Source organism: Microtus oregoni, unplaced genomic scaffold, assembly GCF_018167655.1.
Source record: "Microtus oregoni isolate MIOR12 unplaced genomic scaffold, Mior012 000017F_ref0000208, whole genome shotgun sequence".
NCBI lineage: Eukaryota > Metazoa > Chordata > Mammalia > Rodentia > Cricetidae > Microtus > Microtus oregoni.
The window spans coordinates 29726705-29870883 of NW_024543076.1; positions in this window are offsets into that span (position 1 = coordinate 29726705).

Here is a 144179-nt window from a genome sequence, read left to right on the forward strand (position 1 = left end):
ATACTTACATCCACACCTGTGTCTAATAAACCTTCAATAAAAGTGCCATTTATACAGACTCTTAGCTTTGGTCTTTGATCATTAATAGAAGTCTGCCAAAATATACGTTTACTCTGTCCTACTGTGTTTTTTGACTCATCCTCCACATGTATTTCATCATTTAGACCAGTATTACTTTTTACAGCAGAAATTGGAGCTTTTAATTTTCTTGTTGAGGCACGTTCTCCACTGTGACTTGGAATGACTGGGCCACTGTTGGCTTGGGGGCCTGCGAGAGGCCCCTCAAGGAGTTTCCCGATGGTATCGGGGTGCCTTGTTTGTCTGTTGTTGACCTGCATTCATTGGACCAATGTCGGCCTTTACCGCATCTCCCACATATACCTGAAGGCCTAGGTCTCCTATTTTTGTCATTCCCAGAGGAGATAATATTCCTAGAAATTCTGTGCCTGCAATCCCTTTTCAGATGTCCTAATTTACCACAATTAAAACACCTGACAGTTTGATGTCTCCTCATTGCTGTGGAAATCTCTTCTCCTACCCAAGGTTCATCGTTATAACTAAACGTCTCAACATTCATCGTATGCTGAATCCATTCATCCACAGGTGCTGATCTAGACTTTAAAGGCCCAATTATCTTTTTGCATTCTATGTTTGCATTCTCAAAAGCTAGAGATTCAAGAAGTATTCGTCTAGCTTCTGAGTCTGTTACCCCTATGTCCAGAGCCTTAATTAATCTTTGCAAAAAGTCAATAAAGGGTTCTCTCGGTCTCTGCCTAATTCTAGTGTATGATTCAACCCTTTTTGCTGGATCTTGTATCCTATTCCAAGCATTTAAAGCTGCTTGGTGACATAGACACAGTACTTCATCATCATAAAGAGCTTGGACCTGTGGATCAGCATATTCTCCTGCACCAAGAATTTGATCTTGGGAAACCTCGACACCTTTTGCTCTTCCTTGCTGTTCCATATGTTTGGATTCTTCTCTGAAATAAATTCCAAACATCAAAGAAGGTCCATTATCTAAAACTGCAGACACTAACTGATGGAAATCATGGGGGGTAGCTCTAACATTAGAAGCCCAAGTCCTTATCATTTCCTTTACATATGCAGAGTGCAAGCCAAAATTAACAATAGCTTGCTTAATTTCTTTTAGATCATTCACTGCTATTGGCGTCCATCTAGCTTCTCTGACTCCCTTTGAGCCTTTAGAAGTTGACGCTTTGTCAGAATTAAGTATAGGGTATGCCGCTAAAACCTTTGGTAAGCCAGTTCTAATGGCTGGTGTTGGCATTGTATCCTGTCCTTGTGCCTTATTACTCTGTTCACCAGCTCCAATCATTTCTTCAATCATTTCAAGTCTTTTTATTATTGTCTTTATTATTGTCTCTTTTGAATCCTGAATCTCCTGACCTGCATGAGTTTCTAGTAAAGATTGTATGGTTCTAAGGAGTGCCATGATCTTCCTAAATGATAGAATATTCAAAAGAATACTGAAGCCTAGTAACCAGTAAATTAAGTTATCCCCATAGTCATATAAACCTTGCATGATATAACCCATTGTATTGGCAACCAGAACAGTAAAATTCGTGTTGGAAACGAAAATTGCCATATTACCTACTATCCAGCAGGTGGCGCTGTTGCCAAGTCGCGACAAAAACAGACTCCTGTTTCAGAGTCTGCCTAGTATTTGTTAAAAACTGGAAAATGTAAGTTGCTCAACAAAGTAAATGTAATTAAATCAATTACAGAGACGGAACCAGAAACCCAGAATCCAGGCGTAGAGAGAAGAGTAACCTGGAAGCCGCTTATGCCTCCACGTGACAGAGTCACCCTGAGGGGTTGCAGCTTTCAGCAACCACGTGCTCTGGTTCGTGCCACTTAAGAGCTGTGCTTGTAAGGGAGATTTAAAAACGACTCAGAAAAGAGCAAACCACGCGGCAGAGACTACGCGGGCCTGTGGAGTTTAGATCCACGTGGGGAGGCCAAGGCCGCCGGCGGCAGCTGAGGAAGGGAGGGCTCCCACCAAGCCGAACTCGCGGCCGGCAACCGAGCGGGGAAAGGAGTGGTTCTAAAACCAAACGTTGGGTGCCAACTGAAGGCATAAGTCATAAACAATGCCACACCAGTTTGGAATTATGATTAATAGGGTGGTATTTATTTAAAAGGGAAAAAACTTACAGATCACTGTCAGCCCTCTGCGCAACCAGGAAGTGAGTCTAGTCGCCGGTGGAGCAGGAAGTGAAGAGAGAGAGGAGAGGGAAGTGGCCGCTTTTTTAAAGGGAGAGAGACCACGCCCCAATGGGCTGGTATCTCAGTGGCGATAGGCTGGAGGAGAGGGAGGACCTCCCGCAACATACATATATATATATATATGAGTGAGGTAACCTAGTCCCAGAAAAACAAATGCCATGTAGTCTCTGTCCTTTTTGTTTTCAAATATTTAGTTGTGTGTGTTTAATGTGGAGTGCCTATGGAAACTATGTACCTATAAGGGGTCATTTGAGCAGGGGTGAGATGCCTTAAATGTTGGTAGACAGAACCTGGGAAATTCAAAGTAGAGAGGGAAAATACTGAAGTGGGGAGGGGTACTTGTGGAATAGGAGAATAAGGGTGAAAGGAAGAATGAGCCATATGAAGGATATATGAAAAAGCCATATGTAAATCTACAGTTATGTAACCCAATTTTAAAACATTATTTATTGATTCTACTGCATGTACTGGCTTTGGGGGAGCCTAGGCAGTTTGGATGCTCACCTTACTAGACCTGGATGGAGGTGGGTGGTCCTTGGACTTCCCACAGGTCAGGGAATCCTGATTGCTCTTCGAGCTGATGAGGAGGGGGACTTGATCGGGGGAGGGGGAGGGAAATGGGAGGCGGTGGCGGGGAGGAGGCAGAAATCTTTAATAAATAAATAAATTTAAAAAAAAACAAACAAAAAGTTAGAAAAGTTGTTGGTTAGGGAGGCTTTAAACATCTACAAAACAGCACAGAGTCCTGCAACCTCCCTCTTGGTTGCCCACCAGAACTGGATAAGAGCCTATTGCCAAAGATACCACACACTTTGCAAAATACAAAACCCAAACTGGAACTGAGCTGGAAGCCACCCCTTGTCATAGCTGACATTGTTCTGGAAGGGGATCTGTTTTAAGGAGTCAGCTTGTTGGTTCCCAGCTGCTCAGCCCCAAAATAATCACACAGAAACTGTATTATTTAAATCACTGCTTGGCCCATTAACTCTAGCTTCTTATTGGCTAACTTTTACATCTTAATTTAACCCATCTCCATTAATCTGTGCACCACCATGAGGTCATGGCCTACCAGCAAAGTTTCAGCACATCTGTTGCCGGCAGCAGCTACATGGCTTCTCCTGACTCCACCTCCTTTCACCCAGCATTTATTATAGTTTTCCCCACCTAGCTCTACCCTATAATGGGCCTAAGACAGTTTCTTTATTAACCAATGATGTTTACAGCATACAGAGGGTAATTCCACATCAGGGCTCTGCATGCTACTCACGGAGAAAGACATTGACAATGTTACATACCTATGAAACATACAGACTTCAGTACAGCCTATCAGGAAAAGAAGATGTATCTACCATCTAAAGAAACAGTGGTAAGACTATTATGGGGTAACCTATTACTCTATAATTAGATTTGAAGCTTGCTATACAGGAGGCAATTCATACATGGCTCTGTAAACCTGATCAAAAACTTATGACTCTGGAAATATTAGGTCCTAATGGAAAGCTTATTCCAGCTGATGGTTAAAGGGAAATAGTGTCAAACTGTCTTCTAGATATCTGTGTTTATACTTGTGGTTTTTGAAAGAGAATGACCCCCAATGGGAATGGCACTATCCAGAGGTATAGCTTTGTGGAGTTGGTATGTTCTTGTTGGAGGAAGTGAGTCACTGTGGAGGTGGGCTTTGAGGTTCCATATATGCTCAAGATACTGTCCAATGTAAGACTATTTCCTGTTTCATGAAAGATGTGAAAGATGTAGGCTCTCAACTACTTCTCCAGCACCATGTCTGCCTGCACACAACCATGCCCCACCATGATGATAATGGACTGAACCACTGAACTTCAAGTGGACCATCCCAATTCAATGTTTTCCTTTATGAACTGCTGTGGTTATGGTGTCTATTCGCAGCAGTAGAACAATGACAGCAACCATAGATAAATGCTATTCCCAGTAGTCTTAACAGAAAGGAGCCTCTCTTTGTGCTCAACAGAGGTGAATGCAGAGACTCATGACAGGTCAAGGTGCTGAGACCGTGTGATGGTTGGGCACTCAACCCTGAACAATAGATTTATACCATTCGGTCTATAGCTCTAGGAATGTTTGTAAAGAAGGGACAGAAAGAATATAAAAGCTGGAAGATAGGAAAAATGGCTGCAGAATGCCACTGCAGTCTTGAACTCAGAAGCCACAGTTACCTACGTCGCCCTTGCACAATACTGGCTTTGTCAGCCATCGGTTCTGGCTAAAGAAAAGACTCACTGGGGCTTCCCTATATCTACCTCTCTCTGTGCCGTTAGCTACTGAAAGATTCTTGGTGACAAGAGAAAACTGCCCGCAGCTGGGTCACCACTGTAAGTCCACCAAGCTCCAATGGACAATTCTGAACCCCAGGTAACACAACGACCTTGGTCAGACTCTCTAGCTCACAAAATAAAAGACACAAATGTGGGAAAGAGCTGTGTATGGATAAGGGAGGCTGACAGAAGTTGGAGGTGAGGGTAATGAGAGCACATTTTACACAGGCGTGAAAATGTCAAAGCAGAAACTTCATCAGTAAAAATAACAAACAAAATTAATGTTCAAAAGTTAAAAACTCCATACAGTTTATTCCCATTGTTTCTAGGTGATTTACGAGTCTTCTTTTAAAAACCTGTTTAATCAATATTACTAGTAGCAAATTTTAGAATTTTATAACTATATTTGTGTATGCTCTCAGGTAGAAGAATTATAAATTTTGCACCTAAACTTTTTTTAACATACTAACAATTACTCAAAGTTCCCTTTCTATGCTGTTTTAATGTGAACCAGACTTAATCCTTGGTTAGTTCTTACCAAAGAGTTTGGCAGGAGAAACTCTGTTTCCTCCCTTATTAATAGTAATGTAGATTCAATGTGAAAACGTACAGTTAGATTTCACAGAGGGGCTTTCTCTTCATCCCTTTCCCCTCAAGCCAAAAAGGGGACTAACCCTCTGAGAAACTTTTTTTAAAAAAAAATTAAAGACATGAAATAATTAGCCCCATGATTACCACCTTTAGATTTTCAACTAGATTCCAGTCAGTATTTCTTCCCTGTAGTCATTTACAAAAGAACTGGCAGGTTCCTGAGAGAGCTCCGTGCCACAGTGCCCCTTGCTATAGTACCCCTTGCCTCGGTGCCCAGTGCCACAGTGCCCCTTGCCATGGTCCAAATCCATACCCTGGTCTGCTTCAAGCCTGGTCCATATTCTCTTCAATTTATTCATCTCCTCTCCCAATGCGCCCTTAACTTTCTTTGAATCTTGATAGGACAGATTAAGTCACTGAAAGGCAGTTTCCTAAGAATGCTCCCCCCACCTCCCAAATAAGCCAAGTTGAATTACATGTTATTATTATACGTTTATTGTTTGTTATCTGTTCTATTAGATTATACTTTCCAAGAACACACCAGCAATGCCAACTTTTCTGACTCCTGTATTCCTAGTCCCCAGTCTAACACATGGTGAGGAGCTCGGTTAATTAGTTCATCTATTTAACACATTTTTTAACATTCTTATACTATTTTAGAACTTAGACATGTAGAAATTATCTCATGGAACTTAGATTCCAGTAGAAATAGGCAGAAAACAAATACACTGTATGAGAAATACTCCAATATTTGAATTCTTTGTCTTTTTATAATAATGCTTTCACTGTGGTGTCATTTATTATTTCTTCAATATCTCTGGTGATTCACAGACTAGAAATCCTTACCAATTGTCCTTTTCCCTTTCATTTATATATATAAATAAATACACATACATGCATACATATATAATAAATAAACATATACATAAACATGTTTATTTATATAAAACAAACTACTCTGGTGGAATCTGAATCCGGCATAAAAAACTCTAAATCTAAGCTCAAACTTCTTGGACACCATCTATAGCTGTTGTGTGCATCCCTGTTTTTGTCAACCAAGTCCAACCTGTACTAAAGAAGTATTTTCAGCTTCTTTTGTCTGACTCATCAGGCACCTGGCTCACTTCTAGTCCTGTACCTTAAACACTATTTTCTCAGTGACTGGTTTGTCTTTGGTGACTGCTATTCCCAGATCACAGAGTCCCCCAAAAACCAAAAAGGAGATTGAGTCCCATACGTAAGAGCAAAGAACCTTTATTCCCATTCAAGTTGGAACTTGGGGCTCTCTGTGTGAACAACACATTGACACAATCAGAGAGCTCCGAGCTCAGTCGGGGTGGGATTTTTATAATAGCAGAGGTAGGGAGGAGGGATTTCTAAGCTTTAGGATCCCTGATTGACTGACATTTGTCTAGGGGTGTCCTGCAAAAAGAGAATGGGTGTGTGCTGTGTGCTGGGCTTTGGGGTGTTAAGTATTTTCTCTTGATGGTTCATTCCTGGGTGGTGCCTAGATGGTCTTTTTTGGAGCCATGTATTACCATAGGGTAAACTGGAGCGCAAGCCTCTATTGAGCTTGTCATGGCTGGGCCCTACAGTGACTAAGCGACATAGGTAATTATACTTGGAGGTGAGAAGAGAGCCTGTATCTCATCCCTCAGTTTTAAGTTGGGAAGTGATATTATCTTCTTGTTTATGAAATAGTAAATAGTAAATATTATCCTCAGCTTAAGTAAAAGAAAAGCCATAAATATCGATGTAATTACAATGGCCAGCAGGGCCACCTTCTTTGCTCCCCCAATTCACGAATATTTTGAATATTGCTGTTTAAAAGGAAAGGCCAAATTTCTCCAGGCTCAAGAGTACTATAAATCAGTCTAGCCTCTCTGCTCTCTCTGGCAAATATCATACTAACTCATTTGGCTTCACCCACCACATGTATCAACCCACAAGTTTCCCTCAGAGAACGTCATCCAATCAGTAAGTTTTTCTGCATCACGTTGTTTCTGCTGAATCCTACAGAATCAAGAAATGGCTCAAGAATCATGTTATGGGGAGGGAGGCTGGACAAGGTGCAAAACAGTTAGCATGGTGGCTCTGGGGACACCCATTTGTCAGTCAGCCACACCCACAGCCCCTCGCCTCACGATTCATTTTCCATGCTCCTATTCCAGTGGGCCATGTGTTCCCACTTAAGAGTGGCATGTTAGCACTTGAGATTCTAGTTGCCTGTTTGCTCTTCCATTTTAATAGTGTATGTATTTCACCCACCATATCATTTTTGGAAGATTTTGAAAGAAACTATAAGCATGCTGTAATCACTACCACAAGATTTAGCAGACTGATTAAATAGAAGGGACTCTGACTCATATTTTTATGGGATCCATGTTTTTGATGTTGCTTTAGTAAAACAGATCTTTCTGGCCCCAGTGAGTTACGTTCTCTCTAGCATATTCTGAACAATCAATTACCTTCTCACTCTTATCCCTCCCCCCACTTTTAGGGCAATATCTTTCTTTGTAGTCCAGGTTGACCTGGAACTCTCTTTGTAGCATGTAATAGCCTCACACTTGTGTTCTTCCTGTCTCTGCTTCCTGGGGGCTGAGATTACAGGTGTTCACTACTGTACCTGACTAACACAGCAACTAAATATGCATATTTGAGCTGTATTGATGATCCTACTTCAAAATTACCTTGTTCTTCTCTATAAAAATTGCATAGAGAACCTGGGGCAGACCATTTGTCCCCAGTGAAATCAAGTATGTTCGTTGTGGTGGTTTGTAGTAAGGAGGAGCGGCGGGGCTGCGTCCCCAACACCCCAGCCGCCTGCTAGCTTATGCCCGAAATAACAACACACAAACTGTATTCATTTAAACACTGCTTGGCCCTTTAGCTCTAGCCCTTACTGGCTAATTCTGATATCCCGATCAACCCATCTCTAATAATCTGTGAGAACTGGTCTTATCGGGAAGATTCTAGCCTAGTCCATCCTGGGTCAGAACTTCATGGTGAGTGTCTGCCCGGGAGCGGGGCATGGGGCATGGTGTCTCTCTCAGGTGTCTGCTCCCGAGAGGAGAGCTGTGGAGTCTGACCTCACTTCCTTTTCCTCCCAGCGTTCTGTTCTGTTTACTCCTCCCACCTATCTTCTAACCAATAAAAGGGCCAAGGCAGTTCCTTTATTAGCCAATGACCTTCCTCCATCAGTGGTTTGAATAGGAATGTCCCCTATAGGCTCATGTATTTGAATGTTTCATCACCCAGAAGTGGCACTATTTGAAAGGATCAGGAGATGCTGCCTTGTTGGAAGAAGTATGTTACTGAGAATGGATGTTGCGGTTACAAAAGCCTGTGCCAGGCCCAGTCTGATCAGTATGTGATTCTCAGCTCGTCTCCAGAACCATGCCTGTTATGCCTATGGCCGTGCTCCTTGTCATGACAATAATGGACTCAATCTCTGCAACTGTAGGCAAATCTCCAATTAAATGCTTCCTTCCATAACAGTTCCCTTTGTCATGATGTCTCTTCACTGCAATGATCAGTGACTAACACATTAACTCTATTTAAATTAGATTTGTTTTTATTAGTTGTTGCTTAAGTGAAAATAGAAACTTTGAGTCTAACTCTCTCTGCCCCTTCTCACTGGTCTGACTAACTCAGCTCCAGAACTCAGCTCTTTAACAACAAACACTGACTTTGCCATTTTTTTTGTGAGGAAGTTTCTTTGAGAACCTCGGTTTTAATTATAAAGGGTATTGTTTGGACCCATACATGGTATTGTCATTCTAAGTCCGACAAGAGATTCAGGATTATCTCCTCTGCTGCTTCTGAGCCATGGTCGTGAGTCAGGGTGGATGACAGCCAAGTACTTGGCAGTGCCTGCCACTCTGAAGCATCCGTGGAACTCAGACAGAAATGGAAATTCCATGTTTTCCCTATGTATCCTTTCAATCCCCCCCCCCATTGCTCCTGACATGTGATGCTTGCAATAGCCAGAGAAAGCCAACCAGCCATGTTTATGACGACCAGTGTTACTGATTTGAAAAATAATGCAAAGTTTCCTATGTAAGTGGCCAATATTGATAGGGAAATTGGTAAACAAGCAAAAGTTGGAAGCATAGGTCAGAAGTAACATTCAGCATGTCTTCAACAGTGTCGCTAGAACCCACCCTGTGGGTGAGAGTCCATTAGCACTGCAAGCCAGCAAGCAGAGCCTCTAGAGTGGTCTTTGGAAACACACAGAGGGAGGAAGTCACCAGGAATGTCCTCTCAGGTATGGGCAGCAGGGCGTGTATAAGCAAGGGAAAACAGACATCCGTCTAGCCCTCAGGGGATTTTAAATTCTCCTTAGTACATTTATAAGATGGATTCAATGTAACTTCCCAATAAAATGAATACATGGGAAGTGGTTTTTTTTTCCAAGAACACACAGTAAGACAGCAGACAGAGAGTCTAAGAATTGGACCAGATGTCAGAGGCAAGCGCGTTCACTTCCTCACTCAGTAATGTGGCTTAAATTAATGTATTCAGTTTATAATCCTTTTATAAAAACAGTTTCCGGTTTATTTTTAGACTCCTCTCCCCAGAAATTTTAAAAGTGTCTCTTATCCATCTTATATTATACCACAAGAAATGTTAGAACTTAATTAGAATATTATAGCATCCACTTAACACAGAGGGAAGGAAACTAATCAAATGGAGATTGCTGTTGAAGCAGACCAAATGCCTACAACATGAGAACTAAACACACTTACTTTATTTTTAAGTGGCTGGAGAGTCAGTCATGGGTGCTTGGAACTGAACTCTTATATTTTTGGTTGCAAGCCTAGCCTTTAACAGCTGAACCATCTCTCCAGCCCTAAACACACTTACCTAATCTCTGAAAACAGGAACTGGGACACAGTACAGCTGCTTTTGCCCATCAGAAAACAGTTGTCAATGGTAAGTGTCCATTGAGGTCAGGGCAAATTTAAGACTTATGCCTGCCAGACAAATGGGCTAGCTGCTCTGAGTCTAGAGTAGCTTAAATCTGGTTGCAATCCCTTGCAAAAAATTGTGTATGAAGAAGCCAGGTGTTGTGATGGTTAATGTTGATCTGACAGGATGCAGAACCATCTAGGAGACACACCTTAGGCACATCACATCTGTGGCACATACAAGCAAGCATGAGCACACACACTCTACCTAGGATTAATAAAGACTATTTTAATAATAGTTTGGGTAATGGCACATTCTCGCTCATCATTTGGAAAGAAGACTGAAACAGGCATGGTAGAATTGAGACCACCCTGGGCTATCTGAGGAGATACTGTCTCAAATAGCAACAATAATAAAAAAGTTAAATTGAAAATGTTTAGGAAGAGAGATTTATTTTGAGGTCTGGTTGTTCTAGCCCATGCCTGCTTTGCTCCCATTGCTGTGGCTTGTAGTGAGGTGGAATATTGTGGAGGAGGGGTGTGGTCAACAGATGCTCATCCAGTGCCTGCAGAAACACAAAGAGAGGAAGCATTCAGAGACAGTTGCCCTTCAAAGACATGTCCCCAGAGACGTACACCATCTAATCAAATCAGGTCCTGCATCTTCATAATGCGATTGAATTGTCCATTCACCAGCGGATTCAGAGGCAAAGCTTTTGTGGCCCACTCATCTCTCAACTGTCAGATCATCTGGCTACAGATGAAGCCTTTCACATGTGAAGACATTTTACACCCAGAACAAAGCTAAGATTATTATTCAAAAGCTGTTCATGAGATTAAAATAGATAGATAGATAGATAGATAGATGATAGATGGATGGATTGATAGATCAATAGAAAGATAGATGGATGGATGAATCAATCGATAGATAAATAGATAGATAGACAGACAGAGACAGATAGATAGATGGAAGAATAAACAAACAAAGAGCACTCAGTGGTATGAAGGCAAAGCATTTGCAACCTCAAATTAAAAAAGCATCCATGTAACTAAACAAATAGTAATCATGACATCATTTAAATGCCACTTGCAGTAAGGTATGGTTTTAGGATCGGCAGAGTTGAAAATTTGCAACCACATGACTAATACTTCAGAAAGCAGTTTAAATTTTCCTTTTATTTATCATTGTGCTTCGTGGGGCTGTTTCTCATTCACAAAACAAACCAAACAGCAGTCTACCTAAACTCATTCCAAGTAAGAAGCCAAATGTGTTAATTGAAAATTAAACTCATCGGACAACTGTAAAGACTTGTAATGTCCTTCAAATCCACGGCATTTTAAGACTTCTAAAATCAAACATTAATTATGCGCTAACAAACGCTTAGTCACATTTTGTACTTATTATTATTTGGAATACTGTTCTCCCAGGGTTGCCATAACATGGTAGCTAAATATAATAAGCATCTGTTTACTGGATCTAGAATAAATAATACCGAACATCTGTTTAACAGATGCATAATTCTTTTTAAGTGCCAAAAGATTATTTTCTCCTGGTAGCTCTACAAAGGCAAGGAAGCAAGAAGCTGTAAGATCTATGTTTTGTTCACCGGAACAGACACGACAGGGGAATATTTAGCATCATGTAACAGGTAGGTAGTCAAAGGAAAACTACCTTTTTTATTTATCTGTCAGATTAACTCATGGTAATCTCATAAACTTTATTCTGAATCCCAAGGGAAGATTTCCCATGACCACTTGCTTAGAATAATACAATACTTGTCCTGATAAGTGCAGTATGGAACCCAAAGCCCCAAGTGCTTTTTCACCTTGTCTTTATTTATTTATCTTTTGATAATCCCAGGTCATTTGGCTTTTCAGCAGCATTCGGAACATTGATTTGAAGTTAATCTTTGAGGAGAAACTGGGAGTTAAATGAAAATTAAATTTAAATCACAGCGTGAGAACATTAAGCTCATATTTCCTAGCACATATTCTTAAAGTAATCTTGGATTCCTCATCATAGGCCATGAAGCTACTGCCACAGGGAAATGTGCTGTGGAAAGTGACAAAGATTATATTTAAATTATATTCAAAGGCTCAGTGGGTAGAGATGCTGGCCACAGAGTACAACCTGAGTTTGATCCCCATGACCTATGTGGTAGACAGAGAGAACCAGTGTCAACCAGTTGTCCTCTGACTATCACTTCTACGCACACACACACTATAGTGTGTTTGTGCAATAAAAAATTGAAAGTAATAAATTTAAATTTAAAGTAATTTAAATAATATTCTAACCTAAAACAAAGTTCTAAAGACATGCCTAAATTTTTCAACTAAATCACTGTGGCCATACTAAATTGCTTAATAGTTCACTTATGATTAATCAAATTCTCATAAAATCTCCCTTTACATGTATCTCAGCCAAGCTTCTCTAAAAATAGATTCCAGTACAGGAAGTAGTACACGACAGATTACTAGGCAGGGCTCTTTCGAAGTATGTGTGAGGAAATGGGGAGGCAAAACAGGAAAAAGTTGGGTAAAAACATGGTTACCACAGAAGGCTAAGGCTCAGACAACTAGTCATCCAGAGTTCTGGACTTAAGAAATCCTGGAAAACTGTGCCTGTCACTTGTTGAATGCAGACCCTCGGTGAGATTTTTGGAGTACAGGAACGACAAGACAACTCTATATAGATACCAGCCATTTCCACAGTTACCACCGTGTGCCTCCAACAAACCTAGTCTCAAACCCTGGACAAAGGATGCAGTAACCCTAAACCAGGGCCAGAAATGTGCTAACCAATATATAGTTTGGGCTAAAATTCTGTTCTATGTACTGAACTATTCAAGTACAACTTGGGAATAACAAAATAATATTAGTGCTGTCACGTATTAATTTTTTCACCAGGAAAATGCATTTTTCTACCTACCTATAAAATAACCTTGTGTTTTTGTATCAAAGGTTTCTACTCATCAAATTTAATTTTCCAATAAGTATAGGACTCATTAGTAACAGACACATGCTCATCTAATCTCAGAAATCCTACTCCTCCGGGACTATGACTTCCCAAATAGAGACAAAAATGTCCCTAAATAAAAACTTCCTTTTTGAACATGTGTAGTTACATGAATAAATTCGCATAATTGGAATATGGACAGAATGCATGGAGACAGCTTTCAAGTCTTTAAAAAAATACTAGGTCTTTACATATCCTCTTGTCTTTGGAATAGGAACTACCAAAGAACAGGCCTAAAGTCTCATATTGACATTAATGAAGATGCTTCCCTTCCCAGCCAGCTTGTCTGTCCTGGACTTCATACTAAACTGTCTATTCTTTGTTGGAATCTCTGTGTTTAGCTTACTTCCCTGATGAAGTTAGCTCCTCACCTAAATCAAATGAAAAGATTATTTTAAGAAGACACAGAAAATGCTCTAAACAGTGGTCTCCATGTTTCACAGAAGATCGGGAGCTGGAAGAACATTACCTATAGCAGCCAGGCTATTGCCTTCCCTCCATTTAGAACCCCCAGTGTTTTCCCCTGTTCCCAGGACGTTCTCATAGCAATGCCCCTTCTGCTTCCCACCATTTCCTTAGGACTCATCTTCTCATCTTCCTCTAAATTCCATGAGCTTCCCAATATCATCTGTTTCCCACCAATGTATCTTTTCCAACAGCGTGGTGATTGATCTGGCCTGCTCCCAAGGTATTGATACACACCTGCGGTCAGAGGAGTCATGTGATCAGTTTTGTTGTTGTCCTTGTGGTTCTGGGGATGGGAAAGAGAACCGCTCATACACTAAGCCAGTCTCTATCACAGATACGCATCCCCAGCCTTTTGAATTAGTTTCTTTCAAAAAAGTACCTGTCTGTATGGGAGACAACCTGAGGACAGCAGAGTGTATTAAACATTCAAATACACAAAAAGTCTTTTTGGACGAAGAAATTAGTCTTTCTGTGCTCACTTGTTTACTCTCAGGACCCAGAGTAGAAGTAACAGTGACTTTCAAAGACGCTGAGTTGACTCAGACCGGAGGCTTTCCCCTAGAAGGAGACATAAAAGAAAACCTCTCTGCTTTCCCACCAGCACTCGACAGCTCTACTCGCCATCCCTGGGACACAGCCAGAAGGCAGCTAAACTCTGGCCAGGCCTTAGCCAGTGCTTAGAGAGCTAATGTTTGCAAAAGCCTTGCCAGTCTGTTCCAGTGATTTTCTTTGACATTTTCATAACCTCTATGGAGTCTTATTACATACTGTCAAAGCTGAAAGTACTAAATCTGCTGTCTTAAAACTAAACGTAATTTGGTAATAAAATGTTCTGCTCTTTAAAATGAGCATGGCGGCAAATTGAAGAACACCCTTCGTCTTCCAGAGACTTGGTGCTGTACAGCTGTGCTGAAGTCCTGTAGCAAGTGATAACAGACATAGCCCTTTTTAAAAGCTGCAGATGAATGGTATGGGGTGGAGAAGAATTTTAATGACTACCCTGTCTGTCTCAAGGCATGCCACCTGAGGTCATATTGATCAGTTGAGCTTTTCTTACCCGGTCCCCTTTTCAAAGCCATCCACAATCTCTTTCGTGATTCAGAATAACTCTTCAGAAAGCAAATGTTTGCGAGAGCATAAGCCATGTTCATTTTTCTCAGAATCATCCTAAGGGAAACACAGGAGAGCTGCCTGGGACTATGGCTCTGGCTGCAGCAGCGTGGACAATGTACATAAAAATAGCAGCGTGGTGTGGGACAAGAGGAACTGTCAGAGGGTACAGAGCAGGGAGCCATGTTTACCAACGTTTAGACAAGGAATACTCAAGAGAGTTGCTAAGGCACGTAGACGTCTCAGTGTATCAGAGGTACAAAGGTTATCAACAAGGGAACAAAAATGAAGGTGGAAGAAGGGAGAGCACCATCTGGTAAATAAATCCCTCTTGGGTGTTACTGACGGGTAAGTCGCATGCAGTGTCTGAAGCGGGTACATCTAAATCTGCTGTTACTTTCTATCCCAAATGCGTAGTGATAGACATGAAGATCAGATACCATACCCTCCGAGCTGTCTCTCGCTAACATAAGACCACAGGGCCCTAAGCTATTACTTTGTTCTTCCACACCTACACTGAAACATTGCAGACTTGTATTCTGCCATTTGGTTCCTCTGAATAGTGTGCTTAATTCACAATTTTTCTGCCAAATAAAAGAAAGAAAGAAGGAAGGAAGGAAGGAAGGAAGGAAGGAAAGACTTGTTCCCTTGTCTGTTGTACCTCCAACAAACACCAATACGTTGGTAAGAAATGGATCAAGGTTGGGGCAGTTGGTCTAAGATAGTGAGAGTGGGCCCTCAGAAGCCGCTGCAGTCTGTTGGGCTTTGTCTGGCTTTTTGGTTTATGCTTTTTGTCTGTTTGTTTTGCTGTTATTTTTGTTTTTGTGTTTTCCTGCTTGTCTACCTCCTTGCCATCCCCTGCTCGTTCCTATGGTGGGGACTTTGGAACAATGGGGGCACAGAGGGTCCTTATACTACCACTCTTCATTTGCAAATTCCTAGAACAGCTATGGCCTCTCCTTTGCACCTGGATCTCCTCTCTCCTCTCTCTCTCTCTTCCCCCCCTCTTTCTCCCCCCTCTCTATCTTCCTTCTCCTCCCTTCTTCCTCTTTCCCTCTTCCCCCCTCTCTGTCTTCTCTATTCCCTTCTCTCTCCTCCCTCCTCTCTCCTCTCAGCTACTACAAAGGCTGGGTATCCCCATTGACCATTCCTAAAAGCTGTTCTTGTAGTAGAGAAAATTCTTCCTTTTTATAAATCTCCTCTTTCTTTGTTCTTCTTTTGATGCTTCTCCTTACTTTTCTCAATTCTCAGAAAAAGTGTGATAATGTGTATACATAGACATATACAAATATTACCCTTATTCTCTTTTTGTTGCGAATACAACACATATTTCTTAACAGCATCAAGTGCCTCGGTATCTTCGGCTTTGTAACAACACAGGCAGAAGCCTTGGGCTGGGGTTTTTTTTTTTTAATTTATTTCTTTATTAAGGATTTCTGCCTCGTCCCCTCAACCGCTTCCCATTTCCCTCCCCCTCCCCCGATCAAGTCCCCCTCCCTCATCTGCTCGAAGAGCAATCAGGGTTCCCTGACCTGTGGGAAGCCCAAGGATTGCCCACGACGGAGCACGAGCAAGGAACTCAGGACCACGAGAGGTGCACCCACACACTAAGACAATGGGGATGTTCTATTGGGAAATCACCAAGGCCAGCTGGCCTAGGTCTGAAAAAGCATGGGATAAATCCGGACTAGCTGAACATAGCGGACAATGAGGAATACTGAGAATTCAAGAACAATTGCAGTGGGTTTTTGATCCTAATGCACGTACTGGCTTTGTGGGAGCCTAGGCAGTTTGGATGCTCACCTTACGAGACCTGGGCTGGGGTTTTATTGTCACCAGGTTCTGAGTCTTCTTGGATGTTCGCACTTGCCAGAATGCTCAAAAAACTAAGACCACAGATCGTGAAGTCAAGAATATTTTTTTCCCAAATGAGACACTATTTACCATGTAAGGAATACATTCTTTTACTAATAAGGCCATATTATACTTGTTAAAGATTATTATGTTTCAACAAGTACAGAAACATTGTAAAAATATAATTAAGAGAGATAAGATTGTGGCTCTCTGATAAAGTGAGATCAGGACAGAAAAATGTAAACTGATATATCTGGCAAGAGAAACTGTGGCTATACATACTGCTTGAAGGAGGAACTTGGCAAGATAGTCTTGAAATGGCGTTTATATTAGACTAAACGTGCTGAGTGGTTCTGATGTCAGTCTTCAGTAAAATATGTTGAAATCAAAATACAAGACATAGTTCTGGATACCATATTCAAAATAATCCTTTCTCTAATAACGTGTGATCACTGAAGCTGTAATGGGGATTCTGTGATGGCTGAATATTAGAAATACTGGAAGGTAGAACTTCATTGACTTTCTCTAGGTTCGTATTTCAAAGTTTGTAGATGAGCTACTTCGCCAATGCTTTACAGCATCTTCTAGAAATGTCACCTTCGAGGCTGTTGAGATGGCTCAGTCAGATGAAGTCACCTGCCATCAGATCAGATGACCCTGGTTTGACCTCTGTCGCCTGGAAAGGGGAAGGAGCAAACTGACTCTCAAGTTGTCCTGTGACCTTCACACAGACACAGTGGCTCCTACCTCACCCCCAGTAAATAAACAAAACAAAACAAAAGGAAGTGTCACCCTTGCTATGACCTTAGTACTGTCCACCAGCACATTTCCTTAAGTTAGAATAGAACTTGTAACCATATCTCACTAGAGGTCTCTGGGCTTTTGTAATCAGACAGCGCCATCTTGAATCTTAAGAAAAGTAACAACAGTGGACAGGTATGGGAAGACTTTTGAGAAAAAAAGAGCAAGTGTGGTATTTTTTACTTGCAAACAAGCTAACACTGAATGACAAATCAGCCTGAGAGAGGAGCAAAACCTAAGGAGAGCCTGCCCCTTGAGAGAGTCCTTAGCCCAGCATTGTGGGAGACTGTGGGACTTCCCATAAACATGGTCTCAGCAGTCGCTGGGGGCTCATCCATCCATCCTGCCTATAATCTGGACCTGGCATTTTCACACGGATATAAGATTCACATCCCCCATGAGCGCATAGAAACGTCATACCAGCACTTGGGCGGGCGGCAGTCATGCAATCATTCCCCACCACATGGTCTGAAATCTCAACTAGCTGATCTGATCTCCTGAAGTTTCCTCTGACACACAAAGATAACATTGTGGAGGGAAAAAAATTAATTTCACAGTAAAAGCACTCCCAAGTTCATTGTCTTTTTCTTTTCTTTTGACATCTGACTGACCCGTGTAAATGATAAAGCTGTGACTTGCTTAGTGACCCCTTTCCCTCTTGATGATAATTACACTCTGAGATACCTCTATACTCCTCTGAATCCTAAGTAAATATTATCATTGTATCAGGCACAGTTTAAGTATGTTTAGCTTGATACCCAGTGTGGGCTGTAAAGCTAAACTTACTTTACAGAAATTATAAAGTTTCTATGATTAATTTTTGCTGTTGGAGTGCAGAGACTTCTTCAAATAGGATGTAAATTGCCCATAATATGTAGACCTCAGACAGACAGAGATGATGTAGCAACTCAATAATCCAAGGAGGAAAACAATGAGATAAATTATAGCAGTTTGTTCTCACATGTAACTCCTGCAGGCAGAAGGCAGGATGCATCTGAAGTCTTTAAGGCCACGGAAACTTGCTTTATTCTTAGTTTCTAACAAAGGCCCAGGAAAACAGGTGGCTTCCCAGTGTCTCACACCAGAGAATGGATGGCCCCTGAGGAACTTATTCGGATGCTGGGGCAGCTTCCTGTCACCTTTACAGCCAATTTCTCTTTCACAGAAATAGTCAGCGTGTTCACCCACAGGCTGCCTGATGCCTTGAGCATCCGTCATCATCCTCCCCATCACCTTCTCTTCTCATCCCCAGAGCCTAAATCCCACCTGCCCTCTGTGAGCAGACATACTCTCAGAACAAGCTTCGGCAAGCCCAGAACTGTGGAAGCTCCCATGGAGACATCTCAAATGACCTCAAGATGTCAGTTCCATTCCTCTTCCCTATCCCATCTTAACTCTGACAGAAAGTCTTAGAAGACCCACGCTGTACTTCAAGAGCTTTGAGGTCCTTGCTGGCTTGGCTCTTCATGACTGTAGGGCTCTCTTCCTTCTCTGGACAGCAGATCTTGAGAGCACCCCATTGAGATACTCTCCAAGGACTTCCTCACACATTTTTGAAAGTACTTTCCCCTTTGATGTGGCCTCCAAGACTGAAAAGCCTGGTCTCAGCCTTTACATCTGGCGTCTTCCAGTTAGCTCCGCCTCATCAGCCTATTCTATCCAACCTACTCTTTTAGCTCCCTGGTGACACCAGGTGCTTGGGCTCCGGCACTGAGAGCTTCCTGAAAAAGTTCTCTCATCTGAGTAACCTCCTCCAATTGCCATCCAGTTACATAGCTTGAAGCAGCAACCCCCACCTCCAACCCCCGTGCTCCTTAGTGGTCTAACCACTGATAATCAGTTCTCTTGTTATTCTGGCTCATTGTTCCATTCACTCAAAATCAAATGATATAAAGTTACAATTGCACAAGATGAATGCATTCCAGAAATCGCCTGTGCCACATTTTGCCAGCAAATGACAATACTGTGCTGTCTACCAGAAAAAAAAAAAAATCTGCCAAAAGCATAGATCTCATGCTTAACAGAATTACCATAATAAAGTCCAACTGAAATAAATAAATTGCTGCCCAGTTCTGTTCATTTTGTCCCCCTGCTCTACTTGGCTCTCCACATCCAGCAGTCTTTAAAAGAGCTTTTTCTGAGAGAAACTCAGGGCAAACTTCATCTGCCAGGTCACCGTTGTCAGCGTCTTTTCAAGTTTCTAATCGTGCCTTAGGGTTTCTACTGCTGTGATTAAACCATGGCCAACGCCACTTGAGGAAGAAAGGATTTTGAGTTCACCGTCCAGAGAAGTTGGGTCAGGAGCTCAGGCAGGGCAGAAACCTCATGGTTCTATCAGCCTGCTTCCTTAGAGCCCCCAGAACTAACAGCCCAGAAGTGGCACCACCCATGGTGATCTCGGCCCTCCCACTTCAATCGTCACACAAGAAAATGCACTAGAGACTTCCTTCCAGGCAAATCGTATGGAGGCATTTTCCCAAGTGAGGTTCCCTTTTCCGAACGACTCAAGTTTGTGCCAAGCTGACACAATGGTCAGTACAAATAGTCACCAAACAAAAGCAAAACCAATCTTAATACTCTTTTTAATTTAGCCCAATATATTGAAAACATCATCAGTTCAGCATATGGGCAACACAAAAGTTATTAGTGAACTACTTTTCCTCCTTTCCTTTTGAAGTCTTTGAAACCCAGGGTGTAAAACGCAGGCAGCACAGTCTTGCTGCAGCCACTAAAGACTTGGGCAAAAATGATTCAACTGTATTCAGAATTCACACAATTTACAACTTAAACACTAAGTTCACAGGCCCAAGGTGCTTCAAAGGAGCAAGAGGTTCTCTCAATAGCTCAGTTGCGTACCATCCTTAATTTAAATATAAACAAATTTAGTTAAAATGAAATATAGTTGGAGTCAGGTGTGATTCATGTCTATCATCCTAGCAATTGGGAGGCTGAGGCAGGAGAATTGTTCTAAATTCAAAGCCTACCTGGCTAGAATGAGATACTGTCAAGAAGCACAAAATGATACTACTACTGATGATAACGATGATGATGATGATGATGATGATGACGATGATGATGATAATGATGATGGATGATGATAACGATGATGATGATGATGATGACGATGATGATGATGATGATGACGATGACGATGACGATGATGATGATGATGATGATGATGACGATGATGATGATGATGACGATGATGATGATGATGACGATGATGATGATGATAGTGATGATGGATGATGATAAGACATTAGTTTTCCTGAATCACACTGGCCACTAGATTGAGTGGCACAGCCTAATTTTCATTGTGTATCCATTGCTGTTCTCTACCATCTCATGTCCTCCCTTTCATTTAAGCCAAAACCCCAGATGGATGTTCACTACTTCCCTCCCATTATCATGAGTAAGGATCAGCACAGCAGCCAAAAGTTGCTTTTCAGGTGACCAAGCGAACCTCCAAGTAAGACGCTTCTCAAACAGCTGAACCGCTGCAACTCAAAATCACAGACTGCATAGCCAAGTGCCTGGCTATGCCTTGTTCCTTGCTAGCTGTGGGACGCTTATATCCACCTTCCTCTCTCAGTGCCTCCGTGTCCTGTTCTGCTGATGAGAGAACAGTTGGACCCGTTGCAGGGGTGCAGCCCACGCGAGTTAACATCACCACAAGAAGGCCTGGCCTTAGCAGTGCCGTGAGACATTGTTACAACAAATCGGAGGAGGGGTGGTCTTCTGCTTGAGATTTGCTTGAAATATGAACCTGCGCCAGCTCAAGGCTGCCACTTTGATGCTATTCTCTGCACTGTCTCTTAGCTCTGTATGTTCAGCTCTGACTACTGGTATTCTCCCCTCTTGTCCATGGCAGTTCTAGAAATCACATTTCCAATCAGGATCTTGGTCCCCATGCCAATCCCTCCCTGTGCTGCAAAATGACAAGGGGAAATAGTGGATGTCTCCCGGTTGCATTAAGACAAGGCTACTTGCAGAATGTCCCTTTAAGATCTGTGCTATAGCATTGTGTGAACACCTGCAGGGAAGCTGACTTGGCATGGGCTGGTATAGCAGCAGCAGATGTGTCTTTCAGGTCCCCCTCTAAGGTGCTGCTCATGATGGCCTTTGCCAACCTGTCTCACCCGACTCTGTGCTCACTCTGCTAACTCACCTCTCAAAGCCCCAAAGATTTCCCTTGGTTTTCTACTCCGACATTCTCATCTTTGTATATCTCTGAGTATGAATGGCTGACACGGTCTAAATCATTTTTATGGGAGAAGAAGCTTGGCAGTTGTGTCGAAGTCAGAAGGTCACTGCTTGTATATTCATCATTGTGAAGAAATCACAACATCTCCTGACATCCTGTGAGCACTTGATAAATATTTGTAGACTGCAGAATGGATGGCTTAAATAAATGATAGTTCTTAGGTCCTATGTAAATCAACTGGGTGAGGGGCCATTATCTGTCACCTCTTAGACTCACTCTGGTACGTGTAGCACAAGGTTTATAAAAACACACACAGTGAAGGCCTTGCTTGCACTTGATCCCATTTCAGTAGGTAGAGGCGCTAGGATGCACACAGGTGACTACAATGTATAAGGCACCTAACGGAGCCGTGCCCATGGGAAAGGCAGTGTGTCAGTCAGACCAGAGACAGAGAAGGCAGAAACTGGGTTCAGAGCTTGTCTCCAGGGCTTTTGCTCAGAAACTAAGGGCAAATTTCCTCCCCACCCCTCTCTGTGAAGGTGCACTTGACTTTGGAGGTCCATTCCCTCCCGTAGTCAGCTCTCCTGAGTCAGGAGCACGAAGGCTGCAACTCTCCAACGCAGCTCAGAAGCTCGTGTTTTCACAGGTGTTGCCTCTAAATCCATCACCAGAAAGGAAAGACATTTTTCGTGTGGTTTCTTGGGACTTCCTTCATTTCTCAGTTAGGATAATTCTATAAAAGGGGCCTTGTGTCTGGCCCAAGTGTGCTTTATCCTACGGTCTTATAGTTTTTATTCTATAACAAAAGCTCATCTCTGTGACTCTAAGAATGTGAACATTTAAAATCAGCAACTCACATTCACATGATGGTCTTCTACTTTAGCAGCAAAAAGCAGTTTCCACAGAAAGAGGTGTATGCTCTTGGGGTTAGCACACTTCTGTTGACAGGAGAGAGATTTTCTTCACTGGCTGAAATGGATTATGCTAATTAACTTCAAACAAAAATGAAACCTGGGACCCCACTTCAAGATGTCCCTCAGAGCTGGCCTACTGTACTAGCTCATCTACTTTGCTTGACTTCCTCTCCAAGTGTTAGTGTTGAATTGTACTCCTTTGCAAAGGTGTATTGAAATCTAATTGCAAGTACCTCAGACAAAGACCATATTGGAAATCAGGGTCTTTGTAGGTGTAGGAAGTTGGGATGAGCTCACACGGAATGAGTGCAGCCCCTGCTACAGCTGGATTGGTGCCCTTGTAGAGTGAAGAGACAGTGTGATGCCAACTCTGAATGAGTCCTGAAGCAAAGGGATGTCAGAGGGTGTCAGCACATCACTGGAACACCCGATTTTGTGTTACACCCTCGGTACAGTTCGCCTGGTGATTGAAAGAACACACAAAGAGACCAGGGTCATTCTAAAGGAGATCAGCAGACTGCTGGTTTATTCAGACTTGGGGAAGTCCTTATCTACCTAACTGTTGCACAAGGACCTCAGCCCAGGCAGGTGGGAAATTACCATATTAACAATGGAGTCAATGCCCTACAGCTAATCACCAGGCAGGGCAGGGGAAGAACAGGAACAAACAGAATGCTTTGTCAGCTGACCAGAAACTGTCCTCCAGATGCACCCCAAAAACATGGGCAGACCAGGGCCCTACACATCACCATAAGCTAGACTATGCAGAAAGGGTTTCCCGGAGTGTGGCTCCAATGACTCCCTTGCCTTGGAACTTCCAGACACACAAGACAACATTATTTCTATCGTTTTAAGCCACTGTTGTGATTTGACTCTGAAACATCCTCCCACTGGCCCATGTTTTAAATACTTTGTGCCGTTGACTGGGGTTACTTTGGGGAGGCAGCAGTGACTTTATGCGTCACCTGGCTGTCAGGAGCAGGTCACTAGGAGCAGCCTTCGTAGGCTATGTCTACCCTTGGTCTGGATGATGGTCTTCACCCTTAGCCATCCCACATGATCCTGCCACCATGGACCAAGCCTCTGTGAGTCCTCTCTCTCACAAGAGTGCACTCTGAATCTCTGAACCCATGTAGCAAAATAAACGTTTTGTCCCTTCAGCTGCTTGTGTTAAGTACTTCGTCACGATAGTGAAGAAACAACTAATACAGCCACCTGGTTGTGAAACTCGGTCAATGCAGTCATAAGACACTAACATCCTTCACACTCAGATAGCAGCCCTCATCCCTCCAGCTCCTGAGCACCCACTGTAATGAACAGAGGGATGTTAGGAAAAAGACAGAAGTCCTGTAGTTATGTAAGACACTCCCAGGCACTTCCCAAGCTGCGTGGGTACCTTCTTCATGGTCAACGCACTGTCCCTGATGCAGGTTAGATCCTCCTTCATCCCATAAACTGGTCCACCTTCTCACTTAGTCACTTAGGATCTTGGCTCTTGCAGCTGGTTAGATCCATTTGCTCCTATGTCATCAAACCATTCCATCCAACTGCATCATTTTATCAGGAAATAAAAGAAAAAAATACCAAAACTGGGGGGAAGAAGGGAGACGAAGAAGGATGAGTTAGGGGAGCAGGAGGAAGGGGGGCAGTGAAAGGAAAGGGCTGAGGTACGTAGAAACGGTATAAACACTACAACATTTTATGTGTCCTTAGGATTTTTTTATCACCCACCATAAAGAAAGGTGCAAATTAATCATCTCATCATATCAAACCTTAATTATTTTTTAAAGTGAAAGAAAATTGTTTTAGTAACTATGAGTTCGCATGGTAGGTCATGCCTTTAAGCCCGGCACTTTGGAGACAAAGGCTACCCCGGTCTCAATAGCAAGTTCTAAGCTGGCTGGGACTACATAGTGGTGCCCTGTCTTCAAAGCAAAACAAAGTCTTATAACCAAGAGTTACACTAGGGGTAAATAGCCCCACCATACTTATGCCCTAAAGCCCGGGCACGATAGCCACATTGAGTTCAAATTGAAATTTGCATCCTTTTTTTTTTTTTTTTTTTTTTTTTTTTGCTGACCTAGGGTGACCCCGGATCTTCCTCCGCAGAGCTTTGAAAGCTGGTGACAACACACTAAAGGCCTGATGCCTCCCTACAACAGACACAGCCTGTTACATCTGTCCAGCTGCATTTTTCAGTGTTGGCATTTTTTTAAAACCAGTTTCTGACATCTACCTCTGTACATCCTGGAGCTACCTGGCTCCTGCACCTGCTGCTACCCTCAACCTGGATTCCTATTCACCTCCCTGCAAAGGTTCAGAATAGTTCTTAACTAGAGGTGGGACTTCATGCCCACCTCCCCATCTCATGTCGGGATTTGGTCTGACTTGAAATTGCATGGGTCTTTTGTATACTATCAACTGTTCGTATGTGCAGTTCATATGTGTACTTTCTCTGTTGATTTATAGCCACCATTTTGGGTTCTTGGGATCTTTCTGCTCACTCTTCAACAGTGACTCTTGAGAATATGAATCAAAACATTATCATTTTTGATGACTGATTAATATCTCATTTATGGCTATTACAAAGTTTGTTCATTGAACAAACTCTTAGCCTCTGATTTACCTGATAGCCTACTGTGAATATTCACGTGTAAGCTTTTGTGGGTATGAACATTTTCATTTCTCTTAAGCATACCCCAGCATCAGAATTTTGTCTGCTTATGTGTGACACCGTGGAGGCTGTTGATTTGCATCCACCCCTAAATTAAATCTTGCTTGTACTCTGGAAACTTTTGCAAAGTAGGAATCTTCTGACACATTCTTCAAAAGCATTTTTCTACGTTCTGCACAGCATGATTTTCTTGAGAAGCAATATCTTCCCCTATAAACATTTCATAGTTTATAACTGAGACGCATGCTGTTGTAATGCGCACCACAGCCGCTTTACATCTTCTCTTTACATCTTAACTCTCATTAAGTCCTGCTTACTTTGGAGACGTTCTAATTGTTGGGGGAGGCAATTCCATGCTTCCCCAGCTCTTGCTGTGGCTCACGTGTTCACGGGGACTGTTCAGGGATCCCGGGGTACAGGCTGTGGTCTCCGTTTCCAGTCTTTCCTGTTCTGACTCAGCTTGTGACGGCATGGTAAAAGACTTCTGAAGAGGAGGGCCGACCTTTGCAACCAATGAATCTGAGGAGCGGCATGTAGGGTCTCACACAACACTTAACAGGAGCTGCCAAGGTGAAAGTTAGGTTTGCAGAAATTTGCATCCTTAATTAATGTCTCCTGGCGTGGTTAGGAGACTGGGGACTTTGTGGTTTTTACAGAGCCCTTGTTTGTCCAAGATTCCATGTGTAGTAATAAGAATTGGAGCAGTAGAAGATATTAATTTATTGAGGTTTTCAGCATTCAAGTTAGCAGAAGCTTCTCTTACAGGAGCGCAATAGACTCAGTCCTATCCTTGTTGCAATGGCTTCCCAAGTCACGTCATCCTTTCACTAGGCGATGTGATTTTACCACCCTTCTGGAAGGCAACCATGGGATCTGACTGCTTCAAAGCACTTCCTGTCTAATGCCTGATCCATTGGTTGGCTTGTCCTCAATGAGATTTGAGAAATAGTGTCAGGCTTATAGAAGGATTGAGACTGAAGTGCCTATGAAGTCATTTGTGCTAAAGTTCAGCACTTTCATTCTGGAAACAGATGCTAACTCTAGCATACAGATATGTTGAAAATATTTGGAAGTTGTGCTAGTTAGTCTTGTGTCAATTTGGCACACAAACTAGCGTGACCTGAAAGGAGGGAGGGGAAACTCAATAAAGAAAATGCAGCCATAAGATCCAACTGTAAGGCATTTTCTTAATTAGTGTTTGATGTGGGGGTGCCTAGCCCACTGTGGGTGGTGTCATCCCTGAGCTGGTGGTCCTGGGTTCTGTAAGAAAGGAAGCTAAGCAAGCCAGAGGAAGCAAGCCAGTAAGAAGCACCCCTTTGTGGTCTCTGCAACAGTTCCTGCCTCCAGGTTCCTGCCCTGTTTGACCTTCTGTCCTGATTTCCTTCAGTAATGAACAGCAAGCAATATGGAAGTATAAACCAAATTAAATCCTTTCCTCCCTAACTTATTTTTTGGTCATTGTGGCAGTTTGAAGGCAATTGGCTCCCATAATCTCATCAGGAGTGGCCCTATATTAGGAGGTATGACTTTGTGAGAGTGAGTATGGCCTTATGAGAGGAAGTATGTCACTGTGGAGGTGATCCTTGAAGTTTCCTATTCTCAGGATACTGCCCAGTGTCTCAGTCAGCTTCCTGTTACCTGCAAGAAGTAGGACTCACAGCTACAGTCTGCCTGCACGCAGCCTTGCCCCTTCCATGAAAATAATAGACTGAATCTTCGAAACTGTAAGCGAGTCATGCAATTAAATGTTTGTCCTTAATAAGAGTTGCTGTGGTCACGGTGTCTCTTCACAGCAATAAAAACCCTAAATAACACATTCAGGGAGTTTCATCACAGCAATGGTAGCTCCTACCAAGGCAAAAGTTCACCTATGAAGGATTTTGTGTGCTACACATTCAACAAAAGACAATTATTTGTGTTTTCATTTTTTTTTCTACACAACAAGAGACCAAAGCATATCTATTCCTGTCTGTAGTGGCCCTGCATCTCTTTCTGGAATAGCAGGTGTGCATGGACAGTTTTCAGCCTTCAGGCTTGTAGCTGTACTATTTCATTGCAGAAAGCCCATCACCATTTTATGGATGATAATGATAGAAAATCAATTGTTTGGATAAATCCTGAACTATTCATCTCTTCACTTTGAGATTCTCACATGTGGTCATCTTTCCTGAGCCATCCCTGACAGGATTGGATATACATAAGATACACAGTATGACGTTTTATCACTCAAATACATTCTGAAATTATGCAAACTACTTGTGATCCACTCTCTTTAAATATTTCAACTCTGAGTTCATTATTAGGAACTGCAATGGCCATGCTCTGCATCACCTCTCTGCATCTTATGTATCTCATAATTATCATCCCAATCAACAGCCACACTCTGGCCCTCACATGTACGTACCCACACAGCACACCACACAGGAGTTAGAAGCTGCTGGTCTCTGATGCCTGGGCTCAGTTGTTCTCTCCATTTCCTTCAGCTGCTATGTGAATCATCTGCCAATGACAAGTGCAAGAAACGCACCTCCATTATTCAAACTTTATATTCGTTACTAAAGCAAATTATTCATGCAATTGTCAAAGATGCATGTTTTATTAGTAAGGGAAGACAAGAATTGAAAACAATTCCTTTTGTCTTTATGGTAATCTCTGCTGTCAATTGCCACATCAAACTGGAAGCCAGCCATTTGAATACATCACAATCTTAACTCCAGCTTTAAGTGTTTAAGTTTTTATAATGGTTTATGTGTTTGCTTGCTTTCAAGTTTAACTGGTCAAAACCCTTTGGGATAAGTTCTCATCTTGTAAGAATGATCACTTAGCATGCTATTGATCACCAATCTTTGCATTCATAAACTCCTTGTTTTATTTAAGGAGACCAGGTGCGAAATTACCATAGCTTCAAATGGGAAATTAGACTCTCAAAATTCCCATTATACAAGTGATACTTCAGAGCACACATGAAGGAAGGCTGGAACCCAAAGTATTTGTTTAGAAAAACCTTCTTTTCTGTAGAAAGAAAAGCTTTTAAATATTTTTTTTTTCTGCATGAAAAGAACTACAGCTTCTTCTTACTGGTAATCCTTTCTATCATTTCCAAACAGTTAATCAGCACCGGCTTCCAGGAATCAACAAAATCCATTGTTCCAGCACTGAGGGAGCATGGGCCATGCACTATCTCTTGGTTCACCCTGTAAGCATCAGAGGTGTTCCTGATCTACCTCAATAACCCACACTCAGGAGCTTCATGCTGCTTTTTAAAGAAGCATTTTATAGATTCTTGAGAGAGGGCTCAGCAATTAACAGCATTGGCTGCTCTTCCAGAAGACCTAGGTTTTGTTTTCAGCACCCAGTGGCTCACAACCATCTGTAACTCCACTCCCAGGGAATTCTGTAGCTACAAATATTCTCCAATCTGCTGGTTCCCCTGGTCCAGTTTCTCTCCAACCAATGGGTCCACTCACCTGCTCCTGCAGTCACTTATGAAATAACCACTCTGAGACTTAATTACATACTCTTTGGCCTATTAGCTCAGGGTTCTTACTAACTGCTACATCTTAAATTAGCCCATTTCTATTAATCTATATATTGTCACGAAGCTGTGGCTTACTAGTAAGGTTCTGGCATCTTTCTCCTTTGGCAGCTACATGGCATCAGCCTGACTCCACCTTCTTTCCTCCTCTATCTTTGCTTGGATTTCATGCATTGTTATATTCTGCCCTACTGTAGGCCAAAACAGCTTCTTTATTAAACAATTGTAATAAAACATATTCACGGCATCCAGAGGGAAATTCCCCCATCAGAATTCAATGCCCTCTTCTGTACACTGAGCACACTGCATGCCCATTGTACACAGACATACATTCAAGTAAATACCCAAACACATAACAAAAATTAACATTTTAAAAAAGAAACGTTTTACCTGTATATCTTATTCTTTTTCTCATCTCAGTTGAAATTTCTTTTTTAAATTGAGACGTGATGTGTACTTACTTGAGCGAGTGAGTCATGTGTGCAATTTTAATAATTTGAAATGACTCCATGAGTGTAACATCTGGCTGCTTACACCCAAACGCAGAATGGGGTATTCATAAGTGTTTATAAATAATACATATTTCAGTTCACACAAATTATCTTTCTGTGAAGTTCTCACCATGCCACCTACAGTGAATATATAAGCTTACATTATTAGTTAAATATTCTTTAACCACAAAAAGTACATTGCTATTACTTCATGTCATAGCACAGGCATCAAGTTAATTAACACTCTGCATTGCAATTGTGTTGGAATTCCAGAGTATATTCATGTGTGTGTCCAGGATCTCTGAACAAAACTATTCCCTGGGGATGAAAATAAGAATTTACCACCCTAGTCACCAATGGTTGTTTAGTGGTTTAAAACAATTGTTTCATTTTCTAAACTTAACTGCCTCCTCTCTGTCTGTGAGGGAAAACTGCTCTGAGGAGCAGTTCACGGAGCTGAAAGTGAATGCACCCAGTTCTCCCCCAAACTCTTCTTACTCCTACTGAAGACCTGATAGACACCCCATTATGCAGATATGCTCATGAAAAGAGAACTTGGTGTATATTTGCAGAATCTCAGTAATTTGCAAGAATCAAAATCTGACTCAATATTTTTCTGTGGCTACTGAATTTCTCTTCCATTTCTTTACTTGAAATGCCCCATAGAATTCCTCCCACACCATGCCACCCAAGCTATCTGCCCAGGTTTATTCTCCTCTATCACATAAAGGAGGTTTCTTTCCACTCTGTAGCCCTTGTGTTGGGTAAGGGACCCCACCCTCGCGTTTGTGTGTGTATACTTATGCACACTGGCAGTTGCCTCCCTGCAACAACTTTCCTTTCTCTCCGCTGTAATGTTTTTCTTTTCTCTTTAATAAAAACAAATACTTCAAGAGTCTAGTGGAACATTTACACACAATTCATTAACATTTGTCAGGGGTTCATTTCTGACTCTCCTGTGATACTGTAGACTTGTCTCAGTTCCTTTTTCTGTAAAATGGGGAGAGTAAGTTAGATTTAGTGGCATATGCTTATACTCTCAGTTTTCTCGAGGCTGAGGGAAGAAAATCCAGGGGTCCAGGCTAGCTTGAACTTACATGAGTAAGACTCTATTTTAAAAAATGTACACTAATAAATATCAATCTCACAAGTTATTAGAGACATTAAGTAAATTCTACTTAAAGATTACCCACTGGGATCACTACGTATTAAGCATAATTTTTATTTTTCACAATACCAGAGTGTTGAACCCAAACTGACCTGCATGCCAGACAAACTGTCTTCCCGTGGACTGCATCCCCAGGCCTCTTTTGAACTTTTTTGCTATTGTTTATCATTTCTTTTTTTTACATTCCAACTGAAGTTTCCTATAGGCGAACTTTTCTTTCCTGCCTGCCAGTTGCCAATTAACTGACACAAAGGCTTAATATTAAATATAAATTGTTGGCTGATAGCTGGGGCTTGTTACATTTTAAATTAACCCATATTTATCCACCCTCTGCCACACGGCAGTACCTTCTTTCAACATGGCATGCTCACCTTGCTTCTCTCTGCTTCTGCTTGTGACTCCTCAGACTGCCCTGCTTCTTCCCAGCATTCTCTCTGCCCCGAAAAACCTGTCTAGCTATTGGCCAATCAGCTTTTTATTAGCAGTGAGAGCAACACATTTTCATAGTGTATAGAAGGATTATTCCATCCATAGCAGTTTCCCCTCCTTTCTCTCCTCCCAGTTCCTCTTCCCACACCCACTTCCCATCCTCTCTCTCTGTTTCTCTTCAAATACAGGTGGGCCTCCTCTGGATATCAGGCAGCCATAGCATAGCAAGTTGCAGTGAGACTAGGCACCCCCTCTTCTGTTAAGGCTGGATGAGGCAACCCAGTAAGAGGAATGGGTCCCAAAAATAGGCAGCAGAATCAGAGACAGCCCCTGCTTTTACTGTTAGGAGTCTCACAAGAAGACCTGGTCATACAGCTGTGACATACATGCAAAGGGCCTAGATCAGTCTCTTGCAGGCTCCCTGGTTGTCAATTCAGTCCCATAATTCCTAGGAGCCCAGATTAGTTGGTTCTTTGGGTTTTCTTGTGGTGTTCTTGACCTAATTGGCTCCTACAATCCTTCTTACCTCTTTTCTGCAGGATTCCCCAAGGTCTGCCTAATGTTTGGCTGTGGGTCTATGCATCTCATCAGTTGCTGCTTGAAGCCTCTCTGTTGACAATTGGGCTAGGCAACAATCTATGAGTATTGTAGACTCTCATTAGGAATCATTTAAGTGATTGGCATGGGATTCAGCTCTGTATGCTATGAATATGCTTTAATACCACTGATTAATAAAGAAGCTGCTTTGGCTTATGGTAGGGCAAAATGTAGTCAAGCAGAAAATCTGAGCAGAGATAACAGAGAAAATGAAGGTGGATTCAGGTCAGATGCAAGACAGTCTCCAAGGAAACAAGACATGTAGAAAATCAGATAATACCATGGCCTCATGGCAATACATAGACTAATAGAAATGAATTAATTTAACACACAATAGCTACCTAGAAATATACCTGAGCCATCGGCCAAACAGGGTTGTAATTAATACAGTTTCTGTGTGATTATTCAGCTCTGGGCAGCCAGGAAACAAAAGTGCAGTCTCTGTTTACAATTGACTTTTTTTTCCAGTCATGTTTGGTTTTATCCTAGGTCTCTGGGGTGTCCTACCTCTGGATCCTGGCCCTCAGGGATGAGCTTCCTCTCAGAGTTCCAGTCTCCAGCTGGGCCAGTCATTAGTTGGTCACTCCTGAAATCCAGTCCATCTTTACCCCAGCACAACTTGTGGGCAGGACAAACTGTAGGTCGAAGCATTTGTTGCTGGGTTGGTGTCCCAGCCCTCTACTGGAAGTCTTGTCTGGTTAGAGGAGATGGCCAGTTTGGGCTCCATATCCCCTGTTGCTAGGAGTCTTAGCTAGGGTCACCCACATAGATTCCTGGGAGTTTCCATTTTGCTCTAGGTTTCTAGCTCATCCCAAAGATGCCCCAGATTCCAGTTGTCTCTGCCAGGACTCTCTCTCTCCCTCCATTCTCACCCCAACGTGATCCCTCCTGTTGCCATTTTCACTCCCCATCTTCCAGACACCTCCCCCATCTCCACTGGCAATGTCAATTCAATTTTCTCTTCACAGTAAGATTTGCTCATACTCTCTTGAGCCTTCCTTGTCATTTAACTTCTCTGGGTTTGTGGATTGTAGCATGGGTCTCCTTTACTTTACAGCTAATATCTAGCTGTATCTAGCATGGTATGAGTACATACCATGTTTGTCTTTCTGAGACTGAGTTACCTCACTCAGGATTAGCTTTTCTAGTTCTATACCTTTGCCAGCAAATTTCTTGCTGTCATTGTTTTTAATAGCTGAGTAATACTACATTGTGTAAATGTACCAAATTTTCTTTATCCATTTTTCAGTTGAGGGACATCTAGGTTTCTGGCTATTAGAAATAAAACTTATGTGAACATATTTAAGCAAGTGTCCTTTGTGGTAGGATGGGGCATCCTTTGGATATATAACCAGGAGTGGTATAGCTGGATCTTGAGGTAGCTTGATTCTCACTTTTCTAAGACACCACCATATTTATTTCCAAAGTGGCTGTACAAGTTTTCACTCCTACCAGCAGTGAAGGGGTGCTCTCCTTGCTATACAACCTCTCCAGTATGAGCTATCACTTGTGTTTTTGATCTTAGCCCTTCTGACAGGTGTAAGATGGAATTTCAGTGTTGTTGTGATTTACATTTCCCTGGTGGATAAAATTGTTGACCATTTAAGTGTTTCTCAGCCATTTGAGATTCCTCTGTTGAGAATTCTCCATTTGGATCTATACAAAGTTTCAATTTTTGTAATTAGATTACTTAGTTTGTTGTGTCTAGTGTCTTGAGTTCTTTATATATTTTGGTTATTAGCCCTCTGTTGCATGTGGGGTTGGTGAAGATCTTTTGGCGTTCTGTGAACTGCCATTTTGTCCTTTTACAGTATCCTCTGCCTTACAGAAGTATTTCCATTTCATGGGGTCCCATTTATTAATTGTCAGTCTTACTGTCTGTGAGATTTGTGTTCTATTCAGGAAGCTGTCTCCTGTGCCAGTGTGTTCAAGGCTATTTCCCACTTTGTGTTCTATCAGGTTCAGTGTATCTGGCTTTCTGTTGAAGTCTGTGATCCACTTGGACTTGAGTTTTGTGATGGATGTGTATCTATTTGAATTCTTCTAATGCAATGCTTTGAATGCTGACATCCAGGAAGACCATTTGTTGAAGATGCTTTTTTTTTCCTGTTGTATAGTTTTGACTTTTTTTTAAATCAAAAATCAAATGCCCATACATGTGAGGATTTACTTCTGGGTCTCCGATTTGATTCAATTGATCAACCTGTCTGTTTTTTTTAATGTCAGAATTATGTGGTTTTTATTACAATTGCTCTATTGTACAGCTTGAAATCAGGAATGGTGATGATTCCAGAGATTCTTTTATTGTACAGGATTATTTTAACTATCCTGAGTTTCTTGTTTTGTTTTGTTTTGTTTTGTTTTTCTACATAGAGTTGAGTATTGTTCTTTCAAGATCTATAAGAAATTAAGATGAAAGTTTGATGGGGATTGAACTGAATCTGTAGATTGCTTTTGATAAGATGGCCATCTTTATAATGTTAATCCTACTGATCCATGAGGATGGAGGTCTTTCCATCTTCTGATATCTTCTCCAATTTCTTTCTTCAAAGTTCTTGTCATACAGGTATTTCACTGGCTTGCTTAGATTTACACCAAGATATTTTATTTTATTTATGGCTATTGTGAAGAATATTATTTGCCTGGATTCTTTCTCAGCCCATTTATCATTTGTATATATGACGACTACTGATTATTTTGAGTTAATTTTTTATCCAGTCACTTCCTTGAAGACATTTTATAAAATGTAAGGGCTCCTGGTAGAATTTTTGGGGTTCCTTATGTATGCTATCATATCATCTGCAAACAGAGATAATTTGACTTCTTTCTTTCAAATTTGTATCCCCTTAGTTGTCATATTGCTCTAGCTAAAACTTCAAGTACTATGTTGAATAGATATGGGGAAAGTGGACAGCCTGGTTTTGTCCCCAATTTTAGTGGAATTGCTTTACATTTCTCTCTGTTTAGCTTGATGTTGGCTATTCACTTTCTAGATATTGCCTTGATTATGTACAGGTATGTGTTTTGTATCCCTGATCCTTCCAAAACTTCTATCACGAAGTGGTGGATTTTGTCAAGGGCTTTTTCAGCATCTAGTGAGATGAGCATGTTTTTTTCTTTCATTTTGTTAATATGGTGAATTACATTGGCAGATTTTTACATGTTAAACCATACTTGTATCTTCTGGATGAAGCCCACTTGATGGAAGTAGATGATCTTTTTGATGTGTTCTTGAATTCAGTTTGTCACTATTTTATTAAGAATTTTTGCATGTACATTCATGAGGGAGATTGGTCTGTAGTTCTCTTTCTTTGTTGAATCTTTGTGTGGTTTGGTTATCAGGATGATTGTGGCCTCATAAAATTAATTTGGTAATGTTCCTTCTGTTTCTATTTTGTGAAATAATAGGAGGAGTGTTGGTACTAACTCTTCCTGAAGGTCTGGTAGAATTCTGTGCTAAAATCATCTAGCCTCATTTTTAGTTTTGGGGGTTTTTGTTTGTTTTTGTTTTGTTTTGTTTTTATTGGGAGACTTTTAATGACTTTGATTTCCTTGCTATTTTCTTGGGGGTTGCAGGTCTATTTAAATTGTTTATCTGATCTTGATTTAACATTAGTAAGTGATCTCTAGCAAGAAAATTGTCCATTTATTTTAGATTTTTCAATTTTGTGGAATACAGGTTTTTGAAATATGATCTTAGTGTCTATTGTTAATATCCCCCTTTCATTTCTGGTTTTGCTAATTTGGATATTCTCTCTGTGTCTTTTAGTTAGTTTGAATAAGAGTTTGTCTATTGATTTCTGGAAGAACAAACTCTTTGTCTCATTGATTCTTGTATTGTTCTCTTTGTTTCTATATTATTGATTTCAGGCAGAGCATGACTATTCTGTGCAGTCCTGAGTTGGACTGCTTCTTGTGTGTGTTCTAGAGATCTCAGGTGTGCTGTTATGTTACTGGTATGGAAATTCTCTCATTTTTATGCAGGCATTTAGTGTTATGAACTTTCCTTTTAGCGCCATTTTCATTGTGTCTATAAATTTGAGTATGCTGTACACTCATTTTCATTTAATTCTAGGAAATCTTTAATAGCTTTCTTCATCTTTTGCCTTGATCCATTGGTAGATTCAGTGGAGCTTTATTGGGTTTCCATGAGTTTGTAGGCTTTCTATGGTTGAAATTAAACTTTAATCCCTGATGGTCTAATAAGATACAAGATGGCATTTATTATTATTATTATTATTATTATTATTATTATTATTATTCTTTTTTTTGGTTCATACCTTGCATAAAAATTCAACATCCTTTATTATCTGTTACTGTAAATCATATATCCAATATATATCACATTGTATATAATTATACATATATAAATATCTGTCATCTCTTTTTTTAATTTTTTTTAACTTTTTTTTTATTGAGAAAAGAGAAAAAAAAAACAAATTTCCTCCTCCTCCCAGCCTCCCATTTCCCTCCCCCTCCTCCCACCCTTCTCCCCCTCCCCCCACTCCTCTCCCCCTGCCTCTCCAGCCCAAAGAGCAGTCAGATTTCCCTGCCCTGTGGTAAGTCCTAGGTCCTCCCCCCTCCGTGCATTTCTAGGAAGGTTAACATCCAAACTGGCTAGGCTCCCACAAAGCCAGCACATTACGTAGGTTCAAAACCCCGTGCCATTGTCCTTGGGTTCTCATCAGCCCTCATTGTTCGCCATGCTCAGAGAGTCCAGTTTTATCCCATGCTTTTTCAGTCACAGTCCAGATGGCCTTGGTGAGCTCCCAATAGATCAGCTCCACTGTCTCAGTGGGTGGGTGCTCCCCTCGTGGTCCCGACTTCTTTGCTCATGTTCTCCCTCCTTCTGCTCCTCATCGGGACCTTGGGAGCTCAGTCCAGTGCTCCAGTGTGGGTCTCTGTCTCTGTCTCCATCCATCACCAGATGAAGGTTCTATGATGATATGCAAGATATTCGTCAGTATTGCTATAGGATAGGGTCATTTCAGGTTCCCCATCCTCATCTGCCCAAGGAACTAACTGGGGACCTCGGCTTGGGTATCTGGGAGCCACTCTAGGTTCAAGTCTCTTGCCAACCCTAAGGTGGCTCCCTTAACTAAGAACCGTGCTTCCATGCTCCCCCATCCAACCTTCCTTCATCCCAATCCTCCCCCTTTCCCAAGCTCCCCCCCATTCTCCCCTTCTCCCCCCTCTCTCCCCATCTCCCCTTACCCCCATCCCACCCCACCCCCAAGATCTCAATTTTCTCCCCGGCAATTTTGTCTACTTCCCATAGCCAAGAGGACAACTATATGCTTTTCCTTTGGTTCACCTTCTTACTTAGCTTCTTTGGGATCACCAAGTGTAGACTCCGTGACCCTTGTTTATGGCTAGAAACCAATTATGAGTGAGTACATCCATGTTCATCTTTTTGGCTCTGGGATACCTCACTCAGGATAGTGTTTTCTATTTCCATCCATTTGCATGCAAAATTTGAGAAGTCATTGTTTTTTAACGCAGCATAGTACTCTAATGTGTAGATATTCCACACTTTCTTCATCCATTCTTCCATTGAAGGGCATCTAGGTTGTTTCCAGGTTCTGGCTATTACAAATAATACTGCTATGAACATAGTTGAACAAATGCTCTTGTCATGTGATAGGGCATCTCTTGGGTATATTCCCAGGAGTGGTATTGCTGGGTCCAGGGGTAAGTTGATCCCGAATTTCCTGAGAAACCGAAACACCGATTTCCAAAGTGGTTGCACAAGATTGCATTCCCACCAGCAATGGATGAGTGTTCCCCTTCCTCCACAGCCTCTCCAGCAAAGGCTATCATTGGAGTTTTTTATTTTAGCCATTCTGACAGGTGTAAGATGGTATCTTAAAGTTGTCTAGATTTGCATTTCTAATAAGATACAAGATGGTATTTATTATTATTATTATTATTATTTTTATTCTTATTCTTCTATCTGTTGAGACTTGCTTTGTGGCTGACTATATGGTCAGTTTAAGGCTCCATGAGGTGCTGAGAAGAAGCTATATACATTTATATTTGGATGAAATATTCTGTAGCTATCTGTTAGGCCCATTTGAGTCATAGTGTCTGTTAGTTCCATTATTTTTCTATTTAATTTCATCTGGATGTCTGTCCATTGGTGACAGTGGGAAGTTTAAGTCTCTCATTATTAATGCATGGGGTTCAATGTGTGGCTTAAGTTTTAGCAAATTACAAATGTGGTTACATTTGCATTTGGGACTTAGATGTTTAGAATCAAGACATCGTACTGGTGGGGTTTTCCTTTAATGAGTATGAAATGCCCTTCTCCATCTTTGATTAATTTTGTTTTGAAGTCTATTTTGTTAAATAGTAGGTTAGCTACACCAGCTTGCTTATTAGGTCCATTTGATTGGAAAATCTTTCCAACCCTCTGTCCAGGCCCTTCTAGCTTTTAGAGTCTCCATTGAGAAGTCAGGTGTATTTCTTATCAGTCTGCCTTTATGTGTTACTTGCCTTTTTTCCCTTGCAGCTTTTTATATTCTGTCTTTGTTTTGTATGTTTCATGTTTTGATTATTATGTGACATGGGGACCTCCTTTTTTCTTTTAATTTTTTTTCATTTTACATACCAACCCCTGTACCCCTCCTTCCCCTTCTCCCCTCATCACATGCCCCATCCACTCCTCAAAGGGGCAAGGCCTCCCTTAGGGAGTCACCAAAGTCTGGCATACCAAGTTGAGAGAGGATCAAGCCCCTTATCCGTGGTATCAAGGCTGAGTAACAATAAGAAGAGAAGAAGGAGAAGAATCACAGCTCAAACATCCAGAGAATGCATTTAACAAAATCATAGAAAATCTTCCCACTTTAAAGAAGGACATGCCTGGAAAGTACAAGAAGCTTGCAGAATACCAGAGACATTGGATCAGAAAAGGAAGTCCCAAGACATTATTCTTAGATTTGGTCTTTTCGATGGTATCCTGGATTTCCTGGATGTTTGGTGGTAGAAGATTTTTAAATTTAACATTTTCTTTGACCAGTGAGTCTATTTCTTCTATTGTTTCTTCAATAGCTAAGATTCTCTCTTGCTTTTGTCAGTAGTTCTGTTGGTTACCCAGATTTTCCATTTCCAGAATTCGCTCAGTTTCTGTTTCCTTTATTGCGTCTACTTCGATTTTCATGTCATGAATACTTTCCTTCACCTGTTTGGTTTTATTCATAGATTTCTTGGCATTCTTTAAGGGATTTGCAGATTTCCTCTAGGTTTTTGGTTGTCTTTTCCTTGATGTCTTTAAGAGGGGTTTTTATTTCCTTTTTAAGGACTTGTATTATCTTCATAAAGTTGGTTTTAAGGTCATTTTCTTGAGCTTCTGCTGTATTGTAATGTTCAGGACTTACTGTTGTAGGATAGTTGTGATATGGTGGTTCCATAGTGCTCTGGCTGTTGTTGACTGTATTTTTACACTGCTGTTTAGGTATCTGGGTTTGGGATGATTGGCTCTAACTGCTGATTTCAAAGTTTGTCTTTGTTGAATGGGTGTTTTGTCCCTTAGTTTTTCTAGTCTTTGTGACTTGGATTTTTAGTGACTGACATGACCTCTGATCCAGAAGGGGGAGTCTCTGTCCAAGTTGGGAGTTGGCCTTCTGGCAGTTCCTTGGCCTTTGATGGAGCTGAGGATGAGGTGGGTGTTTCTGTTCTTCTGATTGGTGGGGCCTACATTTGAGCAACTAAAGTCTGTACAAGCTGGTGTGGCTTGCCACTGAGTGATAGCAGTATTCTGGGTTTGGGGGCAGGGTTCAGCAGGGGTCAGGTGATGAGCTGGCATGGCATAGGCTATGGAAAGAAGGGTCTTGTGTTATAGGGAGAGGCCCGCTTGTTCTTGCCGGTCACCCAGCTAGTTTAGCCCCAAAATAACCACACAAAAATTGTATTAATTAAATCACTGGTTGGCCCATTAGTTCTAGCCTCTTATTGGCTAACTCTCACATCTTGATTTAACCCATTTCTATTAATCGCCACATGGCAGTGGCTTACTGGGAAATATTCTAACCAGCATCGGTTTCAGGCAGAGGATCCATAGTGTCTCTCCTACTGTGCTTTCTTCTTCCCAGAATTCATTTCTGTCTTTTCCACCTACCTTAGTTCTGCCCTATCAACTAGGCCAAGGCAGTTTTTCTTTTTAATTCATTAACCAATGAAAGCAACATATAGACAGAAGGACCTTCTACACCAGTCTTGGGGAACAGAATCTAGGAAGTAGGGAAGTTCCTCTAGCAGGATGGTCACTCATGGTTCTAACTGGTGCGACCTGTACCTGAGTGGTAGAGTCTGCTAGTTTTGTGGGCAGGACCCAGCAGTGAGGCCTGTAAGGACCTAGGACAACTGAAAGAGTCCCAGAGATCAGCACTTCTTTTAACTTTGGAGACAAGTTCTTACTAAGTTTGCCATTCTGGCTTAAAACATTCTGTATCCACAACAGTTCTTTAGCTTTTGATCCTCCTCCCTCAGCTTTCTAAATATCTGGGATTAAAAGCCTGTGCCACCCAGTTGGGCAATATTTTTATTCTTCTGGTTAGTGTTTCTTTAGATGGCACTGTATGCAATGAGCATATATATTTCATCTCTGATGCACAGAATTCAAACTTTATACATATATAATTTTATGTTGATTGATACTTTGCCTGCATGTATGTCTGTGTGAGGGTGTTAAATGCCCTAGAACTGGAGTTATAGACAGGCGTGAGTTGCCATGTTTGTGCTGAGAATTGAACCTGGGTCCTCTGGAACGGCAGACAGTTCTTTTCACCACTAAGCCATCTCTCTAGTCCCCAAACTTCTTTCTTAAAAAAATAAAGTGTGCACAGCAGCTGAGATGGCAAGGATGAAGGGAAGGATGAGGATCACAATGCACTGTATGACAGGTATTAAGGTTGAATGTTTTGTTGTTTGTGATTTCAAAAAGCTACAAGGCTACTGGGACTATTTCAAAACCTTTGGTCGTTTTGAGTGACATTATCATTTATTTCTATTAAGTTCTCTAATCCATGAACACACAATGTGGCTTTTCATTTACCTGTACTTCAGCAATGTTTTGTACTTGTTATTGTACAATATGTCACCTCCTTTAAAACATTTATTTCTAAGGACTTTTTTAGTATTTTTAAATGGATTTAATTTTCCTTTATGAATCAGTTATCACTGTTTTGAAATTCAACCATTGTTTGTATAGTGATATTGTATCCTACTACAAAAGTGGATGTTTTATTTATTAGTTTCCACTGCTTTTTGTATGTGAAATCTAGAGTTTTCAAAAATTGCATCACTTAGGCAAATAGATAATTTTCTTTTTATCTTTTATTCTAGATTGATTCTTTTTTTCTTTTTTATTTAAAACAGGATTTTTTTCCCTCTCACATAATGTACCCTGATTACGGATTCCCCTACCTCTATACATCTCAGTTCCTCCTTTCTGTCTCTCATTAGAAAACAAAGTTCTAAGGGATAAAATAAAATAGTTAAAACAAAACTATGGCATCAGAGCTGGACAAGACAAATGATCAGAAGGCACATGAATCAGAGACCCACTTGTTTCCACACTCAAGAGTCCCACAAAAGCACTAACCTGAAAGATAATATGTATAGAGAGGACCTGGTGCAGACCCGTGCACACCCAGTACATGCTGCCTGGTCTATGTGAGTTCATATGAGCTTTGATTACATTGATTTAGTGGGACTTGTTTTCTTGGTGTCCTCCATCCTCTTTGGCTCTTACGCTCTTTCACCTCCTCTTCCATGGGGTTTCCTGAACCCGGAGGGAAGTTATTTAATAGACATGTCCTGTTTAGGGCTGAGTGTTCCAAGGTCTCTATCATTCTCCGTAATATTTGGCTATGGCTCTCTGTATTCTTATATTCTGGAAAAGGAAGCCTCTCTGATGATGGCTGTGTGAACAAGTCATTGATCTGTGAGTATAAAAGAAAATCATTGGGAATTGTTTTATTCCTTCTTTTTCTCTTTTTTTAGAACAGTATTAGTGGATTAAACCCTTGATCCCTGGACTATCTAGGTCACCCAAGCAGTGTCAGATAGGAATTGTATCTTATGGAGTAGGCCTTAAATCAAATCAGTCACTGGTTGGTTACTTTATAGGTTTATGTCACCATTGTCGTAGTGTATCTTTCAGGCAGGATCATTTCAGATCAAAGCATTTGTGACTGGCTTGGTGACATTTCTCTTTTGAGACTTACTTTTTCCAACTAGGCCATATATGCTCCAAAAAAGTCACACCTCCTAATAGTGACACTCCTTTGGGGGGGGGGCATTTTCTTTCAAATCACTACAGCAATCCTGTAGTGTCTCCATATGAAAGTGAAAATTATCTTTTCAAGAGCTGTGAAGAACTATTTTGAAATTCTGATGAGGATCACATTGAATGTGTGCATTACTTTTGGAAGGATGACTATGATTACTATCTTAATCCGACTAATCCATGAGGACAGGAGATCTTGTTTAGCTTACAATGCCTTCTTTAAATTTGTAATGTCCTCTTTCTTGAACGTCTTAAAGTTTTTTCATTCAAGTCTTTCACCTGTTTAGTTACAGTTACCCCCAAGATATTTTATACTATTTGAGTACATTGTGAAAGGTGTTGTTTCCCTCTTTTCTTTCTCAGTCTGTTTGTTACTGGTATATATGAAGGCTACTGGTTTTGTGAGTTAATTTTGTATGTAGCTACTTTGATGAAAGTGTTAATCAGCTGTAGGGATTTCCAAGGGGAATTTTTAGGGTCACTAATGCATACTATCATATCATTTGGAAATAAATATATTTTGACTTCTTCCTTTCCAATTTGAAAACCCTTGGTCTCCTTCAGTTGTCTTATTGCTCTAACTAAGATTTCGTTCGAGTACTATATTAGCAAGGTATGATGAGAGTGGACAACCTTGTCTTAGTCCTGATTTTTAATGAGTTGCCTTGAGTTTCTCTCCATTTACAATGAGGTTGGTTGTGTGTTTGTTATAAACAACCTCTACTGTGATGAGGTACTCCCCTTATGTCACTAAACTCTCCTGAACTTTTATAATGAACGGTTATTAGATTTTGTCAACGGTGTCATCGGAATCTAATAAGATGACCATGTGGTTTTACTGTGCAGTTAGTTTATAAGGTGAATTATGTTTGTTGATTCACAAATGTTGAACCACCCCTGAATCTCTGGGATAAAATCTACTTGATCATGATGGATAGCTTTGATGTGTTCTGAGATTCAGTTTGCAAGTATTTTGTTGAGTATGGAATAATTTGAAGAGAATTTGAGTTAACTCTTCTTTGAAAATCTTAGAATTTCCAATTTTGTAGAGTAAAAGTTTTTAAAGTATGTCCTTATGATTCTCTGGATTTTGTTGGTGTCTGTTGTTATGCCCCCTTTTATTATTTTTTTTCATATATTACACCCCCTCTGAAGTTTTCCTCCCTCCCTTTCCCTAGTCCCATACCCTTCTCCCCTTTCCCCTAGATCCACACCACTCAGTCTTCCCTCAGAAAATAGCAGGTCTCCCCAGGACATAAACCATGAACAGTCTAAAATGCTACTGTAAGACCAGACACTTACCATCATATCAAAGCTGGATGAGGCAACCTAGTAGGAATAAAAGGGTCCCATCCATAAGCAAAAGAGTCAGTGGCCACCCCCAATTCCACTGTTAGGAATCCTACAAGAATACTAAGCTATTCTGTCATAACAACAACAACAAAAAGCAGGGGACCTAGGCCAGACCCCTACAAGTTCACTGATATATGCTAGTCCCCTTGAGTTCCAGTCAATTGACCCTGTGGACCATGTTCTCTTGGTGTCCCAGAGCACTTTGGCTCCTGCAATCCTTCCTCCCTCTCCTCCACAGGACTCCCAAGCTCTGCCTAATGTGGGATTCTGCATCTGTTCCCATCAATTGCTGGATGAAGTCTCTCTGATCTCTTTGAGATGATTCTACTAGCTCTGGTCCCAGAACACTCTGCAGGCAGGAAAAGCTGTAGATTGAAGGTTTTGTGGCTGGGTTAGTTTCCCAGACCCTCTGCTTGAAGCTTTGTCTGGTTACAGAAAATGTCCAGTTCAGGCTCCGTGCATTATGTTCACTTTTTTACTTCTAAATTTGTTAATTTTGTGTTCTTTCTCTGCCTTCTAGATTGGATAAGGATTCATCAGTCTTCTTGGTTTTCACAAAGAACCATGTCTTTGTTTCACTGAGTTATTCTATTTTGTTGTTATTTCTACTTTATTGATTTCTGACCAGAATTCAATTATTTCTTGCAGTCTGCTCCTCTTGTATGTTATTTCTTCATTTTGTTCTAGAGCTCTCAGGTGTGCTGTGAAGTTACTAATTAGGAATTCTCCCCATTTTTTATATGTAGACATTTCATACACTGCTTTCACTGTGCCTATAAATTTAGGTATATTGTGTACTCACTTTCATCAAATGTTTGTATGTGAGTGTGTGTGTGTGAGAGAGAGAGTGTGTGTTTGAGAGAGAGAGAGAGAGAGAGAGAGAGAGAGAGAGAGAGAATCTTTAATTTTTCCTTAATTTCTCTCTTGGCCCATTTTTCATTCAGTGGCAAGTTGGTCAGTTTCCATGTGTTTGTAAGCTTTCTGTTGTTTCTGTCATTGTTGAAATCCAGCTTTAGTCAGCAGAGGCCAGATAGGATACAATGAGGTTGTCTCAGTTTTTTTTTTTTTTTTTTATCTGTTGAGACTTGCTTTGTAACTGAGTATGTGGTCAATTTTGGAGAAGATTCCATAAGGTGTTAAAAAGAAGACATATTCCTTTGTGCTTGTGTGAAATGTTCTGTGACTATTTTAGATCCATTTGGTTTGTAACCTCAGTTAACTCCAGTGTTTCTCTGTTTAGTTTTGGTCTGAATGACCTATCTGTTGCTGAGAACAGGATATTGAAGTCTCCCACTACCAGTGCGTGAGGGTCAATATGTGATTAAGCTTTGGTTATGTTTCTTTTACAAATTTGGTTTCTCTTATATTTTGGGCAAAGATGTAAAGAATTCTAATGTCCTCTTGGTGGATTTTTCCTTTGATGGGTATGTAGTATTCCCTAATTCTTCTTATTAGTTTGAAGACTGTTTTGTCAGATAATAAAATGGTTATACCAGGTTTCTTCTTAGGTACACTTGCTTGGAATACCTTTTCTACCCCTTTACCCTGAGGAGTTGTATATCTTTGATATTAATTGTGATTCTAGGCTGCAGGAGAATAAAGGATCCTGTTTTCATATCCGTTCTGTTAGCCTGTGTCTTTTTATTGGGGAATGAGACCATTGATAATGAGAGGTCAGTGAGCAGTATTTGTTGATTGCTGTTACTTTGTTGGTGGTGGTAGTCATTGTGGTGGTAGTGGTGGTCCTATGGTGTGTGTGTCCCTTCTTTTGATATGCTGGCCTGGGATTACCTATTCCGTCTGTTTTCTTGGATGTAGTTGCCTTCTCTAGGTTGCAGTTTTCCTTCTGGTACCTTCTGTAAGCTGAATTTGTAGATAGATATTGCTTAAATTTGGTAATATCATGGAATGTCTTATTTTTATCTATTGTTCATCTATTTTTTCTGGGTTTAGTAGACTGAGCTGGAATCTGTGGTCTCTTAGAGTTTATAGCATATCTATCTGTCTAGACCATTCTAGTGTTTAGAGTCTCCATTGAGAAGTTAAGTATAATTTTAATGGACTGCCCTTTATATGTTACTTGGTCTTTTTCCCTTGCAACTTCTTAATATTCTTTCTTTGTTTTGTACATTTAATGTTGTGTTTATTATGTGACATGTTGGGACTTTTCAGTTTTCTGAAATTTGTTTTACATTTGTTTATTTAGTATGTGTTCTGTGAGTGTGTTCTGTGAGTGTGTGTGTGTTTTGTTTGAGAGAGAAAGAGAGAGAGAGAGAGAGAGAGAGAGAGAGAGAGAGAGTTTGCATCAGGGTGCACATATGAAGTTCAGAGAAAAATTTATAGGAGTCACCTCTCTTTTCCCACCATGTAGGCTCCAGGGCAGGCTCAGCAGCAGCATCTTAATCAACTGAGGCATTCTGATGACCCTTAATTAATTTGGTTTTCTGAGACAGGGTTTCTCTGTAGCTTTGGAACCTGTCCAGGAACTAGCTCTTAAAGACCAGGTTTGCCTCTAACTCACAGAGATCCACCTGCCTCTGCCTCCTGAGTGGCATTAATGGTGTGCACCACCACAGCCCAGGTAAATTTTTTATTATTTATTTATTTAAAATTTCCACCTTCTCCCATCCTCCCATTTCCCTCTCACCCCCCTCACTCCCCCTCCCCCTTGCTCTCCAGACATAAGAGAAGTCAGGGTGCCCTGCTTTGTGGGAAGTCCAAGGCCCCCCCTCTGTCCAGGTCTAGGAGGGTGTGCATCCAAATGGACTAGGTTGCCAAAAAGCCAGTGCATGCAGTAGAATCAAAATCCAGTGTCATTACCATTGGCTTCTCTGTCCGTCCTCATTGTCAGCTACATTCAGAGAGTCTGGTTTGATCACATGCTCATTCAGAACCAGTCCAGCTGGCCTTGGTGAGTTCCCATTAGATCAGTCCCACCATCTCCGTGGGTGGATGCACCCCTTGCGGTCCTGATTTCCTTGCTCATGTTCTCCCTCCTTCTGCTCTTCATTTGGGCTTTGGGAGCTCAGTCTAGTGCTCCAGTGTGGGTCTCTGTCTCTATCTCCATCTCTCGCCAGATGAAGGTTCCAGCTAAATATTTTTTAATAAGCATGTTTTTCCCCAGACAGCCTCAAGCCTGCTGTGTTGCCAAGGATAGACTTCAATTCTTGACCCTATTTCCTCTATTGTCTGAGAGCTGGAAATAAAGGTATGCTCCAACACACGTCATATAAAATATTTTAAATAAATTTGTTGATTATTATTGAAGTTTTATCGAATTCTCTAATTAAATTATCTGGTCTCACATCTTTCTTTGTGAAGGATTTTTATTTCTGCAGCACTGATTGTGATGGCTCTTTGCTCATTTCTGATATTTTTCCTCTTTTATCTTGGTTAATCGAGGTAAGAATTTATCAAAACAACTGACTCAATTATTCTAGCTTCTTTCCCTATTACTTTTCTAATCTGTAGTCTATTTATCTCTGATTTAAATTGTGTTAGTCCATTTCTTCTTCTAACTTTGAGTTTGGCTTGTTTTCTCTAGTTACTTGGGATGTAATGTCAGGTTGTTGATTTGAGATAGTTCCCTTTTTAAACGTTCATAATTAGTTATAGATTTCTCCACAGACACCTTGCTTGCTATGTCCCCTCAGTTTCAGTGCTGTCTTTTCATTTCCTTTGCCTACAGTCGTCTTGTAAGTTTTAATTGGTTTCCTCTTTGACCCACCTGTTAAGAGTATATCGAATTGGTATATTTTTGTGGATTTTTCCAATAGGTCTAATTCCCTGCTATTGATTTCTCCTTTCATTCTATTGTGATTAAAAGCATTTTATTTGCTTGTTTCGATCTTCTAGATGCGTCATGATCCCCTGTGTTTTTCTATGCCATATGAGATTTGATCTTTGACAAAACAACTGCTTCCTTCAGGCTCTCAGACTGGTTTCTGCAAAACAATGCCTGCTGTTACCCATTCATTGAGCTCTTCTGGCAGAATGTCTTCTCAGGGTTGGTGAATATGTTTGTGATTGTCTTAGTTGTACAAATAAGTCACCTTGTCTTCTGAATCTCCAAGGTATCTGCCTACAGAGCGACATAATCTACATAGTTCTGACATGCTGAGGCTTATTTCGGGCTTTAGCGGTTTCCATATTGACCGGTTCTTTCAAGTTCTCTGAGACAAGTAAAGCAGAAACCTGCCCTTTGGGGAACACATAGAAAAACACAACCAGAACATTAGCTGTACAGCTCACTGCTCTGCTTCCATCCCAGGGAAGAAACCAAAGGGGCAAAATGTTGCTTTCCCTGGCGCTCCTCAAGCAGACTCTTGGGTTGTTCAGATTTCTGACTGATCACTGCTTCCCATGCAGGTATCTGGTGTGAACAGCAGTGTGAATAGTGGTGTGAATAGCACTGTGAAGCCTGTGTCTCTGCCAAGGAATGTGTTCTAGAGCTTGTTAGCCTCCCAGTATCCCGGCTGCTAGATCCCTCTTGACACTGGTTTCAGTGCTTTCATATCTCTGTACTGTGTGGCCCCCAGGGCTCAGCCAGTCCCGTGCCTTCTTCTAGGGAGCCTCTCTCCCACTCCATCAAGTTGTATTGTCAGAGCTGTGAACAGGTAGCTTTAGAAACCTAATCTATCATTCCTCTTCTCTTTCATAGAAATTTAACTTGTCATAGAATTCGTCTCTTTCTCAACTCTCATGAAGGAAGCTTCTTTTTGTAACAGACAGAGGTCACTATAGAAATCCACAACCAATCAAAATGTAGAGTTGTGGAACTCCATCACAACTGGTACATCTGCAAAACAACTTCTACACCTAAGACATTTAACAAAGAGGGGGCAGAAAGATTGATAAGAGCCAGAGGATCAGGGAGTTTGCTGTGAGATTGGGTCTCGTAGCTACCCCCATATGATGTCAGCAACATGACTACCTAAACAGGAGCCACACAAGGACAACACACCAATGGACATGCCAAAGTGGGGGAAAGTCCATGGGACCTCAACTGTACACAAAGAACTACAAGCAACTAAGCAAGCTGAGAGTGGGAAAAAAAGGATCCCCCAGGGAAGAGCTCATCAACTGATCCGCCATGAAAACATTCATACAAGCAACTTAGCATGTTATACTAGTGAATACGTATGTATATATGTATGTAACATATAGCTATATTAATGAACAGTTAGTAGAGAAAAGGCTGAGGATTTGAAAGGGAGCATATGTATGGGATGGTTTGGAGGGAGGAAAGGGATGGGAGAAATAATGGAATTATATTACGATCTGAAAAAGAAAAGAAAAGAGAAAATCAAGAACAAAGGAAGCAGAGCCAGCACTGACCTGGTTCCTCCGATATGAAGCCTCAGCTTCATCCCAACTAATAGTTATTTATTCTCCATCTGTTCACCTTACCTTCCAGTACAATCCATCCACTGCCACAAAACATCCGTTCTGCATACCCCGGTGCAACCAGTTTCATTTCAGGAGCCTTTGTTCTCATCATGGCTACCAGGCTGACTCCCAAACAGTGGTTGCAGTTCTTTGCCATTGCCCAGCCAGTCTTCAAACAGCGGCAATACCAATTATCTTCATAATAGCTCATTTCAGAAGTTTGGTCCCAAAGCTCAATAATTTATTGAGCAAACACGAAATCAAATCACTCCACTCTGGGTGGCCTATTGTTGTTGACAATAATCACCCTGTATGGAAAGAATCCAGTCTAACGGACGCCAAGCATGAAGGTGCTGTCCTCAGACACCACCGACAGAACTGGAGTGGTTCTTAAAATGCTGCGGTCATTCTGAGAAGCTGCTGTAAAAGAGTGGGCATGCTCTCTCTGGTTCATGGGTGCTTCTGATTTGATGCCCTCCACCGCCTTGTGGTCCCACTGGCTACTGCAGGTACCCAGAGTCTGAGAATCCGCCCCTGAGCAACAGCTTCATATTGGCTTAGGGTGTTTCTGTGCTTCAGGCCACTGTGTTATAGCAAATGCTCAAAGCTGAATAACTTAAAGATAAAAGAGCAGAAAGGAGAGGGGGAAAGGAGAGGAGAGAGGAGTGAAGAAGAGGGAGAGAGAATGGATATAGAGGAGAAAGAGAAAAAACAGAGGGGAAGAGGGAGAGAGTCAAAATGGCCTAAAAGGGTAATAGCAGGGAAGAATGGATTTGAATTTTTGAATTTTGTCTGAAAGCTTTCGCTTCTTCCTTCGCCTGTACCCGATAGACGGAACTGCTCAGTGATATTTCTTAGGAATTGTCCGGAAAGCCGTCTTTCTCACACGACCCCACAGTCTATTTTCCCTCTTCTCTCAGGACTTCCTTTCTTAGCAGCTGACTCCTGCTAGCAGGTGAAGGGGACTGGCTCCTCCTTTGTACTTTTCAGGAATATAATATGTATTGCTATGATCTGTTTAGCTTTTAAAATAAGCACCTTGTATAAATCAGTAAGTGCAAACTTACTAACTTTAAAGAAATCTGAATACAGCGGATTGAAAGATACTTTCTTTTTTATAGTGACACCTTCAAAACAACTTAATATAAGATCAAAAGATCAAAAATCTTTGACGTGCTCTAGAAAATGAAAACTAGTATTAACATTGTTTAGGCTAAGTATCTACTGATACAGCATTGCAATATATGAAGGCTTAAATAATTCTACTACTTAAAACTATTTCCATTGATTTGCTAATTTTTCATCCTTTAAATTGGTACTTCTTGATAACTTACTATGTATAATGCTAGGGCTTAGGTTACAAAGATAGATTATTGTTTAAAAGAGCCCAGCAATATAATTGGAAATTTAAGTGTGTGTGTGTGTGTGTGTGTGTGCGTGTGTGTGTGTGTGTGTGCGTGCGTGCGTGCGTGTGTGTGTGTGTGCGTGTGTGTGTGTGTGTGCGTGCGTGCGTGTGTGTGTGTGTGTGTGCGTGCGTGCGTGCGTGCGTGTGTGTCTGTGTGTGTGTGTGCGTGCGTGTGTTAGACCATGTAGCACTAGCTGAAAACACCAGGGATGAAACTTGTCCTGGGATGTCAAGGAGGGATGCTGTCAGGGCTGGCACTGAAAGGCAGACTAGAGTTTTAGAAGGATTTCATCATTTGGCCAAAAGGCAGCAAAATGTGGCTTCCTTGGCAGCAGAAATATTGTAGATACATACATGATAGATAAATACATGAGCTTTGTGGGAAAATGTGGAAGACATATTAGTGACTTCAGAGGAGCTTTTTCTGGTAGATAATGGAGAATACGCTAACCCTTTATCATCATAGTGTTGCTCTGTCTAAACGTTGGAAGATTCGTGTTAGTAATCTGGGGAATTTTAAAGTGTGGGACAGCAGAATCAAGATGACCAGTAATTTAAAAAAGAAAAAAAGCAAGACCATCTCAACCAATAGAGTGCTTGCTGAGTATCAAGGTTATCAAGTCAAGTCTGACAACCCCGAGGACCCACATGGTAAGAGAATGTCTACAGTTGTCCTCTGACCTCCATATGTACCATGCACACTCCCACACACATGCACATATATACTCACACATTATTAATTATAAAAAGGTTTAAAAAAAATCAATGAAGTATCGCCGGCTACCCCTGTGGCTGGGTAGGATTCCAGACACAAGGAAACACTTATAAAAGTCACTCACGTATTTTTACCACATTACTGGCGAATTAGGATCACCAGAGCTTGTGTGACGCTTTTTCTTCTTGAAAGGTCAATGACATTATCCAGGAATCACCCCAGAAAGGCCAGAAAATGAGTCACTTCTCATTAAATGTCCATAAAAATTCTGTGAGGCCAAGGGGTTTCCGTCAACTGAGTTTGATCTCATGCCTGAGTATCACAAGACACCAGTTAAAGCCGTCTCAGAGAAGAACACAGCAGTGAACCAGACCTCCAGTTTGGGTGCTATGTCTGCAGACCACTGCATTTGAAGGACAAGCTAGAAGACATTGAAAATAATATTGCATATGGGAGTGGGGAGTTTTATCAATATTCTAAGTTCTGCGAACAGGCCTTTCCTGGATTCTGGCCTCCATCTGGAGCTCTGTGCACAAACTGCCAGAAACTTCAGACTACTTCATATAAAATGTATTCTCAGAACACACCTGAGAGCTCTAGGGAAAAAAAGAAGCAGATGCACCCAGGAGAAGTAGAAGATTGGAAATAATAAAACTGAGGGCGGAAATCAACAAAATAGAATCACAGAAAACAGTCCAAAGAATCAATGAAACAAAAAGTTGTTTCTTGGAGAAAAATCAATAAGATCGACAAACCCCTATCCAAACTAATTAAACAAAAGAGAGAGAACACGCAAATAAATAAGATCAGAAATGAAAAGGGGGACATAACCACAGACACAGAGGAAATTCAGAGAATCATTAGATCTTACTACAAAAGCCTGTATGTCACAAAACTGGAAAATACAAAAGAAATGGACATTTTTTTTAAATAAGTACCATATACCAAAGCTAAACCAAGACCAGGTGAATGATCTAAATAGACCTGTTAGTCGTGAAGAATTAGAAACGGTTATCAAAAATCTCCCTGCAAAAAAAAGCCCAGGACCAAATGGTTTCAATGCAGAATTATACCAGAACTTCCAAGAAGAACTAATATCTATACTCCTTAATGTATTTCACAATATAGAAACAGAAGAAGCATTGCCAAATTCCTTTTATGAAGCTACAGTTACCCTGATACCAAAACTACACAAAGACCCAACCAGGAAAGAGAATTACAGGCCTATCTCACTCATGAATATCGACGCAAAAATTCTCAATAAAATACTGGCAAACCAAATCCAAGAACACATTAGAAAAATTATCCATTATGATCAAGTAGGCTTCATCCCAGAGATGCAGGGCTTGTTCAACATACACAAATCTATCAATGTAATCCACCATATAAATAAACTGAAAGAAAAAAACCATATGATCATTTCATTAGATGCTGAAAAAGCATTCAACAAAATTCAACACACCTTTATGATAAAGGTCTTGGAGAGATTAGAGATAGAAGGGTCATACCTAAATATTATAAATGCTATTTACAGCAAGCCGACAGCTAACATTAAATTAAACAGAGAAAAACCCAAAGCCATCCCACTAAAATCAGGAACACGACAAGGATGTCCACTCTCTCCATACCTCTTCAACATAGTGCTTGAAATTCTAGCAATAGCAATAAGACAACATAAGGAGATCAAGGGGATTCGTATTGGAAAGGAAGAAGTTAAGCTTTTGTTATTTGCAGATGATATGGTAGTACACATAAGCAACCCCAAAAACTCTACCAAAGAACTCCTACAGCTGATAAACACCTTTAGTAATGTGGCAGGATACAAGATCAACTCCAAAAAATCAGTTGCCTTCCTATACACTAAGGATAAGGAAGCAGAGAGGGAAATCAGAGAAGCATCACCTTTCACGATAGCCACAAATAGTATAAAATATCTTGGGGTAACTCTGACCAAGGAGGTGAAAGATCTATTTGACAAGAACTTTAAGTCTTTGAAGAAAGAAATTGAAGAGGACACCAGAAAATGGAAGGACCTCCCTTGCTCTTGGATTGGGAGGATCAACATAGTAAAAATGGCAATTCTACCAAAAGCAATCTATAGATTCAATGCAATCCCCATCAAAATCCCATCAAAATTCTTCACAGATCTGGAGAAGACAATAATCAACTTTATATGGAAAAACAAAAAACCCAAGATAGCCAAAATAATCTTATACAACAAAGGAGCGTCTGGAGGCATTACCATCCCTGACTTCAAACTCTATTACAGAGCTACAGTATTGAAAACAGCTTGGTATTGGCATAAAAACAGAGAAGTTGACCAATGGAATCGAATAGAAGACCCTGACTTTAACCCACAAACCTATGAACACCTGATTTTCGATAAAGGAGCTAAAAGTATACAATGGAAAAAAGAGAGCATCTTCAACAAACTGTGCTGGCAAAACTGGATGTCAATCTGTAGAAGAATGAAAATAGATCCATATCTATCACCATGCACAAAACTCAAGTCCAAATGGATTAAAGACCTCAATATCTGTCCGAACACACTGAACCTGATAGAAGAGAAAGTGGGAAGTACTCTACAACACATGGGCATAGGAGACCACTTCCTACATATAATCCCAGCAGCACAGACATTAAGGGCCTCATTGAATAAATGGGACCTCCTGAGACTGAGAAGCTTCTGTAAAGCAAAGGACACTGTCACTAAGACAAAAGGCAACCCACTGACTGGGAGAAGATCTTCACCAACCCCGCAACTGACAAAGGTCTGATCTCCAAAATATATAAAGAACTCAAGAAACTAGACCGCAAAAGGCTAATCAACCCAATTATAAAATGGGGCACTGAGCTGAACAGAGAATTCTCAACACAAGAACTTCAAATGGCCAAATGACACTTAAGGTCATGCTCAACTTCCTTAACAATCAGGGAAATGCAAATCAAGACAACTTTAAGATACCATCTTACACCTGTCAGAATGGCTAAAATAAAAAACACCAATGATAGCCTTTGCTGGAGAGGTTGTGGAGAAAGGGGTACACTCATCCATTGCTGGTGGGAATACAAATTGTGCAACCACTCTGGAAAGCAGTGTGGCGGTTTCTCAGGAAATTCGGGATCAACCTACCCCTGGACCCAGCAATACCACTCTTGGGAATATATCCAAGAGAGGCCCTATCATACAACCAAAGTATATGCTCAACTATGTTCATAGCAGCATTGTTTGTAATAGCCAGAACCTGGAAACAACCTAGATGCCCTTCAATGGAATAATGGATGAAGAAAGTATGGAATATATACATATTAGAGTATTACTCAGCAGTAAAAAACAAGGACTTCTTGAATTTTGCATACAAATGGATGGAAATAGAAAACACTATCCTGAGTGAGGTAAGTCAGACCCAAAAAGAGTAACATGGGATGTACTCTCTCATATTTGGTTTCTAGCCATAAATAAAGGACATTGAGCTTATAATTCGCGATCCTAGAGAAGCTAAATAAGAAAGTGAATCCAAAGACAAACATATAGGCATCCTCCAGAATATTAACCTTCATCAGGTGATGAAAGGAGACAGAGACACACATTGGAGCACTGGACAGAAATCTCAAGGTCCAAATTAGGAGCAGGAGAGGGAGCACGAGCAAGGAACTCAGGACCGCGAGGGGCGCACCCACACACTGAGGCAATGGGGATGTTCTATCGGGAACTCACCAAGGCCAGCTGGCCTGGGTCTGAAAAAGCATGGGATAAAACCGGACTTGCTGAACATAGCGGACAATGAGGATTACTGAGTACTCAAGAACAATGGCAATGCGTTTTTGATCCTACTGCACGTACTGGCTTTGGGGGAGCCTAGGCAGTTTGGATGCTCACCTTACTAAACCTGGATGGAGGTGGGCGGTCCTTGGACTTCCCACAGGTCAGGGAACCCTGTTTGCTCTTCAAGCTGATGAGGGAGAGGGACTTGATCGGGGGAGGGGGAGGGAAATGGGAGGCGGTTGGGGGAGGAGGCAGAAATCCTTAATAAATAAATAAATTTAAAAAAAAATGTATTCTCTAACAATCTCCACCACAGCATTTTAACTGAAATTACCATGCGTATATTTTAAATGTACATCCTATAATTATATAATGAGCTAGACTAGGCAAACTGAATACATCTGTGTAACAGGACTCAGGATAGGGGCAGAACTCTAGCAATACAGTAGAGCCTCCCTGCCCAGGGAAACTGCACTCATGACTTCTCCCACTGTAAGTTTGTTAGACACATCATTTCACTATTAATATGTATAATATAATATATAATATCATATGATATAATTACCATATTATCTATCATATTATATATTATATACATATATGTTATCATTTCTCTAACTTTTTGTTTGGTTGGGTTTTGAGACAAAGTCTCTCTATGTGGCCCTGGCTAGCCTGCATCTTCTGTATGTACCAGGTTGGCTTTGAACTCACAGGGATTTACCTGCCTCTACCTCCCACAGGCTATGATTAAAGGCGTATGTCGCCACAGCCAGCTCTCTGACTTAGTTTATTCAATCGTTCCTGAGATTTACTTCTTTTGCTACATTTGGTTTGCTTTCATTACTATATTTTATCTCATTGTATTTTACTTTTTTATATACTGACATATAAAAGAAGCCTATAAACTATGACTCACTGGCCAAATGCTTATTTTTGTTAAAACTTCATTAGTAGACTATGATCACATCCATTCAAGTTCAGAAGATTCAACAAACCCAATACAGCCCTGAACGCTACAATATATATTATCTGGCTCTTCCCTAAGAAATCCCATTAGCCTCTACTTATTCTACTGTGTGAATGTGTTTATAGGAAGAGATACTTCTTTTTTCCTGGAGAAATATTCAATTAACTCAGCACAAATACAGGAAAGGCTTACAGACCAGCTATGGCAGCACATACCTATAATTCTAGTGCTGGAAGGCAAGTAGAGGAAGATTCTAACGAGAAAGCTTTCAGCTCAGTGAGAATCCTGCTTCATAATAATGTGGGGAGTGACCTAGGAAGACATTTGTTGTCAACCACTGGCCTCTCTGTACACATACATAGGCATTTGCACACAGGTACACACACATTCACACACACACACACACACACACACACACACACACACATAAATACAACTAACTGCAGCTTCCACAGTTTGCAGCTGAGGATGACCACCATCTAACATGTAGGGTGTGTAAAATGCACAAAGCATGAGATACCCTGTCAGCTCCAGATTTCTTTATTCTTACATATCTTCCATGCCCGCTCTTTTCTGAAATGGATAAGTCATTTGTACACTCTGTTTTAAGATTTTCTTGAAGGCAGTGCATTGATTAATGCGTTTGCTTTAAAGCAGTTTCATCAGTAGTGATTACTGGGCTTCGAGCAGCATCTTCAAGGAGACCTAAATCTCCAAGAATCATTTTGTCCTTGCCTTGCTTCAAACTATATCTCTAAAATGACTGAGGAAATGAGTGCTGGAGAGAAGACTTTGTGATTCAGATTCCTAGTCGCTCTTCCAGAGACCCTAAATTTAGTTCCCAGCGCCTATGTCAGGCAGCTCAGAACTTTCCCTGATTCCAGACTCAGGAATCTGAAATTCTCTTGTAGCCTCCAATGAAACCTTCACTCATGGTGCACACATCCACAGAGACCCAAATATATACACATAATTAAAATGCAATCTTAAAACCAATAACTAATAGTTGAAGAAATAGAAATAAGAACATTTCAAAGTCCTTATATACTAAAAATTATTTTTCCCTCTGAGAAATTTGAAGATTCTAAAATTACCTTCCACAGATGAATGAAGTTTGATAGCAATGAAACCAGGAAGTGAACTGACTGGACAGAAAGTCCCGTTACAAATTCAAGCACATTGTTTTACAATTGACTTTGGTTTTTGTCTACTTACTTGTTTCTCTCGTTAAGGACACTCTTTGGGGTTTTCTCAACATACCATGAGAATCACAGTAGTAGCTGAAAACTTTTTTTTCCTTTTAAAAATAGACTGGAACCTGTTCTCTCACAAAGAGACTATCAAGGCTTTCACCACAGTAGGCAGCAAAGTAGTCATACATGTATCCCTCCAGGTATTCTATCATGCATTATTTCATGCTGTCTTGGTCGCTTTTTATTATGAAATAAATGTGTGCTGATGACTATTTTCAACATCAAGTATAAAGTTAGAAAATGCACAAGCATTATTATTTGAGGGATAATTTATCTTTGGCCTTTATTAGTTGTTGTCTTCTTCTTCTTCTTCTTCTTCTTCTTCTTCTTCTTCTTCTTCTTCTTCTTTTCCTCCTCCTCCTCCTTCTTCTTTTTCTCTATCTTCTCTGGAAAATAAATAAACAAACAAACCCTGTGAGCTAGTGTAGTGCCACTGGGCAGGAGTGGAGCCAGGCAAGGGCTTAGAGAATGGGCTTTTGTGAGTCAGTCTTTTTTGTTTTGTTTTCTTCCAGGCTGCTTTGACGATGACTTCCTTCTTTGTGCCTTATCAGTGGGCAAAATAATCCTCTGGAAGAATGAAGGGTCGTTTGACCTCTCATTTATCTCTGTCTGTCCAGAGTCCATGGCCACCAGACTGATGAAAAGTGAGGGGAAGGACCCGTCAGCGGAGCCTGCAAATTCAAAGCACGCTGCCTGATTCACTTTGTTTGGGGAGTATAGACTTTCTTTCTGCTAAGTGAACAAATTATTTTTTTTCTGTTCAGTTCAAGCTGTAGAATGATTAGGGCCCCAGAAGAATAAATTAGACTCCAATGGCTGTGGTAACAGAGAAGTTGGAGAGTCAAAGGCGGTGAGAAACTAAAGCTTTCTTCTCGGTATCATTGTGTGTGTGAGAGCCAGCGGCTCATAACGGTGCTGAGAAACCTAGCTAGATTGGTAAGACCCCGTGGAAAGTCATCCAAATAAGGGAAACACCAGCTGAGATTCGAACCAATCACACTGCCTAGAGCTTCGGGGACAGCATGGATCTCTGATCAAGAATTTGCCAAAACTTCAAATTATCTTCCTGAAGTCCGCTTTGCTACCGGACAGAAATCTCAAGGTCCAAATCAGGAGCAGAAGGAGACGGAGCACGAGCAAGGAACTCAGGACAACGAGGGGTGCACCCACACACTAAGACAATGGGGATGTTCTATTGGGAACTCACCAAGGCCAGCTGGCCTAGGTCTGAAAAAGCATGGGATAAATCCGGACTAGCTGAACATAGCGGACAATGAGGAATACGGAGAATTCAAGAACAATTGCAGTGGGTTTTTGATCCTACTGCACTTACTGGCTTTGTGGGAGCCTAGGCAGTTTGGATGCTCACCTTACGAGACCTGGATAGAGGTGGGCAGTCCTTGGGCTTCCCACAGGTCAGGGAACCCTGATTGCTCTTTGAGCAGATGAGGGAGGGGGACTCAATCGGGGGAGGGGGAGGGAAATGGGAAGCGGTTGCGGGGACGAGGCAGAAATCCTTAATAAATAAATAAATTTAAAAAAATTTAAAAAATTTAAAAAAAAAGAACTTACATCATTTTTGGTATTTTCCTTTCTTAAACCATAAATCATTGAATACCTAGGAATTCAGAGATCATTAAATGTGTAAAAGCATTTTCTGCCTTTGAATATGTTCACAGGAACAAGGCAAGACTTAATAATAAATGAAAATTCTTCTGAAACTGGACTGAAGAGAATCTAGTGGTTTATGTTAGCTTAGTTAAATAGTATAGGGAATTCTAGACAGTATGGTAAGGGCAAATGATACTGCCCCCTAAAATAACAATGAAACACCTAATAATTGAAATGAGGGGAAAATACAGCAATATGTTAGCCTTTGGCAAAGAAGTTCAAACAAAGATTCAGTCTCAATATAGGACACACACATATGGCATGTATAATTAAATTTCAATTCAAACTTCATCAAATGTATTATATATAAGTATATACTGTTTCCCCAGGAATCGTCAACAGTAGCTGTTGCCGAATGGCAAGATCACAGTTGGTTTTTATTTTATTTGTTTTTCATTTTATAATATATTTAACATGACTGGCATTAATTCATTTGCAGAGAGTGATTCTGGAAGCAAGTTACTGTACAGTTCTTAGTATATAAAACGGAGAAAGACATGCGTCATTGGTAGCTGTGAAGAATGAAGATTAATTCTGTGTTAACGTGGTAATTAGCCTCCAGTATTCTAGAGAGACTGGGGAAGGCAGAGTTGGAAAGGAAGTCATTTACAAATAAGAACCAGGGACTAGGGGCATACTTAGAAGTCTGTTAGCAGTGGAGAAGGTGGTAAATAGGTTAGCAGGACCATCTAAATGGTTTTCAAGATAACTTTGCCATAGCTCCCTGAGAACCACAGAACACTTTTGTCTCATCGTTATGGGTTCCTGTGAGCTCAGTGGCATGCCCAGGGTCACATCTTTCAGCATCCCTCTGGCCATGAAGTCCACTCTTCCCATCGCCCATTTCACATGAAGTTCTTTGAAAAATGCAGCAGTCAGCCCTTTCCCTGTGGATCCCTCCCTATCTGTCTTATTCTGACTCTAGATTGTCACCCTGTGTCTTCAACTCTGAGCTACTGTATACAGACTTTCCTGTGCCACACTTAATTGTGTTCTTAAATAAATCATCCCTGGCCCAACTCCTACATGTCCTCGCAGTCACACACAAACACTGCTCACTCTCCTTCACTGATCGGGAGCAAAATTTCAATAAGGTTCAATAAACAATTTCAGTATTGAAACATTTATATTGTGATTTGTCTATTACTATGAAATATAAAGATTCTTCTCCATTCTTCATGTTGCATCTCTTTATTTTAATTGTATAACTAGTTCATGGCATAAACGTCATTAAAAGTTGTTGAATAATAAATATTTTGGCAGGTAACACACACAGAAAAAAGAAAATGGGACATAATAAGTAAAAGTTATGTAAACATTTTACCGTATTTTTTCATTGTTAATAGCTAAAATGTCTCTTACCTACCCATGTTCCCAACAGTATTTATAATAATAATACAGTACTTTATTTTACTATTTATAACATATATTTGTGCTGAGGGACAATGGTTTTACCCTGTAAAGATTTGTTTCTTGTACTTGTTTAATAAACGTTGATTGGCCTGGTAGCTCAGGCTTCTTATTAACTCTTATAACTTATATTAGCCCATAATTCTTGTCTATGTTAGCCATGTGGTTTGGTACCTTTTTTGGTGAGGCTGTCATATCTTGCTTCCTCTGTGGCTGGGTCATGACTGCAGACCAAAACTTTCCTCTTCTCATATTCTCATTGCCTTTTCTCTACTTCCTGCCGGTTTGCCCCACTTATACTTCCTGCTTGGCTACTGACCAATCAGCAATTTATTAAAAATAATATAAGTGACAGGATAAAAGATCATATCAGTGTTTATTAAACAAGTACAAGAAACAAATCTTTACAAGGTAAAACCATTGTCCCACAGCACTTCCACCTTTTCTTATCAGTTTATAATTGGCGTAGACCTCTGTGTAGTTCTTTGGGACTTATCAGCTGCAGGACTAGGTGGGACAGAAACCTCTGTCAGCAGAAAACTCAGGTAACAGAATAGTGCCCAACATTTGGACAACTGTATCCAGATAAAGCCTAAGAAAGCTTGGGAAGTAATTCTGGACAAAAGAGAATAGAGTTAAACACCGCTTTTTGATAGCAGCACTTTCTCTGGTGGGCTCTGCATCCTAGGGGCAAGAGCTTCATTTAAGAGAAGCAGCTTTTTTAAGAAGTCCTGACACAAAACACTTAAATTGTGTTGTTGAAAAGCTGGCTGCATGCTTTTTGATAGTGGCAGGGACCTTGAAACATCATAGAGTTGTGGCAATAAACATGGTTCTGGCTGGCACCTCTGCCATGAGGCTAGACTCTCAGAAAAAAAAAAAAGGTAAGGAATGGGCTGGATCGGGCCATCAAAGCTACAGCTTTAATCTTAGCCATATCACTTAGCAAATTAAAGACTTGTGTGGTCAGAAAAAGAGAGATATACAGTAAAGATAGATTCAGATAAAGAAAACCTCTAAATGGTTTACAGTGTGTTTAAAAATATATGTAGGCTTGGAAGAAAAAAGGATAAAGTCCTTAAAATAAAAAAGAAAAAGAAAGGAAGGAAGAAAGCAAGAAAGGAAGGAAGAAATAGAGCAGTTGGGTGTGATGGCACACACCTTTAATCCCAACACTTGGGAGACAGAGGCAGACAGACCTCTGTGAGTTCAAGGTATGGTGGCACACATCTTTAAACTCAGCACTTGGGAGGCAGGGGCTGGCAGACCTTTGTGAGTTCAAGGACAGCCTGGTTTACAGAGTGAGTTCCAGGATACCCAAAGATACACAGAGAAACCTAGTTTGAAAAAGCCCAAAATAAAGGAAATAGATACTGTCATTATTTTCTCTTTGAATTGTTTGAATGCTGAGGAAGGAGCAACAGCTGCTAAAAGATATTTGTTTATAAATGCTGCTGAATTAATAAGATAGGTATTTTGAAAATACCTTGACTTCAGAATAGAAATCAAAAGGTTTGTTACTTTGGAGAAGAGGTTTTGCTTTTGTTTCCACAGGAAATGAGAGGATGTGGATTCATTTTAAGTTAAGAAAAATCAGGTTTGATCAAGAAAGACTCCCTGAGAAATCTCCAATAGGAGCAGTTGACCTAGATATCTAAATTCTACATCCAGAACAGATTCAAGACTGCTGCTTGGGATAAGAAAGCCTCACAGAATACTCCGGTAACAACTTGACCAAATTTTTAAATTTTCTTTAGGTACCCATAAGATTATCAACTCCCCCAATCAGCAGGAAGTAGCCTGGAAAACTATACCATGTTCACCCAAAAAATGGATTATGGATGTTTGCCTTTGTTTAGAGTGTTGGTTAAAATATATGGATAATGGTCTGGACAAAAAGCTAAACAAAGGATATTAGATTCAGAGTTCTTGTTTAAAAAAAAGGGGGGGGTGCTGTGGGACAATGGTTTTACCCTGTAAAGATTGGTTTCTTGTACTTGTTTAATAAAAGCTGATATGGTCTTTTATCCTGTCACTTGTATTATTTTTAATAAAATGCTGATTGGCCAGTAGCCAGGCAGGAAGTAGAGGCAGGGCAATGAGAATTATGGGAAGAGAAAAGTTTTGGTCTGCAGTCATGACCCAGCTGCAGAGGAAGCAAGATGTGACTGCCTCACCAAAAAGGTATCAAGCCACATGGCTCATATAAGCAAGAATTATGAGGCAGAGGCAGGCGGATCTCTGTGAGTTCGAGGCCAGCCTGGTCTACAAGAGCTAGTTCCAGGACAGGCTTCAAAGCTACAGAGAAACCCTGTCTCAGGGAAAAAAAAAGTTAATAAGAAGCCTAAGCTACTAGGCCAATCAGCATTTATTAAACAAGTACTAGAAACAAAACTTTACAGGGTAAAACCATTGTCCCACAGCATATTTGTTTATGTCTTCAACTTCTTAAGGGTATATTTTTTTTTTAAAAACTTTCATTGTAAAATGGGTTTAAGAGGGTGATTATAAAGTTTAGTTTTAAAATCACAAAATTCTCCTTATGGAGATGACATAGTAGATAAAGCATTTGCCATGAAAGCATAGGGACCTAGGTTCAAATCCCCAGAACCAGCATAAAGCTGGATGTGGAAGTGCAATTCCAGGACTACACTAGTGAGATTGGAGGTGAAAACAGTAAAGAGTATCTAGAAGTTTATGGTCCAGCTATCTGACAGCAATCAACAACAGACTGTCCCCAACATGGCAGAAGATGAAGACTAACATCTAAGGTTGTCTTGTGATTTCCACATAAATGCCATGAAATGTATATATCTGCAATCACACATGAACACATACACACAAAGATTATTTTTGAGAAATTATCAATATTTATAATATAGTTGTTAAAGAACACTGAATTATTATAAGAAATTAATATAAAATTAACTTTTATCATATTAGGTAATAAAATGAGTTATTTGCGTTGTTTTGTCCTATAGTTAATGGCAACAGTTCTATTGATATCTCACAATTTATTCTGCCTTCTAGATAATGTTAGATATTATGGTTTTTTATTGAAGAATTTTTTTAACTCTGAAATTTTCATACATGCACACAGTATATTTTCATCATATTCACCTCCCACTCCTTCCAGATTCAACTGCTTTCCAAACTTTATGTCCGTTTTTTATTGCAAGTAACTACTGATTCTAATTTGTGCTGCTCAGACACTTAAAGGTGTGGGGACACCCACTGGAGCATGATCGACCTACCTGAGTTCCTGAAGAAAACCTACTCTCCCCGTCCAGCAACCAACAGCTGTAAGTAGATCTTCAGCAAGGCAGAGACACCTATGAACCCCTCCACCCTCACAGACTGGCCTAACTCAGGTCGTATACAGACACAGCTTCCATGAGGTTTGTAAGCACAGGGGTTCAGTCATGCCCAGAAGGCACCAGTTCCCCTTGATCCTCCCTAACATCAAATCTTTCTGATCCCTCTTCTGAAATGGTACCTGAGCCTTGGGGAGAGAGGGTGACACACCAAGATTTATAAAAATTTATATTAATTTCAAATTTGAAACAATCTTGCTGAAGTCTCCTAATTTTCAAATATGGATTTTTGTTTTTCATCATACATGTAAAGAAAACATGTTCATTTCACTTTAGTCTCGAAACGAGGATGAAAACAAGCTGCAATAGCAGTTCCATCTTTCCAACATAGCTCTATGAGCCCATGTTTCCAAAAGCCAGTTTTCTCTTTAATGACCACTGTGGAAGAACAAGAATTCCAACATAAAAATATGGCATGCTGTGTGTCCCTGGGGCAATTAGCTGAGTCACTGCTCTAAGAAAGAGAACTTGAGCATTCTCATAAAAATCCAGAGTTGACTCACGGAATGTTTATGGCTCCGTTGATCTTGTGTGTGCTTTTCTTTGGAAAAGGAAATCTTTTTATGCACATTTTTACCCACAGCTACTGGGTTGAGATTAGGCCGTTTCATTATCTTCTAAGTGGGAGAGTGTGCCTTTTCTAATCACTACGATTTTACATTCATTTGAATTACAAGTTTTTATTGTCTGTTTTTTTTTTTTTTTCCAAAGCACAGTCCTGGGTGTTGTGTTTGCTCTTCATATCCAAATCAACTGCTAAAGTCAGTTTCCACACAGTATTTGTAAAACCCATCCAATGGATCTGTTTTCTCTTTCATTGCAACCATATCTTCACACCTTGAAGCTAGCTAGTTAAACTCAAAGAAAGTGTGGTTACTTATGAAAGGAATGACAGAACACATGTGCTTACTAACATGTGCTTACTCACTTCAGGAGTGAGTCATTGGTGCAGTTAATTTCTATATAAATTTTCAATAAGAAACTATTTAAAGTAACAGGAACATGTTTGGAGTTCTACATCTAGTCAGGATAAGGAGAGCTGTCTTCCACCAATCCACTCTGCTCTCAGTGTTATCATGACCATGGAAATCCTGTCACTCGGCCTGAGTGCTGATGGGCTCTTGCCTTCTTTTTTATGCAACTTAATGGTGATTATGTCACATGGTCCCAGAACTTGAGGAAGATGATTAACAGCCGGGAAGAGGAAGATAATACTGTTTTAGCTTCATTTCTGTTTCTGTGGTAAACGAAACCGACACAAAGCAACTTATAGGAGCCTGGGTTTATTTTAGCCCCCATCCCAGGTCACAGACCATCACTGTGGGGAAGTCAAGGCAACAGCAATGTGAGCAACTGGTCATAGCTCACCCATCATTGGCAGCAGAGGGAGATGAACGCATACAGCCTTCGCCCTCGGTCGACTTTCTCTACTCACATCCAGACTAGGTCCTAAATCCAGAATGATGCTGCCCACTTTCAGTGTGGGTTTACTGCATTGTGAAGGCAATGAAGACAGTTCCCCACAGATATGCCTACATGGCCAATTTGATCTAAAAAAAAAAAAATCCCTCCTTGAAACTCTCTCTTCAGAGGCGATCAACATTGTGTTAAATTGACAACTAAAACTGACTGTCGCAAATACCCATAAAATCAAAGAACCTAACAATGAACTTTTTGTAACTTCCAAATAAACACTGCAAAAGTCCAAAAGAAAGACCATTCCCTGAGCCTTATATATCTCCATTCACGTTCTGACACGAACGAATAAGTGCCTATGTTTGACTACTTCATATGGTAATATGCCTCATGAAACTAAGAAAAGGTACTATTGTATGAATCAGTTTTTTAAAGATTTAGTTAGCCCCCAGTATGTGTAGACTCTGGGTATTTGACAGTAACAAGACAGGGTTGTCTTTCAGGTGCAGAAGAGTCAGAGAAACCTCCCCAACATGGTCACTCCTGAGAAGAAACTGAGACAAGGGCATAGCTGCTGTGTGTCTTGCAGGAAGAGCTTCCAAGAAACTGACAGAGACGAGACGAGACCAGGCTGTCCCCAGAATGGCAAGAAAAGCCACTGAGCTATCTAAAAGACATTAACTTACCAAATGTAGTTAACATCTGAACCCTTGCCCCTCATCCTTACAGAATCTTCAGCAGAAGAGAATAAAAAGCAAAACTCCCTAGGTCAAAAGTAACCATGACTGCAAACTCTGACCTTGAGCTCGAGGCTGCAGGACAGCGCGCTGAGAAAGGACAGTCTGGAAAGCAGTGACCATTTACACAAAGGCCTGCAGGAAGGAGAAACTCAAGAACAGGAAGTGAACCAAGAATGCTAGGAGAAGACCTCAAATCAGGTGCTTACTTGGAGGCGTTTATGTATGTAGACCACATGTCTGTATGAGTGAAGGGTTTTCTTATTTTAAGCTGAAACTTTATTTTTGCTAAGTTTAAAATGCGGTTTGAGTTGACCAAAAATTTGATTTCCTCTCTCTGTTTTCAAAAAATGTGTGCAATTTCTTTAATAGGAAGACATTTAAAAAAATCATAGTGTCTGTGTCTTGTGAGTGTGTCGGGGGGGGGGGCATCTCCAAGCATCGATGACAATGATGTACTTGGGATAATTTATTTGACTCTTTTCACAAATCACTCATCTCTTAATTCGTATTGTCACTTAGTCAGTGAGCCAGGCAGTAATTGTTAAATACCTGCTGTTGAGAAAACACATCATTAAGAGCTGTGTGGATACAGAGTAGTTGGGGACCCAGTCACTGACCTCAAACAACACAGAGTCACAGCCCATGTGAGACTGACATTGTAGGGGAGACCCAATACATCTCCACAGAATCTCTTAGGAGGTTGCTTTTCGCTCTAGAACTCCTAAGGAAACACTCCGTCCAAATGAAAACACCAGGACTGTCATAACACATATTAAGTTACTGCCCCGGGGTGGATGTAAGATGAGATGAAATCAGCTGAAGGCTTGGTGGTGAGTTGGTTTTCTCTGCTAGGGCTTGGCTAGAATGTGTGACTGGATGAGAAGCGGAGAGGGTGGGATCACAGGCATCCGATGATGACAAAAGCTGGAAACCAGCTTGTTTATGCACTTGGCAGCCTGGACTGAGGAGCTCTGCTGTCAGGACCTGTTCGGACAGGAAGGCTTGTGTTTAGGAACACAACAAAATTTTACGTTCTGCGAAAAATCAAAACCACGGATGAGGCAGCTCCGAGTCTCTCTTCCCATAATTTCCTACAATTAAAACCATGAACACGGATGATCTTCTCTGCTTTTCTTGTGTAGCCTGCGCATCTTTTCCCTCTGCATCTTTCTCTGCCGTCTTTCCTGACTGTGTCTTTTACTTACACTGTGCTTTTGAACGTAGTCTCCAAATGAAGGACCCCTTGAATGCCCTTTAATATAATAACTTCTTTTTTTTCCAATCTATTTTTATTTAACAACAAAATATAATGTTAACTTACATACTTTTAAAAACATCAAAACACATTCATAAACATATATATATGTATATATATATGCACGTGTATATATATTTATGTGTGTGTGTTTGTCCCTTTGTTTTGTTTTGTTTTTTTAATTTATTTATTTATTAAGGATTTCTGCCTCCTCCCCCAACCGCCTCCCATTTCCCTCCCCCTCCCCCGATCAAGTCCTCCTCCCTCATCTGCTCAAAGAGCAATCAGGGTTCCCTGACCTGTGGGAAGCCCAAGGACTGCCCACCTCTATCCAGGTCTCCTAAGGTGAGCATCCAAACTGCCTAGGCTCCCACAAAGCCAGTACGTGCAGTAGGATCAAACACCCACTGTGATTGTTCTTGAGTTCTCAGTATTCCTCATTGTCCGCTATGTTGGAAAGGAAAAACCAAATGTTTCTAGTCCCAAGGAAGAATGGCAGCCCTTTCCAGAGCCCTCCACGGACCCTCTACACTAAGTCGAGGGAGGGAGGAGGTGTGCCAATGAATACGCATTCTGTATTTTCTCTGCCAGCTTGCTGCTTCTGATATCTCCACTCTCCCTAGAGAGAGCAAATAACTACAGAAACACTACAGGATTCATTTTAAGAACATTTTATTAACAACTGTTTTCATTTCAACTGTAATATTCCATACGTGTTGTCAGTGTGGTTCATTTGTGGCTCCATGTGGCTCATTTAACATGACATACCTACACATGTTTTCTTCAAGACTTCCTTGTCAGTTAATATATCCATACATTATATCTATCTGTTTAACTAGACCTTACAATTTTGAAGTGTAGGTACAAAAAGACATGCTCAAGGACAGAGGGCTAGCATGCCATATTTTCTAAGGTCTCAGGGGTTTTGAATATTTAATTTAGATGTTGTAGGCTAGTTAAAGATTGCACAGTTAATTCGGTTGTGCCCCATACTGATCAAAGAGGTAAATGCCTTAGATCCTTTCCCAGCCATTTGTCTAAGCATTTTGGAGGAGCCGCCCACCACAGCTCTCTCCTTGGTGCTCTTATGAAATGAGTTATGTCAACTCAGATATCTCTTGCAAGGTAGTTCTCTGTGGGGATGGTGTAATTCCATAAAAGTCCAGTAATTCCACAACTCAGAATCAGGGCTATGATAACATGAGATGGGTTTTAGTGAAACAAATAAACACATACTGAATTGATTTGCTCTTTTTTAAAAGCAATTTTTATTTATAAGTAATCCTAAACTCACAAGGGACTAGCAAAGATGATGTGGAAAGATCTCAGGTGCCCTTCAGGCATATTCCCCTAACATTATTTGTGTAGAAAAAAAAATTCCCAAATCAAGAAAAGAATGAACATGGATGCATTCCTGGTAGATGAACTACAGAATTTATTCATATTTAATCTGTTTTCCCCACTCATGCCCTTTTTCTGTCCCAAGATCCAATCTACGATCTCTCTTGACATTTGGGTCACATTCCCTTAGTCCTAAAACTGATTAGTTATTTTAGCCAGTTGGAACAGGATTCTTACGGATGATTCTGGTTCCGAATTGATTTTACTGTTGCCATGGAAAAATCTGAGCTTGTTCTTTTCCCATGAGTAAAGCCATTATTTTAATAGTCAGCTTGCTGTCAGTTTTTAATCTCATCCAACACTCCTTAGAGTTTGGAGGGTGTGAATGCACAAAATGGGATCTCTTATTTTCCTTTTGTCCCCTTAGCAACTGCCCTTACCTGAGAACCCTTGCTCATGATAAGCAAAGGAGGTTTCTGGAAAGCACAGATCTTTATATTCTGAGCCCGTGCCAGGAAACATTTTTAGGATGTTTGGTGAGTATAACAAACTGACGTGGGTCCTGGGAAAGCATCCTTATCTAAAGGAAACACAGATCTACGCCACCCTATAGTTTCCATTCTTGTACTATCAGGAAAAAGGTGCTAAGGCCTTTGGCTCTGTACTGGGCACAGACCCACTTCGCAGTGTATTTTTCCACGTGGAACTTTAGGAAGATTATTATCTCAGGAGTCTTTAGGTGAAAAGTCAGGTCTGTGGCATATACTGGCATGCCACCTGACACTAAGTGATCGGTTCCTGTGAACGTTGGTGCTTTGGGGCCAACAACAATGGTAAGGCTCACCTCTGCCTGCTGTGTGCCAGGCTGCTGGGGATAACTCCTGAGCAAATGTCTCTGCTGGGATATTCAGCCTGGCTAGTCATTGCTAACTGCTGAAAGCCTTCTTCTGCAGGGGGAGGCTTGTAAGGCAGTCCGTCCCTCCTACTGTTTAAGCAATGCAGATTGTCAAATTATACATGGCAGATGGATTACGGTTTGTCCTTTTAGTGACAGGAAAAGCTGTTTCAACATCCTGGCAGAGACATCGTCTCCAGCAAGATAACATTTTGCTTGCAGTGGGTTTTTGATCCTACTGCATGTACTGGCTTTGTGGGAGCCTAGGCAGTTTGAATGCTCACCTTAGGAGACCTGGATAGAGGTGGGCAGTCCTTGGGCTTCCCACAGGTCAGGGAACCCTGATTGCTCTTCGAGCAGATGAGGGGGGGGACTTGATCGGGGGAGGGGGAGGGAAATGGGAAGCGGTTGTGGGGACGAGGCAGAAATCCTTAATAAATAAATAAATTTAAAATAAAATAAAAAAAAAAGATAACATTTTGCTGCTTCTCGGCTCTATTTAGAAAAATTCTCGTTGGCCTGGTGTAACAAGTGACTAGAAAAGCTTTTAGTTGTATCATGCTATAATGGAAAGACAGGCTTTCATTAATATACTCTACCAGTCGTGTTATAGACGTCCCGTAATAACATGTGCAGCTTGGCTCAACTGGGTTGCCTTGGTGGTGTATAGGAAATTACAGGATGCATAGAATGTGTCTTAGGAGTCATTGGCGTTGTTGGGGAAAATGTTCTGCTGATGTGAAATAAGCACAGGACAACTACAGGACTCTTTTCTTCGTTGGAGCTCTTAGGAACTTAGGCTCAGCTCTCTTAGTTTTTCCTGTGCCCCCTTTTCCTTTAATTTTTATGCCCTCATGTCTTCCCTGCTCTTTTCCCCTTGTCTTTTGTCTTCTCTCATCTTTGTTCTTTCTGGAGATAACTTTGATTTCTCCCTCATCAGTCATTCTTCAAGGAGGTTTTGACCAGGCTCGGGTTTGACTAGATGAACTTCAAAGAACTGTCACTGAACTCTGCTTTCTAGTGAGTGAGTAAATGAAAGAAGGATCATAAAAAAATATGTCCTATAATTTTGAATGAAGCTCTTACATGCTCTCAGCCTTTTTTCAATTTTTTGCTTTGATCAATTCTGATTGAGAAAAACACCTATTTCCAGAGTGATCAGGACGATCTTCATGATACATCTACCCACTGCAGTATTTAATGTCTTCCTATCCTTCAGGAACTTCAGTTTTCTTTTTCCCTCCAAATAGCTAGCGAGTCATTCCAATCCTCTGCTGGGGGTATCTACCGTCTACCTCTTATTTCCTTTATTTCTACCAGGACCCTGTCCCACTCATTTCCGGATATCAAGACCTTGGCAATTACTCAGTAGTTTGGTTTGTCCCGATCTTCTCCTAACACTTGCACACCTCTGCCAAACTTCAATCTGAAACTCCTGCTTCCATCTCCAGAGTTACCTGCCCCAAACCATGAATGTTCTCTGGAAACTGTGAGGCATTTATTTACGGAAGCAATTACACCAGAAACAGACTCTCGTGCGTTTTAAATAAAAGATTTCGTTCTCTGAGTTCACTCAGTTCCCTGCACCCTCTCACTCACCCCCTGCTTTCCACCATGGGCCTCAGCTTCTCCAACTTCTATTGTTTCCAAATGTCACCCCAAAGTCTACAAGGAACCACTGAGACCTAGCTTTTCATCTCTTCAGAACTCTTTAAACCTGTTCCTTTCAGAAACTGAATAGAGGCCATGCTTTTCTTTCAAACTTGAACTTAATACCTTCCTATAAAATTAATGAGCAACAAACAATATTAGAATTAAACCTACAAACATCTAGTAACATTGTGTGTGTGTCTGTGTGTGTGTGTGTATGTGTGTGTGTGTGTATGTGTGTGTGTGTATGTGTGTGTGTTGAGACAGGGTTTCTCTGTAGCTTTGGAGCCTGTCCTGGAACTAGTTCTTGTAGACCAGGCTGGCCTCAAACTCACAGAAATCCACCTGCCTCTGCCTCCTGAGTGCTAGGATTGAAGCCATGTGTCACCACCGGCTAACTAAAACATCCAGTAACATGTTAAAGAGTTCTTGGCATTGTTTATCATTCTGCTGATCTCCTGTAGCCCAGAATGTAGTTATGGTTGCTTATTTGCTGTGATATAGACATGACCACCAGCCAGGAGACCTTCAGAGCACTGTTCTTTAGGGTGTTCCCCAAGCAAATTCCTGAAGAAAATCTTTGTCACAGTTGCCATCTCTTTCCTCCTGACTCTTTAGCCTAAAAAATCGACTTCCACCGAAGGACTCATAATATTCTGACTGCACATTGCCTTTCCAGCCATGTCTGCCAATAATTCACATCTACACCTAAGAACAGGCTTCCATTCCTCTCTGCCGCATGCCTCACTTCCCATTCCTCTCTGCTGCATGCCTCACTTCCCATTTCTCTCTGCTGCATGCTGGATTTCCCACTCTTCTGTGCTGCATGCCTGACCTCCCATTTCTCTGTATTGCATGCCTTACTTCCCATCCCTCTGTGCCACATGCCTGACTTCCCAATCTTCTGTGCCACATGCTGTATTTTCCATTCTTCTCTGCTGCAAGCCTTCCTTCCCCCACGAAAATGCTGTCATTATCCTCACTGTACTTTTGCTTTCTGAACAGAAATTCATATTTTAAATCTCAGAAACTCTCCAGCCCCCCTTAGAAACCTGCATATGGTAGCCCATGCTAGCTTCTATGTTAGACCATCTCTAATACTCATAGTAAAATTTAATCTCCATATTGATATAAAGAGGTAGATAGAAGTTTTGAGAAAATTCTGTCAATGAAGGATCTACCACCATAAATTATTTAATGCCATTACTTTGCGGCAGGCTAGTTATCTCCAGAGCGGCTTTGTTATAGGAGGGTATGGGTATGTCCTTCAGTTCCCATCATCTCTCTCTTCCCTGTTTGTTTTTCTTACTATGTGGAACTCTCCAGCATGTTATAACGTAGCCAGAAAACTCTCATCAGACTCAGCCCTTCTGTCTGAAGCTTCTCAGTGGTAGAAAGTACATTTCTGTGTACATTCTCCAGTCTCTGGAATCATTACAACAAGAAAAATAAAGACACAAGGTATTAGGAAGTCTAGAGTTCTTTTTCTCCTATTATAACTGGGAACTCTTATAGATCTTGTCATTTATGACATTACTTCCTGTGAATACAACTCATTATTATTTGAATTTATCAATGTTTTGCTTATCTGTACATAATTCTCTTATCTATAACTTATTTCTCAAATGTACCATGAAATCCAAAGAACTGAAAATCTAAGTCAGTATTTAACTCCTTGATCTTAGCCATGCCATTTGTAAGAGGGAATAGAATTAGGGATTCCAAACTTCCGAGGTTCCGAAAGAGCCACTCACAAGTGAAGCATTTCAGGTGGAGAGATGTTGCTGGAGCTAGTGATTATTACTGAAACATGAGGCTCTGAATTTGGGTGCAGATTGCTGGGACTCATGGAGACAGCTGAGGATAAAGGTGCACACTTGTTATCATGAGCATCACAGGAGAATCCACGCAGCTTGGTGCACAGACAGCCTGGCGAGGTTGGCAAGTCATAGACAGGCAAATTATATGCCTTGAGATGTCAGGTCTCAAAGAACATTCAACCTCAACTTCTGTTTTATGCGTATGTGCACATATGCACACACTTGTACACACATATGTGTGTGCACACAACATATAATTTTCTCTATTATATTCATAGCATGACATTATAACTCTAAGGGTACAGTTGTGGCACACATAACCAATAGCTCTCTACTTGGTCTTGAGGCCGACTTAACAAGAGGGAAAACATACATGGTACTAGAAACCAAGCCAACCACCTAAGGCTGGTGAAGTCATGGGTCTTAGAGGAGTCCCATCAACTGCCACTTTCCTCAACCAGCATAACTCTTAACTAGACTCTAAATATTTGTCCTTATGATCACAGGTAAGTGTAGTTCTCATCACAGAAATCCCTTTCGCAACAGATGGAGATCATTACAGAAAAGCACAGCTAATCAAAATGCAGTGAACAAGAAATTGTGTGTTACCCAGTTCCAATTGTTGATACAGCTCCAACATAATTCCAACAGCTAACACTGAAGGATGACTTTGGAAGAGGCAGGTGGAGGGTTGTTAGAGTCAGGGGGATTGGAAACTTGCTTTAAGATTGTCTCTCCAAGAAATATGAGAGGCTATAGCCATGAAGTAGCAACATGGACACACACACACACATAAAGAAAAAGGAATATATCAGAATGGTATATCAACAATTAAAGATATATATATATATATATATTCGTGTATGTGTATGTATGTATAAATAATTAAGCAAAAAGATGCCATGACTAAGAGAGAGAACAAGAGGGGATGCATGGAAGGGGGTTGCAGATAGGAAAGGGAAGAGAAAAAAATGATGTAATTACATTCTAATTTCAAAAACACAAAAAAATTATTGTATGAAATTTCTGAAGACTAAATTGCATATGACTCAAAATCATATATGATAATTGTGTGCATATTGATATAATGACATATGTTAATGACTTATAAGTCTATTACAAATGTTTTCAATTTATCATTGTTTTACTGTTTTTTCAGTCAAAATATACTAAAACTATAACAAAATATTACAATAACTTTTATCTTTAAACATTTTTTTTTAATTCCATAAGCATGCAGGCAAACATGAAACACTTTTCTAATAACTTTAGGGTAACTTCTGCAACCTGATAAGCTCTTTTTTTCGGTTACAAAGGCTATATCATCTTTGTATATTTCCAAAGCATCAAACAGTTGGTAGATGGGACCAATTGTTGAATAAATGACACACTAAACACGACTCAGTGTAAAGCTGCAGGTTAAACAGCAGCCAGGCACACAAAGGAAACCGGAGGCCACTGCTCTTCTGGGGAGCAAGAAGAGATGGCCACCAGGGTCTTTTCTCCTGTTCCCTCCACTGCCACCACATTTCTGAAATTTTTCCTGACTTTCCTTTCCAATCAGCGCTCAGAGGATTGAGGTCAATGGATTTGAGACATTGTAGCATTTGCTACAAAATGGAGTGCCACTGTCCAACAGTTTTCCAAGGGCCCATTGGCCAGGAACACTCCAGAAATAACAGTGACAGTGTGTGTGTGTTATGAAGTTAATAAGTGAAGAAGGAAGGAACCACCCTACATATGCAAAAGGAAAATATCAATTAGTGTTTATTTATTTATTTTAAAGGACTGTGCCACCACTGACCAACTCATCAAGACCTTGGACCACACCATGTCACTGGTTCAGTTCATCTGTTAGCGAGAGCTCCCGTGCTCTCGTGCTTGCCTGTGCCCACTGACTTGTTTTGAATATCAGAGCACCTGTCTTCCTCAAAGGTCTTCTCCATGTCACAAGGCATAGATGTTAGCCACTAGAGATTTCTGTCCCTTCATTAACGAATTCAAGTGTGTTAGGACCAAAACTGCATTAACTACCAACAAATGTACAAAACATCTTTGTTGCTGACATCTTAATTAGCTCATTAATTACATTTTAATTATCCATTGTCCAGAATCTACAGTTGTCGACAACTAAATTTGCAGTCATTGATGCTAATTATGTGTTCTGTAATCGCTCTCAATCATGGTCAGGAGTAGTCCAGTACAAATGAGCTGGTGTAACGAGCCTGTGCATTCCCGCCAGTTCACCCCAGGAACGTGACAGTGGTGACTGCTGCTTACACACTCACACTAATCATACTCCAATGGGGAACTGAGAAGACAGTCTCCAGCCAAATTTAGCACTGATTCTTTTTTTTTTCCTCCAGTCACTCTCTCCTTACAATTCCATCAGGGATTTTGATTTTAGGTATTTTATCACTTAAAAAACGAAACAAAGCAAAACAAAAAAAACCTTCAAGAATGCAATATCCCACAGGTCAGGGAACCCTGATTGCTCTTCGAGCAGATGAGGGGGGGGGGACTTGATTGGGGGAGGGGGAGGGAAATGGGAAGCGGTTGTGGGGACGAGGCAGAAATCCTTAATAAATAAATAAATAAATAAATAAATAAATAAAGAATGCAATATAGCTCCTACTTGATGCAGCATTTCAGTCAACCAGAAAATAATTGACATCTACACTGCCAAATACTCACAGGGTCAAGCCTGTCATGCCCACTTCCCTGGGTGTGTGTTTGGGAGGGTCCAAAAAAATTGTTCCAATAATATCTATGAAAGTAACTGTCTGTTACAGTTACCTGGAGGTTGTCTCTAAGCTAATAAGTAAGCACAGACTAGAGAAGGCCTTGTTTATTTGCTTGAAAAATTAAAGTACATCACATTTTGAGAATTTTTAATCACTTAGTTCTTGACATTTGTGCTAATCATAAGAAGAATGAATATGCTGGGCAGTGGTGGTGCATGCCTTTAATCCCAGCAGTTGGGAGGCAAAGGCAGGCGGATCTCTGTGAGTTTGAGGCCACCATGGTCTACAAAGCGAATTCAAGGACAGTATTCAAATTTACACAAAGAAACCCTGCCTCAAAAAAATGAATGAATAAAGAAAGGAAGGAAGGAAGGAAGGAAGGAAGGAAGGAGGGAGGGAGAGAAAAAGGGAGGAAGAAAGAAAGAAAGACATCTATATGGAGTTATTACAATTAGCTTTACTAAAGCCTAGATTACGTTGCCAAAGAAATGTATGGCATTCTTAATGCAGAAAGATAGAAAAAAGAAAATACATATTTGGACTGATCCACCTTGTTTGTACTTATTTGAGACATGTGAGTTTTAGCTAATTTTTTTTTAACTTCTTCATTAATGGTTTTATTTTTAAGGAATCTGAATTCACTGAAATTCTTAAGAGGCTCCAATAAAAACAAAAATCCTCGTGGAAGAAGCTGCACCTTTAGCAGTTATCCATGAACTCCTTAGTGAAAAGACACAGGCAGCAAATAAGAGTTGATAAAGATTTGACAGCATCTGAGCAAACGGGAGGTGCTAAGACTGCCCTCCGCCCATCACTCTGTCCTCTGCAGAAGAATGCACTGCCTATGCGCAGAGAGGTAAGATGTGCATAGGGTAGCATTTATAGGTCTGTTACATTTCACACTTACCTTAAACCATACATTCTTCTGATGGTATGATTCTGTATTGAGAAATATTCAGAACAACTCATAGCTACATTCATAAATATAAAGAAGAGAAACCATGAGCAGCGCAGGTTTATGCATACAGTAAGAAAAGGCAGGGAATGGAGAGATGGCTTAGCAGTTAAGAGTGTGCAACTGTTCTTCCAGAGGGCCCAAATGGAGTTCTCAACACACACACACCAAGCACCTCACAACCACCAGTAACTCAAATTTCTCATAATCGGATGCCCTCTCCTGGCCTCCTCTCAGGCCCCACACACATGTTGTAGGAACTCACTCACTCACACACACACATACACACAAATGATACTTTACATCTTGGAGAGAGAGAGAGAGAGAGAGAGAGAGAGAGAGAGAGAGAGAGAGAAACTAAGCCCACGAAAAGCCAGCTGCTGATAATAACATCTCCGAAAATGAACCAAAGAGAAATTATTTCTATAACTTTAAAGTACCTAACATGTTTGGAACACTGAATTTCCATTCCTATAATTTCTTTATTAAATTAGACATTGTCTCCTTCCCTTTAATACAACAAAGAGTTCTAAAGGCTAAAAACATGTTTCAACACTAAGAGTTTCTTCTTTTCTCAGAATTTTCCCTACTTCATTCTGAATTCTATATTTCTCCTTTTTCAGTGATTTAGAACTTAGCCAGGGTCATACATTAGTCAAACTCCACCACCCTAGAACGTTCCTGTGGTAATTAACTTATGAAAAGGAAAGGGTTAATTAGACCCACAATTTTGAAAATTCTAATCCTTGATCAATAGCTTCATCACTTTGGAACCATGCCCAGGCAACACATGAGAACATGTGACAGAAGAAGACTCTACCCCTGAGGCAGGAAGCAACCGACAGAGGAAGAGTTTAGGGTCCTGCCATCTCCTCCAGGGCTGTACACTGATGATCTAAGACCTCTCACCAGGTTCTATCATTGAAAGCTTCCAGCACTCCCTCAGCAGTGACAATCTGAGAACCAAACCTTTGATATGTAAAACTTGCAGGAACATTTCAAATTCAAGCTACAGCAGGAGGTTAGATAGCAAATGGAATATCCCAAATGTCCTTGACAACCTCCCTGGACCCTGTTCTGAAAGGATGGCAGCCATGATGTCAGAGTTTAGAGTTGATACCATAATCAGAACAAAAGCTCTTCACACCCTGCATGGACAATGTCAGATGATATGACTAGAACCTCCCAGCCTGTTACTTTCTCAGTGGTCCGTATGTGGCAAGTGTTGGAGTTGGGGCTTAACAGAAGCCATGCATACCCTGAAGGGCCCCTAAGTAACAACATAGCAGGTGTGCATTCGGAATGTCTCCTTTTAATTGTAAAACATAAAGCACCTTCTTAATGTTTAGGAATGTGTTTTGTGTGTCTTGTTGCAGCTGTTTAGCTGCATGAACCGACCTTCTCATATAGATCATGCATCCATTTCCCCGAGCTGAGTCTCACGGAGATGGGGATTAGCTATCAGTCCATCAGAGTTTTGAGTAAGGGTTGGGGGGTCACAGCTCCTTCTGAGTGCTTACTTTTATTTTGCCATAGCAAAAGTTAGGTTTGTGATTCCTTGCATGAATACATATAATTAAGAGTTATTTTGTTTCATTCTGTTAGGTTTAAATGAAGTTCTGCTAAGTAAATGACCAGGTAACCTGACAGTCATCTATATTGAAATGGATGGGGGCGGAGAGTTAGAAGAACAGAAGGCATACTGTGCACTTGTGTTTCTCCCATGGTGGGGGCAGGGATGGGGACTGTAGAGCAGAGCATGTCTGAAAGTGAAAAGGAAGACAACTGTGTCCACCTCATTCAACCACCCAAAAGGAAGCAAGCCCCTAGCTGTGCTTGCTCGACGCCAGATTCTTGCTGAGAACCAGTGAGCAGGTTTGGGTTTCTCCTTTTGTGTCTGCAAAGCTGCCCATCATTCACCATACACCTTCTTCTCTACTCCTCTTCCCTACCACCTTAGCGCAGGTAGGATGAGACAGAGTGCTCTGGAGCATCGTGGACTTTTAAGATGCACATAACCCAGTGTTTCACTCCGAGGGTCTCAGCATAGCCTTGCCCTGAGATGTGCATGGCTTAAGGGAAATGGAACTAAACACACCAGGGTCTTTTTGTGCTTGAAGCTCTGCCCCCAAAGACAAACAGAGTATGCCAGGGACATTACACAGGCCTTGGTATGGGATGAGAGAAAGTGCTCCACCAAGATTAACTCATGATGACCATGAGGAAAATATGTGTAACTAAAATGTTTATAGCTTGGCTGGGTGTCACTCTTAAAGGCAGAAAAACTAACCTCAGGATCCTGGCAAAATGTGCACCACTTATTAAAATCTGCACGTATTACCTGGGTCCTCCTGTCTTCTTGAATTTCACAGCATTATTTTGAGTCCTTTTAGGGAGAATGTGGTAGCAATACAAATTTTGGCTAAAATAATGATCAACAGAGATGCTGTTCACACCCTAAAAGTGATGATCAAAAATCTGATGACCGAAAGAAAATAAAGCATCGGAGAGTTTCCTCAAACTATACCAAGATTCCTGACCTCGGAATCTCAGAAGTTGAACACTAAATCCAATTGGACATGGCTTGATATAATTTTATTTTACACATAGTTTCTCCTTTGTATCCCAGGTCTGCATTTGGGTTATAAACCTCTCCTATGTTCAGCAATCTTGAATTATAGACTCTTCGGTGAAAGGACTGCTTTTGTTTCCTTTTTTAAAATTTTACTTATTTATTTATTTATTGTTCTTCACCTAAAAGGACTTTTTAAAAATTTGATTAAAAACACCCAGCATATAAGAAGGAATTCTAAAACAGAGTGATGCTTTGGCCAGAGAGCTGTTTCTGAGCCGACTGACGGATGAAAATTGCTCATTCACCACCTGCTAGAAAATGTTAGTGTCCCTGTTCAATTATGTGCCTAATTTGGTGTGTAATTGGAAGTGCAGCGGTTGCAAAGGCAGGCGAACCTTTCTGGAGACTTGGCTATTTATATTGAGCGTATTAATTACACAGAAGTAGAGGCGAACACAAAGCCAGCGGGACAATGGAGGCCACTTTCAAAGCGACTGCTCACCAGGATGCACCCTGGTCACTTAGAGAGATGAAAGCGCTGTGTGGCCTGAACAACTGTGAAATGTGTCGGGGCTGGCGTGGTATCAGCATCACAGATCCTCCACAGATGTTCTTCCCTTGAAGTCCGGTGAGCCCCGCTTCATCTCATTATTTAAAGAGAAAAAGAAATCATAACCCCACTTAACAATCACTAGCTATTAAGATCTTGATATTTCTGTTATTATTTTAATATTATTTTTTCTACCAAGCCTATTTGTACACAATTGAAAGACAACATGCAATGGGTACAGGGGACCATTTTTCTTTTTCACTATTCTGCCAAGTATATATGCATCCTCTGATACACCGAGGAAACAACAATGGTATTAAAGAGAACTTGAAGAGGCTTAGTGGGTAAAGGAACTTGCCACAAAAGCTGAAGATCTGAGTCCAATTCCCACGACCTATGTTATGGAAGGCGAGAATTGATCCCTGAACTTTGCACTCTGGCCTCCATACATGACCTTCAGCACACACACCCACACATACAGAAAATAAATAATCTTGGAAAAGAAGAGAAGGAGAAGGGAGAGGGAAGGAGAAGGAAGATGTGGTAGTGCCAAAAGGGCCCTCCACAGATCATGTGGCCAACGAAAGGAGCTGTGGGGAAGAGTTGTATATAATCTAGGCATCAAAATGAGAAGCACATTCTGAATAATCCATGCCTACTGGCCGGGATTGCTGGCTGCTTATGTTAAAATATGTCATCATTGAGTTGTGCAAAGATAGAAATCCATGAGTTTCTCCGCACATTGAAGACACCCAGGTCCTCTTCCCACCATGTTGTTTTCTCATACATCCCAACCACACACCCAGAAACAGGACCCCAAAATCTTCACAGTAATGGGGATGAAGGAAGGGAGAAAATTTTCTGTTGATGGAGAACAGAAATAGGGACAAGAAAAACATTGAAAATCCCAATTCCCAATTCTCCTGACTACCTGTAATTGTTTTTATTTGAAAAACAGAAACAAAAAAACTTGAGCTTATAATGCCTGTCCAGTTTCTCTTCCTTCCCTGTCTCAGGACTTTACTGTTTAGAATATTCAATTTGTTGAGAGAATAAGTGCAGAGCCCTATTCTGTGTGGTCATCTTTCTTCCAGATGTTCCAATCCTTTTCTCTGCCCAGCATTTTCAGTCACCCCAAAGACACTGAAACTCTGAAGTCAGAGGGTGAGAAAGCCGTGAGCAACACACATTTGATGTAGTTATCTTGTTTCTATTAACGTATATGCTTCAGTTATTCTGACACCTTCATGTTTTCTTTTAACATCCATGGAATATTAAAAGTTCTTCAGAAAATGAGTCAGAGAAAATGCATGTGTAGAGGCTGGCAGGGAGCCAGAGAACAGAACTGGAAGATAAAAGATGAATGCTTGAGGACCTCCTCATTTCCCACCGCCTTGTGTGGAGATGCAGAAAGGCCACAGGTATCCAACAGTATCAATACCTTTACATCCTAGCTGAAGAGGCTCGAGCTTGAAGAGGGGTAGTATCCTAAAGCTGGAAAACTGAGATAATTTGTGTACAATGGCTCTCTTTTTCTAAAATGAAATAATGATGTGTTTAAATGAGAGAAAGACAGACAGACAAATGAACAGAAAAGAATCATTATATCCACAAATAAGTGTCAGAAAGATAGTTAGGCAGCTACCTACTAATGTCTTAGCCCATGGAGAAATTTAAAAAACACTGAAAGAGATGCAACAATCCAATAGAGCACAAGGACAGAGGACAGAGACATAAAAGTGGAGGCTGTATCTTATCTATAATACTCCATCTAGATTAGTTATTATGTGGGCTATAAATTGAATATAGTTTGCAAAAACTATACTGTATTAACTAATTAGAAATGTGAATTATAGATGCTAGATTTAGATCAAGATAGAGATAGATAGATAGATAGATAGATAGATAGATAGATAGATAGATAGATAGATGGTAGGTAGATTATATAGATAGACAGACAGAGCAGATAATAGATAGATAGATAGATAGATAGATAGATAGATAGATAGATAGATAGATAGATAGATGAGATGATAGGTAGACAGATGGATAGATGATACCCATCATCTCTCTCTCTCATCCTGAATTCAGAATTTTAGATATTGCCTCCTGTTTGTTACTTCCAGAAAGATCTTCAGAATCAATATTTAAAGCCTATCATCTCACATCCAGAATATTCAGTGATTCTCCACTTCCTTATACACAAAATCAGGATTACTCTAGTTTGTCTTCAAGGTCCTCTGTGTTCTGCTAGCAGTGTATATCCACTAAGCTGGTTTGTCCTTTACTCCAACAAACCAGACTTGCTCACTGATTTCCAAATAAGTTCTGTATGAAGACTCACATGACTTTGCTCAGTCATTTGTGCATGCTAAACCCTGCTGTCTCTGCAGGCCAATGCTGCCTGCTCTGAGAGCTTCTTGAGATTCTGCACCTGGTCTTCTTTTGCTTTCTCTCATTTTTGTGTGACTTTTTTTTACAACTTGCACATTCGCTCTGTTCTTACTCCAAAGCAAGAACAGAATCTGCCACTCCTAGAGTTCTCTAAACGTAACACAAAGACCTGCATGTAGAATAAATTAAATAAATTATGCAATGAGGGAACTTGACAAAATAACCTTAGCTTCTCAAATTAGATGACCCTTCTAGTGAATCCTGCCAGCAGCCTACACATTCCCCTAGCACCAGCAATGAATTACAATTGCTTTGTTAGTAACTTTTAAGAAATTTGGGAGATAATTTTTAAGTTCAAATTAAATTAAATATGATAATATGACCTAAGATAAGAGAGTTAAGTCCTTTCATACTGAATGAGCGCATGGCCTGATTTGAACAAGTCCATTAAGGCACAGGGCTCTGCAAAGGCTACTTTTACCATGGATTTTTATTATGGCTTCATTTGTGGTAAGATCTAGGAAAAGGGATTTATATAAACATTACAGTATAAACAAATGAAGATGCCACACTTTCTCCAATATATGTACATGTCTTCTATGAAATTTCATACATTCAATACGACAGCACATCTAGAGATGGCAACTGATCCAAACAATCACAATAAAAGTCAATAAACAAATTACACGAATACAATAAGTTAGTTATTAAGTTTATCTTTGTTTTTCCTAAAGGTATAGTCTTTTTCCACTTGAAAAATACATGCCTCTAAGAATCATCAGTTTTCTATTGTGTTGGCCAAGAAACAGAAGCTTCTATCTATGTCTGCTCCCACTGGGATAACATAGGAGTAGCAGGAGAAAACTCTATGATGGTCCACATAAGATGTTGTCTTCCCTGGAAAAAAAATGTATGCTTTTCAACTGATGTATTAATGGTCTTTCTAAATAGATCTATCTTTTATTCCATTTATTTCTTGCATTTGCATATGGGGGTGCTGTAAGCCAGATGACCACCTGTGGGAGTCAGTAGTCTCCTTTCCCCACGTGGGTCCCAGGGATCAAACCAGGTCATTAGGACTGGTGAGAAGTGCCCTTCCATACTGAACCATCTCAATCATCACAGATGTATCTCCGTAGGTTCAGCTATGATGCCTTTGAAAGAAATTAACATTATCCAACTTAATGACCAAGAACTGCAATCCCAACTCCTTTAAAGATGAGATAGGCTGATTATTCAAAACATACACTTCTTCTTACATTAATAACATGGATATGTCTTTGAATGACTGGCTCACAGAGCTACATATAGCAGGACTTCAAAAGAAAATTAATTAAATAATGGCAAATAAATAATGAATGAGTGAAAATAAGTGGAGTCCCTTTCAACTTGAATTAGAAAACAGGATAATTGTTTGCTTCTGTGCGGGAGAAGAAGCCTGGTAATTCTGAAATGTAGACGAAAACATTCCAGTGGGGATTTCTAAAAGTCAGTGTGATTTTTCATTTTAGTTTCCATCCTTAATATTTTAGCCCTGACAATTTTAAATTTTCTCCAGTCACATGAAATTACGAAGAGAAGGGTGAGACACAAGGAGAAAGAACATCTCTCAAATGTATGTGAGTGCCATTTGTTTGCTTTGTCTGCTGAAGTCCGTGGCAAAAGCATCGTTTTCAAAACCTCTTATCATTTTGCTCTTTGTCAGTTTTATTAGTCAAAGAGCACAGACAACATTTTTTCTAAAAGGAATTGCCAAATTTCATGTATTTGCTTCTGTGTGCCTAAGCTTTTCCTTTCACCTCCGAACCTTGCCCTGTGGGTTTTCCCAGCTTCTAGACATGGGTAGGAAGGTCACACCAATAAAATGACCTTCGCTACAATACTGGGCATTGTGACTCTTGTTTTACGGGTTTTTGTTTGTTTCTTTTCTGGGATTTCCTTTCTTGTCTAGATCCATCAATAGAGATTCTTTAAACTTTCAAATTTCAAATTCTATGTATTTTCCAGTTACTATTATTTCTACATGCAAACCAGAGAATGTTTTTATGATCTGAATTCCTTTCTTATAAAGACAACTTTTAAGTCTTATAAGGACATATGAACCAGTAAGATAGCTTAGAGGGTTAAGGTGCTGGCCACTAAGCCTGGTGACCTAAGTTCTCTCTTGCACCAATATTATGGAAGAAGTAAATAAACTCCCAGAAGTTGTCCTCTGAACTTACATAAGTCATAATACATTTATGCAAACAGACATATACACAACAACAATAATGATGATGATGTTAATAATAATAACAAAAATAATAGTAAATTAAATAGTCAACTTATACTTTGATACAGATATTGTATAAGCATTTATCAGACCACCAGACCAATAGACACTCATGAAGTTCTCCAAGCTTTTCCACAAGAACTTTGTCAAAGTTCTGCCACTGTGTAAAAAATATCTCCAAGTTTCCATTTCTCTTCTACTTGCTTCTTATGGCTAAGCCCAAGACATGTTCTTATTTTACAAGACAGCATACCACTTCTGGTACCAGGTTTGATGTTGGCTAAAGTAATTCTAGCCACATTAACAGAAAAATCCCAGTGTCTCTGTGAATTAACACAATGCAAGGTTAGTTTTTGTTCTTACGAGGGCTGAACTAGAGCTTTGGGTCTTGTGCCTCTCTCCTGAAATTTATTAGTTAAATAGACAAAAGATAGAACATGTATGGAATGTTTGAACTACCAGGGTTTGTCATGGTACAAATTATGGCATTCCCACCAATGGCCTGGCTAAGATCAAGTCTCCTTGATGGAGACTAGAGAAAGGAATGTAGCCTTATGTGCCCAAAGAATAGAAAGTGAATATAAAGGTGAGATAGGCAGATGTGGGGAAACTCTTTAGACCAAACTCTGAACCAAACTAGCAACTTCTAAACATGGGTTGGGAGGCTACACCAATAAACTGACTTTTGCCAACCACCCTGGACATCAAAGGCTTTTGTTTTTTGAAACCTCCTCTGGTTTTCCACTTCTTGCGCCAAATTGACTAACAACAGAAGCAGAGAGATTTGCTTTCCACATAACTATTAAGCAGTAGTCACTGGGTCTCTGAAAACCAGACATAGCCCTGGTCATATTTTCCTGACACAATTCTTTGGTATCCACCCCTTCGTGCCAACCTGTCAGCTGCTTCCAATCCAATCTCAAGGAAAGTGCATCTGCTTTGTGGGTCTTGGTCAGGTGCCAAATTCTTCATTAGGGACATTAGACAAGCAAATTCTGGTCTGTTCCACTTCAGTGAAAACCACCAGGATCTTCTTCCAAAGGGGTGGCATTCCATAGACGAGCAGAGAAGCCCAAAATGCCAATTAGCCTCCCCTAGCCAGAGCAATAGGACAAATATGGGTCACATCTATCGCAAAGATGAATGAATTGGCTTAGAATGGTTGGAACTAGGGCTGTTTTACTTACAAACCTCAGACCTATACTGTATTTTTGGCTAAACACAAGTGTCTAGCAACATTTTGATTTGTGAGACATTTGGAAAGTGCAGTCTGTTTGATGAACCATTGAAATTTAAGACTGAGAAAGGTCATCAGTACAAGCACTTATTCACATATGAATCAGAAATCAAAAATGTCCTTACTCAATGCATTTGCCTCCTGGTTTGTATGGAGTTGCTCAGTGCAATGGAGGAAGAAGCATTTTCTTTACATTGCCCTTTGAAAGGCGCTCACAATAATTCCAAAACATTAATCATCATTTTAACAGTTCTTCTGAGACTTTTTAATGTCATTCTCATGAAACCAAATCCTGAGGAGCTACATGAAGGCCAAGGAAACAAGCCCACGTTAGTTCATGCATTGAAGTCAGAAAGTTTGCACAAGGGCCTCTACCTGCTGGCTATCCCATGATACTGTGAGGTTCAAGACAAAATTCCATACCCCTAGTTGTGTTCAGTGAGTTTTAGTCAATAATAATTGAAAATACTCAACATTTTCTGAAAGTCTTAAACTGAAACAAAGAAAGAAAAGTCACTTTACAAAGTGAAATATAAGTTATAACCCCCACTGATAATGAAGTTAATATTGAATATGACAGTGAATCTGTCACTATTGGACACTTTCTGCTTGTTTGTGGGTGACAATATAAGACAATGGGGAAGAAGGCAAGCTCTTTGTTCTCCCAGTTACCCCCTGAGACCACAAATCATTTCCTTGGTATTGTTTCTTCATTTGAAATGGAGGGATTTAATAACACCCCTCTTATGAGATTTTTATGTTTATCCATATTTGGCAAACGCTTTTCATGAACCTAGACCATTGCAAATGACAAGTATATTTGAATGATCAGAACAGGTAAAATTATCGCTGCTCTTTGGAAACTAAACTTTAGTGGTTTCCAAAAATAAGTGAAATGACACATATAAGACATTAATGTGTTTATAGCACAAAGAGGGAGTTCAAAAAGCAACATCCACCATTGTCCCTGGTGCACCCTCTTTGTTTTAGCATGTGTTTGTTTGTTTGTGGTGTAGTTTATGCATGCACAGCACATGTGTGACGGTCAGAGGACACTTTGTGCCAGTCAGCTCTCACCTTCCACCTTGTGGGTCCCAGACATCGAACAGGGTGCCAAGCTTGACAACAGGCGATATTAGTGACTGGGCAATCTTGCCCCCATCCCTTCTTTCCTTAATGGTTTGTTTTACAGCTCCTACTAGTGCCATGAAGCAAAATACAGAACAAAAAGCAATATTAAAAAAGTGTCTGAACTCTTTCAACTACTGGCTTGTGTCTCTTCTACTGTTCATTTTTATGAAATCTTGACTTCAGTTTTAAGTTTCTGAAATGCATTTTTAATTCATGGGAGCTGTCACTGATGATCAAATAAAGGCCAAAAAAAAAAAAAAGACCTTTTTTGTTTCAAATGCTATTCCATTCTTTTGGTTGAACACCAAGTCCAAAATCTAAACAGTTCTCAACTAGTAAGTTTCTTGAAGAGTTTTAGACTATTTTTGATTGACCACTAAAAATTTCCATCTTTGAGAGCTACCATTTTTAAGAAGTTCTTACCTCCACTCAGAATTGATAGGGATGGGGATAGCCACACAGACAGAGGGACATATCATAGCACGAAACTGCTTCTCGGACACAGAAGGGACTCAGTGTTTGGAAACTAACACTAACATAAATGGCATCCTTGGGTTTAAAAGCAAGATAATTTGTCTATTCTATAAGCCTTTGTTGTTTGTTGTTTCTTTTCAGTTAAATATGTTTCTCCTGATTTGTTGGTTTTGAAATATGATGTTGATTGTTGACTCTATAGACAAGAAATCAGAAGTGAATGGCTTTCCATTTGCATCACATAGAAGTTGTTTTCAGGCATCTAGAGGTTATTTCAGAATTCTCCAAGCAGATTGTCATGTGCCTCCCATGTCTGATTTTGGAATCTCAAAACTTAGAGCTAATTGGGTGATTAATCCTCCCTCAATGGACTGTTTACAGAGAATGAAATGTACTCTCAGAAATTAGCCTGGTTTTGGAAAATGGATATGATGCATCTTTTATGATTACTTTGAGAGTCATTTTCCTCATTGTTCATATCAGAAAGAATAAGCAGTTATGTACCCAGACACAGAAAGCTTGATGTTGAAGAAATAGCCCCATACTTGTGAGCATCTAAGAACTTGAAAGGGGGAGTATTCCATGTATCAAAGATCAATTTGCTTTTTAATTTTGCAAATACAGAATTTCAAACTGGAGGCTGGAGAGATGGCTCACAAGTTAAGAGCACTTTTTGCTCTTGCTGAGGACCTTAGTTATGTTCCCAGCACCCACATGACAGTTTATGACCTTATGCAACTCCAGTTCTGTTACAAGGAGGCCCCTTTGTTCTTCCCAGCCACCCAGCTAGCTTAGCCCCTGAAATAACCACACAGAAACTGTATTCATTAAAACACTACTTGGCCCATTAGCTCTAGTTTCTTATTGGCTAATTCTTACATCTTAATTTAACCCATTCCTATTAATCTGTGTATTGTCACGTGACTGTGGCTTACTGGCAAGATTCTAACCAGCATCTGTCTCAGGAAGAAGATCCATGGTGTCTCTCACTCTGCCCTTCTTTCCAGCATTCAGTTCTGTCTTCTCCACCTACCTAAGTTCTGCCCTATCAGACCCAAAGCAGTTTCTTTATTCATTACCCAATGAAAGCAACATATGAACAGAAGAACCTCTTACACCACAGTTCCAAGGTCTCAGATGGCTTCTTCTGACCTTAATGAGCAGTTGTGCACATCCATCCATACATACATGAATACAAAACATACACACAAAATAAATCCCCAAAAAGGATGATTTGTTTTACATGTATTGAGATGATACTATATGCTGTAAATTTCCCTCAATGTTATGTGTTGTTGATACCATATTTAAATATTTTTTTTTTCATTTTCTTTGCGACTGAAGGGATGAGGCCTTTACAAACCACTTCTTTTCATAAAAGAACTTACAGACTAGGCTGAATTTAAAGTTGTGTAGAAGAAAGTTTTAATGGCGTTGTTGATGCCTTCTGAAACTCTAAGACAAGTTACTACAAATGCTACTAAATAATTTTACTTTATTAATGTGCTCCTTTAAACAATAAAGAAAACTTTACTGCTGTAGAAGCAGAGAAATCATCTCCAGGCAAATAAAATATAACGTTTTAGTTAGGACTTTGGGAAAAAGAAATTCTTTAATTCTTCAATGTTTAGGCTCTGATATGAAACTAGGCTTCACACAACTTTCCTCAGTTATCTTAGTTTGCTTTCCTTCCTAATGCTCCCAGTTCATGCTCCCAGTTCCATTTCTCAGTTGTTTAACCAGATGGGAAAATATCCCAGTAAAACATGACTATATATTTCTCCCAAGGACAGTTATAAGGATTGGATCCAAATTATCTTCCCTCCCCACCACTTTGATCACTTTCCACCCATTACAGAAATCCTGAAGTATCTTTTTATTCTCCTACTACATCATGCCCAGTGCTGCATCTTGGAGTTCACAGTTGGGTTCAGTTCTCAGGATACTCCCTTCCTATCTCTTCCTGCCTCACCCCCCAAAGGCTCTTCACCTAGAAAGGGAAACAGGTCAGCCCTTTCATCAGTGCATTCCCAGGACAGAAGCTATGCCTGGAATGCCTTCCCCGATCTCTTGATGGAGTCCCTCCTTGCACCATTTAAGGAGCTTATCAGATCACACCTTCTTCTCATCCTCCCTCCAAATAACTGAAAAAGCAGGAGTTCCTTGCCCCAGCCCCTGACTTCAGAAGTTAGAAAACTTTGCCACAATACAGTAGTGCTTACAGGGTCAACAATTTACAAGTTTCTGTTGTTGTGGATCTCTGAGCTTTGTAGCTCATTAGATCAAGGTCATTCTTTCAGCCAGAGCATTCTATAATTAATTGCTAATTCCAGTATTATAGATGACTATATAATAATCTGTATTTCTTAATTATCCATTACATTTTTAAATGTGCTGCACAAACACAATACTTTAATCAAGAGCAAACTGACCTTAAATTTTTATCAATAAACCAAGATCCATACCAATGCAAATCTCTATAGCATATCTCTTTTTAAATGCAAGCAAACATATATAAACAATATTTGGAAATATGGGCATAGTTCTCTCTAAACTACTTCCTGCTATTTATTGGGCAAAGTAATTTTTGGGGGTGTTCATGGCAACCTTTCAGGAGTCTTGGTCCATCAAACCACATTAGTCTGGAAGAAATCCACAGGTTCTCAACCCCTGTGGAAACAAAAGCAGAACCTCTTTTTCAAAGGAACATATCCCTAGACCCAAATTCTGAATTTAAGGTACCTTTATGTTGGTTTATCTTAGGAGCCCATACAATGAAATGTCTCTCTGTACTTAGCTCCTTCACAGTCAAAAAATTCCAAGAAAACACAATAATATACATAATCCAGACTCTCTGTGTATTTTCTATCTTTACATGGCTTATTTTTCTTTATTGCTTTAATCTATGACTGTCTGTACGCTGTCTCTTTAAAGACATTGATTTTTTTTAATGATTTCTTTTTATAGCTCTTTATACTCTTTTTCTTCTCTTTCCCAAGGCTGTGTGCATTTGTCCAACACTGTGACCCATTTAGAGGGCAATATTTGCTTTCAGGATACACCACCCATGGTTGCCATCATGTCTCCAGGTCACATTACTCTGTGTGGGTTACTGTCATCAGTTACTCTATTGTTGTCACACTATCACTGTGCTCAGGGAAACACCAACTCAAGAACAAAACAAACATACAAGTCATCTTCCTTTCCTCCTTTCTAAATGAGTCTCACACCAAACCCTTAGGAACCAAGTTTGTAAAACCCCTTTAATATTTTAAAAATAACCCTTGTGTGTGATATTTGATTTTCATAGCCAATGTGACTACATTTAGAATCACCTACTAGATACTTTTGAGGCAGTTTTTGAGGGTAATTCCACACAGATTTAACTGAGGAGGCAAGACGCACCACAGACTGAACAAAAAGTAGAAAGCAACCTGCAGACAGAGACTAAGCTTTTGTTTACGGCTCCCCCGACCCAAACAATCAAACAGAAACTATATTACTTATAACACTGTTTGACCAAAGGCTCAGACATATTCCTAGATAGCTCTTATATCTTAAATTAACCCATTTCTATTCATCTATGTATCGCCATGAAGCTGTGACTTACCTGTAATATTCTGGCATCTTTCTCCTCCAGTAGCTACATTGTGTCTCTTTGACTTGGCCTACTCTCCCCCACACATATTAAACCATTGACCAAAACAGCTTTATTCATCAACCAGTAAAAGTATACAGAAGGACAACCCATATAAGCAACCAGAGTACCAGTGTCTTAGTTAGGGTTTCTTTTGCTGTGGAGAGACACCATGCCCATGGAAACTCTTGTAAAAAAAAAAAAGTATTTAAATGTGGTAGCTCACAGTTTAGAGGTTCAGTCCATTATCATCATGGTAAGACATGGTGCTGTATAGGCAGACATGGTGCTAGAGAGAGAGCTGAGATTCTACATCTTGCATAGGCAACGGAAAGTGGTCTGGAACTTTGGATGTGGCTTAAGCACATATGAGACCTCAAAGCCTGCCTACACAATGACACACTTTCTCCAACAAGACCACACCTACTCCAACAAAGTCGCACCTCCTAATAATGCAACTCCCTATAAGTTTATGAGGGCCAACCACATTCAAGTTACAATAACCAGTCTCCCTCCCCTTTTCCTCCTTCCCACCCCCTACCCCTTTCCCCACCTCCATTCTCCATCCATCCTGAATGCAGACACAGTATGACCAGCTTCCTCACATTCCTGTTGCCACAGGGAGGGCTTCTCTTGCTTCCACAGCTTCCCCACCATGATGGATTACAGGCTCAAACTGTGAGCCAAGCTTTCCTGAAGTGGCCTTTGTCCTGTATTTTGTCACAGCAACAAGAAAAACTAACATCTTTTCAGTGTCTTGACAACATAATGTAGAATCTAGTAATAGACATAACCCTCCATCCAATCCAGCCCTGCATCCTGTGACTTAAATCTACCTTCTGGTACCAGGCTTTCTTCTTTAGGAAGATTTTCTCCAAGTCTTCAAATATCTTTTTCCTTTTCTCTGTAGAAAATCGAAGAGTGATTCAAGTGATTCATCAAGGAAGGATAAGATATGGCCATCCAGTCTACCTTGGGCTTAACTGGGTGACAAGTAACATATACCAGCTCAGTGATTTAAACTTTCACCTATAGAAAATGACTTGTTAATTGTAGTTAGAGAGCGAGAGACCTTCCAGAAGATTTACAGTCATACCCTATCACTTAGCAACATAGGTAATAAGCAAATTGTATTCTGTGAAATTTTGGCACTGTATATACTATGACATAAAATCAATAGTCAACAATTTCAAATTTCTAATGCTATCCCCACCCCACAAGAAACAATTTTTAAATCATCAATTTTAATGATCACTATGGGACCTAAGATTTACTACGGGGATTTTGTGCAAGGCAATCTTGGGCTTGGGGATTAAGTTATGGGGAAAACCATAACTGATGATTCACTTTCAACAAGTGCTAAAATGTCTTGTAAGCCTGAGCCCCTTTTTTATGGTCTCAAAAGGATTATTACATAAACATCTCTAGGATTAGATAAGTCAAAACCTCTAATTACATTCCATTGCACAGGCATTCAGTCTAGCCCAGAAGATTTCAGTATGCCAGGTCCATCAAAGTATGACCATATCATTTTCTCCTCATTTTAAAATGAACATAGTTTTCATGTTTAACATACATTCAAGCTTTCTTATCCACTCAAGTCTTGGCTTATCATTGTTTAATTCTATCTATCTTCTTAGGTACTTTCGCCTCCAGGACTATCAAGAAGTGGCCTCTATATCCTAAATTTCACTTACTGAGACTTGTGAGCCTGTATGAGTCACTGTGATGATTAATATAAATTTACAGCTTACAGGATTGAATGCCATTTCCAGAAAGGTTTAACTGAGTTAGATGACCCACCTTAAATATAAGCAAAACCATGCCTGAGGCTGGGATATTGGATTAAACTAGAAAGGAAAAAAATGAACTGTGGTCATAGGTGAACTCTTTATGGCTTGAATATGAAGCCTGAACGTCTTTGTTCTTCAGTTTAAACAAGGTGAGAGGATGAGTCTTCTGGGACATAACTAGATCATGAGGGCTCTTCCTTCATCCACGGCTGAACCAACCAAAGGGATAAGATTTTGAATAGATTATTGAGAAGCACTGAAGATGTAGAAGGTGCCTCTCGGGAAAAGTAGGTCACTGAGATGTAGTAACATCATCACACACAGTTAGTTACATGGATTCTAGGAATTAAACCCAGTCCCCCATGCTTCTGTGTAAACACTTCACCAGCTAAGCTGTCTCCTGACCCAGGAATGAAACCCAGGTTGCCATGCTCATGTGTAAACAGTTTACCAACTGAGCCATCCGCCCGATCTACTACCCAAGACTTCCAGCACAGACTTTCTCTGTCTCCACTAACTTACTTGTTTCTTGTTTGTGCTCCAACCCAGCAAGCCATAGTTGCTACTCTTTTATGTTAGACTTTCAGATTCAACCGAAGACATATCTCACCCTTAATAATATTGGAATATAAAATTTAGATAAGCATTTTATGATCCTTTGGTTTTTAGAGACTTTTTATTTCTCTCAATAAAACTGATCTAACACTAATGTGTAAACTCACCAATTTTATCTTTTGCAGTCTTGGTGTCGTTAACAAATCCTATGTGATTAGATTCTTTTGCTAGTAAGACAGCAACAAAACACATCAATGTTCTTTTATTTCATTTTTTTTTATTGCTGAAATAACAGTTCATACAATTTCCAAAGGATTTAATCTCTAAACATTGCAGGCTCTGGGCTTGAAATGAGAATTTAATGAAAAAAATAATTGATACCCCTTTTCATTTTGCAGTGACAAGCAACTTTCCATGGGCAGTGCCATGCATCAGAATGTCTATGAGCAGCTAAAAGTGCCCGTAACTGAAATTTTGTCAGATGAGCTGGGTGACAGCAGCTAACAGAGTTAGAACCGTGCTGGATTCATTGGAAAACCAGTGGATTTGTGCTTACAAAACTGCTCCTAAATTGTGCTTTCCATTCTGTCTTTATGGTTTTTCCCCCCCTTTTCAGAATTTCATTTTCTCCCTTGCCAATGGCTCATAGCAGGAGCTTTGTCTGGCCTCTGAATTAGTCCTTGTCATTTAATGCCAGATGGAATCTTGAGGAGCCCTTACTTCCCTTCCAGCTTTGAACTTCTCCAGACTGCGGGTCGGGTCGTTAATTGTTCAGTAAAATAACGGAAGATCTGATAAAGATGGTTAACCCCTCCTAGCTGATGATCAGGCAGCCTGCAGCCTTGTCTCTCCAGGCCTTACCAGCCCTTCAGAAGATCTGATAAAGATGGTTAACCCCTCCTAGCTGATGATCAGGCAGCCTGCAGCCTTGTCTCTCCAGGCCTTACCAGCCCTTCTGCCCTGCTGTCAGCTGTCTCGGGCCAGCTCTGGAGGGCTTCACACAAGATCCTTTTGTTGAACTCAATGCACCCTCTCTGGGGTACTAAAAAAATTAAAGAACATTAAAATCAAAATTTATTTGCACTTTACCCTTCTCAGTTGTGTTCTCTAGCTGGGTGAACGTAGCCCTCTTCCCTGCTTTCCCTCCTGGCACTTCACAGAACCAACAGTTAATGGATCTATTAAAGAGTAGGGCTATTAAAGGAGGGTGTTATATGTGTGGGCTGCGATTTAATAGAGCTGTAATTTACCCAATTAACTCATTAACTGCCTCTTCCCCCCAAGCTGTTCACTCTGGCTTAAGAATACAAGCTCCAGAAAACAGAGGTAGGGGAGGTGAAGATAAAGAGAGGGGGGAGGGGGAGGAGGGAAGAAGGGGGGAGATTTATATAAAGGGTTTTGTGTACAAAATATATATAAATATAAATAACATACTAGAGAAAAACGCAGAAGACAAACAGCGCTTACTAAACAGCCAGAAGAGTGAATGATGTAGAAAGCATGTAAAATTAATCACAGACTTAGGATAGTATATGTTCTCCTGCTAACTAACAGGAATACTGAGTGCATTTAATACAAATGGATTATAAAAGAACAAAAATCAGGGAGAAACGTGCAAACTCCCTCTTCTAAGTGTTGGAGTTAGGGATTAGAAGTCAGGGTATCAGTCTATGTGACAGAGATTTGGATACTTGCTCCAGAGCCAGGTTTTTATTGTTTGTTTGTTTGTTTATTTATTTATTTATTTAAGATTTCTGTCGCCTCCTCGCCACCACCTCCCATTTCCCTTCCTTTCCCCCAATCAAGTCCCCCTCTCTCTTCAGCCCAAAGAGCAGTCAGGGTTCCCTGCCCTGTGGGAAGTCCAAGGACCTCCCACTTCCTTCCAGGTCTAGTAAGGTGAGCATCCAAACTGCCTAGGCTCCCACAAAGCCAGTACGTGCAGTAGGATCAAAACCCAGTGCCATTGTTCTTGAGTTCTCAGCAGTCCTCATTGTCCACTATGTTCAGCGAGTCCGGTTTTATCCCAGGCTTTTTCAGACCCAGTCCAGCTGGCCTTGGTGAGTTCCCGATAGAACATCCCCATTGTCTCAGTGTGTGGGTGCACCCCTCGCGGTCCCGAGTTCCTTGCTCGTGCTCTCTCTCCTTCTGCTCCAGAGCCAGGTTTTTAAAGAACACATTTAAGAAAGCCTACCCACGCACAGGGAAAATGACACACACCTGAAGCTGTCAGATTCTTTAGCCAGCCCCCCACTCTTGTTTGGTTTCCTTAATGGCCCTCCTTTTTTTTTTTTTTTAAGACGTGCAAAGGCTTTGTAAAGATAAGGGTACATTAGAGTCCATTCACACTATGAAGGCAAATGTGTTAAAGGAAAGCCATTAAGAATAACAGAAATACTCAGTTTCTGCTCAGGCTGTGGTTTTTGTTTTGTTTTTGCTGATGTTATTCTGGTTTTTTTTTTCTTGTTGTTCCAGGTGGGGTGGATGTCAAAGCACCTTAATGCCATTTATATTTTACTTAAGGGGAATGTCGTGATCACAGATAAGCCTTGAGAATGGCAGAGCCCTTTAGCTGGACCTTGCATTGGGCCAAACGACAGCAACTGCAGGCAGAAGGTTCCCACCTGTGAAAACATTCAAGTTCAGTTTATAGCTCTAGTGTGTGAACCAGGCTTTGAAAGCTCCCCCTGGCCCCTCAGCCCAGAGTTTACCTCTATGACGACCTCAGGACAATATAGTTACAGAACTTTTTAAGGTTCTTTCTCTAGTGCTTTCTAGAGCATGAGAACCGGAGTCTTTGTAAGTTTGCTGTAGGTGTAGGGACTATTATCACAGGGGATTGCATTTTAATAAAATTAATGACAGGAGATTCGGTTGCACAAAATGGAATGCCAGAGTTAACATCTGACTTTCAGCTTTCACTTCTACATCCTTTCTTATGAAAAATCACAAATGGGAAAATTTGATTTTGACCTCTAAGGAGAGGTCTATAAAATTGACTGGGGACTCAGCTCAGGGTTGGAAGGGACATACCTGATATGATAGTCCTAGGTTCAACCTCCTGTACTACACACACAAAACAAAAAACATAAATAAATAACTTTCACATCTATGAGAATTTGACATCCAAGCCCAAGGAAGAAAATTTTAATAAAGACAAATGAAAGTTTTAAGCCCTGGTGCCAGAAAAGAACCATGAAGTTCCTGTGAATTTTGTCCTCTTTGACTGAAAACAGCCCAACTTTATTATCAGGTACACCTCTCAGTGTTTGGTATGGTTAACCTTGGATTCCTCCCATTGAACCTGTTATCATTTATGTTGTACAGATATTATTAAAGATTCATAATACAGTTATGCCCAAATATTTAAGAAATGTCAGGCCAATGCCAACAGAATGTAATGGAACTGAAAAGTAAAATATCTATGTAAAAATTTTATTGAATGGGCTGGGCAGCCATAGCAGATGCCTTTAATTCCTGCCTGTGGGAGGTGGAGGCAGGCAGATCTCAGAGTTCAAGGCCAATCTGGTCTGGAGTACAAGTTCTGGGGCAGTCAGGGTTACACAGAAAAACCCAGTCTTGAAATACCCCCCGCCAAAATTACTGAACAGAATTTATAGGAATTCAGGTACTTCAAACAAAATGATGGAGCTGGAGGGATGGCTCCACAGTTAAGAGAGCTTGATGCTCTTGCAGAGGACCAGAGTGAAGTCCCCAGTGTAGTACCACCTCTAACTCCAGCTCCACGGGCACCTACAGACACACACATGGGAGGGGGGAGAGGCATGCACATGCTTGCATGATAAAAATACAAATGAATAACAACAGAAAAGAAAATTGAATTTGTAAATAAATAAGCACATTAATTTAGGAAAATAATAAACAGCAAAAACAAAACAAATCCAAAGTTAGTAGCTTTTGGTACATACTATAACACAATATGTGTTTGTGCAATCAAAGTTCCATCAGAAAAGAAAAAAATGACCAAATTTTTTAAGAAATAATAGTTAAACTGTTTATAATTCAAATAAATCACCAAATATACAGTCTAGATAAGCTCAAGAAACCTCAAGTTGCATAAGCCAAATGACAAACAATTAAGAACATATCAAAGTATATCATGATCAAATTACTTGAAACCATTCATAAACAAAAAGTCTTCTAAGCAACAATGCAGAAATTCAGATTTTTAAAATATGCTACATATGTGGGGGAAAGGGGATGAGGACAAATAGAGCAATCACAGTATTAAAATCAAACTATTCTAATGATGGCTTTGCATGACTTTAACAAAAATGGAAAGAGCTTTCAAGGTGGATAAAGAATAAATCCAGAATGTTCTATATGCTGTAGTTTGGAAGTGGCTTGAACACGGCTTCAATGCACTGGAAACTTGTCCACCACTGAGCACAGTAGGGAGGGGTGGACACTTAAAGACATAAGATTTAGTATGAGGTAGCAGGACCATGAAGGCAATGTCCTTAGATGAAGCTGTGGCCCATCTTAAGGAGAGAGAGAATTTACAAAAGAAAACGTGCTCCCCTACACACTTCCTGGCTCTCTGTCTTGCCATGGAATTTTTTCACACTTCTGCTGTGACGTCACTTACCCTTTAACCCACTGCAGAGACTAAACAGATAAAGCTACCTGATCTTGGACATCTTGCCTCCAAAATCTAAACTAAACAAACCATTTGCAATCCAAGACTACCCAGACACAATTATTTTGTTATTGGAATAAAAAAATGAACTAATATATAATCTATAAAAAATTAATCATGTTTGTGTGTGAACATGTGTGCATTGCTGGGAATGAAACAGGAGGCCTCATAATCAGTCATACTAAGCAAACATTCCACCACTGGACTATATCCCCAGTCCATTAAAAAATATTATAACTCAAAACAAGAGGCAACTAAAGAGAAAATTGCCAAGTACATATTGAGAAGCTAATACCAACCGTTTTAGGTCAATACTAATATCTGCTGTTAGTTGGATTAACGTCCCCCAAAGGCCCACGTGTTGTAAGCTTGATCACCAGATAAGGGTGCTATTTGGAGGTAGTCGATCCTTTAAGAAGAAGGGCATAGTGAAAGGAGTCAGGTCAGTAAGGATATGCACTTGAAGAAAACATTGGGATCCTACCCCTTTCTGCCTCCTTCACTTCCTGTCATTATGAGGTTATCAGTTCTGCTGCCATGTGGTTCTGCCGCAATGTGCAGTGTCGCCACAACCTGAGCACACCATGAAAGAGAATTGCAGAAGCAGTACGCCAAGATAGACCTTCCTCCCCTTAAGCTGTTTATCTCGGGGATGTTGGCCTGGTCACAGGAGGAAGATTGGAGTGCTGTATAACACAGTGAACTTCAGAATGAAGAAGTTTTTCAAAGGCAAGGACGAGGGACACTTTATAATTCATCAAGGATACAAACCAGGGACTGGAAAGATTGCTCTCAGGTTAAGGCTTGGATCGTGCAGAGGACCAGGGTTTGGCTCACAGAACACATATTGGACAGCCCACTCTACCCGCATTTGCAGGCCTCTGCGCATACATGCTGTACAAACAGATAAGCAGGCATACACAAACACACAAAACTTAAAAACAAAAGAAGACTTTTTAAAGAAGACAAAATGATATCAAATGTTTATGTACCTAATAACAGAGCTTCAATTTTGTAGGAAAAGCTGACAGGCTGGCACAAATACAGTCACTTACATAAAATCGGTGTGCCTCCTGGAAGCTCACCAACCTCATCCAAACAAGAGTTAATACAACATTCTGTCTAAAAGATGATGCAGAACTGAAATAGAGGGCTGGAGAGCTATCTCAGTCATTCAAGTCTAGACTTGCAACCATGATGTCAGGGTAGATTCAGAGCATTCACTGTGACTGAACATGGACTGTGAATAGATGTTACTCTGAGGGAAAGGTCAGCAGCTTGTTCTGTGCTTTGGCTTTGGGAACAAATAAAGTTAAGTAGAATAAGTGATCAGGGAAGAAATAAATTAATCATGAGCAGAGAGCAATAAAATGACAAGAGAGAGCCCTGGAAATATGTCTCCGTAGTTAAGAGCATTGTCACTCTTGCTGAGGATCTGAGTTTACTCCCCAGCACCAACATGGCCGCTCACAACCATCCATGACTCCAAGTCAGTAGTCATGACATTCCTTTTTGACCTCCATGGGCACCAAGCATGTACATGGTACACATGTACATGCAGCCAGAACACTCATAAAATAAAATAAATGAATCTAAAAGAAAATTTTAAGGACAAAACAAAAAAATATTTTTTGAATAGGAGTTATCAAAATTATTAACTTTAGGAACCATATTAATTACTCTCTTAACTTTCAATTAAAATTTTGGATAACAGTATAGATCATTATGAATTTCAGAAAAAAATATTGCTTGGTAAAATGCAAAATAATAAACAGAAAGAATATGACCAAATTCATTTTATAAGGCCACAGTCAACCTGATATCCAAACCACACAAAGACTCAACAAAGAAAGAATTAAAAACCAATTTCCCTCATGACCATTATTTCAAAATACTCAATAAAATATTCTCAAAAAGAATCCAAAAACTCATCAAAAGATCATACACCATGATCAAGTATGATTCATTTCAAAGATGCTAGGGTGGTTCAACATATGAAACTCTGTCACTGTAAACCACCATATAAACAAAATGAAAGAATAAAAAACCACATTAGACGCTGAAAAAAAAACTTTGACAAAATCCAGCACTCCCTTCATGATAAAATTCTTGGAGAGATCAGGGATACAAGGAACAATGCTAGACATAATAAAGGCAGTGTATAGCAAGTCAATAGCCATCACTGAAATTACATGCAAAGAAACACAAAGCAATTCCACTAAAATCAGGGACAAGACAAGACTGTCCATTCTCTCCATAGCTATTCAACAAAATACTATACTCATAAATTGGTGTCTAGCCCAGTTGTCATCAGGGAAGCTTCATCCAGCAACTGATGGAAACAGATGCAAAACCCTACAGCCAAGTATTTCCCTGAGCTCAGGGTATCCTGTGGAAGAGGGGGGGAAAGGATTGTAGAAGCCAAGGACACACAGAATCAACTAACCTGGGTTCACAATGGGGCCTCACAGAGATTGAAATACCAGCCAAAGAGCTGGCATGGGGCTGACCTAGGCCCTCTGTATATATGGGACACTTGTGTAGCTTGTTCTTCTTGTGGGACTCCTAATAGTGGGAGCAGGGGTGGGGGGCTGTCTCTGACTCTGTTGCCTGCTTTGGGATCCTTTTCTCCTACTGGATTGTGACATCTGCATAATAGGCAAGGAAGGGCCTAGTCTTACTGCAACTTGATATGCCATGACTTGTTGAAGCACATGGGAGGCCTGCACTTTTCTGAAGAAAAAGGAGGAGGAATGGATTGTGAAAAGATGAGGTTGGGAAAGGGACTGGAAGGATCGGAACGGGGAGGGGAAACTGATCTAGCTGAAAAAAAAATGAATGAATTAATAAAAGAGAGCAACTATAAAAGAAAACTGATAAAATAAAGCAATGGACTGAACTATTCAGAGTATACCCAGCTGAAACATGGCTTGTATCAAGAATATGTAAAACCAAACACCCAAATGAAAGAGAAGGTCCAAAGATTTGAGTAAACACTCACCAAGGGAAGTATCAGAATAGCCAATAAACACATGAGGAAATGCGAAGTAGATCTGTAATAAGATACGGCTGCGCATCCACTTGCACGGCTAAGCTAGAAGGGACGGATGCTAGTGAATGCTGGTGATAACGCAGAACAAATGGCCATCTTATAGACTTGGGCAGGGATTTTAAATGGTAAAGCTCGTCGCAAAAATAGCATGGCGGGCTATTAAAAAGTTATTTTTTAACCACATTTTCCAACATTCCTATTCTTGAATGTTAATTCTGAAGAAACAAAACCACATGCCCACAGAATCTTATACACAAGCATTCAAAATAAATAAGTACCTTTACATGCAATACCTCTTGGTGACGGACAGTAAGGTAACCGCCACTGTCACAGTCTTCTAGGTTTTAAGCTAAGCACCCCCCAAAATTCTCTTCCCTGGGGTGTAAATGGATCAGCAAGTTGTTTCTAACTGGTGGGATATATTCCCTTCTGTGACTGCACTGTGTTGTATGACTGCAACCTGTCAGCACACTCTGTGTGCTCTCCACGTCTGGCATCTAAACACCCACCAGTCAGAACTCCTGTGGCAGCCTCCAGGAAGGGAATTCTGGCAACAAGCTGAGTAAGTCTGCAAGAAACTCCTTCCTCCAAAGAGAACCCAGCCTTGGCTGACACCTTGGTAAAGGACCCAACTAACCATGCCTGATGAGATAGCAAATGTATATTGTTTTAGGCGGAATGATCTGGCACACAACAATATAAAACTAGCACAAATTCAAAGCCTGGGAATACCAACACTCCAATAAATACATAGATGTGTGGCAGGTTCCTAGTGAATAAAGCAAAAATTTGCTGATATTCATAACAACAGGATGAATAGCTGAGCAAAAGAAATGACAAGGCTGCATGGGTTTGTTTCTCTGTGGTTCTTCACATAGCACGGCCCTGGGCTGGGGCTGTAGCGCTGTTACTTAGGTGTTATGAACATGCAGAAGGTCCTGGTTTTGATCCCTCCCACCACATAAAATTGAGTGTGGTGGTACACATCTCCAATCTTAGTACTTGGGAGGTGAAGTCAAGAAGATGGAAAGTTCAAGATCATCCTCGGCTACACAGAGAGCTGAAAGCTAACTTGAGTTTCATGAGATCCTGTTTCAGAAAGAGAAATGGGGGGCCATAAAATAGCTAAATAAAGATATATATATATATATATATGTATTTGAATCTGTGAAAAAATTAAAAACATAAACTAAAGAAGAGAAAAACTTAAAGCAACAATATGTTAAAGGGAGCTATTGCTATGGTTTTAGCCGATAGATAGATAGATAGATAGATAGATAGATAGATGATAGATAGATGACAGATAGACAGATAGACAGACAGATAGATAGATAGATGACAGATAGACAGATAGACAGATAGATAGATGACAGATAGACAGATAGACAGATAGACAGACAGATAGATAGAAGATAGATAGATAGATAGATAGATAGAAGATAGATAGATAGATAGATAGATGATAGATAGATAGATAGATGATAGATAGATAGATGATAGATAGATGATAGATAGATAGATAGATAGATAGATAGATGATAGATAGATAGATGATAGATAGATGATAGATAGATAGATAGATAGATAGATAGATAGATAGATAGATAGATGATAGATAGATAGATGATAGATAGATAGATAGATGATAGATAGATAGGTAGATAGATATATAGATGATAGATAGATAGATAGATAGATAGATAGATAGATAGATGATAGATAGATAGGTAGATAGATAGATGATAGATAGATAGGTAGATAGATAGATAGATAGATAGATGATAGATAGATAGATAGATAGATGATAGATAGATTGATTGATAGATAGATGATAGATAGATAGATAGATAGATAGATAGATAGATAGATAGGTAGATGATAGATGGATAGATAGATGATAGATAGATAGATGATAAATAGATAGATAGATAGATGATAGATAGATGATAGATAGATGATAGATAGATAGATAGATAGATGATAGATAGATGGATAGATAGATAGATGATAGATAGATAGATGATAGATAGATGGATAGATAGATGATAGATAGATAGATAGATAGATAGATAGATAGATAGATAGATAGATGATAGATAGATAGATGATAGATAGATAGATGGATAGATAGATAGATGATAGATAGATAGATGATAGATAGATAGATAGATAGATAGATGATAGATAGATAGATGATAGATAGATAGATGATAGATAGATAGATAGATAGATAGATAGATAGATAGATAGATAGATGATAGCATCACAGGGAAGGAAGGTATTGTCTTAGCCACTGCTGCTGCTGTAACAAAACATCTTAAACAAGAAAGTTAATACATAATTTTCTTAAAACCCAGATATTCATTTCTTAAAATTTACAAAGCTGTGAAGTCAAATATCAAGGTGTCTGAAGTACAGTGCTGGTGAAGGTTGCTCTTTTTTTTTTCTATAGAATCTTTTGCTTCATCTCCATATGGAAGAGAGAATGGGCACCACATCCTCACTTTGCAGAAGGGCCGCAGAGAGAATCTGCTCCTTTTAAGTCACAGTAGGAAGAATTCCTGGTCTGTCACCCCCATAATAGCTCCCAGATTAGTCCCATACTGATGGGTCTCAGTTCCAACATGTACACTTTGAGGGACACATTCACTTAAACCACAACATTTGTCTAATTTGACTACCAAACTTCCAGCCTAGATATCAGACAGATGGCAATATCATTACATGTAAAAAAAAAAAAAAAACGAAAACCCGGATGTTTTTGCTGAAGAGAATCCTAAGGTGAATGTTTTACACTGAACTAAAGGTGGATTGAAATATTGCCTGTTAACTATATGAAATGTTTTGATTTCATTTTCCTGTTGACTTTTTTAAACTTATGCTATTGATATGGTTCACTTGAGATTTTTGTTCATACTTATTAACCCATAATTTAAAATTATACCAATATAAGAAGAATCTGACCTTTTGAAATTATCATGGATATTCTGACTAAAAAATATGATTATAAATAAACCTGGCTCATTTTCATGTTAATCTACAACTAAAACTTTGGAAGCACCTCAATCAACTGCTATTTAATTATCTTCAGAAATAGGATTATGCTCCCTTCCCTCTGACTGCCCAGATGTCTGTTCCCAACACTTGTGAGACCTGCAGGTTTTCTTAAAAGAGTGGATGCTGGAAGAAGGGCCAAGACTCAAAATGGAGTCACCACGGGGAAGAGATTTAATGAAACACTTCGCTGGGTGGATCTAAAATCCTATGAGGTAACATTTCGAGTAACGACCTTTCAATCTGTGCCTTGTTCTCAAATCGATCATTATACGGTATGCTGGCAACAAAGCAGGTTTGATTTTTCTCCTTTCCCTGATTAAAACATCACCCAACTGGCAATCAGAAAGAGAACACATCATCTGCATAAATATATAAAAGAAAATTGTGATTCAATACCACTAAATAATCTAGTGATACATCCGAAACATAATGAGCCTGAGATGGAATTTAGATGTGTCCTCCTGCGTCTCATAGTTCATCAAAGACATCTGAAGGGTGGCTGCTCCATTTTAACACCTCTCACTGGCACAATTACGACTGCACAGAGGTTTTACAAAACATTGACTGAAACTTACCTACCGGACCCTTGAAGCAGAGTCTTCCAATGAAATGGCTTTTTTTCCCTAGGGCGACAGGACAGGCTTTCTGTGAATTCTCTTCTCCTTGTTTTCCATTTTCCTTCCTAGGCCACCATTCCTCCATTTTGATAGTAGTCCTTCTTTTATTTATCCCTCTTTCCATTTAGGGATAAAAATCCTGCATACCCTTCCTCCCATCCCCCTCACCGCCACTCCTAGCAAGTCTGAGACTTTGACATCTGTCCTATCATCATCTGATCCCGTAGATAAAATTCCATTACAAAGGACTTCAGATGTCATAGCTACTGCTGACCTGACTCCCTGGTCACAAAATTCCTTGCTTTTCTTCTGATCCATGAACTTCATCTTTTAACCTCGTTTGCAAGCCATTCCCTCAGCTGAGGTTTTAGTACAAAGTTCAAGTTCTCTGGCTATAAGTTTCCTCCTTCCACTGTCTCATTCCTTCACTCACAGTACAAGAGTATTCCCAAGACATACAGGAAAGGATTAATACTTCATAACTCAATGAGAAAAGGTCAAACCACTGAGAGAAAATGAGAAACTTTCTTAAACAGGCAATTTAGAAAGACCTCAAAAGACCTTCAGTTACTTGACTGTTTCTTTTTCTTTAAATCCGTCTTCCTCACCCCATAATTTAAGTCCTTTCCATTCTCTGACTTGAGTCCTTAAACTCTCCCCTCTGTCTGCTCTGAGTCACCACATCTTGTAGTAATTCATCTATCTTTTTCTCCAGTTCACCACTTCCTATGGATGGCTTCTGGGTACAATTAGAAAACCTTGGGACTTGGTGTCCATTCTTCAAACTGAAGTCTTTTAACCTCAGGTTGGGCCTCGAGTCCCACAGAAACTATTCAAAACTTTTATCACAGTACTAATGATATTCATTTCCAGTCCATATGCTATACTTTTGTTGATGCACAGAAATTTTCAATGACTAGGTGGGAATGCATAGCACAAATAATAAAAACCCAGAGACAGATATTGTGGTTCAAGCTGAAAATCAAAACAAAACAAAAAGCAAAACAGCCAAGTCTTAACCTCTACCAAGGCTGGATGACTACAGGCTAAGCCTGAACCTCTATCTTCTCCTGTTTTATAGTCCCCTTTAGTGCTGGGATTAAAGGCATGTGACTCCCTAGTACTGGGATTAAAACTGTGAGCCACCACCACCTGGATCTATTTCTGCTTTGACCTTGAACTCACAGAGATTCTTCTGCCTCTGTCTCCCAAATCTTGAGATTAAAGGTATGTGACACCACTGCCTGGTCACTAGTGACTTAGTTTACCTTCTGACCTTCAGGCAAGCTGTATTTATTAAAAAATAAATAAATAAAATATCACAATAGGAATGACTTGCATCTCATTATCATAAATCATTATTGTAGATCCACTCAATTCTACCAAAAAAGCAAACAGTTACTTAAAGATCCAAGCCCATTCATGATTTCTGCCTCAGAGAAATTGTTTTTAATTTTTTTGTGTGTGTCTTAAAACCATTTTTTCTATATCAATATATTTGAAATATATCTTTGTGTAGTTAAGTTTTTACATAAACTCTGCTCTGTAGTTCTGAAACAATTCTCTATCTGCTGTGGGATAATGCTCTTGAACATTATAAATATATGTCCCTCATATTGGTTTAATAAAATGCTGATTGGCCAGTAGCCAGACAGGAAATATAGGTGTGACAAACAGACTAGGAGAATTCTGGGAAGAGGAAAGGCAGAGATGCAGTCACCGTCCAGAGAAAGAGGAAGCAAGATGAGAATGCCTTGCTGAGAAAAGGTAAGAAGCCACATGGCTAAACATAGATAAAAATTATGGGTTAATTTAAGTTATAAGAGCTAGTTAATAATAAGCCTAAGCAATAGGCCAAACAGTTTATAATCAATATAAGCTCCTGTGTGTTTCATTGGGACTGAGTGACTGCAGGACCAGGCAGGACAGAAACTTCCATCTATTCCCCCAACACACCCCTGCCACCTCTCTCATGTCTTAAATTTCTCTACCATTGCCAAACTATTGTTCTTATAAAGTTTAGTACAATGTGCAATCTGTATTGATGTGTAAGAATAGTTGTTCTTTGAAACTGTCAGTAAAACCTAACCCATTCCACTGTCTCAATCGGTGAGAACTGGCATTGCATTGACTTGCCTGTCCCTGATTCTCAGCATGACGGCCTCCTCAACTGTTAAGCAAGTAGGTACTTCTCATGATAAAATGTCATTTATCTCTTTGGCCCATTTTTCTTTTGGAATATTCTCTTTCCTATTGGCCAGTGGTAGCTATGTCATGGAAACACATCCTTTGAATATTTCAAATATTACTTTCCCCTCATTTCCCTCTCTTTCTAACAGCAGACTCTTAACCTTGTTTAGGTTGATAGTGGTATGAAATTTAAGGTGTTTAATTCTGACAGACATTATATTAATCTTTTCATCATACCTGTTTCTTTTTTATTTTCTTATTTCCTTATTTTTTTTTCCAGACAGGGTTTCTCTGTATAACAGGTCTAGCTGTTTTGGAACTTCCTTTGTAGACCAGACTGGACTTAAACTCATAGAAATCTACCTGCTTCTGCCTCCCAAGTGTTGGGATTACAGGCATGAGGCACCACTGCCAGTCTTTGTTTATTTTAAATAAAATATTAAAATGCATTTTTTTATTGAACATAGATTCTTCTCTCCCACAATGCATCAGGACCACAGTTTCCCCTCCTCTACCCCTCCCAGTGCCCCACCAACCCCTTTCTTTTCCCCCAGATCAACTTTCCCCTATTTCCTCTTCAGGAAAGAATAGGCCTCCAAGAGACAAATGAACCTCTGCATATGTTGGAGCTCTTGACTTGGCATTCTTTGTGGGACTCCTAACAGTGGGAGTGGGTGTTTCTCTGACTGTTTCACTTGCTCATGCAACCTTTTTTCTTCTCCTGGGTGGCTTTGCTCAGCCTTGTGAGGGCTTTTGCCTTGTGTTATAGGCCTGTTTCATATAGAAAGAAAACCTTGACTTAAGCTAAAACCTGCCTTTGTCTCTATGTAATGCACACCAACATGTATACCTCTGGGGTACACATTTCAGGGAAGGCTTTACCTCAGTTATAATTTACATTTCCAACTGTATGTGGCAGGTTATTTCCATTATTTTACCTAACTGTCACAACACTGTATCTTAGAAACTCCATTTGTTTCTAAGTGAAGTGTGTCCTATTATTCCAAGTTCATCTATACCAAGGAATATTGCCAAATTTGTTGTGCTGTTCCACTGATTTGTTATTTCTGCATAACTGCCATGTTTGGGGTTTACCTTTCTAGGAGTCAGACTGAGGACCCTGTGTTTGCCCAGCAAGAGGTCTTTCACTGTGCCACATCTCAGACTTTACTGTTTGACATATCACGTCTTTACCACAAGTTGTGAAGTTATATTTCAAAATTAACTTTATAATTTTACCCATTTCCCCCTTATTCCCTTATTATGTTTCTTTAAGATCTCTCTCTGGGTCTTACTTGTACTGCTTTAGAACTAAAGGTTAGTCTGGGCCATATTTGAAATATTTAGATATTGTATCTTTCCATTCAAGAATATAGTCTCTTCATTTATTCTACTGCTCATTCCTTTTCCCAGTTTACCCCTTTTCCTCTTGTATGCTGTTTCATTTTTAAGGTATTTTATAGACTTACTTACTTACATTTGCTAGTTACTCCAGACTCACAGAACACCATTCTGTGGCTGGGAATTGCTTGGTAGAGTGCTTATCCAGCTCGCAGGAGAACTTGATTCCACCCCCAGCTCCACACACACTACGTGTGGTCACCATCACCAACTCCAGTCATAAAGAGGCAGAAGGAGGAGGATCAGAAGTTCAAGGCTATCTTCAGCTACATCAACAGACAAAAATGCTACAAACAATAACAACACCCCACCACACATACACAGATATACACACATTTCTACAAACAATAACAACACTATCCCCTTCACACACACACATTTCTACATATATCTCTGTCACACTGCAGGAGGAATCTCCTCTCTAGAGGACCCCACCTCGTCTGAGCTCTTCCTTGGCTTAATTACTCCTCTTTAATCAATGTTCTTCCTCTGGATGTGGAGGACACTCCACACTGAACTCCTAGGTGTTGCTGGGTGCAGGAACTCACCACACTCCCCTGTAAGCAATCTCAGAAATGCAGGCTTATCACAGAGCTCCCCTGCTTGGAATCCTCCAGTGGCATTTCATCAAGGTTATGCCAGAACTGTTTACAGAGCACACAGAACCTCCAGCATCCGGCTGTTGCTTTCCTACCATTCTTTGCAGCTGTGTCTCTAGCTCTTGGGTTCCCTGTAGGATGCTGAGCCGCACCAACCATCGTCCTCACCCCGATGGCACCCTGCTTCCTTAGTCTTCTGTACCTGGGTCCATACCTACTTTCCTATTCTTTCATCTGGAAACTATCATCTCCAAGAAGCTTGCTCTCATATTACAGAAACCTCCCTGACTCCTCTCCCGCTCTCCTACCCAGTGCAGCAGGAATCTGAGTCTCATCTCCACCTGTGTGCAGAGTATTCCCACACTGCAATGTTTCCCCAACGTCTAGCAGCACGCCTGTGAAGGAGTGTTGTGTGTTTTGAGTTTACTTACCCCTTCAAAACACATTATTAGTTCCCAAACATTTACTTAAGAACTTGTTATGGCCAGGCCTTTCTCTATGGGTTAATAAAATGTGGATTTTTAAAAATGTTCCCCGTTCATATTCACTGTACATGGCACAGGGTTGCATAGGAAATTTTCACATGAGGCTGTGATGCGCATTGAACCCCCTCTATTAACCCTGCACACACACCTCAGATGTCACTTCCAAGCAGATATATGCTTCCGAATTTAGGGCATGATCTTAATGATGATATCTCTCTAGTGGAGATAAACTTTGCCCAAAGACATTACAGCTTCCTAGAGTAAGAAAAAGTATTTCAAGTTTGCACACATTTCTCAAAAATAAATAAAAATGATTTCAATATTCATAATTTAGTTTGTGGGAATAACAAGAAATGATAAAAAATATAATATATCCCTGTAGCAAATAAACACATGATATATATGTGCATGGTTTCCAAAATACTAAATATATATATATGTGTGTGTGTGTGTGTGTGTGTGTGTGTGTATCAATATGACCCATATATATGTATATATAAAAACCTGGCCCGAATATATATAATGCATACATATACATATATGTCTTTACCCCAACAAAGAAGTGTTTCTTCTATTGTTGGTCTTTAACCTATATTTTTCCCCAAGACAAAGAAACTTCTGGAAACTGCTTCAATTCTGAATCACACTTTGAAAACTCTTAGTTATAGCATCTTGTATCTAAAAAGATGAAAATAATTCCTGCATAAATGATTGAAAGTATAAATAACAAGTCTATTCATTCCCTCAGACTAAAACATACTTGGTGCCTATACAAACCAAACTACATATCAAATCCAAACTGATGAAAATCAAGCCATGTGTGTCATTCTCAAATTTAACTACTTGGAGCTATTGACGTTTTGATGACTGAAATGATGAGTATACTTCAAGCACAATGTTCTAGACTGTTCCTATTGCATGAATTAAGATTATGTATTGAGCTTTGAAAATGGGTTTCAATTATATTTTTGCTGGTAACTTGCATGTCTTGGGACATATTAGTTACCTTTCAAAATTCTTGTTGTTTTTTCATATCTAAAAGAAGAAGATAAACATACACCATGTCGTTGTGGTATAGAATATTTGTTTAACTATGTAAAGATCTGTTATGTTTATTTGTATTGCAAAATAATTGTTTATCTATATAAAGATGCGTTGCATTCGCTAATGCTGCATATGCTTAACTGTAAAGAGGTGTTCCTCTTTTGCCTTGTCTGCCTAAGGCATCTGATTGGTCTAAGAAAAAGCTGAATGATAAATAGCTAGGCAGAGGAGGGATGGGTGGCCAGAGAGAAAAAGGGAGTCAGCCAACCATCTGGGGGCCTGCTAGCCAAAATGCAAACGAAGCAGAAGAGTAGGGACATTCAGAATGAAAGAAAGGTAAAACAGCCCAGAGGTGAAATGTAGAGAATAGAAACAGGTTAAATTAAGTTAAAAGAGCTAGTGGGAAGCCTAAGCTAAGGCCGAGCATTCATAATTAATGTCTCTGTTTCCTTGTTTGGGAGCTGAGTGGCCACCCAAAAAAAATGCCAACTCCACCATGTGAGTGAGGTCCCACTTCACTGTTGAAGTTAGTCTCCACTGAGCTACTCTAGGTAGATGGAGGATGTAGACACTTGTGAGTGTGACATCATACCGTGGCTTGGATGAGAGTGGTCCCATACGTGCGTAGATTTGAATGCTTGGTCCTTAGTTGGTGGAACTGTTTGACAAGAATTGGGAGGTGTGATCTTGTTGGAGGAGGAGTGTGGAGATGGGTTTTTAAGTTTCAAAAGCCCACACCACGTCCAGCCTTTTTCTCTCTGCTGATGAGATGTAGACTCTCAGCTCCTGCTCTAGTGCCATGCCTGCCTGCTGCCATGTTCCTCACAATAGTTGTCATGGACTCAATCTCAGAAACTGTAAGCTGCCCCCAGCTACAAGCTGTCTTTTGTATGTTGTCTTGGTCATGATGCCTCTTTATAGCAATAGAACAATAGCACTGTCTTTTCTTACAGTGTTGATTTTCTTGGTAAGAAATTAAAAGAGAGAATGTTTAAAAATCTTCTTGACATTTTGTTTAAAAGTGTCTCTAATGGTATTATAGACCAAAACTTCAAATGGATTTATGTTCTAGGATTATTTTCAAATGCAATATATGATGAATATCTAGAAAGAATTTATGGGACAAACAAACCACTTTGTTTTTTGAGGCAGTGTCTCTCCCTGGCCTAGTACACTAGGCTGGCAGCCAGGAGGTTCCAGGAATTCTTCTGTTTCCTCCTCCACTAGGCTTAGTATTTTTTTCAAGGATTCAGAGAATCAAACTTATGTACTCATACCTGCACTCAAAGAACTTTACTGGCAGAGACATCCTCCCAAACCCTAAAATAAAATTTGAAATAGCATTTTACTGCAATTGTGGTCAAATGTTTGTGTTAACTTCAGAAAGACATTTATTTACTCCTTACTTATTCTAGGCACTCTATGTGTGGTAAGTCTGTGTTCTCAAAACTACTTTGTGGGTCGCAGTGTTCAGTTCAAGGACTATCACTCATAAATTAGACCGTATGTGGCCATTCATAGGCTCACTCAGTGTATGAACTGTTGGACAATTAATCTTCAGGTTTAAAAAAATAATCATTGCTGGAACATATTAGTTATATGTGCATAATATTTCATCCCAACAAATATAATTTTACTGCTTTATAAATACATTTTTCAATGGAAAATTGAGTAGTTTCCAGGCTAAATAGGGTAACCTTAATGAAAAAAATCTATATATGGTTACGATGGGTAAGAATCCAAGATTTTGGCTAGGTGTGAGGGCACCTGACTTTAATCTCAACATTGAAGATACAGAGGCAAGCTAATTTCTGAGAATTAGAGACCAGCTTCTTTTATAGAGTGAGTTCTAGGCCATCCAGGGCTGCATAGTGAAACCTTTTTGTCAAACAAGCAAGCAAAAACCAACAGTGGACTGGGGCACACACACACACACACACACATATACACAGGCACACAAATATATTTACAGACACACACAAAAAAAGGCACAAATAGTAAATGTAATTTTTAAACTTCAAAAAGAAACCTAAGCTCAGATTTCAAAAACTTGATAATTGCATCAAGAAAACTAAAGATTTTTCTTATTCTTTCCTTTAAGATGTAGAAGTTCCTCCTCTAACTTTATTGCGCCCACTTTAATGATAGGAATCAAAAATCATAAAATGATAGAGAAGTGTGTGTGTGTGTGTGTGTGTGTATATATATATATATATATATATATATATATATATATATTCTTTACATCAATTAAAAATGCTTGGATGCAAGTAAATCAAAGTAAATAATATTCCAGAAAATAATGAGTCCTCCCTAAGCGAGGAGAAAGTTTTACTCACTTTATTTCTAAGGACTTTGGCATAGTCTAGGGAATTGCAGAGAGGCATGAGACCAGTAAAAGTTGAAACTCTGGCTGTGAAAAGACAGACTGATTAAAAGTCTCAACCACCACATGTGTGTTGGCAAGTAAGACTGAAATCTGAAGGAGTCCAAACACTTAAGACACCCACCTATGAATGCTCACCTTGGGAGTTGTCCTGAATATGCAGCATCATTGAAAGAGGCAGTAAATTAGAGAAAAGAAGACAAGGTCTTTTGGTTCTGTGAGCTAAATGCTGGGTGAACAAACAAACAAACAAACATATAGAACATCTACCTGCAGTCATCAAATACTTAAAGATAGATGTGACCAGAAAGCAAGGAGCTTAAAGCTGTGTATGATACATTTCTCATTAGGTTGAAGGCAACCTTTCTCACTTGAGATCTCTGGTTCTCAACCTGTGGGTCGCAATCCTTTTGTGATCACATATCAGCTATCCTGCATATCAGATATTATTATGTTACAATACATAATAGTAGTGGAAGTATATTTATGAAGTAGCAATTAAACAATTTTATGGTTGGGGTTACTACCACATGAAGAACTGGATTAAAATGGTCACAGCATTAGGAAGATTGAGAGGCACTGCTCTAGACTCTATCTAGTTGAACAAAGAGAGAGAGAGAGAACAAAGCAAAAGATTTTCTGAGATAAATTAATATCTATTTCAGTTTCTCTTTGGTTTATATTTGATGTCTAGTACATAGCCAAAATGTGGAGGAGAAAATATGATCTAAAACCAATAAAAATTTGCCAACAAAAGAATATTTAGTGATTGTCTACATGTTCAAATTAGCAGTCTCAGACTTTGAAATTATTGCCATCAATATGAAAATAGCCTAGAAGAAGAAATTAATGGAGAATTTTGATGGGGGAGAAAAAGAAACTCCTTAAAAAGAAATTTAGGCTTTGAAAGAATAATATGTAAAATAACAAATCCAATGACCACCTTATGTCTGAACTAATGTGTAGATGTAATCAGAAAAAAAACCAGATGAGAATGTGGTGCTATTTGAAGACATAAAAGTAAAAAATTCCCCAAACTGAGAAGGGCTATCTGTTTGCTGATATACCATGCTCAATAAGTCTCTGAAAGGTCAACTACAAAGACATGACCATAGCTATCTCAAAGTCAAACTACTGGAGATCAAGATGAAGGAAAATCTGAAGATTGTGGGAAAAGGGGGTTTTCTAATTTTCCAACATAATGCTGCTTTCCAGTATATTCCAGTACTTTCCCACACATTGCGCTTGCGAAAACAACATTAGTAATAATGATGGTGGGAATCTTGGGGGCAGAGGGAAGTAATGAAAACCAAAGACATGGAAAACAAATTTGACATGCTAAAAAAAAAAGAAAGATCCATTTGCTTTGAATTTTCTGCTCAAGAAAAGTATCTTTCACAAAAGAAGGAACAAAACAAAGTCAATTTTGACAATGAAAACTTGGATATATCATCAGCAGACCCAAAGAAACATCAGGAAGATGACTTAAATTCAGTCTGAATCACAACAATTTTAAATGTAAATGGGCTAATCTTAATGGAAAAACTTATTTATTAAAAGATAAAAATGTAGGATATTTTTCAAAATATAGTTTAAATATGAGATTGACAAGATTGAAATTAAAAAATTAAATATACTTTATCAAAAATAATCATAAGAAAGACAGGGGATTGGTAAGATGACAGAAGTCTATTATTCTCCAGTTCTAAAAACTTGAGTTTGGCCCCTAGATCCACATAAATGAGAATGATTTTCTGACTTTGTCTGCTGACCTCCATACATGAGCCCCAGTGTGTATGCCCACACACATACACAATCCATACACAAAAATAAAGAAATAAATGTAAAATATACTTTTTAAAAATTGAAGATACCTGAATTAGACAAAGCCAATTTTAATAAAAAGAATTATCAGTGAGATGCTGAGATAGTTCATAGTTTGACGCCAGCCTGATCTACAAGAGCTAGCTCCATGACAGGCTCCAAAGCTACAGAGAAACCCTGTCTCAAAAACAAACAAACAAAAAAGTCAATCAATTAGAAAGACAAAAAGTTAAAGTAACATGCCTCTAAATAATCCATACATTAATAAATAACTGACATTCAAAGAGCAAAATTATGGGATATCTACAGCTCAGCTTTGGGCCATGGTAGAACATGAAGAACAGGTAGGTAAATTCAAGCAAAGACTCATTGCTGGACCAGAGACCAAACTGGCCACCAGAACTCCAGATGGGAAGTCCACCCTTGGACTTCCTCCACTCTCTTAGTATCCCTTTTCATTACATGTCCCATGCCCCAACTCAGCCAGAGACCCCCCCTGCTGAACCAAAGGCCAAGCTAGCTGCCAGAGCTCCATGCCAAAAAGGCCAGAAATTCAAAATAACCAAGGAACAAAATACCCATCCAACAAAGACTAACTCAGTAATCAATAGCTAGACCTATAATCACCCCAAACCCAGATGCATAGACACCAGCATAAGAATATAATAACAACAACCAGGACAATATGTCCCCTAGTATAGCAAGCCCTGAAAATTCCAACACAGCTGAATCAAAGAAAAAAAAAAACACCTTAAAACCAACCCTAGGAAAATGATAGAAATCCTTAAAGACGAAATGAATAAATCCCCTTTAAAAAAAACAAGGAAAAAAGCAAACAGTTGAAGGACACCAATAAAACTATTTAAGATCTGACAATAGAAATATAAGCAGTCAAGACAAAACAAACTGAAGGAATTCTGGAAATGGAAAATCTAGGTAAGTCAACGGGAAATAGAAACATAAGCATCGCCAACAGAATACAAGAGATGGAAGAGAAAATACCAGTTTTTGAAGACACAATAGAAGAAATAGATATATTGTTCAAAGAAAATGCTAAATCTAAAAAGTTTCTGACACAAAGCATCCAGGAAATCTGGGACACTACGCAAAGATCAAACGTAAGAATAATAGAACTAGAAGGAGAAAAATCTCAGATGAAAGGCCCCTAAAATATTTTCAACAAGATCATCGAGGGAAACTTTCCTAACCTAAAGAAGTGGATGCCTATAAAGATGTAAGAAGCATACAAAACATCAGATACATTGGACAAGAAAAATCCCCTCACCACATAGTAATCAAAACACTAAAAATACAGAACAGAAAAAGAATATTAAAATCTTCAAGGGGAAAAACAAAAAGTAATATATAAATGTAGATTTTTTTTAGAATTACACCTGACATCTCAATGAAGATTCTAAAAGCTGGAAGGGACTGGACAGATGTCCTAAGGATTCTAAGAGAACACAGATGCCAGCCCAAATTACTATACCCAACAAAATTTTCAGTCACCATAGATGGAGAAAGAAAAATATTCTATGATAAAGCCAAATTTGAACAACATCTATCTACAAATTCTAGACAACAACAACAAAATAACAAAAATTAATAATCAGTAGTTATCAATATCTTTCCATATCAATGGACTCAATTCCCCAATAGAAAAGACACTGGATAACAGAATGAACATGAAAACAAGATCCATCCTTCTGTTGCATAAAAGAAACACACCTTAGCATCAAAGATAGACATTGCCTCAGAGTAAAGGGTTGGAAAATTTTTCCAAGCAAAGAACCTAAGAAGCAAGCTGGTGTAATCATTCAAATACCGAACAAAACAGAATTCAAACCAAAATTAATCAAAAGAGACAAGGAAGGAAGGTATCATTAAAGGAAAAGTCCACCAAGATGATTTTATAATTCTTAATGTCTTTGCCCCAAACATAAGGGCACCCACACTTGTAAAAAAAAAAAATATTAAAAGTAAAATCACACCTCACACATTGATAGTGAGAAACTTCAATACGGTACTGAAATCAATGAACTGGTTATCCGAACAAAAACTAAACAAAAAATACTGAAAATACTGTAATTAACAGATGTTATGAACTAAGTGTACCTAACACATAGATATTTACAGAACATTTTACCTAACACAAGCGAATATACCTTATTCTCTGAACCTCACAGAACTTTCTCCAAAATTGACCCTATCTTTGGTCACAATGAAAGTGTCAACCAATAAAATAAAATCGAAATAACCATTTGTATCTTATCAATTCACCATGGATTAAAACTGCATTTCAACAACAGAAGCAACAGAAAATCTACAAACTCATGGAAACTGAACAACTCTCTACTGAATGACTACTGGGTCAGAAAGAAATCAAAGAGTTTTTGAATTCACTGAAAATGAATGCACAACATACCCAAATTTACAGAACACTGAAAATAGTGTTAAGAGGAAAGTACATAGTATTAAGTGATTACAGAAAGAATTTAGAAGGATCTCATACTAGCAACTTAACATTATACCCGAAAACTCTAGAACAAAAGGAAAGAAACATACCCAAGAGTAGTAAACAGCAAGAAATAACCAAAATGGGAGTTTAAATCAATATCACAGAAACAAAGAGAACAATACAAAGAATCAATGCAACAAAGAATTGGTTCTTTGAAAAAATCAGCAAGATATAGAAACCTTAATTCAAACTAACTAAAAGACACAGAAAGAATATCTAAATTAACAAAGTCAGAAATGAAAAGAAGGACACAACACAAAACACTGAGGAAATCCAAAGAATCATTAAATCATACTTTAAAAACCTACACATCATAAAATTGGAAAATCAAAAAAAATAAAAAATTTTCTCTATAGATAACACTAAGTTAAATCAAGATCAGATAAACAACTTATACCTACAGCCTCTGAGGAAATAGAAATCTCCCAACCAAAACAGTCCAGGACCAAGGGGCTAAAGAAAGAGAGAGCAACTTTAAACGTATTGCTCTTACAAATTTTTTTATTAAAATATACATCTCTTTCTGTGCACTCCCAGACCCTCAGCACAAGAATGATTGACACATTCTTTTTCTTATGCTCTTATTCCTTTTCTGAGCAGGGTTATACATCTTTATATTCTGTCTACTAGAATCTTGCTAAATGCATTTGCTTTCCAATAATTCTATTTTCCAGGTTATAACTATGTTTCTTGTCTCTTCATCACTTTCTGTGCACCAACACTGCATCCAACATTGTATGCACTTCACCATTTGATCCTCGCAAATTGGTGACTTTGCCAATGAAGAGACTGAGTGAGACTTCACTCCTAGAAGATGCAAGCCCTGTGTGATCCAGGAGCCCGTCCTTCTACTGGTACAACACCTTGCCACTAATAGTCAGGATTCACAGATGATTCTTAGCCAGTCTGTCAGAACTGCCAGGTAACTTCTCTGTTTGGAAGTGTTACCATTAATAATTGAGCCATAAAAATTAAGGATTTCAGAGGGGGTATTAATCCAGCTGTTCTTACAATATGTCATGCTTCAAACTGTGGAAAGTGTCAGACAGCACATGAACTTCTTATCTTTGCTTATTCTTGGGAGCTTTCAGGGATTACTGAGTATGGATATTTGGATGTTCGAATTCCAGGTGTTTTTGTTTGTTTGTTTGTTTGTTTGTTTTTGTAAAATTGAGTTAATTTAATGCAAACAGGAATGAGAACTTCTGCCTCTTAAAATAAGGAATATGGTGGCTTCTCTCAGGAAGATGGTACATGGTCTCCTCTGAGTCTCCCCTTCCACTTGTCTGGACTTAGTATTTTACTGTCATCCTCTCTGCCACCCTTATAGTTGACCCTTTAGGGACATTTATAGCACAGTGCTCAATGAGAACCCCTAAAGGACAAAGCCTTGGTCTTTACAATCACATATGCCTAATATCAAACACACACTGGATACTCAATGAATATCAGATGGATGAACAAATAGACATTGTAGTCTTGGACTAGAGAGGTAGCTCAGCCATAATGCACAGAGTGTTGGGTTCTATCTTCAGTCTCACAGACAGACAAACAGACACACACACACACACACACACACACACAGAGAGAGAGAGAGAGAGAGAGAGAGAGAGAGAAAGAAAGAGAGAGATGGGCAAACATGAGTTTGTTTTTAGAGTATTTCATTGTAACTAAAAAAAATTGAAGTTCTCTGTTATTTTTGTTTGACTGACATCTTTCTGTTTATTTATTTTGTTGATTGGTTGACTTAAGGCTGGGTTTTTCTATCGTAGCCCAGACTGGCCTAAAAGTCATTACATCTGGCCTAGAATATGTCTTTAAATTTCTACAGGATTTTAGGCCTTTAAAGGAAACAAAGTCTATATTGGAAAGTGTTGCGGGAGGTCCTCCCGCTCCTCCAGCCTATAGTTGCTGAGATACCAGCCCATTGGGGTGTGGTCTCTCTCCCTTTAAAAAAGCGGCCACTTCCCTCTCCTCTCTCTCTTCACTTCCTGCTCCGCCGGTGACTAGACTCCCTTCCTGGTTGCTTAGAGGGCTGTTGCCTGGGACAGTGATCTGTAAGTTTTTTCCCCTTTAAATAAATACCACCCTATTAATCATAATTCCAAACTGGTGTGGCATTGTTTGTGACCCCGAAAGATCATCTCACCTTTAGGCAAGTTCAGTAGTCCTCTCTCTGCGGGTTCTCTGTTTCCAGTTTATGCAATAGTCCAGGCAAGAGCAGTTTCTTGCCCAAATGGCTATCAAGCTCCATAAGGATCCTCTTCGATGTCCATCTTCCTCTTGAAGTAGATTGGTGCTGTCAGGAGCAGAGTTTATCATTGTCATGAAAAACCCTAAATTATTAAAACGTTAAATGCCATATTCTGCAGTCTTTGAAAGATATGAAGAATGTCTATCTAACTGAAATGTATCTCTATATATCTAGATAATCTAACTAACATGACTACAAGCTTGACCATTACTGATGATTATCCATTAACCTATTTCTTAATTATACATTACATTTTGTAATGAACTACACAATCACAATATCTTAATCAATAGCAGAAATATGCATATACATATAACAAAATTGACCTTAAATCTCTATCAATAAAGCAAAATCTATACTAATACAAATTATTCATATCTATATCATATCCCCCTTTAAATGTTAAAGAACATTTATAAACCATATTTGGGAACATGGGTGCAGTTTTTTTCTCTCCAAACTGCTTCCTGCTGAATGGGGGCGTCATTAATTAGGTCTTTCATGGTATAACCTGTGTGCTAGTTTCATCTCAGTTGGCAGTTGAGCGAAGCAATTTTCTGAAGATGTTCACACCAACCCTTCAGGAGGGCGTGGTCCATCATACCAAATCGGAATAGAAGAAATGAACAGGGTCTCATCCTCTGTGAAAACAAAATAAGAAACTCCTTTCCAAAGCATCATGTCCTTAGATCCAAATTTCAAAGTCAAGGCATTTTTCAAAATATCTATGTTGGATTAGTTCAGCAGCATTTATAAACAAATATCTTTTAGCAGCTCTTACTCCTTCCTCAGCATTCAAACAATTCAAAGAGAGCATAATAGCATACAGTATCAAAATTCTCTGTGTATTTTCCATCTTTGTGCGCTTTATTTTAACCTCTATTTTGTTTATTTTTACTTTTATTTTTTGCTTTTTGAGACAGGTTCTCTGTATATTTGACCTGGAATAACTCTGTAGACCAGGCTGTCCTTGAACTCTCAGAGATCCGCCTGTCTCTGCCTCCCAGGCATTGGGATTAAAGGTGTACGCTACTACACCCTGAACTCACAGAGATCTGTTTGCCTCTGTCTTCCAAGTGTTGGGATTAAAGGTGTGTACTACCACACACAACAACTCTCTTCCTTTTTTTTTGTTTTTTACTTTAAGAACTTCAACTTTTAGTCTGCATATATTTGTAACACACTGTAAACCATTTAGAAATTTTCTTTATCTTTGAATCTCTCTTTACTGTATATCTCTCTTTTTCTGACCACATGAGTCTTTAATTTACCTAGCAATATCAGTAGGACTAAAGTTGTGGCTTTGCCAGCTAGATGTAGCCCATTCCTTAGCTTTCTGCCATTCCAACCTTGTGGCTGAGGTACCAGCCAGAGCCACATTCAGTGCCACAAGTCTACAGTGTTTCAAGGTCCCTGCCAGCAAGCGAGCTTCAGCAGCCTCTGCTTGCAAACCGCACGAACCACCTGCATAAAAGAGTCACAGTTTGCCCTGACAGGACAGCCCAGAAAGCCGGCATTTTTAAACTGTGTAGCTTTTTTCCTGCTACGGCTGAAAACCGAAAAGCATGCATTAAGCTTTTCGTCAACACCATTTAAGTGTTTCGTGGCAGGACCTCTTAATGAGCTGCAGGGTTTTGCAGCTGAAGCTGAGTCAGGAAGCCTCTCTTAGATGAGAGTGCTTGCTTGCCTCTAGCAAGCAGAGCAGACCCAAGAAATTGCCACAAGAAACATGCTTTACTCTATTCTTTTCCAAGCTTTCTCAGGCTTTCTGTGGATTCAGTTGTCCACACTTCTGGGTGCCATCTGTAATAATGCAAGCTGCGGGGCTGAGTCCCCAGCACCCTAGCAGGCGGCTAGCTTTACCAGAAATAATTACACGGAAACTGTATTCTTTTAAACACTGCTTGGCCCATTTCTATCTAGCAGCTTCTCGCACCTGGACTAGCCCATATCTAATATCGTTTGTAGCACCCCAAGGTGCACTTACCGGGAAAATTCTAGCCTACGTCCATCCTGGGTCGGAGCTTCATCGCATGTGTCCGCACAGGAGCAGGGAGCATGGCGTCTCTGTCTGAGGCGTCTTACCTCACTTCCTCTTCCTCCCAGCATTCTGTTCTGTTTACTCCACCCACCTATGTTCTAAGCTATGAGCCCAAGCAGTTTGTTTATTACTTAACCAATGAAATCAACAGATTGGTATATGACACTCCCACATCAGGAAAGTACTACACAATGAAAATATGAAGCAAGAGACAAATGTAGTACTTAAGTAATTTCAAATTTTCCAATATCCACATTCAATTTTTAATCCAATTTTAGTAATATATTTAACTAATGTATCTAAGATGCTATTATTTCAGAATGTAAACAAAAAGTTTTTTTCTGAGTTCTTTTTTTTTTTTTTTTTCTTTTTTGGACAAGCCATGTTTCACTTGCTTAATAGCCTCCTCTAGCTACTGACAAGGAGATGAAGAACACAGAGTTGATGTTTATGGAAAAGACAGTTGGACCTGGAGGAGAATGGAAAGTCATCTGCCAGGTGGAGAGAAGTGAAAGTGGATAAAGACTTCCATTGTGAGCCACACAGAAACAAAAATAGAGGAAAGGACCTTTTTCTCTTTCCTTTTTGGTTTTTAACCTTACGCTGGGTAGTATGAGTCAGAGATCGCCAACAAAACCAGGATGGGAATATTTCTGAAAATGAATTGCAAATGAAAGGAGAATTCACTCCATGAGTTGAGGCATAGTGAACATTATAAGCACTTTCATGAACTAGTTAGGACAGGGTGAAAGGGAAGAGAGAAAGTTATTATGCCTTTGGTGAATGGATACATAGAATCTGCATGAATTCCAAATCACTAAGATGAAAATCAGCTAAAACCCCAAAGTTCCTTGTTCATGTCCGTGTCACTGAGACGGATAATAATTTACGATAACTTCTGTTTCTCTGAACTCTGAAAAATAGATTATGGCTAGACTGTAGATGGCTGAATTTGCCTCATGCATACCATGAATATACTTGACAAAACAAGAAGACTCATTTCCTTGAAACACCATTAACCTTCAATCTACAGGTAGCTGTCTTTTGATTAAAGTTTGGCACAAACTAATACCTCAATTCTGGGCTTATGAATCCACACCATGAAATTAAAATAACTGCAAACAATTCAGTTTAGGCAAAAGACCTACAGTTAAAGATAAGCTGCTTTATGGCCCTTCTGTAAAAAGAATTGAGCCCTTCGGTGTTGCTCAGCCTCGCTGCCTGGTCATGAGGCCCATCACAGCCAACCAAGCCATGGAAACCCACAGGCCCAAATTGTCTTCCAGTCTACTAAAATCTACATGCAAGGGTACGTCTCTTTTACCAAAAAGAGAGTCCTTCCAGCCAGCCAAATCAATAATGAAATATTCCCCAAAACCTTACTAGCTGGTCCCTAAATTACATTAAAATACCATTGACTTGAAAAAAGTCTATAATATTGTAAATCTGTGTGTATTTTAATGATCATGTGAGAGTGACATTCCACCTCTTTCTAAATAAATTCCACCGAAACAACATCTCAGTAATATTCTTTATTCAGACTAGTGATAATCCAACAGGTCAACATTTGATATGAGCTACCCTTGTCCAAAAACTGCCACAGAATTAGTTCTCTGTTGAAATGAGGCATGAACAGAAGGAAGCTATTCAGCTCCTTGGTGGACCAAGGGAGCTGTGGGGAAAGAGACACACCAAGTATGAAAGCAGTAAGTATTGACTTGTGAAAAGGATCAAAAGCTAAGCATTTCCAGGGAGCTTTTTCAGGCCTTTCAAAGTCACGCGGGAATTATAAAATGTAGTTCTGACTTAAAAGCCAGTACTGAGGCAAATTTATTAATTTTCTTGGAGCAAGTTAATCTGCACTGCGTTGTGCTCAGATTTCTTGAGCTGGTTAAAAATGAGGTGAGTCTCTGCACCAGTTAAAGACCTAGTCTTGGAGCAATGTGATGTTTTTTGTTTTTAATGTGGTTTCTCTTACTCTGGTTTCCACTGCCAGAAAGGTCAGTTTGTTAAGGCTGGTGACAGCTTCTCCCTCGTGGCACATGCTCAATAAATGTCAGTAAGTGAACAAAGAGAGAGATACTGGGACACCCCTGCCCCTAGTAAACAGAAAAGGTAGCGGGGAGTGGAAAGTTAAATATATTCAGAATAAAGGGGCCTTTGGAGCCCACTCTTCTCTGGTTGAGAGATCAGAGCAAATGAATCTGAAACCTAAAATAGAAGTTGCTTTATTCTCCTGGGTTCTGACATTTCAGTGGTAAGCTGAAAGTTATAAAAACTGTCACTAAATCCAAACTGCTAGCTAGCACCATATGGGAAAAGATGCCTGTGATATGTCTCCTATCGTATGTGTGCACATGTGTGCATGCGTGAGTGCGTGCATGCGCACACATGCGTGCACAGAAACACACTGCACTTGAATTATTGCAGAATGGATCTTAAAATAAGCACAAAGGCAGGAAAACTGAAATATCAGGAGGCCAAACAGACTGACAAGCAAGGGCAAGCCCTGGGCTTCATGGCGGCATTGACCGTGTAAGTAGGTGACGCTCGCCTGCTGCTTAGCGAAGGTGGTGAGTTTCACAAAATGTTTTGTCATGCTTTTCCTAGCCAAACATCACATTTGACATTTGTCAAGCTTCTTCGGCTGTCAGGACTGCAGGCTTTATTTATCCATAGTTAGCTGAACCCAGATTTAAAATCAGTGTCTTAGTCCCTAATGTCAAGCAAGCACTGTCTCACTAAGTATATACTTTGAAACTACCGTGTTTTCTCTTTCCCTTCCTTTAGTAAGAAAACAAATAAGGAGGATGAGACACAAAGTGAACCCGCCCCATAGCCCAGTGGGAGGTGGAGGCGTGCAGGTTCCTAGGCCCTGCTTTTCACAAGCCCTTCAAAAGCATGCATCTTAGTCCTGCATAGGTACAGTGTCAGCTGAGCGCCGCAGCCCAATCTCGTCCTACCAGAATCCACACTTTGGCGACATTCTAAGCCCTCATTCTTTTTCTTGAGATAAATCATCTAGAAAGTAGCAAGAAGCTTCCAGTTACAGCAGGAGATGATTTCCTGTTTCCTGGGGGATTTCCACCACAAACAGCAGCAACATTATCTTTCTCGGTTGGTCCCAAGAATCACTGCTTTGACTGTACATTGGAGTCACCTGGTGAATTTAACTAAATATCAGTTTACAGGCTTCTCTCAAAACTGCGTCATCTAATCTTGAGTTGAACCAGAAACTCCATTCTGCAATTTGGGTTGACACATTGAATTAAACCAAGTTTCTCCCGCTGATGAATACACTGGAAATAAAAGGTAAGTTTATGCACATGGGAAACTCTGTCTCAAAGAGTCCTCACAAAACCTTCCTTGGTACCCAGAAGACCAGGACCAAGACCCATAGGACAAACACATGGCTACCATGCATCAGCCAACAGCTGGCTCTGGGGAAACGAGAATAACGTGTCTCTTTATGCATGTATCAGTACATATCACCTTGGACAATTTTTTGACCTGTGCAGGGAGCCACACGACACTGCCTGAAGCTGTACTCATAATGCATTAGGTCACCAGGAAATGTCTTGTGCACAGGCTCTCCCATCCTTTGCCCTTGACTCCTTCCTGCATGAATGTTCTGTTTATCACTCCATATATACTGCCGGGGGGATTCTGTAATATTGCTATGTGTTCCTAACTTAAAAGTTTATTATTCAGGAGTGGCATATAGCTACCATGGGACGATGCTGGGAATGGAAAAATCTGTAGTGCTTTTATGTAATGAGTATAAAACTTTCCATATGATAGAAATTCAAATTCAGGCAGCCAAATCACTGGCGGCTGAAAACAATAAATCTAATTAACTCAATTTTCATTAAAACAGAAAGGAGCTATACCACTTCTAGTGGTAGTATGGATTTGATATATTTAGTTTAAGTATATTTGATGCCTAGATTTTTTTAATTATCAGTGTAACTGTTTCTCATGGATAGCAAAGGATGGGATAGTAGCATTATAAAATGTAGCAAAATAAAGGCTGGAGAGATGGCTCAGTGGTCAAGGGCACATATTGCTTTTACAGACAACCTGAGTTCAGTTCCCAGCCATCACATCTGGTGGCTCCCAAGGCTCACAACTGCCTGTAACTCCAGCTCCAGGAGATCTGATGGTCCTGGTTCCACAGCTCCTGAACTCATGTACACAAACATATACATACACATAATTTAAAATAATTTAACAAGTTATTTTACTATATACTGTGCTTGTACAATGTGCAATCATTATGTATCAACTAAAAGTCAATAAAATTGACAAAATAAATATAGCTTAGGGGTCTGGAGGCAGAGCTCAGTAGTAGCCCATCAAACTCATTCTTCCATCCACAATCAAAAGGAAGACTGTAAGACATTAGGGTAAAAAAAAGAAGTTTTTAGGGGCTGGAGACATGGCTCAGTGGTTAAGAGCATTGCCTGCTCTTCCAAAGGTCCTGAGTTCAATTCCCGGCAACCACATGGTGGCTCACAACCATCTGTAAAGAGGTCTGGTGCCCTCTTCTGGCCTGCAGACATACACACAGACAGAATATTGTATACTTAATAAATAAATAAATAAATATTTAAAAAAAAAAAGAAAAAAAAAAAGAAGTTTTACTGTGTAGGGTCTACACAAAAGAAATGACAAAATGCTACTGAAGGACATAGGAGAGTTAAGGGTAGTATAGAAGGAAATATAAATACCGAGAAGATAGTCTTATGTCACAAGTAATACTTAAGCTCACAAAATTCTAATCAAGATTCTACTTTTGTGTTTTTACATGCACGGAATTTTTCTGAAGAAAAAAACAAAAAAAGTATTAAGACTAAAGAGAAATAATTAGTTTGGAGAAATTGAATGTGAATCTTTAAACATTTTTTTTCTTATGTAAGTACAATACTATGTTGAATAACTTAGTAACCAAAGGCCCATAAATTGACTTTAATCATAATCAATTTTTAGTTATAATTATTTATAACTTAAAGAACAAAAAATCAAAAGGGAAAAATATAACTGCATATATATATATATGTGTGTGTGTGTGTGTGTGTGTGTGTGTGTGTGTGTGTTCCTGTTCACATAGGTGCATGTGATTGTGCATGCATAGGGCTTCCAGAAGCCTTGAGTACCCTCTTTAGCCATCACTCTGCTTTTGAGACAGGATTTCTCATTGGTCTAAAGCTCACGAATTGGGCTAGATGGGCTGGCCAGCACCCCAGTGAGCCTCCTGTCTCAGCCTCGCCAGCACTGGGATTACAAGGTTGTGTCCGGACATTGGGCTTTTTAGAAGGGTGTTGAGGGAAGAACTCGGGCCTTCGTGCTTGTGGGAAAAGTAGCTTACCAACCACACTGTCTCCTCAGCCCAGAAACTACTATCTAATAACTGCTGGAAAAGCTGTGTTTTTGAAATCAGCTTATACATTTTTGGTTTTGGTTTTGTTTTTGAGACAAAGTTTCTCTGTAGCTTTGGTGCCTGTCCTGGAACTAGCTCTTGTAGACCAGGCTGGCCTCGAACTCACATTTTTTGTACTATATAAATGGAAAGAAAGTAAATACAAATTTTAAACCTCTGAGAGAAAATACGTATTAATATTTACCTTTCTTCTAAATGGAAAGAAAATTTTGAAGGCATAAAAATAATAAATTTTAGGGGAAAGAAATAACACATTTGATTATTTATCTATCCATTTTTAAATATCTACATATCAAAAGTTAAATCTAAAAAGAATCCTAAGTGGGAAATTGGGGAACTCTTTGCCATAATATAACATTTCTTTCTTTCTTTTTTGTTTTTTATTCATTTGGCTGGTATTTTTCTAGATAGTGTTTCTCTGTGTAGTCCTGGCTGTCCCAGAACTCACTCTGTAGACCAGGCTGGCCTTGAACTCACAGAGATTTATCTGCCTCTGCCTCCTGAGTCCTGGGATTAAAGGTTCACCACCACAGCCTGCCGATGTTCATTGATGTAATTAACTGATATAGTTAAAAGACCCAGCTCCAGGCTGTGCTCCAGCATATTCTGAGCACATGGATGGCATATGTGAAGCCTGGCTTCAACCTCAGATAGACCAGCTACCACAGAAGAACCCAGTCCCACCCACAGAGTTCAGTCAATGACCAAACCACCGCAGCTAGAAAGTAGATGAGGTCAAGGTCATTAGCTTGCAAAAAAAATAGGGAGGGGTTTTGGAAGTAACAACAACAACAACAACAACAACAACAAAAAAAAACCAACCTCAAGCCTATTATTATCTTAAAAGTGCAGCCCTAGCAAGCCAGGTGATACCTTGGATACACTAAGGAATGAAGGTTTCTATGTCAACACAGTCAGTGACAGAGTCCTGTGGCTGGAGCTCTCCTGAGCTGCTAAGTGAATGGTTTACCTGGAAAACGACTTAGCCATCTTTAGTTGTTCTGAACGTAAGATCACTACGTTATACAGCACGATGTTAGCCAACCACCTTCTATATAACAATGAATTAGAAGCTGAGACATGGTCCCAATGTCTGGGGAAAGGAAAAGAACATGCAAGGAAACAATATAATAATTCAGCTAATAAAGATTATACTTTTAAAATGCAATGATTTACAAGTATGAGGATATAAAGTGAAGAAGCAGGGTACAATAAAAACAGCATGTGGGAGCCAGCGTCAAACATCTGTAGTGTTTTACATCCTCTGTGTGCACATGCTCATAAATAACCCTGGAAAGGAAACATGCTAGAAACCGAATTTCCCAAGAGTTAGCATTGGAGTTATTATTTGCTTCCAAATACTCTTTATTTGTTTTTGTTTTGGCCGTGTCCAAGTTTCTAACCTAGTCATAACTCAATTCATTTGACATCATATAATTAAAATAGAAGACATCCTTAAACCAGCAACTCTCATCCTGTTTCCCCTTCCCCAGAGCTGGGATTACAGGATGTGTATTATCCCCAGATAAGCATGTGTATAAGGTTTTGCTCTCACCTCACCCTAGATAGGGAGCAGACTTGAAATGACTAAGTACATATCTCATCAGTTTACTCAGGAAGATGAATAAAGCAGTGGAGTTGTCTCCCAAGTTCGTCTTTAGGCTCGTGGCATGAAGGTATAGGCAGAAGGCCAGAGCTATCCATGGCCAAGCAGTTCTGGTCAGCACTGGGTGTCATCTTCTAACTCTCTTTTTGAGATCTAGTCTCTCATTTGGCTACACTGACTGGCCAGAGAGCAACCAGGATAGGATTTTCTCTGCCTCCAGCTGCTGAGATTATACAGGTACCTCCTGTCATAGACAGCTTTTTAACATGGGTGCTGGGGGGTCCCATTTTCTGGTTCCCAGTGAATAGGACCCAGAAAGCAAGCCAGTAAATGGCATTTCTCCGTGGTTTCTGTTCATAGTTCCTGCCCTGAGTTTGTCCCCAACATTCCTCAGTGACAGACTGTTACCCTAAGGTATAAGCCAAGTAAACCCTTTCCTTCCCAAGTTGTGTTTGGTCATGTGTTTACATAGGAGCAAAAAAATTCAAACCAGGCCTGGTGTTGGGGTGCATGCCTCTCACCCCAACACTCTGTAGGCAGTAGTGGGTGGACAGCTGTGAGTTCAAGGTCAACTCAAGTTCCAGGAAAGTCAGGAATCAAATCAAAACAAAACAATTGCAAACCAGGATACAGGGTTGATCTGAGAGGGTCGTCTGTTTTGTGTTGATTTCATTGGTTAATAAAGAAACTGCCTTGGCCCTTTGATAGGACAGAAAATTAGGTAGGTGGAATAGACAGAACAGAATGCTGGGAAGAAGAGAAGTGAGGTCAGAAACGATGGAGCCAGCCACCAGGTCAGACATGCTGAACCTTTCCCAGTAAGCTACCACCTAGTGGTGCTACACAGATGATTAGAAATGGGTTAATCGAGATGTGAGAACTAGCCAATAAGAGGCTAGAACTAATGGGCCAAGCAGTGTTTAAATGAATACAATTTGTGTGTTGTTATTCCGGGTGTAAAGCTAACCCGGGTGGGACGAAAAGCAGGCCTGCTCACCCTCTCTATACACAGGGTTACCTGATACTAAATGTGTTCTAATCTCAGTTCCTACTTGTATTCTGGTTTATATTTAATTCAGTCACAGACATAGTTCACCTCAAGAAAAGATTTTAGAGTTAGATCCACCAGCAACGTGGCTAATTTAGAGCCAACTAGACACTCACCGTCACAAATAGTAAATTACTTCAGACTTAATCTGTTTGTATGTACACACTGGTATGGGGAGGTGTGCATTGTTGTGAAGAGACACCATCACCATGCCAACTCTTATAAAAAGAGAGCATTTAACTGGGGCTGGCTTACAGTTTTAGAGGCTTAGTATATTATCCTCATGACAGGAAGCATGGCAGCATGCAGGCAGACATGGTAGCTGAGAGGTCTACTTCCAGATCTGAAAACATCAAGGTGAAGGAGCCACTGGGCCTGGCATGGCTTCTTGAAACCTCAAACCCCTCCCCTACCAGTGATACACTTCCTCCAACAAGGCCACATCTCCTATGCTGACAAGGCCACACCTCCTTATGTTTTCAAACACTGCCACTCCCTGGTGATGAAGCATTCAAATCTATGAGGGGTCATTCTTATATTATAGTTGTTAGCCTACCCTTTAATGGTTGAACGATCTCTCTAGTCTTAGAGGATCAATCTTATTCAAACCACCACAGAAAATTAACATTAAAATAGAATAGTATTCATTTTTATGAAAAAAAATACTTTTTCCAATATTTACATGTGCAGTATTTACAAGGATGCACAGGAGAAGGAAATCTCTGACTTTGGGAGACAACCATTAAAGACACGGGCTGAGGAAAAGTTAGCAAAAGATTTCAAAAAGACTAACACCTTTTAATTTGTAAACTTACCCTTTAGAAGTTATTCTTGAATCAAAACTTAAATGTGGGGAGAAAGGAATTCAAGATATAATTGTGGCAGCATTAATTATGATAGTGTAAAATATGAAATAATGTCAAGGCCGAGAAAGAAGTTGATTAATCTTATTCAGTTAGACAATAAATTGTGCCAGGAACGGTTTTTAGAACAAACAAGTAGAGTGATCAGCAATGCAGGCCCCAGAGCATAAAATCTGAGGGCGATGACAATCTACAAATAATTACACAAACAATATTCAAAAAATCATATCACATGATAGAACAAGATATCCATCAGATATAAAAAAGTGAAAACAAAATTTACATAGGAAATGAGCAGCAAAAAGATGTCTTTGAGTTAATGATATTTAAATCAAGACTCAAGGAATACAAGATGCATCAGAGGGCAAAAGATAAGGAGCACCTTGGGGGCTAGAAAAATGACGCTGCAATTGAGAGCACTTGTTCTTACAGTGCATGGGGGTTCCATTCCAAGCACCCACATAGAATTCACAATTATCTATAAATCCAGTTCCAGGAATTCTGGTGCCCTCATCTGACCTCTATGGGCATCAGGTGTTCAGGTGGTACACAGCATACATGCTTGCAAACATTCATACACATTATGATGGTCTGGATGACAATGACCTCTCTGGGTTCATATATTTGAATGTGTGGTTCCCAGTTAGTAGAAAGGTGTGGGAAGGATTAGAAGGTGTGGTCTTATTAGAGGGAGGGCAGACTTCAATGTTTCAAAAGCCCAAGTCATTCCCAGTCTCAGTCTCTCTCTCTCTCTCTCTCTCTCTCTGCCTTGCAGTTGTTTCAACAAGTATGTTCTCAGCTACTGCCCCAGCACCATACTAGGCTGCCTGCTGCCTGCTGCCATGCTCCCCATCATGATGGTCACGTACCAACCTTCTGAAAGTATGGGAAACTAAGTAAGGAAAGCTACTGAGGCTAAAGATGTGGCAAGAGTGTCCTTGAATGGAGACGCAGGGAAGCCTTCCAGTGAAGCTGTGAAGGTGAAGACTGGAGAGCCTCTGAAACACCGAGATGTTGGAGATGCCAAAGTTGTGGATTCCTGCCAAAAAGAAATGTTAACAGGGAGTGGAACCAGCCCAAGAGAGAGGAATATGATGCAGTCAACAAAGCTGAAAGGAGTTGGAGATCTGAACAACATTTTGTCATCAGACATGAAGATACAGAGTTTGGAGTTTTCCCAGCTAGTTTTTGGTCTTTCTTTGGTCCAATATTTCTCACTATGCTCCCTTTTTTCCCCTGTGGAATGGTAATGTATATTCTGCTCCATTGTATGTTGGAAGTATGTGATGTGCTTTTATATTTTGCTCTTACAGTGGATTACAGTTAAGAGAGTACCTGAGTCTCAGAAGAGACTTGAATTTTGGAATTGCAAACAGTGTTGGGACAATTACAGGCTATGGGGACTTTCTTTTTTAAAAAAAAAAATTATTTATTTATTATGTATACAACATTCCTTCCATGTGCGCTTGCATGCCAGAAGAGGGCACCAGATCTCATTATAGATGGCCATGAGCCACCATGTGGTTGCTGGGAATTAAACTCAGGACCTCTGGAAGAGCAGTCTGAGCCATCTCTCCAGCCCCCTATGGGGACTTTCGAAGTGAGACTGGATACATTTTTGCAGTATGATATGGCTACAAACCTATGGGGACCAGAGAGTGAAATGTGATGGTTTGAATGAGAATGGCCCCCGTAGGCTCATAGATTTGAATATTGGTCATTAGGGCAATTTTCAACTTGACAGGGATTAGGAGTTGTGGCCTTGTTGGAGGAGTAAGTATGACTTTGTTGAAGGAAGTGTGTCACTGGGGGGGGAGGGGGTGAACTTTGGGGTTTCAAATGTTCAGGCCAGGCCCAGTGTCTCTCTCTTCCTGCTCCCTACATATCTAGACTTCTCAGTTCCCTCTCCAGCACCATGCCTGCCTATGTACCACTAAGCTTCTAGCCATACTGATAATGAACTAAGCAATCCCTAGTTAAAGGCTATCTTCTATAGGAGCTGCAGTGGGCATGGTGTTTCTTCACGGTAACAGAACACTGATTAAGACATAGGTTGTGAGGTGGATGGAAACTTCAAGGTCTAATAGTCTAGGGGACCAGAAATATGGGAGGAGATGTCTGAACAAAGAGAAGGAAGGGAGACAAGGGGCCTTGCAGGCAAAACAGCAAATGCAGAAGAAAAAGTTTGGAACCTCCAGGAATGACATAGACATGAATGCTTGTGCCTTCCTTTCCAAGTCTGTAGAAAAAAAAGTAGAAAGCTGTGAGTAGCTTGGATCTGGAAGGCCTCCATGAAGTCCCTTAGTGAAGTGTGGTCTATGCGGAGGTGATGGAACCTTCAAGATGTGGGGCCTATTAGCATGAAATAAGGTTCTGATAAGCACGGCATGGTTCTGGGGCCCTGGCTGCTTCCTATCTCCCCTGCCTCCCTGTGGAAGCGAGCAGCTCTGCCATGTACGACACTGCATGGTCTTCTATGGTACCACAGGTCCAAGGCAACAAACAAAGCAGCCCTGGGCTGAAACTCCAAAACCATGAGCCAAGTAAACATTTTAGCTTTAAAGTTGACCCTTTCAGGCATTTCACGACAGCAAAGGAAAGGACAGAACAAGAGGTTCTCCAGGAAAGGGATACAAGTGGACTCACAAGTGGAAAAGAATCAGTGTGCTTTCTGTGCCAGCAAAACATGGAGATCAAAAAACAAGTCTACTGGTCCCTGACGAGATGAAAACAGCATGATTAGCATCACGCAGGTAAGACCCATGGGGAGCCAGGAAAGGCATAGAGTAGCCTCCCAGACAGAGAAATTACAGTAAGCGTGGCCATGCCTGGACTGCAATCAATTGGATGTGTTAGTTTCCCGCAGGATCCTAGTTCCAAGTTCTACTTTGGTCACTTTCTCGGTCCTCGCAGCGAGCCATGACAAATAACAAAGAATCCCATCCTCATATCATAATGCTGACAGATACAAGCAATGTGAAATCATAGCATTCATCTGAACCCACAAAATGTGCCAGTCAGTTATAGGAGACGGAGAGGAGTGAGGGCAGTGACGCTGGACTGTCCCTGGAGGGCTTCAAGAGACGACTCCTTCACTGCCAAACTGCCGCACTTAACTATAGTGGCTTTCTCTCTGAAAATGTCCCCTATGTCTTCTGCCTCTCAGGACGTCTTGAGCTTAAAATAATTTATTGGAGCATTTGAGGCATGTGGCTGGATTGATGGCAACGAGGGAGCTTTCCCGGGCCTGATCTGCTGTGCCTTCTTGCTCGGTTCTCCCTTATTTAGAAGTCTGGATGTCATTGATTTGTGCCAGGCCTCTGGCAACCCCTCCAGTTTTCCATGTGCACTGACAGATTTTACAGGGTACGAGCTGCATAACTGCCCACGGCTTTTATGAGCTCCACCATAGCATGGCTGGGGCCAGGTGCTTTTCCCAGCTAACTTTCACTATGGGTATGAGATGTAGTTTTGATTTCCTCCCTAAGGCTTTGGAAGGCAGGCAGGGTTTCTGGAGGTGTATTTAACAGTCCCATTACTGATCATTTTCCTTGGAATATTTAACATCCTTTTGCCTGAGTCTGTGTGTTTGAACCATTCTCTCAAGTGTTTTCTTTCTGTATCTGAAAATCCACATGTCTGGGAGGAAAGTCATCCATGCTGAAAAGGTCTTTCTGGGTTCCCTCTAGAATCGGAGAAGCAACCTGCAGAGGATATTTGGATGAACACGGGAAGGTCTTTTGACTGTATCTTGGTGGTGGGATATTTTCTGATTGGTGTGATTGGGCATATGGGTTTGAAAAATGAAAAAAAAATTGTGTAAAATAATTACTCCTTCTGAGGTCAAGATTATTGAAGAACACCTTGACCACTTTTGAGCTAATGATTTCTATAGCCTTCTTGTTGGCCTTGGGAGAAGACATTTCTATGTACTTCATAAGTGAAAACTCATGGACAGATGAAAAACAGAACTTGGGTGAGAAATGTGAACCATTGGGGCTCCTGAAGGCAGATGATGAGGTTTCACTTGATCATTTCAGCAAACCGTTTGGGGGAGAAATTTCATTGTGAAACTTAGAGTAAACATGGAACCACTCTGGGAGAAGGTAGTCTTGGTAACTTACTCTATGTCACCAAGCAGCTTTAAATGCTTGGAATAGGATACAATCATATACCAGAATTAGGCAGGGACAGAGAGAACCCTTTATTGACATTTTGCAAAGATTAATTAAGGCTCTGGACATAGGGGTAACAGACCCAGAAGCTAGACGAATACTTCTTGAATCTCTAGCTTTTGAGAATGTAAACATAGAATGCAAAAAGATAATTGGGCCTTTAAAGTCTAGATCAGCACCTATGGATGAATGGATTCAGCATACAATGAATGTTGAGACGTTTAGCTATAACGATGAATCTTGGGTAGGAGAAGCGATTTCCACAGCAATGAGGAGACCTCAAACTGCCAGGTGTTTTAATTGTGGTAAATTAGGACATCTGAAAAGGGATTGCAGACACAGAATTTCTAGGAATAATATCTCCTCTGGGAATGACAAAAATAGGAGACCTAGGCCTTCAGGTATATGTAGGAGATGCGGTAAAGGCCGACATTGGTCCAATGAATGCAGGTCAACAACAGACAAACAAGGCAACCCGATACCATCGGGAAACTCCTTGAGGAGCCTCTCGCAGGCCCCCAAGCCAACAGTGGCCCAGTCATTCCCAGTCACAGTGGAGAACGTGCCTCAACAAGAAAATTAAAAGCTCCAATTTCTGCTGTAAAAAGTAATTCTGGTCTAAATGATGAATTACGTGTGGAGGATGAGTCAAAAAACCCAGTAGGACAGAGTAAACGTATATTTTGGCAGACTTCTATTAACGATCAAAGACCAAAGCTAAGAGTCTGTATAAATGGCACTTTTATTGAAGGCTTATTAGACACAGGTGCGGATGTAAGTATCATTACCCCAGAATCTTGGCATCCGAATTGGCCTCTTCAAGAGGTAGATGTTCAGTTCCTGGGAATTGGAACCCTATCTCGTGTAAAACAAAGCACAAGATGGGTTGAATGCATAGGGCCCACAGGACAAATAGGAAGACTAAGGCCATATATAGCCAATATTGCCATAAATTTATGGGGCCGTGACCTGCTACAGCAATGGAATACCCAGATTAACATTCCTGTAGTTCCAGGAACTCATAATTCTGGGAAGGATATGATGAGGTATTATGGAAAAAGGTCACCAGCCATTCAGGCTATACAAGAACATACAGCAAATACCAAACCTTTAGAAGTACCAACAGCCCTAACTTTAAAATGGCTAACTGAGAAGCCAATATGGATCAAACAGTGGCCTCTAGCTGAAGATAAACTACAGGCATTGGAACAGCTGGTGCAAGAGCAACTAGATGCTCACCATATTGAAGAATCAACCAGCCCTTGGAATTCTCCTGTGTTTGTTGTAAAAAAGAAATCTGGTAAATGGAGAATGGTGACAGATCTAAGAGCTGTCAACAAAGTAATTCAACCTATGGGCCCACTACAATCTGGAATTCCTTTGCCTTCTCTGTTACCAAAATAATGGCCTCTTATAGTTACTGATTTGAAAAATTGTTTTTTCACTATACCATTATAAGAAAAGGATAGAGAAAAACTTGCCTTCACAGTGCCTACTTATAATAATTCTCAGCCTAATAGGAGATATCAATGGACTATCCTCCCACAGGGTATGCTCAATAGTCCTACATTGTGCCAATATTTTGTCAGAAAGCCATTGGAAATAATTCGGAAGCAATTCCCCAAGTCCATCATTTATCATTACATGGATGACATCTTGTTATCTGATTCAAATAAAGATACTTTAGAAAGGATGTTTGAAGAAGTAAAGAAAGTCTTGCCTAGGTGGGGATTACAAATTGCCCCTGAAAAGATTCAAAGAGGAAATTTTATTAATTATCTAGGTTACAGAATAGGGTTAGAGAAAATTAAAACGCAAAAGGCACAAATTAGGAGAGACCGCTTAAAGACTCTTAATGACTTCCAAAGATTGTTAGGAGACATTTCCAGTCTACGACCAGCTGTTGGGATAACACCTGATCTAATAGTTCATTTAAACAAAACCTGAGATGGTGATAAAGATTTGAATAGTCCAAGAAAACTGACAGCTGAAGCAGAAAAGGAACTGACAATGATTGAGGAAAAATTACAGGAGGCACATGTGGATAGGGTGAACCCAAATCTTAGCTGCATCCTAGTCGTATTGCCTTCCAGAATTTCTCCTACAGGGATTCTAATGCAGAGGGAAGATATTATTTTAGAGTGGATATTTATACCTAATAAACCAAGTAAAAAATTAAAAACTTATGTGGAAAAAGTCTCTGAATTAATTATAAAAGGTAAGCTGAGACTTCGTCAACTAGCAGGTATAGACCCAGCAGAAATTATAGTGCCTTTTACTACTGAAGAAATAAAAGTTATGGGAAGACAATGAAACGTGGCAAAGAGCTTGTGCTAATTTTTTGGGAGAAATTAATAGCAACTATCCAAAAAGTGGTAGACTTAACCTTATAAAAAGTACTTCTTGGATTCTTCCTGGAATTGTACGTGATGCTCCAATAACTGGAGGCCATACGTTCTATACTGATGCAAATAAATCAGGGAAAGCAGGTTACAAGTCAGATGAATTGAGTAAGGTGGAACAAAGCCCTTATAATTCTGACCAGAAGGCAGAATTATATGCCATTCTTATGGTGCTAAGGGATTTTAAAGAACCTCTTAATATAATTACAGATTCACAATATGTAGAAAGAGTTATCTTGCATATTGAAACCACTGAATTTATACCAGATGACACAGAGTTGACTTCATTGTTTATCCAGGTACAAGATATAATCAGGAATAGGCTTTGTCCAATGTACATAACACACATCTGGTCCCATACAGGTCTGCCTGGTCCTCTAGCCCAAGGCAATGCTGAGATTGATCAATTATTGATTGGAAGTGTGTTGCAGGCCTCAGAATTTCATAAGAAGCATCATGTCAATAGTAAAGGCCTAAAGAAAGAATTTTCCATTACTTGGCAACAAGCTAAGGACATTATAAAGAGATGTCCTACTTGTTCTTTCTATAATCAAACACCGTTGCCTGCAGGGAGTAACCCAAAGGGCACTAAGAGAAATGAAATCTGGCAGATGGATGTGTTCCACTTTATGGAATTTGGTAAATTAAAATATGTACACCACACCATAGACACGTATTCAGGTTTTCAATGGGCTACTGCCCTGAGCTCAGAAAAGGCTGATTCAGTAATCACACATTTATTGGAAGTTATGGCCATCATGGGGATACCTGCACAAATGAAGACAGATAATGGATCAGCATATGTAACTAAGAAAATGAAACGCTTTTTTGATGATTATAATATAAAACACATTACAGGTATACCAAATAATCCTACAGGTCAGGCAGTTATAGAAAGATCAAATTGTACTATAAAGGATTTGCTGAACAAACATAAAGGGACAGAAAATATCCCCAGAAATAGATTACATAATGCTTTATTAACCTTGAATTTTCTTAACGTTAATGAGAAAGGAACGACAGCAGCAGAAAGACATTGGATAATGGAAAAGTCTGCTGAACTAAATCAACCGATTCATTTCAAATATGTGCTGACCTCTCAGTGGAAGCCAGGAGATGTGCTACGTTGGGGAAGGGGTTTTGCTCTTGTTTCCACAGGAGAAGAAAAATTGTGGATACCATCAAAATTAATAAAGTTTCAATTTGAAGAGGAGAAACCTCTTGGAAGGAGAAATGACAACTCATCCACAATGATGATATTCATACAGGTGGTAAGAAAAACATATAGAATGGGGGCAGGGTTCTGTTCTTATCTCCACAGGAAAATAGTCATCTTCAAAAAATTCAAGGGATCCTGGATGTTTGGATACTGACAGATGGAAAAATACCTGCCCAATAGGAAATATCAAGAAAACTGAATGGGTTGTGTAAGTAATATTAAACCATATTTCTAAATTTATAAAGCTGGTTTTGAAGTTGGACTCTGGCTCAGTCCCTCTCCAATTCCAAGCCTGTTAGTAAGAGAAAAACCCAGAGTTTCTGGAGTTTCTGTCTCATGTCAAGAGCCATGATATGGGACAGAAAGAAATATGAGTTTAGAAAACATCTTTGCTTTTCTTCATATCTATCATACTTTTCATTGAATATATCTATCATGCCTTTCAGTGAATATATACATATATGTCTATATGATTAATGTTTAAGTTTTTCACAATGAACAATGAGTTTTTCCTAAAGTGACATTTGAAGTTTCCAGGAAGAAGATGGGCCCCCATAACAACTACTCCACCTGGTTGATATGACGTCATGATACTGATAGCGCTACTACAAGACCTGCTTTGGGTACCAGCTGTACAAGACAGTTCCAACTTGGTTAGCTGAAATGGTGCACATCTTATACAACATTTTGGCCAGACCTGCAAAAAATACTCAGAGACTATTGGCAATTTTAAAAGACATTGATCTTGAAATTTAACCATCATTTTACTTTCACAGGATCCCCCAGAAAGAACGTCACCCCCATGACAGCTGGAAGTAATTCTAGAGGACGACGTCCCCTCTCCCAGTAAAGTTTGCCCTTGGGTTTAGAAACATCATTTAGGGGTTGATTATAATTAGTATATGATTGAGGGTTGGGGGAGGAATTTTATAAGCTCAGGGATCATTTTGGAAAAAAAAAAAGAGGGATGATGGGATAATAGATTTGTAATTGTGAGTTACTGTTTTTAGACAAATATATTGGTATAGATTCTTGTATATTGATACAAAGTTAAATTATAATGACTATTGTATGCATGCATGTTTCTACCTCTGTTTAAAACATTTTTATGTATTGACATACATTGTATTGATATATATTGTATATATTTACCATATTGCAGTGTACATTTCTACCTCTGATTAAGATACTTATATAATGTTTGTGTATTGATATATATTTACCTACTGCAATGTATATTTGTACATTGTTTATATTTGGAGGTCATTGTCCTCATTTGTTTCACAGTCGTTTATTGTCTTAGTCTTTAAGTTAGATAGATATTGAGAATTATATAGACTAATAGTCATCTAAGTTTGTCATTTATAATTAGACTAATCAGGTTCTTTAGATATATAGAGATTATACTCAGTATAGATAGATAATCTTCAACTTCTTCAAAGAGCTGTAGAAAATGGCCTTTAATCTAACTCAGAGTTTTGTGGTAGTGAGACACAATTGCTCCTGGCAACACCACTCTATTCCCGAGAGAATGTTGAGCACCAAAGACACTCCACCTGGAGCCTTTCTTTTTGGCAGAACTGGCCTTGGAGCAAAGAAATGCCCATACCTCAACCACTGACAAAGATACAGAGTGTGCATCAATGGATAAAACAGGACTGTCATATCCTGCCAAGACAGGGTAAGATAGTTTTGAAAAGTTGCTTGCCTTTGAAAATGGTATGTCAGTTATGTTAGGTCTTAGCCAAAGTTGGTTGCTTCAACGCTGCTAATGTGACTTTGGGTGATTGCCCAGGTAGCTAGTTGTCTCTGTGATTTGTTGCATGTTTTGGAAGTTGTTTTACTGAACTTCCTAATTACCCAGGTAACATTATTTCCCTTCTCAGATCTTTGATGGGGTTGAAGACTATATAAATGTAGTTACTTTCTCTCATGACTTGGCCAAGTTATTTATTATACAAGACCTAAGCTAGTTAGAATAGGATATTTGTACTTATTGTATATAATTTCATAGTAGGTTTAGAACTCTCTTATTTAAACAAAAGGGGGAGGTGTTGCGGGAGGTCCTCCCACTCCTCCAGCCTATAGCTGCTGAGATACCAGCCCATTGGGGAGTGGTCTCTCTCCCTTTAAAAAAGCGGCCACTTCCCTCTCCTCTCTCTCTTCACTTCCTGCTCCGCTGGCGACTAGACTCCCTTCCTGGTTGTGCAGAGGGCTGACGGTAATCTGTAAGTTTTTTCCCCTTTAAATAAATACCACTCTGTTAATCATAATTCCAAACTGGTGTGGCATTGTTTGTGACTTACGCCTTCAACAGGTACTGTGATAGATATCTGTGCTACAATAAAGAAAGAAATCAGACAATATCCCATCCCAAAGGGAGACAATAACAACTTAGCAAACAGCTAAGAAGCTACTGAGTAACAAGGAACTCTGGACAGAGAATCCAAACCCAGTTATGTTCTAGACAGTGACTGCCTGACTACAATAGCTTGAACGAGAATTCATTTAAAGAAAAGCTGAATGATAAAGAAAAGTCAGAGATGTGAGGATCCAGAAGAGGTTGTGTCAGTGTCAATAGACAGAAAGAAGCTTAGTGTTCAGTGAATAAAAGCCAACAGCCTAGAGAACGGTGCACAGGGGAAATGACAGACAGTGAGGTCAAATACACAGCTAGTGAGGACCCAGTTTCTGCAGAATTTTGTAGACGACAGTAAGAAGTCCAGATTTGAAAGTACAACAGGACACCACTCGTTGGATGGCTTAACTCTAGAGAAGAACATCATTGACTTACACTTTTCAGAAGCTATTAACCTTGCCCAGAATTCTAATAAGTAGTTTCTAATTTGGCCAAAATTATCTCAGGGCCTGTACTCAAGACCTATAGGATGGGAAAAAAGCCTGGCTTGAGTTCAGGGCCTGTACTTTGAGGCCTATAGGACAGAGAAAAGCCTGGCTTGAGTTTGAGTGAGGATGAGGCAGCAAAAACTAGTAGATGCCCCTCCAGCCAGAGGGAGGGTTTGGCTGCCTCTCATTGGCAGGAGGTACTGCCACATCACATGGTGTTACTTAACCTATAGAAGTTGATGCTCACAGTAACAAACTGAGTTCCTGCTTTGACTCAGCTCCCTATCACATCTGATTGTCCTGCATTGTGGGGCTGCAGAACAAGCATCCTGCATTGTGAGCTGTGGGATGATTGGATAGCACATTCACCTTTCTCTGGGTATGAATATGGAGGCTCAAGAAGCCAGCACTGAGCATCTGCTTGGAGGCAAACATGGAGAGATAACTATATGCTAAACGAATGAGGAAGTCAGACATCTCATCTCAGTGGGGTGAAGGCATAAAGTTACAATAGCCACTAAGTTAACAAGGAAGAAACTGTTGGGTAGCCCCACATGCTGAGCAGAGGATCCAAACCAAGAGGTGTACTAGAGAGCTACTGGGTGATTGCATTAAGCTGAGAAAATGACTGGGGAGATGAATTAGAAGATGCCTGCTTTGTGAAGAAGAGAATAGTGGACCATTTTCTGGGCTTGGAAAACTGGAGAAGTTAACTGTGTTAGGAAATAGAAATCAAAAGCCATGATCTGATTGTTTAAAATATCTAGTAATAGTAGGTTAGAAGTGAATGGTCGCTAACAAAAAAATAAATAAATCATCAACATCAACAAGAGAGTTTTATAGATAGATAGATAGATAGATAGATAGATAGATAGATAGATAGATAGACAGACACCTGGGGATAAGGTCCACAGAAAAGTGTTTGACAAAAACTAATACATAGAATTGTAGCTCACAGCTCAGAGTGATGGAACAGAAGTTATGCATTATGGACCAGGGCCCTGGGCATAGAGAAAGTATATACAGATGAAAAGGAGAAGTGTGAGGGAAGAGAAGGGGACAACAAGTTATAGAAAGAGAGGAGAGAGGAAAACAGAGGAGAGGGGGAAGGAGAGATCACCAAGATGATGACTTGGTGAGTTCTTCAGGTAGAACTCAATGATATGATCTAGGAAAACAAAACTTGATGGGGCCTGGAGAGGTGCACAGCAGGTCAGAGCAACTGCTGCTTTTCCAGAGGATCTGAGGTCAGTTTCCGGCACCCATCCGGGGCTGCTCATAACCGCTTACAACTGCAGCACCAGGGAGGTCCAGTGCCCTCTTCTGGCCTCCACGAACACACACATACACATTTGAACATGTGTGCGCACAAGCGCACACACAAACACACACACACAGCATGCTCAAAAATAAAATAAATCTTTTTTTAATCGATCTACTTGATTTAATTAAAATTTAAAACTACTGTACCATGAAAGACAATTTTGCGAAAATGAGAAGACAACCCACAGGCTGGGAGGGAGGGGGAAAAAAGCACATCCGATAAAGTACTACGATACCAAACACACAACAAATTCCAAAAACTCCACACTAAGAAAACAAGCAACCCAATTAGAAACTAGGTCAAGGGCTTAAACAGACACTAAAGAAAATATACAGATGATGAAGCATATGAAAAGATACCCCACAGCATATGTCACCAGGAAAACAGAAATTAGAATAGCAAAGTGATACCATAAATACACTTGCTAGTTTGGAAGGCCAGCTTCCAAAACCCTGAACGTGTTTGTTTTGAAAGGGAAGCGGAGAGACAGAGGGTCTTGCTCAGGGCCAAAGAACACAGCCACTCACTAAGACATGGTCCTATCATGTGGCCCGGGCACTCATTCCTTAGTATTTACTCACCTTAGGAATATATGCCAAAGCAGAAGTCTTTAGCACACAAGCTCCTGCCTAGAGTTCCTCCTATGCCTTCCCCCCATAATGGACTACAGCCTCTTAGAATAAACCTTGTCTCTCGGAGGTGCTTCTTCTGGTCACAGTGTTTTCCACTGCAGAAGGCAAAGGAGAACAAGTTGTTCTAATACAATGGCCCCTCTCGACTGTCCAATGTTGTGCTTTTACGGTGTGTGTGTGTGTGTGTGTGTGTGTGTGTGTGTGTGTGTGCTGTTTCTCATGCTCTATGTGTTTCTTTTTGTTGCTTTGTTTATTGGTTTCTTCATTTTATCTTATCCTTGTTTGTCTTTTCATTTGCCTGTGTGTTTTCCTATGGGAGAGAAAAAGACGGTGTGGAGTTGGAAGGCTGGGAAAGTGGTGAGGATCTGAGAAGAGATGAGGGAGGGAAACTGTGATCAGAATATAGTATATAAAAATGACTTTATTTTCAATTTTTAAAAAATTAAAAATAAAGCCAGGTAGTGATGGCTCACACCTTTAATCCAGCACTCCGGAGGCAGAGGCAAGAGGATCTCTGTGAGTTCGACACCAGCCTGGTCTACAAGGGCTAGTTCCAGGACAGGCTCCAAAGCTACAGAGAAACCCTGTCTCAAAATACAAAAAAGAAAAAAAGAGAAAGAAAGAAAGAAAGAAAGGAAGGAAGGAAGGAAGGAAAGAAGGAAAGAAAAGTTAAAAGAAAAAGGTCTGTCCTTCATGCTAACACAAGTGCTCTTAACTGCTAAGTGATCTCTCCGGGCCCTGCTGTACACTCTTGATTTCTGATCTTTCAAATGCAGACATATAGAAGTCATTGGAATTCTCGATATTTTTTTATGAATCTGACCTACTTGTGACCATAGTTTAGTATTATGAAAATGTCTATGCTCTTTAAAACAACCTTCAATAAGATTTGTGCAATAATTTCACGTCACATAGGTGATGTTTTTATTACAGACATCTATCATGTCCTCTTACTGTTCATCCAGCATGCATTTAGGCAGAATGATTTTACTGATCTGTTTCATACAGATAATTACATAGTGGAAAAAACATCTTGAAAAGTATCAGAGAGACTATGAATCCTTAAAATCTCACTGGTTTAAAGAACTACAACTCAAAAAAAATCAAACTAAGATACCCAAAGTAAATAAAAATTTGTCCGTGATAAATCTAAAACATTTATCCAAACCTTATTGAGACCATTTGGCTTCATAACCCTATTGGAAAACCCTGCTCCATAAGCGGCGATGAAGGGAGGGGTATATCAGAAGAGGGACCTGCGCCTGCGCGGCCTGTGAAATTGAAGTTCTTACCCAGAAGTCTCCTGACGTCTCCTGACACATCACCTGAACAATGTATGCATTCCCGAGAAATGGAAAACTTTATGATTGCCTTAATTTCAGCGGTGTTTGAAAATTTCATGTAAAAGACACTGTATTAAATGGGTCTTCCTTCTGGAGTCTGGCCAAACAAACCAGTAAGAGAGGGACTGGGTTTGTTTTCCTTGGCAGAGAGCTGCATCTAGATGTCTTTCATCCGAAACTCTTCACCAGCTTTAGAGTGGGAGCAACAGAGATAATGGCTGCCTTGTTCCTGCTCCACGGGACCCAGAGGGAGCCGGAGCCATCCCTTCACACAGTGATGTTCAGCAGGAACTCCAAGGGCAGCGTGTTAGGAGGGCGTGTCCTGGACCACTGCTATACAGCAGAGGAGAGGAGGAGGAAGCTGCCTTTGGAGTACATATTTAACATCCAAAAATATCCCTCATGAAGAACCAACAGGCATTAATTAATAGCAATCTGTTGTGAAAATTATGAATCCCCAGCTAACCACAGCACACCCTCGAGGGAAGCAGTTGCTATTTTACAGTCCTACTACAGAATAAACTGAGCCACGAGTCAAGAGAACCATATGGAAAACTAAACAAACAAAAATCTACTTGAGATGTGGTAATTTAAATATCTCATTTTGTTTATCTAAATCATCTAGCTATATTGATATTTTGGCAATTAGTTTTCTCAGTGGCATCTTGCATGAGAGACAGACAGCAGATCTTGAAGAAGCCAGGCATTAGATGGACCGTTCAGAAGGTTCTTCCATAGAGTGCTGGAGACCATATGGCCCAGAGATGAAGATTTGAAAATAGACGGCTGTTTTCCAGCGGGGCAAGCCTGGCTGCTCTCTGTGACGTC